The following is a 126,464-nucleotide window of genomic DNA, read 5'->3' on the forward strand; positions in this document are numbered from 1 at the left end:
CCTTTGAGAGAGGCTTCCCTGAAGCCGCCATGCAGGAGAACCTCCAAAGTGCTCTCCTCAGCTGCAGTGGCAGCTCCTCAGCCTTCACCAGTGAGGCGGCGCCGGGTCAGTAGAGCAAGGACTGCTCTGGGCCCGTCTTTGGCTGCCGGCTGTGGCAGGTGAGCGCTCCAGAGAGAGACAGCTGCGAAGGCCAGCCCAGCCCAGCCCAGCCCAGCCCTCCTGCTGCTGCTGCTGCTGCTGCTCCTCCTCCTCCCTCCCTCCTCCAGGCTGCGAGGAGTGGCGCTCCCTCCTCCGCCTCTGTGAGGCGGGCAGGCGGGCGGGCGGAAGGCTGGGCATGCATGTCACGTCCACCCTGTTTGTTTCTTGGGGAGGGGGAAGAGGGCTGGGAGCTCAGCAGTATGATAATGACTCTAGCGTCTGGCAGGAGAAAAGCCCCTGACTGCACCAGGGTGTCTGTAACACAGCTTCAAGGAGAATGAGGCAAGATGGCTGCTTGGTAGAGATGGAGGCTTGCTGGGGCTGAGGAGGGCTGGGGCAAAGCTTTTCTGGGGTTGGGGGGAGAGGGGAGCACGCCAGGAGGGAGAAGGGGAAGCCCGCCCGCCAGCAGAGTGGGAAGGTGCGGAAGAAAGGCTCAGCAAGGTAACTAATCTATTCCTTTCGCATATTTATGCCCAAAGAGCTTTTTAAAATGCATGCCCCCCCTTTCTCCTCCTCCTTTCTAAATGGAGGGTGGTCATTTAAATAGCGCACCACAGGCCTTGCAAATAAAAGCTCCCTCTTGCATCTCGTGTGATTGATTTTTGGCTTCCACTGCTTTTTAAAATTAGTTTTGATAGTGGTTCCCCTCCCCCTTTTCATTTCCCTTTTTGCAGGTGGAAATAAAGGACAATAAAGACACCAGTGTCCAGGCGCAAAGTGTTGGCAGTAGAGGTACCGTTTCTTGTCATTCTTTTAAAAAATGAACACTGAAGAGAATTTGGAGGGGGCAGTGTGACGCTTTTGTGTCGATGTTAAACGTTCTTAAAAAGCAGGGCTGTCTGATCCCTGAGGCTTTTGTGTCCTCTGCAGTTGCACGGATGTTTTGTTTTTCTGTATTTCTCTGGTTCTGAGGCACATCCCAAAAGGTGATCTTTCCCTTGGGCTTGTGATGGACAAGTGTGATCTGCATCCTCTTTCTCCCCTCCAGATTCCCTGTAGATCGGGTAAAATTAGCCAGATTCCCTGTATATTGGGTAAAAGAGACAAGGCTCTTTGAAGCAGGTGTGACATCATCCTGACGTAACCATGGTGACTGCCTTAACCTTTCTATGATGTGGCTTGATGGCCGCTTGCAAGCAGTAGCACAAAGCAGCAGCAGCTTTGGGTTCTGTAATTTTGGGGATACGTCAAAAGGCTCTGTGCAGTTTGGTCATTTGCCAGTTTGCTACATGGATCCGTTCAGAGAGAACGGCTTACTTTCTGTGCACTCCCAAAAGAGCCCTGTCTCATGGGCTGTTCGGGCTCTGAGAACAGGGATCCGTGGGGAAATCCCTGGGAGTCGGCAGTTACAGTGATGATGAAATATCAGGCTCAGCATAGCCACTCGTGGCTGGGTTTTCTTGGTAAATAGATGTGTGGGGAAGGGAAAACGTGCTGGAGAGGCTAATGTTTGTGGTCAGTCTCTAAGAATGCCATGTAGAAATTGCAACTGAAGATGGCAAGACTGCAGTCCTCCAAACAGTCCTCCAACAGATATGTAGGGTGTATCGCTGTCCAGCCAAGTCACGCCTGTTTTCCAGGGCTTGAGCCGGGCTGTCCTTACGCTTCCCTTACTGCACTAGCAAGACCAACTTTCCTAGCGGGAGGTTCGCCTGGATCTGTTCCGGGCACATAGGGTCAAATAATTTGGTGTTGATAGTTGGTGTTCATGGGAGCATTAGCAACCATGTTGGTCCACTGGGGGAACCCCCCCCCCAGAAAAAAAACCCTACATGGTAGGGCATTTTTAGCACCTAAAATAGTGAGCAAGCTTTTAAGTTCTTCAGAACTCTTCTTCGGGCAGGCTGCTAAACAAAATAGGGTTGAGGAGAAAAAGCTGGAAGTGATGGAAGTTTCTCTCCAAGCAACCATGAGCTGGAATGTAGGTGGAGTTCTGCAGACATAACCTGATCAGCCTGTTAAGATGCAAGACAGGTTGTTAGATGCACCCAGGGCTATTGGGACATAAAACCTGTATTGGTGCTTCTCACCCAACTATTTTTGAGAATATGAAATCTAGTATTTACTCAGTTCTGTCTTAAGTCCTACATGGAACATACAGATCTCTTGGGAGGCAGGGAATAAAACCTAAGTTGCAACATGGTAGTCTTTATTTTATCATAATGCTTCGGTGTTACAGTAGTTGAAAAGTCAATCGGAGCCAAATTAGGGAGAATTACTCCGGGAAGGGGGCAGCTAACCCCCAGACTAATGGCTCATCTTCAAGGGACAGAAAACAATGTTATTTCAATTTCAGGAGTTCTTTGCTCAGCCTTTCCCAATCTGGTGCCCTCCAGATGTTTTGGACTTCAACTCCCATTAGCCAAATCCAGCTTGACCAAAGATCAGGAATGCTGGACGTTCTCATCCAAAACATCTGGAAGGCCCCAGTTTGGGGAAGCCTGGTTCAATTATATTATTCCCAGATCTCCACCCCGCCCCTTTTTAAACATCTTGCCTGATGAAGAATTATGAACTCAAAAGGCTTCTCCCATTTTGTGACATTTCAGTTGGTTCAGATAAAGTATTGTCCTACTGCAGATCTTGAATATTAAAAATCTCCCATTGGGCAATCAAAGCGGCACCTGTTCAGAATGCAGGGATAATCCATCCATCCATCCATCCATCCATCCATCCATGTAAAATGCTTGAGGCTGGACCTCAGAATGTTCCATTTGGGTATTCTGGCACTTGTAAACTTAGTGAACTTGTGGGGGAGAGCTCAGGTTTTACTACTACTACTACTACTACTACTTCTTCTTCTTCTTCTTCTTCTTCTTCTTCTTCTTCTTCTTCTTCTTCTTCTTCTTCTTCTTCTTCTTCTTCTTCTTCTTCTTCTCTTTCTTTTTATTTAGCCTGTCTTTTTGTCCAAAAGGTCCGCCTGGCTTTTCAAGGTTCACTGAAACATATTAACAGTAACAACAGTTAACACTTCTATAGTGCAGTTCAGAAGTCAAAACTGCTTCAGATAGATGGATTGTTATGTCCATATTACAGTTTGGTCCCAGCTCCCAATTGGTGGCCCTTTTGCTGTACCAGCCTTTGTGTTGTTCTGTTCATGAAACTGTTTCCTGGGAACACAGTGTCCACTGTGATGTGAGCACTAACGTTGCATGATGTTGCGCTGTTCTAAGGGACCTCTAGCGCAATGCCGACAGCATGAGCTGGTGGAAGGGGTTTTCTGGGGAATCCTGCCATGCCAGTTAACGCTATGGGTGCTGCACTAGAGGTCCCTACTGCCCCTGGACTGGATTCTGGCACTTGCATCTTCCTACGTTTTTATGAAGCAGGTCACAATGGTCAGGAGTTGCAGGCGTGGGGATGGAGGGATCTCTGGCTGCACGCGTCTATTTAGTGATTTTGTGTCAAGGTTAATTTGTGTTAATTTTATACACAACTTGAGAGCTGATTAAAATGTTAACTTTCTGGAGTTATGGTAAATGTATTGTGTGAGTTGGTAACCCGTTGAATTGTCTGATGAAAGGAGATGGGGAAGATTTGGTTCTATTGGGTACTGATCTCTGTGCAAATGATGGAACTAAATCCCTCAAAATCTGGTTTTAATTCTGGAAATTATTCTGATCTACTGCACTAAGAATTTTTTTTTAGAAAAATAAAAATGGAAATGTTTTAAAAAATACTACAAAAGTTCAAGAATTGGATTAAAAACAAAACTAATTAACATACATATTATGCTATTGCTTGGCACACATTTTCAGTTGATCTGAAATACAATGAACAGTCTCCATTGGACAAATACTAGGAGTCCAGCTTGACTTATTCCTTCCCAGTGATGTTTATAAAAGGCCAACTCATTTACTAACACAGTCCAGGTAACATATATTGTTTCCCAATATGCATGCAAAATAGTACCTTCTCTTAGCAACCAATGGCCCACAAATGCTTCATTGAACTTTACTATGTCTTTTTACACTTTCTAAGCCTGCTCCTCCAAGATAAGCTCCTTTTGCGACAATTCTGCCATATGCACAGGGAATCCTTTACTCGGATCTTTCCAGACTAGAGTAGATCCTTCTCTTTTCTGGTGTATGATGCTTTGGCAAAGGGATGGGAGGTGGGCGGAGCCCAATAGCTTAATATTTTGTGTGGAAGGTGACTGGATGCCTTGTTACTGCCCTCTGCCTGATTTCCTGCACCTTTCTGTGAGGTCTTTAAAGTGGTTCCTTAGAAGATACCTCTTTCTTACATCTCAAATAGCAGTCCAGTACACCTTTTCAGGTGTCAGCTTCTGCATTGTTGCTGAATTAAGCTTCTTTCCCAGATCATCAACCTGAGAAATGGTATATCTGTGAAACAACAGCGGCACACAAATAAATCTGTATGTCTTTGTGTGTGTGTGTGTGTTGTGTTTGTGTGATGTTAAACTAGTTTTAATTGCTTGCAGCACCTGTGTAACTCCATTTGGTATGCAACAACTTGTGAACTAATATCAGGGTGGCTCCTGCAGGCCCTCCGTACTGCACTTTCTCAGGAAGCACAGACATTTAGAAGGCATGTTTGTGATACTTTTTATGCCAGCAGTGTTGAAAAAGTTGCAAGTTTGTAACTACAGTAGCTAGTCCGGATTTGAAAGGTTGCAGGGAGATCTTGGTTTCCCCATTCATGGAGGTCTAGACCCCCCCCCCCATGAGAGGTGTGGGAGTTAGTTTAACGAAGGGGAGAGAAAGAAATAGTGTGTTGACTGTGATTACTATGTGGATGTGAGAAGCAGTAACAATAGTGTCTTCCTACTCATTCATTTTGGCACTTAGAATTGAACAGGTAGCTTTTCCTTCCCACCCTTCTCTCTCTCCACCTCTCTTTCTCAAGCTCAAATTGATTTGGCTGAGTGGTCATATATGAAGTTGCCTTACACAATCTATCTCATATTGTCTATTCCAGGAGTAGGCCACTTGTGGCCCTTCAGGTGTTTTGGCCCACCAACTCCCATCAGGCCTCACCAGTATAGTCAGTGGTGAAAGAAATGGAAGTGGGTAGATCAAAACATCTGGAGAGCCACAAGTTGCCCACCCTGCTTTGCTCTGACTGGCAAAGGCTCTCTAAGGTCCCAGGTAGGGCTCTTTCCCAGTATTTGACCTGGATGAGATGCCAGGAATTGGACCTGGGACCTTACGCACACAAACCAGGTGCTCCTATATAAACCTCTGTTATGAACTGTTGTTCACAGACAGGGAACCAGTACAGGATGGAACTGTAATGCTGGTAGCAAAACTAAAAGTTGTATGCTCAGATGATGCTGTGAGGAGGGGAAGGAGGGTGTGGGTGCTTCAAGATCAAAGGCTTGCCTTCGTTGCAAAAAGCCATTAATTTTTCACTTCAGGGAGCTTTCCATCTTGCAATCCAGCTCAAAGCAAGCTATGTACATTACAGCAAGCAAGTAGTATTCTCTGGACAAGAAGAGCCAGCTATTAGATTTCTTCATCAAGGACAAGTAGAAGGGTGTGTGTGTGTGTGTGTGTGTAAGATACATCCCTACAGCCTATTAAATGGGTTCATGCATGCACTTTCATAGTTGGGTGCAATTCTGCTCAAGTGCAGAATATAAGGTTGGGCCCAGAAATCAGAAGCTAATCTGAGGACCAGTTTTCATTTGTTTTGTCAAAAACAAGTTGCAAGCATATCTTCTCAACCATCTGGGCAATGCCTGGTGGAGTTTTGGAAGCTTGAAAGCAAAAGAGAGAGGGAGAATATTCCCTTCCAGTGCTTTTTCCACAGAGGTCTGTGTTGGGTCTGTCAGGAACAGTTTATTTTATTTATTTATTTATTTATTACATTTTTATACTGCCCAATAGCCGAAGCTCTCTGGGTGGTTCACAAAAATTAAAACCATGAAGAGTACAGTAAAACAACCAACAATCTAAAAACACAAATACAAAATACAATATACAACTCCCGCATTTCTGCTGCCTCTCATTCTGGTTTGCCAAAGTCACAAATCTGTTCAAATCTGCAGCAGCACGTTGAACATAAATGTGTGTAGTCTTAGAGCACTGGGGCAACTGGGGAAGCACCCTTCCGCTCCGGCTAGTGTGGAGATGGGGCCTTCTGATGTAGTTGGCAGCTGAGACTCGCAACCGGTTCCTGCTGCCCACCTGCACGTGACTTTTAGGTTTACAAACATTGCAGGCCATGCGTACGCCTCCCTGTGAATGAGTCAACCCTGGCACAGTCCTAGAGCTTGCAGGCTGTGGGTGAGGAGCTAGAAGACAAGGGGGAGCAGCATTTCCCCCTTTCCTGGGTCCACTTCTTGGGATGATGATATTACCAACGCTTGTCTTGATCACGGCAGCCTTCTTTGCCTGGTTTGTTTAGCTGCTCTGGAGATAACGGAAGGCATCTGTGCAAGTGATTCTCCTGCAGGGTGATGAATGTGAGTCCCTTGCACAGTGGTGACCAGTGGAGGCTGCTCTGTCCCCCTGCCCCTTGTATGGGAACACTATTTACGCATAGCCTCTCTGTAAATTTATTTCCCCCTTTTTGCTGAAAAAGGAGTATGAGAGGTTGGGGGAACAGAGAGGCAGAGGAAAAGAAATGCTTTATACAAAAAGAAGCCAGGCCAGTTGTGGTGAGCAGAACTATCTAATAAATTGTGTCCCCTAGAGCAGAGGTTCCAACCCTTTCAGGCCCAAGGGCATGTTTGGAATTTGGCTGCTATTGGGTAGAGCATGGACCTTCGCAGGATGGCTGCTCCACCCTCTCTCTTTCCCTTCCTTAGTATCATCCATCCCAAACCATCTCTCTCTTTCTTTGTCAAGATCACCCCACAAACCTTTGCTCCCTCTTTCAGAATCACCCCCCCCCCACACACAAAAGAAACCCTCTTTATTTTTCTCTACACACAAGCACATAACTGATTCATCTACCATATTCATGCCCCTTCTTTGCCTTCCTCCCCACTTTGGCTAATTCACTGCCTTCCCCATCCCCCAAGCTTGACATTTAGGGTCCCTTTTACTTTTACAATTAAAAATAATAACTTTAGGCGGGCTGAGTGCACTGCAAAGCAAGGTCCTGGCCTTCAGCGACCCGCTGTCTTGATTCCATTTGAATGCCTCTGGGCTCATGTGGGGAAATTAAGAGGACAGGTGACTGGAGGCCGGCACAGCACCTGATAGTGTGTGCCTTGACACCCTATAGAATAAAGTCTTAACCCCACCCCCATATTCGTGGGTTCTTCAGGAGATGTCTGTGGGTGCAGTCGTGCCCATAACTGCCATGTTGGGGAAGATTAACCTCGAATCAACACGGAGGGGATGACTTGAATGGAAGGTGGGCCCAGCTGTATTTTACTTGCAGCCCCCCCCCCTCTCCAAAGCTTTAGCACGTTAGGAACAAGCTGCTGCTGCTGCTGCTGCTGCTGCTGCTGCTGCCACTCTCCCCCTCAGTGGGCCTTTTCCATAAGAGCTATTTTTAGCCTCCCATCTCCAGGCATTAATGGCGAAAAGAGTGACGGCATCCGTCTTGTGCGTGAGCAAGGTTCCCCGTGCAGCGTATGGTTGTTGCTGTGGCTTGTGGAGGAGTGGGGGTGGGTGGGGGGAATGGGAGGAGGCTTGGGAAAACAAGATTCAGGGTGTAGCTGGAAGCCTTTTTTCCCCATTTCAAGAATCCACCAGTATTCCCTGTGCCTCTAGCCTGTTAAATCCCTGATCAGCTGGGAGAATATATTTCTGCTTTAATAGACACAGCATGACTATTGAGAGAAGAATTCCAACTTATATTTCTTTGAGCTCCTTCAGCCACATGAAACCTTACAGCAGACGGAGTGCAGGTGGTTTGATTTTACAGCTGTTTTTATATTTTGGGGTGGTCTACGTGGTGCTCTCTTGTGGTGGTGGCAGCGGCTTTATCATGAGACAATATCAAGTGGTGCTCCTGTGTGGTGGGCCAATTTGCTCCTTGGGACACGATCCAGCAGAAAGTTCTGCACAAACTGCATTGAAATCGGAATTAACTGCACAAGATCATGATTGTGATACTTCAGTGTAACCTCAATTGCACAAGAGATCTTTTGAGTGGGTTATGTCTTATGTTAATTAGTGGGAGTGGGGAGATGCCATTTGAATTGTCTAGCTTGTGAACCAAAATGTTTTAGGTTGCTCTAGCAAGAGATGTAAAATTTCCAGAAATTTTGAAGCCATAGGAAAAAAACCATGTTTTTTCCATTCTTTGTTTTGGGAGGTGGGTGGGGGGAATGCAAGTTTTTGGAAAAATTGAAAAAAATGCAATATTAGCATTTTTACAGATTGAAAGTCACTTTGTTACTTTAGGAAGATAAAATGTAATTATGTACAAGTTGGTGTGGCATAAAATTATCACATTTGGTATATTTACAGTCAGGGCTGGTGCCAGACTATTTTGCACCTTAGGCAAGGTGAGCTACTTACACACACACACACACACACACACACACACACACCAAAAAATGCCAACTTTGATTTTTAAGAACGTATGTTTCCTGAAAAAAATAAGAAGCACAAAACTTGAAACTGCTAAATTTATTTTAAAGTGCAAGAAATAAGTCATGCCAATTATAGCAAACAAATTGGAAAGGAACATCTATGGGTCTAAAATGCATTATTTAATAGGAATATCACCTCCAAATCATCCCCCCAACTCACACACACACACACACTCAGCATCACTCACTCCAAACACACACACACATGAACACATGCATTCACTCAAAGACTCCATGCACCCCATTCACCCATACATTCTCTCTCTCTCTCTCTCTCTCTCTTCCGGGCGCGTTCCGGAAGTCCAAACGTGGAGCCGCCCCACCCCAGTGCCCCTGGCTTCGCTTCAACTGGGCGGATGTGGGGCGCCATCTCGCCCGCCCAGGCCCAGCTGAATCCTCGGGCCGGCTCACAGCCAACGCAAGTGAGTGCCCCTCTTAGCTTGGCGCTCTAGGCGGCCGCCTGAGTGGCCTCTATGGTAGCACCAGCCCTGTTTACAGTGTATTTAAAGAATTATTACAAATTGAATTTGCTTTTTAAAATGTTTACTTTTTTGTAACAAATGGAGCTACAAGGAACCTCTTTGGTTCTGCCAGTTTTTGAGGAGCCGGCAAAAAACAATTTAAAAAAATAAACAAAAGAAACTGTCAACATTAGTAACAAAGAAAATTATTTATGTCTTGCATGTGAGAGTTGTAGTTTCAGTTTGCGACCTAGGACCTGCTTGTCCTCAGTGCACAGAAATTGTAATAATCTGATACTGTACATAATTCTTAGAAATTATTTGGAGAAGTAAATATATGAGCACCTTGTCTTAAACATTTTATTCATCATGCTATAATAAAACATTCCATAATCCATTTTTCTTCATTTATTTCAATTTTTCAGAAAACAAAAAAGCCTTTGGAAAAAAAACAGAAAAAAACTATTCCCCCCCCCAATTTTTTTTCTGTTCCCCCCCCCCCCAGGCCTTCACATCTCTAGATCCAGCCCTTTATTAGAGATTCAACATATTTTGAATACATGTCAACTAAAATGTGGAATAGGTATCTACAAAGGTGCCTAGCACAAAAATTTCCACACCTATTTGTCTGAAATTTGCCAGGCTTCATCTCTTCATACAGGTCTACCGTGCCTACAAATTTCATTCAATTTTGTCAAACAGCAAGAATGTTATAGTTGTTTGTTGATTTCTAGCAATAGCCAATGCATAAAGATTCAGATTTCACGGTGCTGTTGATGGGTGTGAGCCAAAGACAGGACATGTATTGAAAGATCAGCATTAGCTTCCTGCAGGTTTCTGAGCACAATCCAAAGTACTGGTGATGACCTTTTAAAGCAGGCCTGGGGTTATACTCATCCCCTAATATGAGCTCCAGTGTGCATTGGCCTTGTTTGAGGCCCAAGTGGAAGGCAGAAGGGGCAGGGCATTCTCAAGAGTGGCCCCCCAATCCTATGGAATTCCATCCCCAGGGAACTTGTCAGGCCTGTTCTTTAAGGAGGATAATAGACACCTCTGCATTCCAGAAGGTGGGGGTGGGGAAATACCCCTTAAAATACTTGGACACAGCAGAAGTTTTCATAGTATAATATATATATTTTACCTGGGGTGGATGTTTCTAAGTTGCTTTACACTGTTTTTTTGGCTGCTCTTCTGCCTGATTTATATTATGGTTTTTTGTTGCTGTCTTTAGATTTTGGTATTGTTTACTTGATTTTATTTAAGCATTTTAAAAACTATTTTGCCCCTCCCAAAAATGGAGTTGCTCCTAGTGGTTTGCGTAATAGCCACACTGGGCCATGGGTAAAACATCCAAAATCCAGGGAAAAAATCCAAAATCCACAGTGAGGCAATACTTTTATTAGGGCCAACCAAAATGCCACTAAAGAGTTAAGCAAGATTTTGAGCTCTCCAGAAACTCTTCATCAGGCTGCATAGATACAAGAGGCAAGGGGCAGGGGGAAGGAACAGAAAGGTTCAAAGATTAGGCCAGACCTTGCTGCCACGAAGTCTGCAGCAGAAGCTCAGTTCCAAAATGGTGATAAAACAGTGACTCAAGTCCCTGATAGGTGTTGCAGGTACCAGAGAACACAAGGTGCTCTGGGACAAAGAAGCAATGGCTGAGCTCCTTTTCTGAACACATAAAGGCCATCTGTTACTTAGATCTGCTTCAGGCTCTGGCTGGGACACACCGTTTCCTGAGCAGGCAGAGAGCTGAAATAAAGAGAAACATGACATCTTTATATTAGTAAAGCCGGAGAATAAATTTAGGTGGTGGACTTGGTAAAACACAACTTTGGTATGAATTTGTTTAAGGGATGTGTCCTCTTGGCTGTGTTTGGACAATACAATAGTCAACCCTGGGTTACTAGTCATCCATTAAGTGGACTATTAACCCAGGGTTGACTATTACTCTCTCACACACTCACACACACCCTGCTCCCCACTCCCCACTGAATGGCGCATCGCTGGTTCCCACTTTCCATACTGGGATGCTGCGGAGAAAGACGCAGGAGAGCTGCTTTCGCTGTCGCCGTCCCCCCCTTTAACGCAAAGAACGTTCTTTGTCATTCTCTGCGTGTGGCCTCCTCTGCCATGCATGTTTTCCCCATCGGTGGGTATTTATTTATTTATTTATTACATTTTTATACCGCCCAATAGCCGAAGCTCTCTGGGCAGCTCTCTGGGTGCTTCAGCTCTTCTGACAGCGTCCTTCCTCTTGCGCCCCATGCCCACAAATGGCGAAAGGAGGGCGTGGTGGAGGCAGACGCTCCGTCAGGAGAGTGTCTGCCTCTGCCATGCCCTTCTTCGCCATTTGTACATCACAGAATGGCGTGAAGGGGAGAGTCTTCTCTCTCCTTTGTGCCATCCTGAGATGCACAAATGACGAACGTCGAGCAGGATGCAGGTGGACCTCTCCTCCTGCACCCCCACATTTGCTGCAAAATGCTGGAGAATGGGGATGGGGGAGGCTTGTGAACAGCAGGAGACCCTCGCGTGCCCCATCCCCATTCTCCAGCACTTTCCAGTGAACAATGGTGGGGCGCAGGAGGACACTCTCAGCAGAACGATATCTCCCACAGTTTGATGTTACGTGTCAACCCATGGGAGACATCCTTTACCCACTGGCAATCCATTTGGATATCAGCTCGAGGGGATGGAAGGAGTTCCTTCCATCCCCTCGAGCCGATATCCAGTGGGATAGCAGCACAAAGGGGTGGGGCGCCGTCATTGGCAGTGCCCCACCCACGCATGGCATGTGCCCATCCTGGAAATCTCCTGGGGAGCTGACAATCGTGTCTCCCTGCCAAGGGATGGCACAATCGGTGGCTTCCCACACGCTTCCTAGGATGGGATTATTTCACCTGCCTGTAGAGCCCCACTGGGCAAGAGCAGCAGAGGGTTCTGTCGCTCCTGCCCCTTGTCTCTGTAGGCATGGGAAATAATCAATGGAGCCTGGCACACAACACAACAAACTGCCCAGAGAGCTTTGGCTATGGGGTGGTATATATATGCAATAAACAAATAATAACTCAATAATCAATGGTTGCTCAGATAGTACACTCTGCACACTGCTAATTATTGGGGTTATTTCTCCAAAATAACCAACCATGGTGTGGAAAAGGCTCAACAGACGACACAATAGTCAACAGTTGATTATTTAAGCAAAGGTTAACTGTTTCATCAACTGTTGCCTATTGTGTTGTCTGAACCCAGTCCTTGTATCACTGAAAGGGTTGCTAAGTTTTTACGATCTGAACACAAATTAGGGGGGAAATGTTATCCCCCTGAGAGAAGGAGTTCTACAAAACTGTATTTTGCTTTATTATTACTTTTTAATTAACTTTTACATGCCTTACATTAACTTTGCTGATCTGTGACTGTAATAAATGAAATGATGAGGTTAAAAGATCAATTGAAACCAAATCGTGTAAGAATACATAGTGGTTGAAAGGTATGCAACTCTAGGAATGTAAAGTGCTTCTTCAGGTGGTAAAAAATCATATTCCTCTGGTGGTAGATTTTAAATGGCTAACTGCAGTATTTTTCAACACACGTAAAATCCAACGATAGCCACAGTGGTCCATGAGTAAAACTTCCGAAATCTAAGGGTGGTGGGAGGAATCCAAAACTCCACCGTTAGGCAATACCTTTATTAGGACCAGCAGCCAACCTGTCTCAAAGTGGTTCTTCTTTTAGTCATTCCAGGTATTAGAGCAACACAGGCTTGTATGGAGCCTTTTAACAGCTGCTGGACAGTTTTTGTCTATGAAATGGGGAAGTGCACGGGTGCCAGGAGAGCTGGAAGGACCAGTGAAATTTTGGGACACAATTGTCTGCTTTGCATGGACTTGAAATAGCAGGGAGACACTTTTGCCAGGTGTTGCTCCTGTGCTGCTCGGAGTGTGTGAAGTGCGCATGTGTAGATGTTTGTTAATAAAGAGTAAGGACATCAGATTAGGAAATAACCGTTTGATATAATGAGGAGACATTTCTGATCTTTGGGGGATGTCGGAAATCAAAATTGCGTCATTCAAGACCATATGCTTTTTTAAAAATTTAAGATACTTCTTAAAAACATCTGGTAATCTGGCATTGCCACTCTTCCAAAAGTTGACGTAACCATGGAGAGCCCTTTCCTTGATTATCTATTATTAGCCATTCCTCTCTCCCACCCCCTGAAAAGGACTCCAAAGTAGTGCTGAAAAGCTAGTTCAGAAGCCTGCAGTGTTTCTGCTGTGGGAGGCAGCTGGGCTCGATGTCACGAGGGCTCTTTCCAAGGCTTTTCAGCCCCTTGGAACCCGCTGCATCAAGTTCTGACTCCAACAGCTGCTGGAAGGAGTTGGGAAAGCTCAGAGGGTTGCCGCCAGTTGGCGTTCCCCTGGACACACTTGCTTCTGCTATGCACTACGCGAATATGATGATGGGGGGTTCAAGTTACAGTTTGGGCACCAGCATGAATGGCCGTGTTCTTGAGAAGATCCCTCCTTTCCCCAGCAGCTCTGAGGTTGTTTTTTTTTTTACATTGTGGTTTTACTTTGTATTGTGCACACAGTCCTCTGGATGGCAATTTGCAGTAAGATATATCAGCAAACCTCCTCAGCCTGTAGCGCTGAGCCCCATCTACTCTCCGAGTTCTTGGCAGAAAGCCTTCTTGGACATTCGGTGGCTTGCTTTGGAGGCCTCTCTTGGCTGTTCCTGGAGGTAATACATAGCCATCATGACAAGTTGCCATTGATAAACTCCCTTCTCCTCGATGAATAACCCCAATCCCGCTTTAAAGTTATGTAAACTAGTAGCCAGCATAACATCTTGTAACAACAAAATTCCGTAAGCCAATTATGCATTATATGAAGAACGGCTTTCTTTTGTCTGTTGTGACTCACTCACTTTTCAACCAACTTTATTCGATAACCTTGAGTTCCAGTATTCTGAGAGAGTGAGAAAAACTCCTCTGTCCACATTGTCTATACGATATGTAAGTCTATAAACTTCTTACGGTTTACTTCCTTAGCTACCTGGAGCATGTGGTGCTGGCAGGGAGAATCATAGAATCATAGAATCATAGAATAGCAGAGTTGGAAGGGGCCTACAAGGCCATCGAGTCCAACCCCCTGCTCAATGCAGGAATCCACCCTAAAGCATCCCTGACAGATGGTTGTCCAGCTGCCTCTTGAATGCCTCTAGTGTGGGAGAGCCCACCACCTCCCTAGGTAGCTGATTCCATTGTCGTACTACTCTAACAGTCAGGAAGTTTTTCCTGATGTCCAGCCGGAATCTGGCTTCCTGTAACTTGAGCCCGTTATTCCGTGTCCTGCACTCTGGGAGGATCGAGAAGAGATCCTGGCCCTCCTCTGTGTGACAACCTTTTAAGTATTGGAAGAGTGCTATCATGTCTCCCCTCCATCTTCTCTTCTCCAGGCTAAACATGCCCAGTTCTTTCATGCAATTGGCTTCATGCTTCATGCAATTGGCTGGATGCACATGGTAGGTAGCTTCCAAGCATTCTTTGGGGGAGCATCGGCATGTGAAGGTGTTTTTCAGGGGCCTCCAGCTGCTGTGCTGCTGCCACCTGGAGATGTTGGGAACACTAGATGTGACGTGCAGCCACCTGCCTGTTTCCCTCTGCTCTGCTTTTCAAGTACATAAATGAAAGGTGCCCCTGGGGTGTTACACTTGGGACAAGAAGCACTGCCAAGGAGCTTGCCTCTCTGCCCCCCCCCCGAGTGTTAAAACTGCTGGGGAGGGGGAAAGATTTTGGGTGGAGAAACAGCTGGAAGGGGCCGGCTAAGCAGCCCTCCTTTTCTGCTGCTCTTCCACTCCCAATTGAGGCTTCTTTTTCATTAAAATAAAATAACATGTTATTGTATTGTATTTTAAACTGTCATACACATCTGCCATGTACTGTCTAATTTGGCTCTGAATCTGTAACATTAAACATGCAGGGCTCTGGCACTGCTGTGCCTGTCATACTCTTTACAGATTGTTTCCTGGTTGCTATGGTATATAGGAGCCACCTTAAAAAAAACATTTCCTCTTTTATGCACACTAGCAAAAAATGCCAAACAGATTATACAAAGTAAAAAACAAATCACACAAGTTCCACAGGATTTCACTTTTCTTGGTACAGAGTTTGAACTGTTAGCGTGCACAGTCTCAGTGCACAATCCCCGTGGCCCTGCCCTGGGACAAGCAGGAAACTCAAAGGTGAGTTTGGCTGTGTTTCCTGCCGATGTAGACAGCTTTAAAACAGTTGGTCTCCTTGATTCTCACCCATTTCAGATTGACATCATGGAACCTCCACTATGGTCTGGCTTCCTCTGGGCACGCCTGCAGCCCTCTTCCAGAAAAGACACCAAGGGGCTTTAAGCACTTGCCAGTTGCTTGTGCTGTTCTGAATTTCCCAAGCTTTCTTTGAAAAGCATCCAGAGCAGATTAGCAACAGATGCCCTAAAAGATCATCCCCATGCTTTAGTGGTGGCAAATGGAACAGTCCATCAAGGCTCCGCGTTCCCATGATTGTGTTCTGTCTCCTTGGTTATCCGCAAAACTGCCTTTTGATACTTGTGGCGTTCTTAGATTGCATTTTTGCCCAAAGATTAAGAGGGATCTTTTAGTAGCTGAGAATACCGGGGGGGGGGGGGGCACAGCAGGGCCAGCAAAGCAAAATGCACAATTAGGGATGTTCATCAGCCTTAGAAATAGACTTGCCATATGAGGCATGTTGCTGCTTTCTTTTGAATAAAATGAAGAAGCTAGGAACAAAACAAAACAAAACAAAAATTGAAAGAAAGCAAAGGATGGCAATGAAGGGCGAGGGTCCAGGGACATTACGTGCCTCAGGATGATGGTCATGGCATGAACGACGGCGTGCATTTTGTCAGCATCATTGTCGTTTTGTGCTGAATACAAATTGTCTAGCTAGATAAATCCACAAAGGTACTAGCTGACAAAATATTATCCTGGCCCCCACGTACTGTTTTAGCCATGAGTGGTTTACAAGTACCAAGTCACATAAAGAGCAGGGCTTGAATGCCTACTAGCCATGAAGTTGGGCCAATCACTGTCAGTTCAACCTACTTCACAGGGCTGTTGTGAAGATAAAATGCAGAAAAGGGCAACAAAAAGGATTAAGGGGCTTGGGCATCTCTCCTATGAGGGAAGGTTACAAGAGCTGGGATTGTTTAGCTTGGAAAAAAGGAGGCTGAGGGGAGACATGATAGAGGTGGACAAAATTATGCATGATGTGGAGGATGTGGATACCATGTGGATCCACATAGAGAATGTGGATAACATTTTTCTCCCTCTCTCAAAATACTAGAACCTGGGGTCATCCCATGAAGCTGATTGGTGGGAGATCCAGGACAAATAAAAGGAAGTACTTCTTCACAGCACACAGTGAAATTATGGAACTCACTACCACAAGATGTAGTGATGGCCACCAATTTGGATGGCTTTAAAAGGTAAATTCCTAAAGGAGAAGGCTCTCAATGGCTCCTAGCCCTGTTGGCTATGTGGTACCTCTGGTACCAGAGGCAGTAAACCTATATGCACCAGTTGTTGGGGAACATGGGCAGGTGGATGCCATTGCATCCATGTCCTACTTGAGGGTCCCTGGTCGACAGCGGGTTGGCCACTTTGTGAACAGAGTGCTGGACTAGATGGACTCGTGATCTGAACTAGCATGGCTCTTCTTAAGTTCTTATGACTGTTCCTCCTTTGTCTCCTTAATGGATTTTTGTGCCCCCCCCCAAAAAAAAAACACCTTTGGAAAAAGTGGGTGAGAAGACATGGGAGAATTACAAGTCTGGGACCCTACCCCACCCCATGAAATTCTGTGAATAAGGCAGGCCATCGCATGAGAAAAGCCTCATCTGGAAGCATCCTAATACCCACATCACAACAGCGTTAGGGTCTCTATGTCACATATTTTAATAATGCATCACTCATAAATCCCAAGAAAGTATAAGCAGATCATATTAAACTTCTCAGCATGATTTTGTCTCCTATGTAAGGAGCTTTTCTTGTGCTGCCAAAGTTGTGTGACAATCTGTGGCTCCATGTGGGCTGCTGTACTTCCCACTTTTCTCACTAAACCTTACATCAGGCCTGTAAGGTAAGAAGGAAAGATTATCCCCCAGTTACAGAGAAGGAGTGGTAGTGGTGAGCCAGTGAAAGAGCGCTTGACCCAAATGACTGAGTTCAGATGGGACAGAGGGAGATTTGAACTAGTGGGCCATGTTCACAACTCAGAAGATTGAGCTCTATGCTGGATAGTATAGAGTCATTTGTGCTAATTTGCTGCTAGATCATTACCAATACTAGTTACTTGATCATACGATATATGTGATGAGGCATATAGGGGTGTTATATATGCGGCATTTTCGCTTGCACCTCTGGAGGAAAAATTCTGTGTATGAGTGTGTGTGTGTGTGGGGGGTCAGTTTGCAGGATTAACTACTAAGAATTGCAGTTCTATGTTAAAGGAAATTTATCTTAGGTCCTTTTTACACATTCAGAATTTAATGGGGGAGTTTTTCCTGGAATGTAACATTTCATGATGAGGGCGAAATGTTTGACTGTTCTGTGCCCATGATGTTAGAGAGAATGGCTGAGGCTAGTTGTCTCCATGACATGCTGGTTTTCTGTGTGCAGGGTGTTTTTTGGATGCATGGGGGGAGGGGAAGCATCCAAAGAACAACCTCTGACCTTCAACCCCATAGTAGTGCTTTTCCACTTGGTTTTATATATTTGGTAAAGTGGCCCTCATTTTTCTTGTAAGTAATGTTAACAGCTTTTTCTACGCTGCCAGAGTGGGAGTTGTGAACCAGCGCTTGGATTAAAATGATGCTCAGTGAACCAGCCCAGAAAACCACAAGCTTGGGGCCTGGATTGAAATCATGCCATCTTTCGTGCACAAGGATGGACTCAAAGGTCTCGTTCCTTTTGGAAGGCTGAGGTGCATGGTGGCTTGTTCCTTGGCCTTCACTGACCTCCAAAGTATCTTCTTGTGGTTACACAGTTTCCTCCCTGCCTGCCCCCCTGCCCATGTCAGGGTTGTAATGCATAACAGGACTTTGCTTGGTTCTCCATGGCTGGTCAGCCAGTGCCACCAGAAAGTGATGTGCCCACTCTTCCTCCTGGGCTTAGCTTGTCTCTCTTGTCAGGTGTAAAAATGTATTTGTATTTGGCCATAACAAAGGAGAAGTGAAAATATCACCTGTTTACATTCCAAAACGCATAACAGAATAAGTTAAATAAGATAGAGCAAATTAATGACATTCTTTTCCAACCCTCCCCCTCCCTAAAAGGCGATGGTGGCAGAATTACAGGCTTAGGTGGTGATGTGGGGCTGGGGCTGGCCAGTGCCTGGACGTTCATCATTTGATGACCACAGTGATGAGCTGAATGTGTACTGGCCCTTGCAGGTAGTAGAGGGTTGTCTCTCCCCCCCCCCCACTTTTTCAATATAGCCAGTTCCACCGTTCAGTTGTGTCTTATCCGGAGAATAATAATCCAGTGATATCCACACATGTGTGAACAAGATGAAGGGATTGTCTTCTGTTTAACAATCTTATTCGCTTTGCGCTCCAGGGAGATCCTTCTGGATGGACAAGTGGCTGAAAAGAGTGCTCTTTGGTTATAGCCCATTCAAACTGTGGGGAGTAGTAAGACTGGCTTGTGTGTCCACAGATGCATCAGCCTCACATTGCCTTGCTGCTGATCTGTTTGGTTTGTCTTTTGCATTTCAGTGGGGCATGGTGGATTGTGCCCCAAATGGTTAACTGACACAGTACTGAGTTTGCCTCCTGTCTGCAATCCTCTCATTGGCTTCTTTCCATTTGCCTCCCCAGGCTCCTGCTTGCTGCTTGTCGGAGTGTAATATCAGAACCGGCTGGTGCAGTCCTGGCCCATTATAATGTTTAATTTCCCTTTGTTTTCTTTTGGGGAGTTGGCAGGAATGCTCTTTGGCTCTTTAAAGACTCAGAACCTGCTGAGACAGCTCCAATCTCTCTCTCTCTCTCTCTCTCTCTCTCTCTCTCTCTCTCTCTCTCTCTCTCTCTCTCTCTGCTCCATGATCCAGTATTTGCATTTGCCATAAAATAAACAAATAAATAAGTGAGCTATTAACAGACTTGGTTCAGCCTCAGAGCTGCAGTTCCAAGGTTGCTCCTGATTATAACCATGTGGAGAAGGAGGAACTGTTTCAAGGCTAAAATCCAAACACTTTTGCATATTACACAAACCAAGTCCCTCCAAAGATTTGTGTGAAAGTGTATGGGCTATTTCTTAAAATATATTTTTGCAACACTGGCACTTAAACTGGAGACAGTAAATTTTTTGCAGAAGATTTCACAGAGGGATCTCGGATCAGTGTGTATAGAGTTGTCCCACTTTTGCCTCAATTAAACAGGTTTTGCATGTGTGTGATGTTTCATAAACCCATTTGACTACAGGCGGTAGTGCGACAAAATCAGTGTGGGTGGATATACCATGGGAAGTGAAGCCTTTGTCTCACACAACTATTGACTTTCCTAAAACCTGTGCTTGCTTCCAGTCTTATACCAATGACTGGTCAAAACCACTTTCCACTAACTTGTGAAGGGTTCCATTATTATTATGAATAATAATATTAATAACTGCTGCTGTTCAATGTTTAATGATAGAGCACATCTGAAGGGTCCAAACTATGTCATGTGTATCCTCTCAGTCATTTTTCCAGTTAGGTCAATTTTATGTGCCCCATATTGCAACTGAGGTTGAAAAATTAGTGGCATGTGAAAGGCTATCACTACCATGATGGGTTTCAGGATAGGAAAGAATGTGGATGGTTACTTGTGAATGACAAACTGAACATCTTCATCAACAACAACAACGTTATCATTAATGTTGTTAATGATTAACAGAGTGGATTTCAAGTGTTCAGTGAGTCACACGTGCGTGCACACACGCACACACACACCCTTTATAAGTAGCCTTGTAAGGTAGGCAGGGTGGATTTGATCACAATTTAAATCACTACTCAGAAAGACTTGATTTAATCATGTGACTCTCCCCCCCCCCCCCCACAAAAAGTCCACTCTTCCTCTCTATATTTTACACAACTCAGAGTTACCAAAGACTTATTCTTGCTGGTATAATCTTAATATTTACAACCAGATGAAGGTTTCATTTTTAGAATAGCAACTTTTCAGATTAGTTTTACAGTTATATCAAAAATACTGATTTGGTTATACTATTAGAAATACATCATAGATAGATAATTATGAAATTATTGCGAGGTGAACTATCTCCAGTTTAATAGGTTAATCATTCATGTTTGGACAACTTTTCTGCTGTATTTTTTTGGAAGGAGAAAAATAATGTTACAGAACCCTCTGGAAGAGCATGACATTGTGAATGGATTAATGGAATTCTTTTACCAAAAAATTTAAACAGCCTCATGCTACATAATTGAAAACTAATCCTTATTTCATGATGAATAACCTTTGGACTATAATGTATCTTAAATAGAAAACGATCTTTAGATAGATTTTTCCTCAAAAAGCATTTTATTAAAAAAATCCAATTTAAATAAAAAAAATCCAATTTAAATTTAAAAAATCCGATTTTTTTATTATTTTTTTAAAAAAATCATTGATTTTTATCCACCCTGAAGGTAGGTCAATATTATTATTGTCCTCATATCGCACAAGGGAGTGAGTGGGGTCTGAGGTTGAAAGGGAGAGTGGCTTGCCTAAGTCCGCCCAGGGAACATGGCTGGGAGGAGGCTTCCCAGCTCAATGTGTGAGTTTTCTGTAGCATCCAATCCCTGATCCTGGGAGTGGCTGGTTGGCTAAGCTCTGTCCAACAACTAGTTTGCTGTATAGGTTTGTCTGTATGTTTTAATGGAAGTTTAAGAATCCAGGCCGGCTGATACATTAAACAGTGGCATGCCTAAAATCTGGGCAGTACCTGGACAGGCTGTCTGGAACCCTACTGGGGATGGGGTTCCCCACTCCTGTAAAGCAAGGGCGGTAGGTTCAGGTGTGTACTGTTGAGAGCTGCAGATATCCCTGGCCATAGAAACAAGCCCAGAAAATGGTTAGGTCAAAAATTGCATGAAATGCTTCCCTCCCTCCCACAACAGAACATCTAAAGCACAACTGTGTGTCCCTCTCTGCTCATGTGTCAGGCACAGGCCGCAGAATCCATTCAGTTTCCAGAACCTCCTGGAATCCATGTGTATTTCACTGAGCTTGCTAATAAATGAGCCATTTCAGTTGGCTACATTCTCTTTTTCGATCCTGAATTCTTAGATCCTGAGAATCTAAGCTTATTTTGCAAAATGCAACTTTGCATATCTAAAATCTAGACTGCAAAGGGATGGGTAAGGTCTATATATTAAGTAACTGAAGTCATATGGGCAGCCTGCTGAGTTTTCTTTCAATTTTTCCATGTGCAGTCATATTTAACATGGTGGCTATGATACTAAGCTACAAATTGGGAAGTGTTCAGTTCAAATCTCACCTTTGCTATGTACATAGTAGGTCCCCTTAGTCAAACCACTCTCTCTCAGCCTCAATGCTCCTATCTACAATATGGGGGATAATAATATTGACTTATGTTAGGGGGGTGCTTGTTAGAATTTCAACTAAATAATTCATATGAACCATTTTTTTATCACTTGTGTACTTCTATCATTAACTGACAATTTGCTTCTACAAGATATGGTGAAGGCCAACAACTTAGTTTTGAAATGGAAACCACAAAGAAATGGTGGTTCAATTGCTTAATGAGGATGGCAGATTGATAACAGATGACAAAGAAAAGGCTGAAGTGCTCAATTTCTACTTTGCCTCAGTCTTCTCCCAAAAGCGGGTCTATGACCCCCCTAGAAGAAGTGAAGCAGAAGCTGAGGGGGAAGGATTACAGTTTGAGATTGATAAACAAATGGTCAAAGAACACCTAATTTCCTTGAATGAGTTCAAATCTCCAGGGCCCGATGAACTGCATCCTAGAGTAATGAAGGAGCTAGCGGAAGAACTCTCAGAACCTTTGTCTATTATCTTTGCAAAATCATGGAAGACGGGTGAGGTGCCGGACGACTGGAGGAGGGCTAATGTTGTCCCTATCTTCAAAAAGGAGGAACCTGGGAACTACAGACCAGTCAGTCTGACATCCATCCCTGGGAAAATTCTGGAGCAGATTATAAAGAAGTCAATCTATAAACACCTTGAAATCAATGCGGTGATCACTAGAAGCCAACATGGATTTGTCAAGAACAAGTCCTGTCAGACAAATTTGATCTCATTTTTTGATAAGGTAACCTCCCTTGTGGACCGTGGGAATGCTGTGGACGTCATGTATTTTGACTTCAGCAAAGCTTTTGACAAAGTACCACATGACATTCTGATTAACATAGCTAAAAGTGGGCTAGATGGAACAACTATTAGGTGGATTCACAGTTGGCTACAGAATTGGACTCAAAGAGTACTTATCAATGGAACCTTCTCAAATTGGGGAGAGGCAACGAGTTGGGTACCACAGGGCTCAGTCCTGGGCCCAGTGCTCTTCAACATTTTTATTAATGATTTGGACGAGGAGGTGCAGGGAACGCTTATAAAATTTGCAGATGACATAAAATTGGGTGGGATAGCTAATACCCTGGAAGACAGAAACAAACTTCAAAGTGATCTTGATAGGCTGGAGTGCTGGGCTGAAAACAACAGAATGAAATTTAATAGGGATAAATGCCAAGTTCTACATCTAGGAAATAGAAACCAAAGGCACAGTTACAAGATGGGGGATACTTGGCTCAGCAATACTACAAACGAGAAGGATCTTGGAATTGTTGTAGATTACAAGCTGAATATGAGCCAACAGTGCGATATGGCTGCAAGAAAGGCAAATGCTATTTTGGGCTGCATTAATAGAAGTATAGCTTCCAAATCACATGAGGTACTGGTTCCTCTCTATTCGGCCCTGGTTAGGCCTCATCTAGAGTATTGCGTCCAGTTCTGGGCTCCACAATTCAAGAAGGACGCAGACAAGCTGGAGCATGTTCAGAGGAGGGCAACCAGGATGATCAGGGGTCTGAAAACAAAGCCCTATGAAGAGAGACTGAAAGAACTGGGCATGTTTAGCCTAAAGAAGAGAAGATTGAGGGGAGACATGATAGCACTCTTCAAATACCTAAAAGGTTGTCACACAGAGGAGGGCCAGGATCTCTTCTCGATCCTCCCAGAGTGCAGGACACGGAATAACGGGCTTAAGTTATAGGAAACCAGATTCCAGCTGGACATCAGGAAAAACTTCCTGACTGTTAGAGCAGTACGACAATGGAATCAGTTACCTAGGGAGGTTGTGGGCTCTCCCACACTAGAGGCCTTCAAGAGGCAGCTGGACAACCATCTGTCAGGGATGCTTTAGGGTGGATTCCTACATTGAGCAGGGGGTTGGACTCGATGGCCTTGTAGGCCCCTTCCAACTCTGCTATTCTATGATTCTATGATTTAAGATTGTCTAATCTTTTTCATGATCATTGACAGCTAATAGCCATAATTGTTAAACAGAGCTTTGATGACTAGTGGCATTGTGCCTTTGCATACACTCTCAACTCTACAGTTTAGCAAGGACAGTGCCTCTTTTCTGGTTCCAGTTCCTGGAAATCACTGACCTTCTTTTTGAAGTTTGGGGATGCCCTATCAAAAATTGATTAATACAAGTTGTCATCCCTCCTAAATGTACAGGCATGGATATTAAGGTACTATATAGCATGCATCTTGCCGTTTCACATGCCAAGGAGGCTCATGATTAATTGTTGAGAGCTAGGGATGGGTGAGAAATTCATTTTGCTGAGGTGTTTGTTTGTTACAGATTTACCCATTCCACATCTCATGGAACCGACCACGGTTTGTGGTTGGTAATCATGCATATTTCTCAGCTTGGGATGCATTTCATGAAAGAAAGAAAAACATGCACACATTTGAAAAATGCACCAAAAATGTGTACAATTCTAAAAGCACACAAAAATATGTACAGACTTCTGTGTGGAGGGAAGGAAACTTTGTGCAGAATGACCTTCATAGTGGAAAATTAAAAACCTGAAGGAGATCAAGTCTGACAGATCTGCCCATCCTGATTGATAACAGATTGTAGGACAATTGTTTTTCTAGTGTATCTCTAGCCTAATGAGAAAACACCCCTCTTGGCTTTTTAAAAGTGAAGGACAATGAATTGCAGAATAAGTAAATGCTGTAACGTGTCAGTGGATCGTTGCAAAGAATTTGTTTCTTTGCAAATAAAGTTGCATGGAATCATCTTGACTTCTATTCCAATATTGGGGCAGGTCAGAGTGATGTAACCTCAGCAGGCTATAGTCCAATTGTTCTGGATCCTTTTCAGGCTGTGGATCTTGAGCATGTGCACAACAGGGTGTCTGGAGTGGTGAGGACCTCCGCTTGTGTACTTGACCCTTCCCCTCCTTGGCTGATTAAATCTGCAAAAGTGGGACTGATGCCTTGGGTAAGGCACGTCATTAATGCCTCTTCGTGGGAGGGGTTGTTCCCTCTTGCTTAAAAATGTTATTAATAGGTCTTTTATTAAAGACACTTTCCATTTATAAAAGAAACTATAGGCCAACCTCAAATGAATTATTCTTACATAGAATCATAGAATCATAGAATAGCAGAGTTGGAAGGGGCCTACAAGGCCATCGAGTCCAACCCCCTGCTCAATGCAGGAATCCACCCTAAAGCATCCCTGACAGATGGTTGTCCAGCTGCCTCTTGAAGGCCTTGATCACATAAAGTGATCAAGACAGTGGTAGCACTGCAACACCAGATGCATCTGGATGAAACGGATTATTTGGACCCAATGTCGGTCAGGCTTTGGTTGCCTTGGTGGATGACCCATGCTGAGAACTGTATATGGGGAGTGTGACCCTATTAGTTCTCTTAGGTCTCCTGGTGGCTTTTGATAACATTGACCACGATATCCTTCTGGATTGTCAGGTGGGGCTGGGGGTGCTGTTTTGCAGTGGATGCCTTCCTTTCTGTCAGGCCACATCCAGAAGGTGGGGCTGGGAGACTACTGTTCAACCCCACAGCCATTGGCCTGCAGGATCCTACAGGGTCCTACAGCCTCGTGTCACGTGTTGTTTAATATCTACATAAAACTGCTGAGAGAGGTTCTTTGGAGCTTTGGAGAAGGTGCCACCAATATGCTGATGACACCCAACTCTATTGCTCTTTGTCACCTAACACCAAGGAAGCAGTTGAAACCCTTGATGGTTGCCTATGTATGACATGAAGGTGAACACACCGAAATTAAACCCTGACAAGACAGAAGTGTTATTGGTCAGTAGAAATCCTGACTCCGGGATGGGGATTCAACCTGCTCTGGAAAGGGTTGTGCTCCAGCTAAAGGATCAACTCAACGGCGTGGGAGTTTTCCTTGATCCCTACACTCTCCCTGGATCTTCAGGTGGCAGCAGTAGCAAGGAGTGTGTTTGCACAATTATGCTCTGCACACCAGTTGCGACCTGAATCGGTCTGACTTGGCAACAGTTCTCCATGCCTTGGTTACATCACGTTTAGATTATTGTTATGTGCTCTATGTGGGGCTACTCCTGAGGAGTGTAAAGAAGTTTCCGTTGGAACAAAATGCAGCAGCTAGGCTGCTAACAAGTGTAGGGATCATGTGACACCTGTTCTATACAGGTTGCCAATTGTTTAACAGTCTCAATTTGAGTTGCTGGTCTTAACCTTTAAAGTCCTAAATGGCTTAGGACCTGGCAAGGCCGGTGCCAGACTATTTTGTGCCCTAGGCAAGGTGAGCTACTTTCACACACACACACCCCCAAAATGCCAACTTTGATTTGTAAGAACATGTTTCCTGGAAAAAAATAAGCACAAAACTTGAAACTGCTAAATTTATTTTAAAGTGCAAGAAATATGTCATGCCAATTATAGCAAACAAATTGGAAAGGAACGTCTATGGGTCTAAAATGGATTATTTAATAGGAATATCACCTCCAAATCATCCCCCCCAACTCACATGCACGTGCGCGCGCACACACACTCAGCATCACTCACTCCAAACAAACACATGCATGAACACATGCATTCACTCAAAGACCCCCTGCACCCCATTCACCCATACATTCTCTCTCTCTCTCTGTCTCTCTTCCGGGCGCGTTCCGGAAGTCTGAACGTGGAGCCGCCCCACCCCCACCCCAGCGTCCCTGGCTTCGCTTCAGCTGGGTGGGCGCAGGGCGCCATCTCGCCTGCCCAGGCCCAGCTGAATCCTCAGGCTGGCCCGGCTCACAGCCAATGCGCCTGAGTGCTGTGCCCGGCGCCCCTCTTAGCTTGGCGCTCTAGGCGGCCGCCTGAGTGGCCTCTATGGTAGCACCGGCCCTGGGACCTGGCTGTCTTAAGGGACCGCGTCTCTCACGATGAACCTACCTGGGGGGCATTAAGATCAGCAGGAGAGGCCCTTTTGGGGGCACGAGGAGCCAGGGGTCCATTTGTTGGGCAGACGTGAGAAGGCTTTCTCCTGTGCGGCCCCCAGCTTATGGAGTGTGCTCCCTCAAGAATAACTGTTGCCCCCCCCCCCACTTTCTTGGCTTTAGGAAAGGCTGTGAAGGCACATTTATAATTTAGCCTTTTAAAATGTTAGTTTTTTGTGTTTTTGCTGCTTTTATTGTTACAGGGTTTTATTGTTTTAAATTGATGACTTTTTAGAAGATAAGGTAGTGGTTGTTTTTTTAAAAAAAGATTAATACAGTGGGTAGAACAAAATCTTTAGTATTCAGTGCGTGTGTGAGTGTGATGTGTGTGTGTGTGTATGTACAGTGTAGGAGAACTGGGGTGTTACAAGTAGGTTTTATCTGTAAACTTTTGGAGGACAAGGCCTCTGATGATGGTACTCCATGATACGTGAAAACTCAGTACATTCTGTTGTCCAAAAACACCCTAACTACAAGAACTACCCAAAAATGGGTTGTGTGTTTTCTGCTCTTTCAAAATTGGGGCTGGAAGCATATCCTGAAATGACTAAGAAGATGCTTCTATGCTAGGTAGCGACCTGCAATTTGACCCATACATAGTTCAAGTCGGCTACATTTTTTCACCTAATAGTTGAAACATGGGTCATGACGTTAGAATCCTTATAGAGGCAGCATTCTAACATGGAGCAAGGGAAGCCATGCATGGGCTGAGGTATAGGGACCCCCAGGTGTGGATTCAAGGGAGGGGGGGCTTCCAGTAACAATTTGGACTGTGCATCTGTGCTTGCAAGCTTCATTTACTAGTATGTATGTATCTAAAACAAATAGCCTTTGACACTGAAGGATAATAGCACTCATGTCTTTGGATGGACAACAACCTGACTGTTCAATCCAATGAAAACTTGAATTGGCTTCTAATTGGATACAGTGGGGAAATAGGTCGCTCCCTCACCGTGACAACTAATACTTCCCCCTCACTGTAGTAAAACTTATTTTGACTCTTCCTGCCAACGGCATCAGCCACTGAGCCTGGAGTCACGTGAGACGGGCCTGCGTGCCCCACGAATTGTGATTGGAGGTGTGACCGTGTAGACATAGGAGTGGAGTGATTCCACAACGTGAAGGCTTCCAAGTTGCATCAGAGGGAGAATGACAGGGCAGCAGGGAAATGGGGGCAGGCTGTTCGTATTGCTGTGTTGCCTTTTGGTCTAGTGCGATGCTAATCTCGGAAGGGTTTTTTGTTCAGAGATGTTGTCCTGATGCCAGCAATGCTGAGAGTAAAAGGGAGGGAGAAAGAAAAAGAAGGCCACTGCCATGTTTAGTATACTTTTGTTGCACTGAGGGCAACTGGCTCCTTTAACAGAACAGTCAGGTAGGTTATTTGAGGTAGTTCTGCAGAGGCTGCAGCAGAAACACACACACCAGTATTTGCAAAACACAGCGCTTGTGGCTAGTGGGTTGTTTTGTGTGTGTGGAGGTGGATTGTATTTGCTGTTTCTGCAGACTTTTAGAATGGCCCCGGCCCTGGTCCTCTGAGCCTGCTGGGTGTGGTCTCCCCCACTAAAGGGGGAAACTGTCTTCCTGTCTCCTGCAGCAATCCAGTCCTCTCTGACTCTGTGCAGTACTGCAGCCATCCTGACTATGTACGTGCAGTGTGCAGGAGGGATAATGGCCCCCACAGCTGTTCGGAGAGGGGAGGGGGAGGTCTGTGTGGGTTGAATAACTAGATCAGAGTTGCCTCCGCTGTGACCGGTGCGTTGTTTGTGATGTATCACGTTTTCCTCTGGATCCCTCCATGCTTCCCTTTCTTTCTGCTTGGCTGTATTTGGTTTTTTCTTGGCGAATTCTGCAAATGTAAGTGTTTCCTTGCAGCATTTCCCCCCACCCCGCCCCCACTTGCCTGCAGTTTTCCAAGATGTCCGTCTGTCTCTGTCTTTGTGCTACCGGAGAAGCTATTCACTGGGTCGTTCTTTACGTAGAGCAGAGCAGTTGGCCAAACGCAGCTTTCTTGTGAACTCAGGACGGGTTGCTCTCCTGTAAGTGGAGTTCACAATCTGGTGTGTAAAGCAGCAGCCACACGCACTGTCTTTAACAAGCAAGATTTGAAGTGCTGTGTCTGAACTGGAGGAGAGAATTAGAGCACTGCTGGAGGAGGCTGTGTGCAATTTGGAAGTGCTGCGAAATGTGGACCTTTTAATGTCAACATTTTGCTTGCAGTTTCTGAAATACGGCATCATGTCACTGCAAGAGGGGTTGAGGCAAGAAAGTCTTAAGATAATATTTCTAAGCCCAGAGAATGGATTGCATTGAAACAAAGTAAAGGGGGAGAGAAAGAAGATGGAGGCATTTGTTGGTGTTACTCTGTCATTTTCTGTGTGTGTGTGTGTGTGTGTGTGTGTGTGTGTGTGTGTGTTTTAAATCTTGCAGCTACGCAGTGGAGTTTTCCCATAATTACATTAAACCACAAATGGCTGCTAACTTTTTGAAGTAGCTTAGTTGAATTTGGAATCTTTGCCAAAACCCTTTAGTGGTTTTTTCCAATTTATTGTTGGCAGCTTTTAATTTTTTAAAAAAAGAATGTGAAGTTTTAATGTCGGAGACAAAATGTATGGCTTTTTTCATTTTCATTTATATTATTTTCCTCTTTTTCACAAGGAAACAATGGTGGGGGAGGGAATTTTTTAATCTTAAAACAGGAGGATGATTTTGGCTTTGCTTCATTGAATTATTTGGGATCATTTAGGCAACAGAAAGCATGTAGCATAACTGATCCTTGCTCTGGGATCCACATGCCCCTGCCACAGGATCTTGTCTGCAGAGAAGGAGAGGGAACCTAAAGGTTTGTGCTGATCATGGAGTTTTGGTGGGGGTGGGAGGCAGGGAGATGAATGCACAAAAGACTCAGTTAGACCCTGCTGCTACTGCTGTGCTGGGGATGAACAAAGGAGCTGATCAAAAAAACATGAATGTCCTGGACTTGTTAAGTTAATTGGCAAATTTGATAAGCTTTCTGTGGAAATTCTTCTTAAAAAATCAGCAGTAACCTATAAACAATGCTGTATTTATAATCAACATTTTGGAAGTTGGCCACAACCCAAGTTAGTTTGCAATTCTAAGACATCTCTCTCTCTCTCTCTATGCCTTGTTTCCAGGACTGGGATTTTGTTGCAGGGTGAATGCATTAATGCTTGTTGTTGTTGTTGTTGCTGTTGTTGTTGTTGTTGTTTTCTCCTCCCCTCCCCCTCCCCTCCTCCTGCTTTTTGAAATAGAATTCTGTTTTCCTGCCCTGGGATTTTTCCAGGTGCAGTTGCACGCTTTTTAGGCAGAGAGCCTTAAGAGTAAAACTCCCAGACTCGTAGAGGAGCATGGTTCAAAACTCTGTCAGGCTTCCATGCACATGTGGAGCTTTCTGTGCCCAGAAGCTGCCTTATCTTCTATGGGCATTGGGAAAGAATGTTTTGTTTGATTAGCGGGGAAATCCCTGTTTTGTATACAGAGGATTCCTCATCATGGAATCCTCTGAGCACATGGAAATTCCGATTCACACTGGAACCCTTTTGTGCACACCCCAGTACCATGCCTCCACATGACAGATTTGGAAGGTGCCTCTTTTGTCAGATTTGAGAACAAGTTATGCTCTTCCTCAGATGACATTGCTCTCTGTGTAGCATTCCAGATATATCTGACATGGACACACATGAGAGAGAGAGAGAGAGAGAGAGAGAGAGAGAGAGAGAGAGAGAGAGAGTTTGGATTGAGGGGAGGCCAACAGAGGTCCACAAATTTTGCCTGGTCTTGATAGAAACTAACATTTGTTAGTTTCTCCCTCCAAAGGCCAGCTCATGCTCTCCCCTCCCCCAAATCCCAAGCTCCACAGGAGGCCATGTGGGAGCTTTGAGCTTCACACATGTTTACCAGAGGGGTGGTTCCCATGATGAGTGTGGCAAGTAAATGTTACCCCCCCAACATTCGTTGGTCTAGGTTAGTTTTGCTCCCATTTCCTATTTGGGACGTGGAAGCCTAAGACACCATGTTGACTTGACCAATGCTGCTTCATTGAGTCTGACTGAGCAGGGATTTGAACCTAGGCCTTCCAGGCTCAATCAAAGTCAAGGCCACTATCTGCCAGAGAGCACTCAGGCTAAAATCCTTTTCATGGCTTAGATCAAGAGAACGCATTCTCTCATACTTCCTGTCATTTGTTCCCATCATTCTGTAATACTGAGTGTTGCCAAGATACTCAGACTGGGCTGCAGTTGAGGGCAGAGGCAGCTGCTGCCCTTGACCCAGACACTGGGGGTCACTAGTGATGTAGAGCAAAATTAGCCACCCAGCCCAAGATGGTGCCATTGAGTTGCACCCCCCTTGTTTCTCCCACATACATGAAGGGCTTCCATCTACTCCTGTGGGGAAAAAGTTAACTCTGCCCTATGAATATAAGCAGCAGTGAGGGACTCCGGAAGCTGCCATATACCGAGCCAGATCATTGATCCACCCAGGTCCATTTTGTTTACACTAATTGACAGGAGATTTCCAGGGTTTCATGCAGGGCTCTTTCCCGGGCCCACTTGGATACGCCAGGGATTGAACTTGGGATCTTTTGCATGCAAAAGATTAAGTTGCACCCCTCTCTTAAAAGCTTTTAAGTGTGTGTTGGACAGACCTCCCCATTCCGATGCTGGCTGGCCAGGTTGGTTGACAGATTGGGGGTATGATGCCTCTGTCCACCAAAGGACCTTGCAAAAGTATAAGCCTTCCCTACACCAACACACCCCATAATGACAGGTATGGTATCTAGACTGGAAGGCAAGTCTGCTTTGGAAAATGATGAATAATCCAAATTTCTCTCCTCCCCATTTTGGATAAGAAGCAGGTGGGTTGAGGTGAGAAATTGTGCAAGTATGGAACAGACTAGCACAGTTGAGGGCAGATAGGGCTGCCGTTATTTAAAGAATGGCTCAAGTCTTTTAAGACTTAAATAATTTCAGCGCAGCATAAGCGTTTGTGAATGGCATCCCACTTCTCCATATACTTCCTCAGAGGATAGATAAGGTTGAGAAACTGCGGCTAGTTCCAGGGCAACCAAGTGAATTTAGCAAGGATTTTGAATTCAAGTCTTGCAAGTCTAAGTTGGAAGCATCTACCCCCAGCTAGGGAGCTATTTCAGAGATGTTGTTTCAGGGATGTTGCTGCATTTCCCCAGTATTTCAGCCATAATACCTTGACACTGGGAAAATGCATCTCTCTCCATCATACCCTCCTTCCTTCTCTTAGCTGCTGCACCACGTGTGATTGCTGTGTGTAATTGTGCCAGTGCTAGTGACTCCTGCCTCTGGGGTTCCTACTGAAAAGTGGAAAGTGAAAAGTGAAAAGCTACCATCATTTCGTAGCTTTTGGGAAAGGATGGAGTTTAAAAAACGTTTTAGTGGCTGCAAAAGAGCAATTAACAATGGTACAGAAAAGAAAAGAAACTTCAGGTTAAGCAGTGACATACAAGTTTGTATTGGTCTGGTAACAGGTTTGCCACATTTCTGGAACCAGTTCAGTTCCAATTGATATGAGAAATCCTAAATATGATTCACATTACGGAGAGTGCTAATTTGCAAAGTGGGATGGAGAAAATAAATGGGTCTAACACAATGCAACTAAGGCCTTGTTTGCCCTGATTGGTGAACCTACATCTGGGTAGGATAACTTCAAAGATGGAGGACCAAATCACCCCAAAGGCTGCCTGTCGATCCCAACAAGATGGGGGACACTTGGCTCAGCAATACTACAAACGAGAAGGATCTTGGAATTGTTGTAGATCACAAGCTGAATATGAGCCAACAGTGTGATATGGCTGCAAGAAAGGCAAATGCTATTTTGGGCTGCATTAATAGAAGTATAGCTTCCAAATCACGTGAGGTACTGGTTCCTCTCTATTCGGCCCTGGTTAGGCCTCATCTAGAGTATTGCGTCCAGTTCTGGGCTCCACAATTCAAGAAGGACGCAGACAAGCTGGAGCGTGTTCAGAAGAGGGCAACCAGGATGATCAGAGGTCTAGAAACAAAGCCCTATGAAGAGAGACTGAAAGAACTGGGCATGTTTAGCCTGGAGAAGAGAAGATTGAGGGGAGACATGATAGCAGTCTTCAAATACTTAAAAGGTTGTCATACAGAGGAGGGCCAGGATCTCTTCTCGATCCTCCCAGAGTGCAGGACACGGAATAACGGGCTCAAGTTAAAGGAAGCCAGATTCCGGCTGGACATCAGGAAAAACTTCCTGACTGTTAGAGCAGTGCGACAATGGAATCAGCTACCTAGGGAGGTTGTGGGCTCTCCCACACTAGAGGCATTCAAGAGGCAGCTGGACAACTATCTGTCAGGGATGCTTTAGGGTGGATTCCTGCATTGAGCAGGGGGTTGGACTCGATGGCCTTGTAGGCCCCTTCCAACTCTGCTATTCTATGATTCTATGAGGTGGCAGAAGAGGAGCTCACAGGATGGAAAGCTTCTCTATATTATTCCCCACACACACACACACATAGAAATCTAGCATGTCAATAAAAATGCAACAGACTCAGGCTTTGTGCCTGTCCTGCTAGTTTTCTGTGTTGAGGAAATTTATACCTTTCAAATTAATTTTCCAGAAAAGTTACGGAACATACATGAAATAAAACAAGTAGGCAATTCAGTACAAAATTTCTACTGTTTTATTACAGTGAATTATTCCTTTTAGCCTTTAAAGCAGCAGAACCTCTTTTCCTCGCCTTGTCTGGTATACCTCCCAAAAGCAAGACTATCCTAAATTTATTGAAAGCCATTCTGGGTGTTTCTGTTCCATGCTCACAATTCAATGTTGTTGTGGCCAATCTGTGTACAATTTGTTTTAAACTGTAACCTGAATCTTTGTTAAAGGTTCTGTTCTAGATCCAGATTTAACACAAACTTTCAAATAAGGGGTCAACCTCAGGTTTTGTTTTAGCTCAGGGGGAAAAAGAAGAGTTGGCTCTATTTTTAACACAGGTTCCCTTTGGCTTAGCGGCACCGGCTATGTGCTCGTAGCACTGGTGCTGCATGAACTGTTTCATGAACCTTTTACTGTTTTGCTTCCTTTTCCCCTGAAAGGCTTTCTAGAGGCTTTGTGCCCTGTTTTCCAGTGCTCTTGGTTTCACTCCCCTTCCACCAAATGATTTTTCCTGCTTCCTCTCTGTTATGCAGGAACAGGAAGATCCAGTGATATCACATTTGTGTGGCTGCAAATGTGAGCTGGGAACTCTGCCTCAGCTCAGGAAGTGACTGTAGAGCCAAGCTGCAGGTGATAAGAGAGATGGAGCTGCCACCCTCTCACTTTCTCTTCCTGGTATTATCTGATGGAGCCACGCCTTGCAGGGGAACCACAGCATTATCAGCTGCTGCCACTTTCTCCCCCTCCCCCTCTGGGATCAGGCCCAGGGGGAGTTGGTGGCTGAGTGATAGCGTGGTTTGTCCTCCTTGCAGTCACTACCTGGTCAAGGGAGAGAGCGAATCGGCAGGCAACCAGGCAGGCAGCAGCAGGGACTTCAGTTGGTGGGGGACCCCCTGCTTGGCGGATGGCCCACAGCAGTTGGAAGGTGTGGGAGGAGAAAGTGTTTTTGTTGGGAACCAAATCACCCCAAAGGCTGCCTGTCGATCCCAACTCTCCTTCTGCCGACCCCAGCGCTAAACAGCCACAGTGCAACCGCCCTTGCTTCCCAAAAGCAACCGCTCAGACCTTCTCAGCTGCTCTGTCTATCCAAAGGATGGGAGTAAAAAGAAGCCAAAGGCAAAGGTAGAACCAGGCAATCTTCAAAACGGAATATTTACAAAAGTTTATTTACAGTGCCAAGGTGCCGCCTACGCGTTTCGAGCGCAAACTGCGCTCTTCCTCAGGGCTGTTATAGAGTTCGTTAAGTTGTCTGCAGAACGCAGGAAGAGCGCAGTTTGCGTTCGAAACGCGTAGGCGGCACCTTGGCACTGTAAATAAACTTTTGTAAATATTCCGTTTTGAAGATTGCCTGGTTCTACCTTTGCCTTTGGCTTCTTTTTACTCCTCCACGGGGTTTTCCTTGCTTTTGCACTTATCCAAAGAATGGGCCCGTCCTGCATGGAAACATCTCTTGCTATTGCAAAGCACTCTAAGATCAATGGACTGTTTGTGCTCAGATAGACTTTCTCAGCATGAATAATATCCAGCATTTATATATCATGCTTGAGTGTTCAAAGCACTGAACATACATTATCATGTAATCCTTATAACTGCGCTGTGAGGTAGGTGTGTATTACTAACCCCACACATTTTGACTGGCCTTGGTAGCAAAGCTAAAAACTGTGGTTGCCACAATCCTGCATTTTCCACTGGTCCCTGGTGTGTGTGTGCTTGGTCTCAACCACTATGCTGTATTAGTTCCCTTACAGCTTTAATTTTTGAACTGGGAATAAAACTATTAAAGGGACTAATTAAAGAGAGTAATTATCTTTTTTTGCTGTCTCCCCAAATGTATGTTCCTTTGAACTGGAGAGCTGAATCCTTTCTCTTCCCTAGTTGCTTGCACACAAAAGAATACCCATCTTGCTGCCCTTAGTAGATTACTAAGATTCATTAATGGGTTTTGGTGAGAGATCTTGTCAAAAGTCCAAACCTGTGTAATCAACTGACATAGCCATAGTATGTTGAAAGGCGTGATAAACTTGGTTAGATTTGTGATACAATGAGAGAAACCCCCATGGAGAAGTCCAGGAATTTTTATTATAAACATTTGTGTTAATTTCTTAGAATTCTAAAGAGTTTTCCAGCTCTGGATGGTTTCCCTACAACTTGGGAAACCAGACTGGTTCTGGTTGTTGTTGTTGTTGCTGTTTGTTTCCTTGCTCTTTGGGGGGAAAGCTGCTGTATCCCATGCCCTTTGAAGCTATGGCAGCAGTGGAGAGAGGGGTGTCTCCTCTGTGTTCCACTGACAAACAAGCCCCTTTCTGATGTGATTGCTTTCAGATGTCTCAGCATAATAGACTACTTGTATGGCTGACACTGGTATATAGCATGACATTCAAAGGGAGAAACAGTGGCCTCCCCTACCCGGCAGCCACTCATGCAATACATCTTTTCTCTAGCTAGTTTTTCCAAGCAAAAGGAAAAGCAATGCCTTATCCGAGCTATGTGTTAGGGCTCTAAATAGGATTTACTCAGAAGTTGGTGACCTGTCCACAGAAGTTGTTCAAACAGTCATTGGAGGTCGTAGAATTGAACCAACCCCCTGCTCAGTGCAAGAATCCAGTTTCAAGCTTCCCTAACAGATGGCTGTCCAGTCTTTGCTTGAATGCCTCCAGTAACGGAGAGCCCACCACTTCCCTAGGCAGCTGGTAGTAGTCTTCCTGTGGGTCCCAGTTGAGGCAGCAGTGTGGGCCCCTTTGCAAAGGGTGTACATATCTCAGATCTCATGTAACCACGCACAGGCAGGAGTCAGGCATTTACAAGAGATCCCAAGGTGAGCCACTCAGATCTTCCAGTGCAACTGCCTCGAGGAGAGGGAAATGCCTTGGCCCAGCCTCATTTCCTTGGGAAGACAGCAAGTTTATGACAGTATTTCCATTTGATCCTTATGAAAAGGTGTTCTAAAGTTTTGCAAAGAGGAAGGACGTGAGATATAAAAGAAGCATTTTTCTGCACTGGGGGTGAGGAGCGTATGGAAAAGGAAGGAGGCTCAGTGCTCAGACAACTTAACATTTTGTTTGTGTAGAATCATAGAGTTGGAAGGATCTTGGGGATCATCGAGTCCAGCCCCTGGCTCCATTCAGGCACTGCATGGCAGCTACAGCAGCAGCTAGATTCAATTTCCAGGGCTGGGGGGAAATACAAAAATATCCCAGCACATTGTAGCTTAAAGCTCTTGCTGCCAGTAATGAAGCCTTAATAGAGGCATTTCAACCTTGTAAAATGGGGTGAAATTGCACAAATGCTGGGAAACTACCAGGCAGTTGGTGGCCAGGGGGAGGGGGGGCCACCTGGGCGACTCTGGGGAGCCTGGTCCGGCCTTCCAGCCTGAAGTTCTGCATCCCTGAGCTACAGCATTCCTGGTGACGGCCCTCCTCCAGCCTCTGTTTAAATATTTCCAGAGAAGGAGAATAGACCAACCATCTCCCAGAGCAGTTGATTCTACAGCTGAACAGCCCTCACTGTTAGGAGGTTTATCCAAATGTTTTCTTTAAATCTGCTTCTTTGCAATTTCCAACCATTGGAGCTATTCTTACTCTCTGGAGCAACAAAGAATAAATCTGCTCCAAATTTGCCATGACAGCTGTTCAAATGAGACCACTATCATGTTCCCCTTTTATAGTCTCTTCTCCAGGCTAAACATACCCAGTTCTTTCAACTGATCCTTAGAGGGCTTGGTTTCCAGATCCCTCGCCATCCTGGTCACTCTTTCATGGGCATGCTCTACTGTAGATTGTCGATGTCCTTCTTAGAATGTGGTGCCCAGAACTGGACACAGAACTCCAAAAGAATAGAGCAAAACTATTACTTCCTGAAATCTGGACACTAGGCTTCCCTCAATGCAGTCTTAAGATTGTATTAGCTTTTTTAGCAGCTGCATCACGCTGCTGGCTCATAGTCATGATTCAGTAAGGCACCAAGATCCTTTTCAGTTGTACTGCTGCCAAGTGAGGTTCCTCCCAACCTCTTCATGTTTCTTTGTTGTTTTAACTAAATGCGAGACTTTATATTTATCTCTGTTGGATTTCATCTTGTTAGTTTCAGCTCAGTGTTCCAGCCTATCAAGATCCCTTTGAATCTTGATCCTGTCTTCTATAGTGCCCTCCTAGCTTTGTGCCATCTGCAGATTTGATAAACAATCCCACTGCACCGGCATCCTACATGTTGAACAGCACAGGGCCCAGGACAGAGACTGCAGCAACTCCACTCAAGAGCTCCCTCCTTCTTGCCAATGGGCTGTTTTGCACAATTGCCGACACTCACCATGATGCATGCTGGCTGCCATTGTGAATATTGAAGTGGTGTTGGGTGATCACCACAGTTTATCATGATGTGCAAACCCGGGCAGGGTAGCTTGTTGCTGTGGTTAACCACACCCCCACAAGGGTTCTGCAAATTGGGTCACAGACTAGCTATAGGCTAGTTGTATTTCTGGAATTCTCCTGTCCCTGTAAGCAATAACGGTGCTCCTTTGCAAAACCAAAACCAACTAAAACCAGTGCCTTTTCATGGCACCAATATGCTGAAACTCCTCCTCCCCCCCCCCTCAAATGGAGATCCACAGGACCTTTTCTGCCAGGTCTTTTGTGATCTCTGAACTGATTGAATGCTTTTTTCTATCTATAGCTGCTGTTAGTTTCTGAAACTAGTTAGTTAATTTGTTTTGAAAGATTAAATTGTGACAATTAGTTTGAACATTTTATTATTTTTATTGTTTTGTTGCAAGCTGCTTTGAGGGACTCAAATAGTGTAAAAATGGTACATAAATTTATATATCAGTCCAATAAAAGAGGGCACAAGAACAGGCTGGCTTGGCAACCCTGAAGCAATGGTCATCGGAAGGGATCATATGGAACGTCTAGTGGCACATTGTGAGTTTTGCTTGGCAAATCCTCAGAAAGGGGTTGCTCAGCCCTTCGGAGCAGCCCAGATGGAAGCTGCCTTGTATTGCCTGTTGCTGCTGTGGTGTTCATCTGGACATGTGCCAGGCAGCCCTGAGAAGGGAAAGGCCCTGGGACTGACCACTCCGTGGCATCTGTCCCCCTGAGCAGGCCCTGCTTTGCTGTGGTCCTGCTGCCTCCTTGCAGGGTGGTTCCAGAAGAAGACTCTGGAAGACAAAGCTGTGCGTAGCAATCCCCGCCACCCATCGCCTGTCTGAGTTGTGGTACCTGAGCTGACCTTGCTTTCTCTCCCCGTTCCCTGCTTTGTTTGGAGGAGTAGGCATCGGCAGGGTCCCTGCACCATGTGCTGAATCAGTGTGCCTGAGCAATCCTCAGCCTGGGAGAGCCCTCAGAAGAATGCCAGGGGAGATTCCCGGCTGTTTTCTCTCTTCCTTGCAGTCGGTAGCCTGTTAAAGCAGCTCGCACTTTGCACTGACAGGCTAGCTAACCGAAGGGACAAGCCCCAACCCATATCCCTGGGGAGGAGCTGTCTTTTTCATTGCCTTTCCCCAGCTTGTGAAGTAGTTGTTCACTCCTCTGTCCACCTCCCCACCCACAGGTGTGTCTGCATATCCCTCTGTCCACGTGAGCGCCTGCCTCCCCTGGCGAGGTGGAGCTGCGCTGAGGGCTGGGGAGCTGCTAAAGCCGGTCAGGCGGCTGCCTGTGCCTAATTGAAGTCGGTCACGGATGCGGCCACCGCCTGGCCCTCTCCCAAGTGCTGCTCAGCATTCCTGGCACCAGCAGGGCTGCCTGTGCTGCTGGGGCAGCTTGCCCACAGGCAGTAGTAGCGGGGAGGGGTGGCCAGGTCCCAGGGGCGACGAGAACCGTGCCTGTCCTGGAGGCCCACAAATGTCTCCCGCCCAATCGAGGTCAGAGGCTGCTCTGTGCTTTCAGTCTCCTCACTGGCTATGGGTGCGCTGCTCTAGCTAGGGGGCTTCCGGAGAGGCTTTTTTCATGCAATTGCCCTGCCTCATTCACAGGAACTTGTGGGGGAGGGGCTTCCCACTTGCCATGGCTTTCCACTTGTAACTTTTCCGTTTTTCCCCATTGCTGCTTCTGTCTTCTTTATTTCCGCACAAAAAACAGGATCACTGCAAAATGTTTTTTTGACTGGTAGCACTAGGAGCCCTGAGGTTGGTGCCTGAGAAAGGAAATCCAAATTGTGGTGGCAATGGTGGTGGGATAGCGGTAACAATATAAAACATAGGCAAGCGATGGCCGTGGGCCGCCCTTTCGTAGCCCTCTGCCCTCTGAGGCTTCCGAGAAGAATCCTCCTAGAACAACCTGAGCTACGGTCTCCCGATCAAATCTTCTCTCTGCCTTGAACTTGCCAGATGGCTTTAGCGAAGCCACATTCTGCCTCAGCCCCTCATTTGGGAGAATACTGATCTACATTAAGGGGTGGCTGTACAAGTGACTGGGAACACAGTACACAAAGTGCTTTATAAACTCATATATATGATTATTTCACTACACCAAAAAATGTCCCATGTGGGGATGAGGCTGAAGTGAGTTCTGAAGGGAAGAATAAGAAGCCCGAGGAAGTTCCTATGCACCCCCAGCCCAAAGGAAGCATTAGACTACACCATATCATTACATCTCCATGACTGGAAGTCTCTCCCCTTAAGATGGGAGAACCCCTTGTCTGGCCAAAAGTGTTGGTCTTGCTCTAAGCACATTAAGGCCTCTACCCTGGGCCAGATTTACGTATAAGGAACCAGGAATACTTCACCCCAAGATAAGGCAACCCTTTTGACAGAATGCTCATGAGTCTCAAAGGGGAGATTTCTGGTCATGTCAATGTATGATACACAGACTATATATCTATGTTTAAGGGGGCGGGCACTTTGGGGTTTGACTTCCATCCTCCCTGAAACATTTTCTGGTCCAGAACATTTTAATAGTACTACTAACAGGGCCCTGCCCTTTTAGTTAATGTGGCATAATTTGCATAAAGCAGGAATATATAAGGAAATGAATGCATTATATAGAGGTGTCATGTTTACAGCAATGGACTCGTCAAGAATGGAACACCTAACCTGGATCCTCATTTCTGTACAGCATCCCCTTCAATTCATCCTAGTTGGCAAGCTGTAGTTGCAGGTGTTAATACTCCTGCACTGACCACTGTAAAATGGATTTGCTGTCCTGTCATCAGCTTTTGTGATCTGCCGATCAGATTTTCCGGAGCTGAGTTAAACAGGCAGGAAGAGCTAAATAGACAGAGCTGTGGAAAGGAAAAGGGGAAAGGCAGTAAGTACAGATAATGTTCTTTCAGGCTAAGATCAATGAAATGAGAGAAAAAAGTAAAGGAGGGGGAAGAGGAGGCTCTTTAAATGGTTTCGGATAAGCTTTGAGAGATTCGGATTTAGACCCCCACATTTATGGTTGCACCAGGCTCTGCTAGTGCATCTGGAACTCTTGTACCATGTTCTATATGATGGCTTATTTCTTCTCAAGATGTCCCCCTCCAAGCAACACCCCCTTCTTGAGGGTGCCTTGTAGCAATGCATGTTTATGCTCAGTCCCCTGAGGCTTATGCCACCAATTGTGCCTGTATTTAAGATGCAGCTGGGCTCTTTATTGTTTTATTTTTGCTAGAAGAGACTTGTGTGGCTGTCACTTTGGGACTCATGCTTTCTGTGTTTGTTCTCTCTTTTCAGACTGGTGTGGAGTGCAGTTCAGTTGATGGACCCAAAACAGGCCAAATGGAAGAAGGGCCATTTAGCCATGTTGAAGAAAGAAGGTTGAATGAGGGCCATGCACCTGGCCTGGCCAATGGGGGAGGGGGGCGCACTGCTGGAGGAAGGCCCATGCTAATGGAAGCAGGCACGTGGCTCGGCAGCCCGCATGCCGAGCGGAAGGCCAACTGGGGGAGTGTGCCAGCTACCCCAAGCCAGGGAGACTCCTCCAGCAATGCCAACTTGGAGGATGCTCAAAACTTGGTGGCTTTTTCGGCGGCAGCGGAGGCAGCCATGTCTTCACAGGGGATGGTGCCTCTGGCATCCCCTTCCTTGCTGAGCATGCAGTTGTATGAGAAATTCAATGCTGAGATGAATCACAGTGGGGTGGGTGAGGATATGCCAGTGCCTCCTTCAATTGAGGACCTGAACGCTCTCAAGGCTGCTCTGGCTTTGGCCAAGCACGGCATGAAGCCTCCAAATTGCAACTGTGATGGACCCGAGTGCCCAGACTACCTGGAATGGCTGGAGAAGAAGATCAAATCGGCCACTGGAGAGGATCAGAGTTGCACCTCCCAGCCTCTCAGCCAAGCTCACCAGCCCTCCTTAGACAATGGTGCTAATCCTCAGCAGGCGCCTGCTGGACATGAGAAGCCCCCTCTGTGCCCACTGGAGGCCCTCCCTTTTTCTCAAAGTGCACTGAATATTGCAAAGGAGAAGAACATCAGTCTCCAGACAGCCATCGCTATTGAAGCCCTCACTCAGTTGTCGTCGGTGCTTCCTGAGCCAGTCCCAGAGGCTCCACCCCCTTCCCGGAGCCCCTTGCAAGCCATGGTGTTCACCTCCAAAGAACAGCTGGCCCAGGCGTCCCTCTTCCCGGCACACAACCCCAACTCGGTGCTAACTGTGTCCAGTGCGGAGCTGTACCAGAGCCCGGCCTCAAAGCCGTATGCAAGCCACAGCCTGCTCCAGTCTCCTGCATCATCATCATCATCATCATCATCATCATCACCACCACCACCACCACCACCACCGTCCCCCTGGCAGCAGGGAGGGAAAGTCGCTCAGGATATGGCCCCCTATTGCCTTGACCGCAGCAACGGCCACCTGGAACCTTCGGGCCTGTTCCTCAGCTCCACCTCCACCCAACAAAAGGCTGATTTTCCTGAGCAGTGGAGTGAAGAAAGCAAGCTGAAAAACAGCTCCTGGGGGCTGAATCCCAACACTCCCCCATCACCCTTGGTCAGCGATCCCATGGCTGAGCTGGAGCAGCTGCTGGGCATCAAATCTGTGTTCAAACGGCCTGGAGTGATATCTGGCAAAGGAAGAGTCATGAAACCAAAGCAGCAGGAGCAGCTTGGCCACAAGGATGAGAACACCAGCTACCGCAAACCAGCCTCCTCCAGCCCACACTTATCCCAGCTCCTGCAAGAGACGAGCTTCCACAAGAAGACCCAGAAGGTACTGCAGCACCACCTCCATCACAAGCGCAGCCTCTTCCCTGAGCAGACCGTGCCCCCAGGAGCCCCCCAGGAGCAGCTGCCCAGCTGGTGGGCTCCCAGTGCACAGCCCCAGCAGCCTCCAAAGCCACCAGAGAAGCCGGTCAGGGAGCGGAAGAAGAAGGTCCAGCCTGATAAAAATGGCCCTGCCAAGCCCCTCCGCAAGCAGGTCCAGATTAAAAAGTCTAAGCAGAAGGACACTCAACCCCTCTTCCTGCCTGTGCGGCAGATCAGCTTGGAAGGGTTCCACTCAGCTGCCACTCCTGAGCACTCAAGCAGAGAGATGCAGCCTGAGCAGCCGCTCTCCAGCACCCCGGGCAAGCTTTTGCCTCCTCTTCCATCAACATCCAGCCCTGCAGAGCAATCTCCTTTGCAGAAGCTACTTGAAAACAGAAGCCTGGCTCTCAACACTCAGGAAACATGCCACCCCAGCCAGGAGGAGAGCCATTGCTACCACCCAGAGAACTCTGCATGTGACTCTGCTTCCCTTGGCACCCCTGTTTCTGGGTTTGCCCCATGCTCATCTTCTGCGGCTTGCAGCAATGGGCATGAGGAAGCCTTTCACAGGTCAACCAATGCGACAGAGCACCCCCTGTTTGCTCATAATCGCATTGCGGTGGATGACAAGTTGGAGGAGCTGATCAAACAGTTCGAGGCAGAGTTTGGAGAAAATTTCAGCTTTCAGAATTCTGAGCTTCCAGCTCCACTGCTCCTCACTGATGGGCCTCTGTCAGCCCAGCCACCTTCTCCCTTGCAGCCATCGTCTTCTCTGAGCCACTCTCTAGAGACTCCGGGGGGCTTGGATGCAGCTCTCCAGCCATCACCCAGCAAGGATTGCACATTGCCTCCGACAGGCGCTCCCGATGCGAGTCACAAAACGTTCTCCCTCTTGCCGGGGGCCGGGCAGCCTTTTGAAAACCCTTTTGCAGCTCGGTCCCCAAAACAGATAAAAATAGAATCTTCTGGTGCTATTACCGTGGTGTCCACCACATGCTTTTACTCTGACGAAAACCAAAACACAGGCACTGCTTCCATGGAAGGAACCCCAACCAAGGATAAAGTGCCGTTCATGCCTACTCTCAGTGGATTTTTGGAATCTCCCTTGAAATACCTGGACACCCCAACCAAAAGTTTACTGGACACACCGGCCAAACGAGCTCAAGCAGAGTTCCCAACTTGTGACTGCGTGGGTGAGTCGTGATTCCCCCCCCCTCTGATTTTCAAAAGATAAAGGCGTTTTAACTTTAGTGGAGGGGTGTGTGGGTGGGTGTAGGAGGTGTAGCTGCATGAAACTCACTCTTTCTGCATCAAGATGTTGAGGTCTTGCATATAGTGTGGAGCCTTTCTGTATGGCTCTGGTGCAAGTCTAGGAGGAAAACAAATCTTCAACTCAGGCTGAACCAGACCGTTGCTAGTCCCTCCTAAAGATAGTTTCACAAAAGAAGTGGCTGAGTCGTTTAGTTGAGTGCACTTCTGGGAGGGGAGTTGGGCCCATTCTGCTTCTTGTATGTAGCACCTTTAAATGTCTGCACTGTCCCTAAGGAAATAAGAATGGGCTTATTGTTGGATGGACCAGACTATCCATTCCAGGTCTCTGCTTCCAACGGCAGCCCGGCAGATGCTGCTGGGCAAGGCATGGAGGCCACCCCACACCCTGGCCTGTTTCCACGCCCAGCATTCCATACTTGGAGGTTTGCTGCCTCTGAATACGGAGATCCCCTCTAGCTATGGCGGCTATTAGCCTGTAAGACTCCTCTCCTCCATAAATCCACTTCTTTTAAAAGCCGTCTCAGTCAGTGGCCGTTGCCACATTTTGTAGCAGCAAGTTCCATAAGTCATTTATGTGTTGAGCGAAGAATGACTTCCTTTAGTCTTTCCCACAGGCATGCTCCTGCTTCTCTTGTCTATCATCAAGGCTGCAGCTTTGAGTAAACTGTAGCATTCTAGCAGTTTGCATGCTATGAGGAATGGCGTAAGACCATTTTCTCAACACGGCCTCTGATTGTAGGTGTGAGAGAAGAGAGTGCCTCTGAATAATAATAATAATAATAATAATAATAATAATAATAATATATTTATTTATTTATTTGTTATCTGCCTCTCCCTTCGGATTGAGGCAGGGTACAACATAAATGCAAATGCTATAAAATACATATAATTAAACCATTTTAAACTAATGCATTATTAAAAGCAGCACATTACATCTTAAAATTCAACTAGGTAGGCCTGCCGGAAGAGATCAGTCTTTATAGCTTTCTTAAAATCCGGAAGACTGTTAAGTTGATGAATCTCTCCCGGCAGGTACGGCTGAAGGAGGGGCTGTGTGGTTGGGGGTGGGGAGCAGGAGAAATTAGATCTACGGATCCTCCAACATGGTTTCCATAAACCTCCCTTTTGTCTGTTATGTACCGAGCCGTGCCATGGGGGATACCCATGACTAACAGCAGGATTCTAGCTGTATATAAAACAACACTTGGGAAATGTAACTCCTTGGTAAAGAAACACATTTGGAACACACAGTTGCAGGTGTCTCCTACCTGCTTGGAAGTAAGCTCCTGGGCGTCCGTCAGCTGTGGCGCTGTGGTCAGCAGCTCTGTCCTCTCCCACATAATCCATTGATGCATCTTACAGTTTTGGATGCAAGTTGTGGGGATGGACAGGTGAAGTGGGGAAGGCAACACCTTCCCCTTTGCACTGTGCACATGCCTTCTTCATATAGGAAAAAATGTATGACGAGAGAAGACAACCCGTGAGGAATATCCGGCACTTCTGCCTTCACTTGCCATAATAAAATCAGATGGCGCTACATGTCCATTATTGATCTTTGTCTGGGTGGCTGCTGTCCAGCTGAGATCTGTTTTCTCCTGTTCTTGGCTCTGGGCCACAAAGATGTGTCTGGAATAAAAATTAGGGTTGGGTGAGAAACTGGGGGAAAGCACAAGCACAATCCCTTTCGTCCCGGCAGCAAATCTTCCAGATTTTTTAGTGTCAGCCACTTCCACGTTTGAGGACAATGTGCCAGATGCTGAATGGGACCAAGTTCTCTGATTTCTCCAAACTCGCTGCAGCAGCAGCCACAAGTGTGAAAGAGTTGGATGGGCCTGACAGTCCCAGTTGGAGTTGGTGTGTTCACCGTGAACTCCTGAGTTCCATAAAAGCTAATCCTGAAAGTGACCTGTGGCCCCTTCCTGGTACGATGTAGACATAAGATCAAACCATAGTTTGTTTTCCTTAAACCTGGTTAAAACATGGTTAAAGACTGGCTGGAAACCAGGATGGTGAAACCTTGTAGTTGTCGAAGGCACAGCAAGGTCAGGAACAAGCGGCCAGGCAGTCTGTGTAGGTACTCAGTGAGAAGCATTGGTTAAACTGGCCAACAGTTATATGCAGCCAGCCAGACCCCTGCTGCTCCTCAGGTTCCCTGGGCTGAAGGGCAGCAGCACCATAAATTGCCATTGCAGGCGGGGTGGGCGTGGGGGGTTGCTACATCACCCCAGAGATTGGACTGAATCTCCCTCACGTGAGAGCTGCCCTGGTAGTACAGGGCTACTGCTGCCAGAGTCCCTGGTTCAACCCCCCACTTCCTCCTCCTGTCTTACAGGTGACAAGTTGTTTGGGTTAACTGTGGTTAAGCATGAAATCTGTGGCAAGCAGACCATGGTCACTCGCCAGGCTCTTGGCTTGCAAAGTGTCTACCTAGGTCCTAGAGGTTGGGCTTTCCTTGGCAAACTAAACTGCAGCTGAACTGTATGTTTGGGAACTTCATCTGGGCGAAGGCATCAACCATGGTTGTCTATACCTGACCATTATGGAGCAGCGTCACTGTAATCAGTAGGGCAATTCCAGGAGCCTGGAGTGAGTGATTTGAGGATTGTGGCCTGAGAGACATAAAAAAGCCAAAGTGTAGGGCTCTTTTTAAGAGCTCTCTTGATCATGTCATATGAAAATGTTATTCTGCAATGGAGAACACACCAAACTTTTCCAAAGTTGAAATTGCAACCAGGAATCAAGGAACCTGCTTACAATCCATACCAGAAAATGCATGTGAGGAATCTAGTGTAAAGTTTCCATTTTGTGCACAGTGGTGGAGCTACTTTAAAAAGCAATTCTATAAATGCCAAATGTACCATAAGAATAAGTTGTGAAATGCACATATGCATTTAAAGTCCCTTCTAGCAGCTTCAGCTGGTGCACTAGCTACAATCTCATGAACAGAGATAGCTTTTTTAAAATCTATTTTTTATTGTGCGTTTGAACAAAGCAACTGCAGTAATATTTTCAGGAGTGCTACTGAAATACCCCCATCCGTTTACAGTAAGCACAGACAAACATTTAAGTGAGCTCTCTCGCTCCGGAGCAGCTTGATCACCTGCATCGTCCTGCTAAACCTCTTGGGGGAAATTTACCACATATCAGGAACTGACATGTGGTAAAATGACCGTCTATATGTGATCCAACTTTTAGATTGGGTGGCGAAGCTGACTCAAAGAACAAAATGTTTGCGGTTAGACTTGAAGCCATAGGCCCTATCTGCCTCAGTAAGGCTGTTCTTACATTCTCAAGGGAGCGGGTTCCATTTTTCATCTGGAAAATAGGCATCATTCTCTTCTCTTCCCCCCTCCCCAGTGTTTTTGAGGGATGTAATGAGTAGGAATATGCATTGACAACAAGATTCAGTTTGGATCCCAATACAGAAAAAAGCCTGATCAGTCCTGGAGAAATTTGGGACTACCTAATTCAACTTGGGGACCGAATCTGAATGTGACTATTGTTGGAAATCAACAAACAACTATAACATCCTTGAATGAAACTGAATGAAATTTGTAGTCCTGTATGAGGAGATGAAGCCTGAAAAATTTCAGACAAATAGGTGTGGAGATTTTTGTACTAGGCACCTTTAAATTTTGTGCACTACTAATAACTGTTTAATATTTCAGAATTAGAATTTCCAGAGGAGCAGCCTTATTAAGTCTGTTGCAGCAAACAAACAAACAAACAAACAAACCCACTTGTGTTGTGGTACCTTAAGGACTAACTAATTCTGCCGTAAGCTTTTGTGGATTGTATTCTCATGAATACAGGGGTTTTCATGCAAGGGCAGCCTTTGCAATTTGGGGGGCTTCCAAAAACCTTATCCCCTTACTTTTTTTGTGGGCGACATAAGAAAGTGAAATACACTGTTTATTTTGCAGATTTCTTAGCTAGAGCCATCTCTGTGCAGCATAGTATATGATGCACAGTTGACCATAGCTAAGAACCTTGCAAAATTTCAGAATGGGTGGAGTGTTTTTTGTGAAGATGGGTTTTCAAATTTGAGTGAGAGTGGTTTATTTCTGTTTCCCCCCCCCCATGGTTTTTTGGGGGTGGGTGGGTGGGTGCAATTTGTGTGAGAACGGCATACATTATAGAAGGTATATGTTATAGAATGCTATACATTATGTCTCTAGGCAAGAAACCTGCAAAATGTTAGAAGGATAGGTGTAGAATGAAAAATATTTTTTGTTTTCTTAAGTGATGCCAAAATCACAGAAAGAGCGAAAGGACAGGGGTGGATGATGGATGTTGTCGTGATTCCTGACAGATGTGGAGCAAAGGCAGGACTTGAACATCCAGCACTTTCCATGCAAGCACTCGATCCTGCACCCTCCCAAATCCCACCGACTTCCCAAAAGCTCTTTTCATATTCCTGCTGCTGGGAGAGAGAACTACCAAAGAGCATTGAACACTGCATCCAGTCCTGTGATATATGACTTCAGCATCCATTACCTAAAGCGCTGTGATTGGAGCGCCCCTAGTAGAACTGGTCACTGTGACTGGAAGCTTTTGCCTGCATCCTTCCCCTTCTCCCCACCCAGGCATTTTCCTAGTAGGGACAGCTTGGAAAGCAGCTTCTCACACTGTTTGGTTCTTTGTTCCCTTTTGAATATCTAAATCACTAACAAAGCTTAGGGAGGGTCTAGAGTCAGAACTGGTCCACTTCGGAGGAGTCTCGTTCCAATTTGGACATTTCCCTGATTTTTCTGAATCTGCTCGGTTTGGTACAGGATTCTGGATTTGGCCTAGTAGTGAGTGGTCATGATGTGTTTTTCCAAGGCAAAAGTTGCTCAGTGAAGGGCTTAAACACTTCATAACTGGACATTTTGATATACCCAGATTGAATCAGGCTTGTAAGTCCCCACTTGCCTAGTTACCTATGGTGAGTAAAAATTTCTTGCAAATGACCAGGCAGAGCCATTTGACCAACATTGGTTTTTTCTTCTTTTTTAGGCCGTGGGTTACTAATGTAGGAATGCCTTGGCAGGCTAGCTAGTAGCTTTTGTGGACTTACTTGCAAAGGTAATAAGTTATAAGAATTGTCAGACCATTTTTCATGGTGCTGTGTCACTGATTAATTGATCCCTAATTGGTCACTGGGCGTTGAGATCGGGCCATCTGGTCAGTAGGCCATGCCAGGGCCTTTGCATTCCCACACTAGCAATGGAACTGGCCAAGTTTTAAACACGTTTTGGAGGTCTCTGTGTAGGGTTTTTTTTGTCATTTAAATAACCTGGCATCTTAGCTGAGCATAGCCTGGCCAGAGGAAATGCCCATCAGACTCCAAAGAAAGGACCAGCTGCATTTACACTCAAACAGAGAAACCAAAAGAGCAAATCGCATTAGCGGCAGCTTGGAAAGAAAGAAACAGGCAGCAATTCTGGCCCTGTTTGGGGGGGGGGGGGGTTGATTGCTTTTTTGTTGCAAATGTAAATCAGGGGAGGAAGAGATGCCTCATGACCACTGCTCCGACCTCCAATCTGGAAGGACACTACCACAGGCACAGCATTGGGCAGTGACCACAAAGGTCACCCCCTGAAAAGCCTGCTGCATCTAGGTTAATTGCTCTCACTGCCCTGGCAAAACTTTCTTAGAAGGACATGCTCTGCCAAATTGGTTTCAGCGAAACTCAAGCAGCTGCTTAATTAAGTCAGTTGGGGCTGCAGGAGCTTTTGGTGATAATTAGCCAAAAGTGGTGGTGAATCACCCAGGTTCTTCTGTATCAACTGTCCTTTCTTCCCTGCTCAAAGTGGCAGCTGTGGAAAGCCGCAAATGGTCGTCCCAAGGCTGCACCCATGCAGCTTTGCCAACAGAACTTTCTTCATGCATTTTGAGAGGGGGCCTTGGTGAGATTCCACCTGCAGTGGGGGTGGTCCTGATGCAGCTATATCCAGACATCATTGTGGGCACAGCCACAACAGGGAGGCTGCTGTGGGGAGGCTTCCCTTGTGGCAGTTAGAGCCTCTGTATTACTGTGCGGGGGCTAACTCATGCCAGGCCCTATCTGGGTTCCAGGAATCAGAAAGTCCCAGCTGCATAAATGCCTCCGAAAGTTGGGGACTGCCTTGAAGTTTCTTCACACTCATGTGGGATTCCTCTTGTCTTGGGGAGCCCCATGTCTGTTTCTTTTCCCTTCCTCTTCCTCTCTCTGGGAATCTCCAGGGTTGGCTTCTGGAATGGGGCTGCTCCACTCTGTCATTCTTTCTCACTGCCCTCATTTGGTTTGCAGGCTCCAAGGGAGGAGAGAACAGTTCCTGAGCAATCAACCCTCCCTTCCAGCATCCACTGGTGGTTCTCCCTCCCTGCCTACCAGGAGGAGGATCATGATGGCTCCTTCCTTTCTTTTCTTTCTTTCAAAAATGTATGGCTGCTCTTCAGTTAAACTCCCAGGGCAGCATGAAATAAAACATTATAAAACAGTGAACATCTAATACACAAGAATAAAACAGCAGGAGCAGCTATTAAAAACAAACCCATAAAATTCAGCAGAATGCATTAGAGCACAATCAAGGTTAACTTGCATTACCTCCTGAAACGCCCTTCAGTGCCTGGTGCTGAAGTGAAGGGCCAAGACAGCCTCTCTGGGAAGGTCATTGGGCAGCACAGCTGAAAAGGCCCTCTTCCAAGTTGCCACTCGCCTAACTTCACATGGCAGGAGGACATGGAAAAGACCCTCAGATAATGACTGCAGAATTTATGCAGACTCGTGTGGTAGAAGGTCTCTGCATCCCAAGATGTTTAGGGCTTTACAGGTAATCACCAGCACTTCAAATTGTGCCCAAAATGAATTGACAATCAGTGTAGTTTGACGGTTGGTAGGAAATCCATAACCTGTTCCAGTTGGTAGCCTAGCACTTGCATTTTGTATTAACTGATGTTTCTAGGCTGTCTACATGTACAGTTCATTTCAGTGGTGTAATCTGGAAATTACCAAGGCATGGATAACTGCGGCTAGGTTTTCTTTGTTCAGGTGGGGTTGTGGCAGCTGGCACCCCATGCTAAGCTGCTGGCACTGCCTGCCATGAAACCAAAGGGCCTCTAGTGACCAATGCTGGATCCAACTGCAGCCCCAAACCGAGAACCTGGTCCTTCTTGGAGAGTGCCATCCCATACAAATTAGGATAAACTCAACCCACCAATAGCACCTCTGGTCTTGTCTGGATTGAGCTTCAGACAGTTTGTCAAGCCCTGCCTTCTAGGTATAATAAGCCAAGAAGAGCAAGGATAAAGAAAACCAGCAGTTGACCGGACTCCACCAATGGCCATGTTCACATTCTCAAGCTGCAACAACCAGAGCTCATCCAATAAAATAAGACCAGGTGGTGCACCAGACACATCCATAGACTGAGCTGCAGAGCTAGTGTTTGGGAGTGGTTTTGTACTGGATGAGCGTAAGTACAATGAAACTCAGTCCTGACAAGGAAGACGTGTGTTGATGGGTGATTTTCCTGCCCCGGGTGGTGGCGTTCAACCAGTGCTGGAGGGACTCCGTTTGGGAGAGCTGCTAGATTCAGCTTATCACTCAAGTAGTGCCAGGAGCACTTGAAGGGCCTTCCATCACTTTAGCCCAATAAGCTGATTGTGAGCCTTCCGGGCCACAGTTGTCCATGCCCTGGTGACATCTAGGTTGGATTACTGCCATGCACTGTTCATGGGGGCTGCCGTCAGAAACTGCAGCTAGTCTAGGGCATTCCTCCGGCGGAGGCAGGACACTTCCCAAGATTCATTTGGGGAAGCTGTGAGAGTTACGTCGGCATTAAACCATGATAAATTTGCAGTGTAGATTTGCCCTTTGGATAAGTCAAACAAAGGAACCCCCTGTTGCCCCTTTTGTGCATCTAAATTGCAAAGATATTTCCAGCCCTCTGCCCCATTTTCCATGAGAGGCTGAACAACGTTGCTTGTATGACTTTAAAGGCCCCCGTTCCTGGTTACTTTTACTGCAGCAATGAATAATTAAATAATTATCTTCCCCTTATCATTTAATTTATTATTTAATAGACTTGTATGCCACTGACCATATTTTAAAACACCTCTAAGCAGTATTTATTTATTTATCGCAATTCTATGCTGCCCAATAGCTGAAGCTCTCTGGACAGTTCACAAAAAATTATGTATGCCTAGATGAGGGCATTCTTGAAATTTCCAGCCAAGTGGGAGATTCATGCTGTATTTACCAGTGCTTTCAGAAATCATTCCTGCGCAGTATGTTAATCGAGCCTTCAAAAGACTTCCCTCCTTATAAGCAGTGGATGAAAATGCAAAGGCAATGACCCCCAACATGAGCAGGACTTGCTGTGACATGGATAGCTGCAGACAGTTGATTGGCACAATGAGGTCACAAGGTAGGGCAGGTGACTTTTCAGTCAGACAGAGCACTTCCCCTGTCACTGCTTTTCAGCTCCAGGTAGATGCTACTTCTGGCTTGGGCCATACGTGATAATTCCTTGGATGAATATGAGACCTCCAGACAGGCTCCTCAGTTGTCTTATGAACAGGATGGACGTAATCTATCTGGCAGCTCAGGGACTGTTTTAGCAAATTATGAAGGCTGTGATCTTTAATGCCAAGATTAATCCGCTAAAAGTTTAGGGTGCAGTCCTATGCATTTTTAGACAGAAAAAAGCCCTGCAACGCTCATGCTGGGTTGGGCACGATGGGAGTTGTAGGATGTTTTGCATAGCCTTGCACACTTAGTTGATTAACTGGTGGTGAGAGCAAATTTCATTTGAGAGTAGCGAGGGTTAAAGCTGTTTGTTGCTATTTTGGCTTTGCCATGTTATTTTAATAGGAAATAGAAGATGTGATCTGACAGCCTCCTTTCCCAACAATGAATGGTAGTTTTTGTTTATTAAATTTTAAGAGACTTTCACTGCCTGAAAAGGCAGGCTGTATTGAGGTTTTGTTAATATGCAAATTTATTTAAGTGTCATTTTTAACTGATTTAACGGCAGATTCATATGGGAATGTGGGCCATTCCAGAGTTTTTCTGAAACAGAACTGAAGATGGTCAAAACTTTTGGTGTTTTCACAGTTGTGAGGGAGAGAACAAAGTCAAGTTTTGAACTCAACAAGATAGCCACTTGAACAGTAAAGTGTTTTATTACAAGCAGATCTGAAATCTTGACCAAGAGGACTCATAATAAAGTTGAAGCCCTGATTTCACTTAGAGCCTCTAGATGTGATTCCATTTTTGATTGAGGTACAAAACCTCAAACTCGGGCAGCCCAGGCCCTCCTTCCTGCACCGTGGCCTCCACCCACCCACCCACCCCCGCCTCAGGGTCCCGTGGCTCACTGCTGGTGGGGTTTGGATGAATCTTTGAAATATGCTGTGTCACAGAGAATGCAAAAAACATGGTCACATTAGGCAGATACTTGGGCTTGCAGGAGTAGCCTTCTGACAGGCATTAGAGGAGCGTGTGCAACTGCCATACACAGACTCTGCTGTCCTTCTGGGGGATTGGGGTAGGGCTGTTGTGGGCAACCCCCTCCCTGGCATTCAGACGCAGAACTGGGCTTGCAAGTAACAAACGATTCCCCCAACTCAAAAATAGCTCTTCCCCGCACCCCACCCAGTTCCAAGCCTGTTTTGGGCCCTATCAAACCCGTGGTTGAGTTACTGGAGCCCACGCAAGTCCAGTGCCTCCTGAAAGCCTTACGTGGAAGTCCAGAAACCCTTGCCCACCTGTCTTCTTCCCTCTAAGCCCCTTCATACTTACCTTTCTTGGTGCTCCGGTGGCAGCAAGGGAGCAGAGTAAGGTTTCTCTCCCTTCCCCCTTTTCTGATGTCTGGCACGCTGCTACATGTGCCTGACAGCCAGGTGCAAGGAGCTCTGGGAAGCCATCATTCCCAGCATGTCCGGCACACAGCCACAGCAGCAGCCCGAGCATCAGAGAAGGGATCTAGGAGAGAGACGTTTCCTCTATTACCTTACCACCACTGGAGCGTCAAAAAAGGGAGTGGGGAGGAGGCTTGGAGGCACAGGGCGTGTGGATGAATGGGTCTGTGGGTGGGAGGGAGGGAGGGAGGGAGGGAGGGAGGGAGGGCTTGAGTTTGTGGCTCCGGTGAGCATCCGAGACAGGGGCCATCACAAATTCCTCACATTGTAGTGTGTCTTGCCAAATCTCCCAAGCTGTGCCTGGAAAACTTCCAGCAGCTTGCCTGTCCAGCTGGTGTGTACACTCCTGGTTGCTGAGGGTTAAGACTGCCGTAGGTGTTTTGTTTATATGGAACCATCCACGTGCAAGGTGTATTGTGAAGAATAAGAGCAAAGTGCTTACTGTTCTGTGTACTTCACTTTGGCTTGGTAGATGTTTTTTGCTCCTAGCCAAGGTCGAACTGATGGACCAGGAAGGAATTTCCTCAGCTTAAACTGCCTCGACCTATGACTAAGTGCATGTATGTGTGCTCCTGCTCTTTTAGCTTGGCTCACTTGCTAGAGTCATGTGGATTTGGTTCATCTCATAAACCCTCATTGAGGGTGGCCCTCAGAGGCAGTCCTACCGTGAGCTCCCTGCCTCAGGTGGCACATTTGGGGCACTATTATAGGCAGCAGACTGGGAGATGGATGCAGTCCATGGGACACAACCCACCAGGAAGTTCTTCTGCATGAGCCCCACAGAAGTGAATGGGAGCAGAGGGCACTGATGCAGTTGTGCAGGGTAGCAATCACGTTTGCTTCTGCTTGATCTTTGTAGCAGTTTTTAATAAATTAAAAGTTATATACTACTTATCTTACCGAATATATATCCCTAAACTGTTTACAAAGAAATATTAAACTACTTACAGGACATGATAATAAATACAAAAACATTTAGATAAAACTTTATAAAGCATTTTACAGGTTAGAATCTGTATAATTTTTAGTCTTCCAGCTTCTGTCCTCTGATGTTGGTTTTACTTCGGTTTAATTCTGTGGCGTTGTGTGTGTGTGTATTTTTAGATTTGGCATTGTTTTATTATAGTTATGTACTTTTTTCATGATTATTTTGGGAACCACCCAGAGAGCTTCAGCTGTTGGGCTCTATAGAAATGCAGCAAATAATAATAATAATAATAATAATAATAATAATAATAATAATAAGTTATTTATATAGCACCATCTATGTACATGGTGCTGTCCAGAGTAAAACAGTAAATAGCGAGACCCTGCCGCATAGGGTTACATTCTAATAAAATCATAATAAAACAACAAGGAGGGGAAGAGAATGCAAACAGGCACAGGGTAGGGTAAACAGGCACTGGGTAGGGTAAAACTAACAGTATAAAATCAGAACAAAATCAAGTTTTAAAAGCTTTAGGAAAAAGAAAAGTTTTTAGCTGAGCTTTAAAAGCTGCGGTTGAACTTGTAGTTCTCAAATGTTCTGGAAGAGCGTTCCAGGCGTAAGGGGCAGCAGAAGAAAATGGACGAAGCTGAGCAAGGGAAGTAGAGACCCTTGGGCAGGCAAGAAACATGGCATCAGAGGAGCGAAGAGCACGAGCGGGGCAATAGTGTGAGATGAGAGAGGAAAGATAGGAAGGAGCTAGACAGTGAAAAGCTTTGTAGGTCAACAGGAGAAGTTTATATTGGATTCTGAAGTGAATTGGAAGCCAATGAAGAGATTTCAGAAGTGGAGTAACATGGTCAGAGCAGCGAGCCAAGAAGATGATCTTAGCAGCAGAGTGGTGAACAGAAACCAACGGACTGATGTGAGAAGAAGGAAGGCCAGTGAGAAGAAGGTTGCAGTAGTCCAACCGAGAAATAACCAATGCATGAATGAAAAAATATATAATGTGGCTTGATTGATAGTCCTAGTCAGTGGCGTGTGGTGTTAGAGCAGAGGTGGGCAACCTGAGAGGCAGGTAGGGCATTGAGTGGTGGACCAGGGGCCACGCTCCTACTCCCCACCTTAGTGCACAGGGATGGGGAGGCATAAACCTCCCTTCCCTGCGAATGGAGATTGCACTCCCTGCCACCACTAATCAGCTGCGTGGGGGGCATGCATGATTTCAGTTGTACTCTCAACAGCCTGGGGGCGTGATGGTGCCAGGGAAGAAGGTACATGAGGGGACCCATCCCCACATGCCCCCTTTCAGTAGCAGCATATGTTGGGGATTGGGGTGGGGTGGGGTGGGGTGCTGGCAGCGTGAGTACTGCAGCAGTTTGTTCATAAGTGTGTTAGAGGGACGTAGTTAGAAAAGGCAAAGACATTGAGTGAATTGAGTAACTGCCTGGCTTTGTTTTTTAAACAGAACAAATAGTCGAGAAAGATGAGGGGCCGTATTATACGCACCTGGGGTCCGGACCAACTGTGGCGTCCATCAGGGAACTCATGGAGGAACGGTAAGTCACAGGCCAGGTGCAGTTTGAAAAGGAAGGGGTAAACTCACCACCAGCGCAGCTCCCTACGGGAGGCCTTGTCACAATAGCCCTCTTCTGGCTGAGGCCTTTATATGGAATCCACATGTTTTTCAGCCAGAGTCACACGCAAGTCTACAGCAGCCAGTTTCCGCTCACTCTAGTTAAAAGGATCTTATTTTGGCTCCTCTTGTTTTCTTTCCATAGGAAAACTCTTCTGCAACAGCCATTGACAGCTGCTTATGCTTCCTTTAGAAATGTTAATACATCATTTGGCTGTTCCCTATAGTCCTGTTCAATGTGAATAGCACTGAAGCACATTGGAGTGCCATGCCTGGCTATTTCTTCAGTGGTTAGATATGGTTTACTCAAGTCTCCTTGACAGAATGCTCTGGTTAAAGGAATCTCGTGTGTATATGTGTGTGGGGTGTGTGCCCTTTTGCAGTTGCTCAGGTACTTGCTTTGATTGATCTGTTTTCTAAAGATTAAGCCGGCCAACCTGGTTAAAGTGATCTCAGCCTTCCCATGTGTTATGACATTGATGCCTTTGTCTTTCTGCATGAACTTTGCAAATCATCTTCATTATACTAGCAATCTTGGTTTCCTCTGTTAGAGCTATTATTATTATTATTATTATTATTATTATTATTATTATTATTAGCAATCGTAGTGGTGTTAATAGTAGTTTAAACTGGGAATTTTATTTATTTATTTATTTATTTTATTACATTTATATACAGCCCCATAGCTGAAGCTCTCTGGGCAGTTTACAAAAGTTAAAAACAATGAACACTAAAAACAGATATACAAAATTTAAAACCACCAAAAGTATAAAAACCAACAATATCCATTTAAAACAACTATTCTCGGGTCAGTTAAAAACTCAGCATATGCTGTTAAATGCTTTTAAATGGCTGGGAGAAGAGAAAAGACTTGACCTGGCGCTGAAAAGATAACAATGTTGGCATCAGGTCAGATTCGTCTGGGAGATCATTCCATAATTGGGAGGGCACCACCAAAAAGGCCCTCTCCCTTGTTGCCATCCTCTGAGCTTCCCTGGGAGTAGGCACTCGGAGGAGGACCTTAGATGTTGAGTGCAATGTACGGGTAGGTCCATGTCGGGAGAGGCGTTCCATCAGGTATGGGGGTCCCAAGCCAAGTAAGGCTTTATAGGTTAAAACCAGAACCTTGAATCGGGCTCAGAAACGTAACTAAATAAATATTGATAGGTGAAGTGTGGTGAAAATCCATGGAGAGACAATATAGCCTCAGTTCAGACAAAAACTGTTACTGAATCCTGAGTGAGAAGCAGGTCATGGGTGCCCCCTCCCCCTGCCCTGGTTTCACAAAGCTTCACTCTCACTTTTATTTTTAGAACTAAACATAGTTTACCATGATGTGAGAATTGGTGAATTATGATTAATTATTGCTCTCCAAACCAGAATCAGAAACACACACCCCCCCCATGAGTTTCCAGAAGCCGCACAAGAGGGGCGCACACTACTGGTCTCCCATCCTCCAAACTGTATCCTGAAGAATTGATTGAATTGTTCCACACTTTCAAACTAAGACTTTCCTCCTCGTAGAATTAGGAGGTTCAGATAATCTTTTTCATTGCTACTGGTAGATTGACATTCCAAGTGTTTGTCTTCCTAGCTTGTCCAGAAGTTCACCAGAATGTTAGACATGTTATAAAAGAAGGCATCTGCTTTTGTATTTGTTCTGTTTAGGAGCTTTACCTGGGTTGCATAGCAGGTTAACATCATAGACTGTATGCAGGTAGGCAAGCACATGTTCAGACTGATTGGGTTTCACCCCTGCAGCTGACTCACACCCCTGAGCACACTGAGTCATCTCTAAACCCATTGCTGCTGAGTCACCTTTGCATGCATCAAGATCATGGCTGGGAAGTTAGCACAGAAGGTCTTTGAGATGCTAGTAAGATGGAGGTTGAAAAAGATCCTCCAGGCATCAATTATGGATGCTGCGAACAGCTCCTGCACTAAGCAGATCCTTTTGAGAAGTTCATCCTTCATGATGCAAAGAAATGCTACCGGCTCTGTTTTTCACCTCTCCCAGTGAATGGTGTAGTCCTGGTGTGTGATGTCCAATATATTTTATATTGCTTTTTATATTGTATTTTGTATGTGTGTTTTAAATTTATTGGTTGTTTTTATGCTCTTCATGGTTTTAATTTTTGTGAACCGCCCAGAGAGCTTCGGCTATTGGGCGGTATAAAAATGTAATAAATAAATAAATAAATAAATAATGAATCCTGTTGCTGGTTAGGAAGGATGAGCTGCAATTAGCTTTACTTGGTCTCTTAATTTTAGTTGTTCAAAAGAGTTGAGGTTGCATTTATATGGTGTCTTTCAAGTGTTCAAAGCATTTCACATCCATTAGCTCAGTAAGCTTCACAAGAACCCTTTACGGTAGATCCGTATTATTGTAGCTGAGGGGTGTGTGTGTCTAAGCTGAGATAGAGTGATTTGCCTAATGTTACTTACTCCGTTCATGGCAAAGAGGAGATCTGAAACTGGGACTTCTTGGAGCAGACCTCTGTTTCTTAGCCACTGTGCAACATCCAGCATCTCCCTTAAGGTAGCTTCTGGATGTTCTGTGCCTCTTTGGACTACCTAGGCAGGTCCGAAGTCCACGTGCATTACAGTTCTGAAGGACTTTCGTATGGATTTATTTGATTGGTGGTGTGAACATGGGCTCTGTTCAGCCATGAACACACTTGGTGGCCTTCTCTTGGCTGCATACACACACAGAATTTGCATGTGAGATCATAATACTGCTGTTGTCAGGATGACTAAGATAACACTCAGAGAGGGCTGTATAAATTATAGGAGTTGTAGTTGGTCTTGAGGCCAATGGTGTTTTACTGACATAGTTATATTTGTTATTTATCTGTCCCTATGAATACTGCCCTTCCTACAAGGAGCTCTGGGTGGCACACATGGATTGGCTGACATCACTATATCTTCTTATTATTATTATTATTATTATTTATTTATATAGCACCATCAATGTACATGGTGCTGTACAGATAAGGCTGGGTCTGCCCAGCAGCTTCAAGGCTGAGCAGGAAATTGCAGCAGAGTCCTTCACAAATTTTCTGCTGTGAGTCTAGACAATAGATGAACAAGAGCTGGCTTCCAAGGGTTAAGGTCTTGCAGAAGACCACAGTTGTCATTATTTACAGAAAGGATTCATCAGGTTGTGCCCAGCCTGAGATGGATGTGTTAAAGATAACTCAGAGAAGTCAGCACTGCTGTGTAAAGAGATGGGAGCAAGTCTAGGAGGATGGAGATGGATGCACCAAGTGGAAGCCCAATGCTTCTAATATTGCTCCAGACTTTCTGGTAGAGATTTTAATCCTGTTCACTTGAGCAGGCCCTCCAGAGTGGAGCTCTGCATTATGTACCCTGTTGTCTTCCTTCATAAGTGAATACTGTGACTTTTCTGACCAGGTATGGTGAGAAGGGGAAAGCCATCAGAATCGAAAAGGTGATCTACACAGGGAAGGAGGGAAAGAGCTCTCGCGGCTGCCCTATCGCCAAGTGGGTAAGTGGCGGTCCTGTCTGTTGGCATGTAGAGTGGCTTGACAGCCCTTCTCTAACAGTCACGTCTTGCACTTCTCATTTTGCTATCACACCAGGAACTTCCTAAATCCTGCCCAAAAACTGTCTGCAGGAACAGCTTGAGGGAGTTTATGGAAGCTACAAAATCATGGAGCAGGAGGAGAGGTCTGTCAATGGCGATAAGTCATGATGGCTCTATGGAACCCCCATGTTCAGAGGCTGTCTACCTCTGATGAGCAACCGTGGGAGACGGCTGTGGCCCTCATGCCCTGGCTTGGGGGCTTCTTTGAGGCATCTGGTTGGAAGCAGGATGCTGAACTAGATGGGCCTTTCGGTCTAATCCAGCAGGGCTCTGCCAATGCTCTGGCACTGATGTGGAGACTGTCCACACAGCGCAACCTCATGAGACGCAGAGCCATGCCATGCCAAAGCAGTTTCCAGCACCCAGTAGGGCTCTTCTGGTTATGTCCTTATGGAGAGTGGGCCTTCATTGCATTGCTTTGCTGCGTCAATGTGGCGCTTTCTTGAACCAGGCCTGAGTAGGTGCTGGTCCATGTAGGAGAATGGCCACTCTGGCCTCTTTCGGGGGAGGGGGCAGCTGTCATTTCCTTAACCAACCAACATCCTCGGCTACCTTCCAGGTCATCAGGAGGCACAACATAGAGGAGAAGCTCTTGTGCCTGGTGCGACATCGCGCTGGCCACCATTGCCAGAATGCTGTCATCATCATCTTGATTCTGGCCTGGGAGGGGATCCCTCGCACCTTGGGGGACACCCTGTACCAGGAGCTCTCTGACACGCTCACGAAATACGGAAACCCCACCACCCGGCGATGTGGGCTGAACGACGAGTAAGTTCCTTTGGCCCTTCCCTGGCAGCTGGAGATGAGTTGCTGGTGAAAAGGGGCTGTGCTGGAGGGGGCAGGCGTTTTCTGGTGGATTTTGCCCTCCGTAGTCTGACTCTGATTAGCCAGCAGCACCTACTTTGCTGTTGTGCGGGGTTTTATTTATTCATGCTTCTCTCTGTAGTGCGGGGCTTGCCTCTTTTGCCTGAGCCAGCTGGGTTGTTTACTAAAATGTCCCTTGGTTTGGGGAGGCACCATTGGCAGGAGTTGGTGGAGGCGTCTTTTTGACTCCTGACTTCTGCTCCAGAGGGGTTCTTGTGTTACGTTGTTGCAGCAAATATAACAAAGAGTTGTGGCACCTTAGACGGTTGTATTGAGATGAAAACTTTTACTTGTGTCACAGTACATCTGTTAGTCTTTAAGGTTAGTCTTTGTTGTCTTTGCTGCTTTTTGCTTTTTCAGTCTAAAATCTGCTTTATATACATTCATCTGCAAGGGTCCTGGAGGGTGATGTGGATTTGGGTTGGTGCATGTGGGATCCTGCATTGGGTAAGGCAGCTGGCTGCCCCCTCCCCTTTGACCTCAACTTGGCTGCCCCCCTCCCCTTTAATCCAGCCTAGCTGCCCCCTCCTCTTTAACATGGGGACAGTCTTCTAATCTTTAACCATATAATTGCTTCCTTCTCCTTTTTCCTACTCTCTCTCCCCTTGACTGTCACTCCCCACTTAAAATAAACTAAAGAATGCTATGTGTGCAATCTAGTGGATTAGAGTATGGGTATCAAAAGAGAAGCCTGAGGGTCTTAGGTGGTCAAAGCATTTGATTTGCTAAGTTGTTAATTTATTTTGATTAATCGGAATTTTAAGGGTTCCAAAATAACAAAAGGTTGGATCATAGAATCATAGAATGGTAGAGTTGGAAGGGGCCTATAAGGCCATCAAGTCCAACCCCCTGCTCAATGCAGGAATCCACCCTATAGGCCTCTAGACTTGGGCCTCATCTATACCAAGCACAATATTGCACTTGAAAGCAGTATGAAAGTGGTATATAAAAGGCAGGAGCCACACCAAGCAGGATATAGTGGTATGGAAGCAGTATGTGGTATGTGTCTATGGGCCCTAACAGTTGTCAGTGCACTTCAATACCGCTGTAAAGCAGTAGTGTGGCTCCTGCCTTTTATATACTGCTTTCATGCCACTTTCATAGTGCAGTATCCTGCTTGGTGTAGATGAGGCCTTAGTCATGCTTAGTCATTGAAATCAGTGGGACTTAAGTTAGTCAGGAGTAAACCATCAAATTGACTTCCATGGGTCTACCTTAAGCATGACTAAGTTTCAATCTGACCGTTAGACAATACGAATGCACAATAAATCTTACTAATATATGTTTGAAAGCGCTATTATAAATACTTACTTAGAAAGAAGGCCATTCTCTAGGACCATAAAACATGAATCAAGAATATTAAAATACTAAAACCTAGTAACCACCGAAAAGACATGAATATGTAATAACTGGCATTAGCACCTTAAAGCACAATAATCACATTACAAACATATTAAGACCAAAACCATTCTATAATTCATCTTTAAAAGCTTCCACAGATACAACAGCTTCTGGGATAAACTTTATATCACATTCATGTGAGCGCTGTCCATATATCACAAATTATAAGAAAAGGAAAGTGTACTTTGCTGACCACAGCCTGTGCTCCTTGGGCATCTGCTGATGGGGCATTCCCCCCCCCACAACTCATTTGCTATTGACACCCTTACATCAGAGGATATTGGGGTTCCTTCTCACACAGGCCTGTGATTCTGTTCGAGTACTGCGGGCAGTGACTGAAACGTCCTCCTTTGTATTTCTTGCAGCCGGACCTGTGCATGTCAAGGGAAGGACCACAACACCTGCGGTGCCTCTTTCTCTTTCGGCTGCTCTTGGAGCATGTATTTCAATGGGTGCAAATATGCTCGAAGCAAAACGCCCAGGAAATTCAGACTTCAGGGAGATAATCCCAAGGAGGTTAGTGAGACGGACACGTCACTTTGTGCTGCCTGTCCATTTTCCGAGAGGACTCAGGGCTGTTGCATGGATCAGGCTTCCTGATTTAAGAGGCAAAGCAGAACCAGTGACATTCCTGCAGGTTTTACAGAGCTTCCCCCTCAAATAGGCTGGCCAGAGATCAGGGTCTGCGTAAGTAGGGAGAGATGAAACATTTGCAGTGCAGTCCAATGTATGTTTAATTGGGAATAAGTCCCAATGGCGCCTACCGTATTGTGCTTGTAGGTCCCTGGTTGACAGCTGGTTGGCCACTGTGTGAACAGAGTTCTGGACTAAATGGGCCCTTGGTCTGATCCAGCAGGGCTCTTCTGATGTACTTACGTTCTTACTTCCAATTAGTGTGCATGGGACTGCAGCCTTGGTCATGGAGGAAAGATCTTTTATTCGTGCAAGCAAAATGCAACAACATATTAAGTCTAGCTTGGGTATCCAGCAAGTACTTTGTTCAGAGCTCAACCTTCCTCTGGTGGTGTTTGAGCTGAGCAGGAGGTCCGGATCAGCTAGAACTGAACAGCCAGCTTTATTTAAAAAGCAAACCCAATTCCCTTCACATAAAAAAAATTAGGCTATCAGAGAGACAGGGGCAAGCCACATGTTACACATGTGTAACAAAGCCCTAACAAACTTTCCTCATTTCCAAAGGTTCCTGGGAATGGGCTGATTACATTGGGAGGAGGAGGGGACTGTGTAATCCTTCCCACTTTGCCTCTGAACCTTCCTTCCACCCAGTTGCTTTTACCCCATTGCATTCTAGACTCATTTTTCCAAGTAAATGTGGATCTGCAATGCTAGTAGAGGTAAAAGCAGTAGTGTTTGGGGTGTGTGGGGTAGTTGCTGGGTAAAAGTGACTGGCAGTCCTTGAGTTGCAGCTGTATAATATTCAGATCTTGGACCAGAGAGTTCTGGGTTCTGGTCCCAGCTCCTATTTGGTCAAGCTAGCCTTGGCCAGCTTTGTATGAATGCAAAAGGCTGTTGCTCCATGGCAAAGTGCCAGCAGAAGGTCACAGCTGAATTCTCAGGCAGCATCTCCAGTTGATCTTCGGTAGCAGGAAAAGACATTCCTCTGAGGCCTGAGAGCGCTGCTGGTGGTCACAGCAAATAGTCTTGGGCAGGCTAGCGGGACAGAGGGTCTGCCTCAGTAACAAGCAAACTTTGACTCTCTCTTGTTACAGGAAGAAGTTCTCAGAAGAAGCTTCCAGGACCTGGCCACAGAGGTCGGCCCACTTTATAAGAGGCTGGCACCCCAGGCCTACCAAAATCAGGTGCCAGGAATGCTCTTCCTATTATTTTGCTGTTGCTGTGATAATGATTGGAGCTCTCTCCCTTGTCAGATGCCAAGAGTCTGTCACCCTCTTCCACAAGCAGGAACCGGAACCCAGGAGGAGGCTCTGCAGTCCAAGGGCTGGGTGAAAAACTGCCTGTAGAGAGGTTCTGGATGCTGCTAGAGCAGGGAGCAGCTCTGTCATAGGGCCGTTGCTTTAGCTTTCTTCCATAGCGTCTGTTTGTCTGTGACAAGCTGGGAGAGGTGTTTGTAAAAATACAAAACCACCTGTTTGAGCCTACAGGAGAACATCCTGCAGGAACAAGAACGGCAGACATTTCTGCCCAAATGGCTGAGCTCTTGGTTGTTAGATAATAAGGGGGCCCCCTACATGTTCTGCCTGAGCTCTTTGTCTTCATGTCCTGCCCTTAGGTCAGATTATGGGATGGCTAGAAGAAGAGTCTTCCTGTGCTCTTCTTCTAGCAGCCACATCTTGGGCTGTTTTGAGTGGGTGATTCCAGCACAGCAGGCAGGATCCAGCAGGGAGCTACTGCTGACAGCGAGCACCCTTCCAGAAACTTGTGACCTGCCCCTTCCAGAAATGTGCGTTTCTGGTCATCTGGGTCCTGCCCCAGAAGTGCTACATCGCCGGCGGTGGTAGGGGTGTGCACATATGCCGCCGCCACTGGGGATAACCACATGCGCACTGGGAACAGGCAGTTCTTGCCGCCACCAGTAGGTCCCGTTGGATCCCACCCAAAGACTTTGATGAATTGCCAGTAGGTGGGTTGTATCCTGAGAGCGACAAATGAGGGACAAAGGCAATAGTTTGCTCACTCGCTCTCTTCTTCATGTGACAGGCCATTTCTTGATTTATGTTGTACATTTTAAACCCACTTTTCAGTGCAAAGAGCCCCAGGAATTTAATGTCCGTGTTGTTACGCACCCCTGTTCCTGTTCCAGCTGAGATAGGCAATATGTCCAAAAAGAGCCCCAAAGAGCTGTGAGCTCCCAGATCACCTTTAAATGAACTTACGACTGAACCAGGGCAACAATTCAAAAGCTGCTGCTACACTGCCACCACTTGCCCGGCTGCTCGTTGGCTACCACCTCTTCTTTGTTTCAGGGGTGTGGCCATGGGAAGCTTACGTTTCCAGGAGGAGGAGGAGGAGGAGGAGGAGCAGGGATTGCCCAGGGAGGCCCCTGCCCCGTGACTTCTGCTGCTATGAATGCCAACACTTGCTCCTCTCTTCCTCCTGGGGGAAAAGAGTTCCCCACCACCCCACCCTCCTCCTATCTCTGGGGAAAGCAGCTCTGGGTGCTTTATTCCCACTGCTGTGAGATGAATGGGGAGAGGCGGAAACAGGCACAGCCCACAGCAGCGTTCCGTGTGCTGCTTGGCCACAGGCATATTGCGTACATTTGAAAGTGACCTCAACAGCATTGAGCCTCTCTCTTTTTTAATCTATGGGTGCTCCCAAATAGAGGGCTTCTAGGCTGCCAATCCAAATGCATTGTGCAGCGATTCCATCTTTTCCTCCTCAGCTGATTTTTTTTGTGGAAAGAAAAAGGCTGGAAGAAGCAGTGAGAAAACACGGCAGGGCTGCAAGAGGAAGACAACATCATTTGAACCTCCTTTAAAATTTCATGAATGAAGCAGGAGGATTGCATAATAAAATACTCACCTGGAAGCACTCTACATTTGTGTCATCCCTAAGAATACACTTACAAAATACATACTACAAATTTAAAGCAGTTCTAAGCTTATTGAACTGGGCAAGGTCCTCAGTCGGGTGGTGGCGGGCCAGCTCCAGACACTCTTGGATGAGACTGATTATCTGGATCCATTTCAGTCGGGTTTCAGGCCAGGTTTTGGCACGGAAACAGCCTTGGTCGCCCTGTATGATGACCTATGTCGGGAGAAAGACAGGGGGAGTGTGACTCTGTTGATTCTCTTTGATCTCTCAGCGGCTTTCGATACCATCAACCATGGTATCCATCTGGAACGTCTGGCTGAGCTGGGAGTGGGGGGCACTGCACTGCAGTGGTTCCGCTCCTACTTAGCAGGACGGCTCCAGAAGGTGGTGCTTGGGGGACATTGCTCGGCCCCGTGGACTCTTCGGTATGGGGTTCCACAGGGGTCGGTCTTGTCCCCCATGCTGTTTAACATGTACATGAAACCGTTGGGTGCGGTCATCTGGAGTTTCGGAGTGCGCTGTCATCAGTACGCTGACGACACGCAGCTCTACTGCTCCTTTTCATCCTCATCAGGTGTGGCTGTGGATGTGCTGAACCGGTGCTTGGCTGCGACAATGGACTGGATGAGGGCTAATAAACTGAAACTCAATCCAGACAAGACTGAGATGCTGCTGGTGGGTGGTTCCTCTGATCGGATGGGGGGCGTTCAACCGGTTCTGGATGGGGTTGCACTCCCCCTGAAGGAGCAGGTTCGTAGCTTGGGGTTTCTCCTAGAACCATCTTTGTCACTTGAGGCTCAGACGGCCTCGGTGGCACGGAGTGCTTTCTACCAACTCCGGTTGGTGGCCCAGCTACGCCCCTATCTGGACAGCGATAACCTAGCTTCAGTTGTCCATACTTTGGTAACTTCCAAATTAGATTACTGCAATGCCCTCTACATGGGGCAGCCTTTGAAGACGGTCCGGAAGCTACAGCTTGTGCAAAATGCGGCGGCCAGATTGATAGCTGGAACAGGGAGGTTTGAGCATATAACACCGATTCTGGCCCACTTGCATTGGCTGCCTATACATTTCTGAGCCCAATTCAATGTGCTGGTTTTAACCTATAAAGCCCTACATGGCTTGGGAACACAATACCTGATGGAACGCCTCTCCCGACATGAACCTACCCGTACACTGCGCTCAACATCTAAGGTCCTCCTCTGAGTGCCTACTCCGAGGGAAGCTCGGAGGATGGCAACAAGGGAGAGGGCCTTTTCAGTGGTGGCCCCCCGACTGTGGAATGATCTTCCCAATGAGGCTCGCCTGGCGCCAACATTGTTATCTTTTCGGCGCCAGGTCAAGACTTTTCTCCCAGGCATTTTAACAGCATTTAACAACGTTAAGTTTGTTTTTAATGGACCTCAGAATCGTTGTTTTTAAATGGATACTGTTGTTTTTATACTGTTTTTTATGTTTTTTAAAATTTTGTATACTTTTAATGTTTACTATTTTTAATTGTTGTAAACCGCCCAGAGAGTTTCGGCTGTGGGGCGGTATATAAATGTAATAAAATAAAATAAATAAATAAATAAATAAATAAATTATTCAGTTGTGGTGCCAGGGAGTCAAAACCAACCTGAAACTGAACCAAACCTTTATTTTCCCCATCAGCTGGTTAGAACCAGACCCTTAATCCATCATTGCTATTGGAGGTTCAGGTGGCCTCTGTGGTGAAGAGTGCTTTCTACCTGCTTCGGTTGGTAGCCCAGTTGTGACCCTATGTAGATGGGGATAGCATAGCATTGGGCTGTCTTTGAAGACAGATTGGCAACTCTAGTCAGTGCAGAATTCAGCAGCCAGGTTGTTGACTGGGCCTAGGTGATGTGAACACATGAGCCTAGTTCTGGCTCGCCTGCACTGGTTGCTAGTTTGTTTCTGAGCCAAGTTCTAAGTGCTGGTTTTAACCTATAAAGCCCTACATGGCTTGGGACCCCAATACCTCAAAGGCTGCTTCTCCCCATATGAACCTGCCTGGTCCCTGAGGTCAGCTTCAGAGGCACTTCTCCGTGAAAGTTGTCCCGTGTTTATAGAAGGCTCTCTCCAAGGAAGCTCGTCTGGCACCAACCCTGTCCGCTTTTGGGCGCCACACAAGGAGATCCCAATTTTCCCAGGCGTTTGGACGCTAGCTACGGCCCCGTGGTTGTGGGCTGCTTTTGTGGTGTTCATTCTAGGCTGTGAGCAGGGGAGGATTTTGTGTATTTGTGGATGAACACTTTCATATAGTATCATTTTTAGATTATGTTTTTGTGGTATTTATTTGCATTTGTATTATTGTGCTGATTATGGCTTATATTGATTCCATGCCAGCACTACTATATTAATCATGGATTTATGTATTGTGTAAGTTACTTTCAGCCTGCTTTTTGCAGAAGGAAGTGATGTGTCAAATAAATAAATAAATAAATAATAACTTGAAAGTTTCAGCCGAAACTGAAACAGAACAGACTAAAATAGATTCAAATTACCAGTTTGAACTTGATTTAAAAAACAACAACACGCCCATGATATATCATGTTATGCTCACTGGCCCCTACCAGAAAGAATCATAAGTGTGTTAAACCAAAGATCCACCTGGTACAAAACTCACACATTGAATGAAAAAACAAACAAACAAAAACTGAGCCCGGGAATTGGTTTTCAGTACTCAACGGAGCCCACAGTCCGTCCACAAAAAAACATCATTGTGTGGTTGGGGGAGGGTTAATTTTGTTGGGAGCCAAAGATCTGGGATGGCAGCAGTCTAGGAGAGTTGGGAGGGAGCTGGTCAGTTCTTGTCTTGGACATCCCAGGCTCTTTGTGTTGTTACAACTCTAAACAGTTCGCTGTTCCCTCCCAAGGCACAGCTATAACGTGAGCTGCTTCTGTTCTTTTTAATTAGGTTACGAATGAGGATATAGCAATAGACTGTCGGCTTGGGCTGAAAGAGGGGAGGCCCTTCTCTGGGGTGACAGCATGCATGGACTTCTGTGCGCATGCTCACAAGGATCAACACAACCTTTATAACGGGTGCACAGTGGTAAGGCGTGGTTTTGCTCTGCTTCTTTTTAAAATCTTGCTGTGAAATGTTCCAGCCTGCGGGCGGGAGGGAGCTGTTTTAGTCTGTTGCAGCAAAAGCATCCAAGGGTCTTGTGGTACCTTAAAGACTAAAAGAAATATTTTGACAGAAGTTTTCAGTCCATTTCATCAGATGCCAACTATTGATAACACTTCAAGCATCTAATGAAGCGGACTGTAGTCCATGAAAGCTTCTGCCATAATAAATTCTCTTTAAAAGTTCTACAAGACTCTTTGTTATTGTTTTTCTGTGAAAGGTGTTCTTGTACTGAGTGAAAGAACACCCAGCTGGATGTTACCCAAGCAAACCACCTAGGCGGAGTTTCACTGTGTCTTTTTTTGGTTCCATTTCTATCTCACCTTTTCTCCAAAGAGCTCATGGTGGCTTACATGATCTTCCTTCTCTCCATTTTTTATCCTCACATCAACCCTGTGAGGTAGGTTAGGCTGAAAGTCAGTGACTGGCCCTAAGTCACAAAGTGAGCTTCACGGTTGTGTGGGGAATAGAACCTAGATCTCCAGAGTCCCAGTCCAACACTTTAATTAATACACCACACTGGCTCTCCAGTGTACATAAAACTAAGGGTATATTTACACCACAGATCGAAATGGATTTACTAGAAATTTACTCTCCCAAGGAACATTAGCAGTTGTAGTCCCCTGTGTATTTTTAAACATATTTCCCTCTCAGAAGATGCATTACTAAACACATTTTCTCTCAAAATGCAAATTTTGATATATTTGTTGAGCAAAGAATTGTGTTGAAACATTTGGAGAAGTGTGAAATCCAATGAAAAGTTATGTTCCAATCCACACTGGGCGATGCAGACAAGGACAGTTCATATCGGGATTTAAAGATCAAATTCTTCAAGCATCCTAGACTTGAATAAGATCTCCAGACGGTGGGTTTTTTGTTTTTTAGTGTTAATAGCAGCCTGTGTGGTGTGTGTGAGAAAGAATTCAAACAGGGCGATGGTCCCGGGTGGGAAGAACAGCATATTCCCCCTTGTTCATTTTGCCAGGACTCCCTGCCCCAGTACTTCAAGGATGGTGGTGGTTTTACCGGGAAAATAAAATCAGGGATGGTTTAAACCCCTCATAGAATCATAGAATAGCAGAGTTGGAAGGGGCCTACAAGGCCATCGAGTCCAACCCCCTGCTCAATGCAGGAATCCACCCTAAAGCATCCCTGACAGATGGCTGTCCGGCTGCCTCTTGAAGGCCTCGAGTGTGGGAGAGGCCACCACCTCCCGCCTTGCCCAGCAACACTCCACCTTGAATGGGAGTATTCATGGACTCTTGCGCTGGGACATAAACCAGCACACAAGCCTGTTCCTGCGCTCGAGGGGTCATTTGGAGCCCCCGCCCATCTGGAATTGCAAATCACCTTTGAAACGGAGAGGAGGCAGCACACAGGGCCTTGTTTTCAAAGGGTCTCCTGAATGTACACAAAGCCTTTGGCTGTGCCCAGAGCAGCTGTTAAGATCCTGGCCTTGCCTTCCTGTGAATGTGTTACGTTAGCTAACTGGCACCTGCCGTGACTTGTCTTTCCACTTCTTCAGGTGTGTACCTTGACAAAAGAAGACAATCGTACCACTGGGAAGATCCCTGAGGATGAACAACTGCATGTCCTTCCACTCTATAAAATGTCCACCACGGATGAGTTTGGCAGTGAGGAGAATCAAGCTGCGAAGGTGGGCAGTGGGGCAATCCAGGTGCTCACCTCCTTCCCCAGGGAGGTGAGGAAGCTTCCTGAGCCGGCTAAGTCTTGCAGGCAGAGGCAGCTGGAAGCCAGGAAGGCAGCTGCCGAGAAGAAGAAGATGCAGAAGGAGAAGCTGATTACACCTGAGAAAGTCAAGCAGGAGGTTCTTGAGATCCCAACACTCCCAACACAGAATGCAGGTGAGGGCATTATGGGGTGCAGAAGCTGAGGGCTGGCTGTCCCAGGCCATTCATTCGTTTGTTTGTTTGTTTTCAGGTTTTTTTTATCTCACTTTATATCGAATACATTGAACTAGATCAGTTAGGATGTGGAGGGACCCTTTCTTGGGTGGAGCAGCTCATCAGTGGTTTTTAAACTTCCCATTTCAGTGCTTTCTACATCTTGTTGCTTGCTGAGAGCACCTCCCAGGGAACCATGTACATTGCAAAGGATTCTGGGTCATCTTCTCAGGTGTCAGTCAGATTACTAGCCAGGCCTTTTGGGCCTCATCATTGCCTTGTTTGACCATCCTTGTTCAGAAGACACCTTAAACCACAGCTTTAACTATGGTGAACAAGGCCTTTTGCCTTATTCACTGTGATTAAAGCTGTGGTTGAAGGTGTCTTCTGAACAGAGCCAGCGTGTCCTCAAGAGCAAAACTTTTCAAGTGGTAGTACTCAAACCACCTGACATACTCTGAAGTACAACAGGTTGAAAAGCATTGCTCAAGAGCATACCGCTCGCACGCTCCATATTGTAGATTGGGGATGGTGAGCAAAGTAGTGAAAGGAAGCTTCTCCTTCACTCATCCCATTTGTATCCTACTCTTCCACCAAGGCTTTCAAGGCAGCATACATGTTTTTTCCCTCACTTGTTTACCTTCATGAGAACTTTGTGAGGTAGGCCAGGCTAAGAGATCATAGACAGAACCGCCCCTGCTGATTCTCTTGCGCCCTGCAGATTCTGTTACGCAAGCGATGGGGCCCGCCGATCCAACAGAGATTTAATGCTTCCCAGAGGAAGCCCTGAAACAAGCAGAAACACTCTTTTGTGGATCAGGACAGGTCAGCGGAGCTCCCTTATATGAGCTCTGCCAACTTGCTCCATTCCAGAAATGAGAGTTCCAGTTGCCCCTGGAAGCACTAAATCTCCATTCCGCTTGTGAGGCACAAGAGAATCAGTGGGGTCGGAAGCCCCCTGTTGGATTCTGCCCAGTGAGCTTGATGACTGAGCATGTCTTTCAACCTGGATTTCCCAAGTCCAAATGTCTGCACCAGACTGGCTTTCTCACTGAGGAACCTTTGTCCACTTGACTTCCTGGCTCTTATAGCAGAAATCAAATGGAGAAAGCTCATTCTCAGCACTGTGAGAGATCCCAGGACAAGGAGTGAATGGTTCCCCAGCCCCAGAATACCCATTTAGCCCTTTTAAAAATACAGTTACAGAGCATCACAACTTACTCCTCCCCACTTCAGTATCCTCCCCCACAGTATACTTTGAGGCAATTGGACGTAGCACTGTTGCTATTGTTACAGACTAGTGAGGAATATCCTGCAAAGGAAAATAACACGATTGGAATGTGCTTTGCAGAATCATGGAGTATTCCTTCCACGGCCCTCGGAGTCTGTGGGGCCAGAGATGTAACCAGAATGTAATGCTGGTGCAGCAACCTAAGTTAGTGAAACCTCGCTGTGCAAGTTCTTGCACAAGTCAGATGCATGGAAAGATGATCAGGATTCCCCAGCGTTCTCCTCAGAAACGGAAGGGTGGCAACATTTTATTTGCCTCTTAGGAGGAGGATGCAGATGACAGGTGGACCACAGTGGAAAGTTGACCCCTCCTCTTTTTTTTTTTTTTTTGGTTTTTAATTTTTTTATTTCAAATAATACCACTTAACATAACATACAAACTAATCAACGAATACAATCAAATACATAACAAATTACTTGAATATATAGATGTTAACTACTTATTATCCATAATCAATCAACATAATCCAACTAGTGCACCCCCTTCCCTTCGGGATCACTCCTGTTTCCAGAATCTTAGCACCTCTTCTGGTGGCGGATTTCCACTTCCCTTAGAAAACACGAAAGTTAGGAACTGTTTCCATATCACATCAAATTCATTTGTCTTTGCTATACCTCTTCTTACTTTAATATTACATGTCAATTTATCATTAATAGCAATATCCCAAACTTCTTGATACCATTCTTCAATATGATAATCCCCTTGAATCTTCCAGTTCCTAGATATAATTAACCTTGCAGCAGTCAGCAAATTTGTTATCAACTCCTTAGTTTCCTTTTTACACTTTAAATTTTCAAATAGTGAGAGTAATGCCACTCTTGGTGTTGCTTCAATCTTCATTCCAACTATTTCTTCAATCTCATTAAACACCATTTTCCACAATTTCTGCACAAATTTACATTCCCACCACATATGTAAATACATTCCCTTTCCCCCACAACCTCTCCAACAATTTGCTGAGTGCTGGTTGCTCATCTTATTTAATCTAACCGGAGTTAAATACCACCTCCAGATAATTTTATAATAATTCTCTTTTATTCTCACTGACATATTTTTCGACACTCTTTGTCTCCATAATCCTTCCCAACTCTGTTGCCCTATTTGTTCCTTCAAGTCTATCTCCCACACCATCTTTAAACTTCCCAACTCCCCTTCCCCGAGCATTATTCTATATATTTCACTCATTAATCCTTTTATTGGTTTATTTTCTCCCTTATCAATTTTCTTTTTTAATAATTAATTCCTCAAACTTCGTTAACTCTCTACAATCCCCATTATCTCTTAACCAATTTTTTGTCCAATATTCCCATTGTCTATAATTTAACCATGTTAATTTCTTTTCTTTTAACACCTCTTGTAATTCCTCTTTTGTTTTCATCCCGATTAACCAGCCCCTTAATTTCATTTTATTTTTCTCTGTTAAAATTTTATCCAAACTAATCTTTAAATTCTCGGGGAAATTCTTTAACATTATTACCCCCTCCTCAATGGAAGCCTTTCGCCCTGGCGCTGGTGCCAGGGACAGAGGGTCTGCTAGGGTCGGCCTCACCCCAGATTGAAGGAATGGCCTGGATCTCCAGCCGTTGTGTCAAAGAAGCGACAAGACTGTTTCTGTCACTAACATTGGTTCTTGTTCTGCGCCCACAGATCCGGCTCTGAGAAGCGGACTGTCACAGCAGTCAGTCAAACCTTCCGTCAAAGTGGAACCTCAGAACCATTACAACACGTTCAAATACAATGGCAACGCTGTGGTGGAAAGCTATTCGGTGCTTGGAAACTGCAGACCCTCAGACCCCTACAGCATGAACAGTGTTTACTCTTACCATTCCTACTATGCACAACCTAATCTGCCTTCCATGAATGGGTTGCATTCAAAGTTCTCTCTTCCATCCTTCGGGTATTACGGATTTTCCAGCAATCATGTGTTCCACTCCCAGTTTTTGAATTACGGCGACACAAGTAGTGCACCTTGGACAAACAGCAGCTATGAGAAAAAGCCCGATGTTCAAATGTTGCAAGATAACTTGAGCCATGCTTACAGGAATTCTGAACTCGGGGATGAGATCCCAGCCACTGTACGAAACAAAAACCACCATGGGCGCACCTATGAGAGAGCCAACAGACATGCAGGTAAGGCCACACCTGTGCCCCAGAGGTGTAACTCAGTCCCAGCAGACGCACTGTCATTTTCACAAAACACAAACTGTTTCAACAGCCGAACAATCAAGCAAGAGCCAGTGGACTCCTTGTCGCACATGGAGTCTATTCAGAAGGCAGCTGCTGTCAATGGCCAAAATCCAAACCTGAACTCAACTGATTTGTCCAGGTTGTCTCAGCATGGAGGCCTAGAGCAGCAATGGAGCCCTCAAAAAATCAACAGAAATGAGTCGCCTTCTGACAGGACTAGTCATGCTGCGAGCCTGTGGAACATGTTTACCCCCAGTGACAATGTCAGTGTGCTCAATGCAAACGTGCAGAAGAAACCGAGTTTGTTTGGTTCCCATTCCAATGCTACCAGGTTGCCACAGTCCCACCTACTGGAGAAACAGTGGAATTTATTTCCTGGAGAAGGGCGGCCACTGCCACCTAGCCCTGACATGCTGGGAAAAACGTGGAGCCCTTGCAAAGTCAACGAAAGCTCTTCAGCCTTTCCAGCAAATTCAAACCTTCAGGAGAACCCCTGGAGCTTTGGGCAGCTGAACTTCGGTTCCAACAAGGGAAGCTCCAGGCTTCAAGATGAGCTTTGGAGTTCTGCCAAAGTAGATGACAGAAGGACTCCAACACCGGGCACAGGATTACACAGTAGACCGTGGACTTCCTTTGGCTCATTGCCCACTATGGCCTCAGGTGTGTGCGGGGAGAAGCCATTCACTTCCTTGAAAGGAGAAGGTAGTGCAATGCTGCTGGCTGCTGGCCACCAAGAGAGACCATGGGACTCCTTCAGTTTGGATGACAGCATGGAAGACACACCCGACAAGAACATCAAGGAGGAGGAGGAAGATGAGGAAGAGGAAGAGGTATGGTCAGACAGCGAACACAACTTTCTAGATGAAAACATTGGTGGGGTGGCAGTGGCTCCAGCCCATGGCTCCATCCTCATAGAGTGTGCAAGGCGGGAATTGCATGCAACCACCCCACTGAAGAAGCCCAACCGGTGCCACCCCACACGCATCTCTCTGGTGTTCTACCAGCATAAGAATTTGAATCAGCCCAACCATGGACTTGCCCTTTGGGAAGCCAAAATGAAACAGCTGGCGGAGAGAGCCCGGGCAAGGCAGGAGGAAGCAGCCAGACTTGGCCTTCAGCAGGACATCAAAACCTTTGGCAAGAAGCGGAAATGGGGAGGCAGTTTGGCCACGGAGCCCCAACACAAGGAGAAGAAGGACTGCGTGCCGACGCGGCAGGCCTTGGCCATCCCAACAAACTCTGCTATCACTGTGTCCTCTTATGCCTATACCAAGGTAACTGGACCATACAGTCGCTGGATGTGAGAAGACTATAGCTCACCTGTGGCCATCTTACCTCAAAGTCTGCAGCACTGGAATGCAGTGCTGGTTTGTGGTGCTTTTTTCTAGCAGGTGTCAAAGAGGAATACGAAACCAAGCCGAGTGTGACATTTCAATATCTGCACTGGGGAACTGAGCGAAAGAAACGTACTGCTATTAACATTTTGCAGTAACCTAATATTTATATCTCTGCATTTTTAATCTGTATATCATAATAATGACAAGAGAAATTTGTAGTGTCCTTTCACAAATGAGAGCTTTTTAATTCCATTTCATATTATATATATATATATATATATATATATATATATATATATGAGATTTTTAACAAAAAATATTTAAACTCTGAAGCAGGTGAAATGACAAAAGGCAAAACAAAAAAAACCCAACCCCATCCCACACTAAACCAATTAAAAAACTGCACCATTACACCATGATAGGGTTGGTAGGAATCTCATCTTGGAGCCCTCGCAGAAACATGTGCTTTCAGTCAAAGATACTGTTTGAATGAAATGGGGTGCATCATGTGCTGCCTGCTGGTTTCTTGCAGATCCCGTAGATCTCTGTGGAAAGAGGAAGGGCTGGTAGAAATTTATGTGCAGGAGTCAAGAGACCGCAGATGAGCATCAGCTTCCTGCTCAGTGGATTTAAATAGAGTTGAAAATGGAATCTGATGCTGTTCTTAACTCTTGTGCCTCTTAAAACAGGGGGAGCCCCCCCCACCTAACAGAATAGATTGAGCCCTCAGGGTAAAAGCAGTAAAAAAATAAAATAACAGGTGATGTTTGCATGTCTGTTTCAATCCACAACACAAGTAGAACCTCACTAAGGCATCTCAGAGCAGTCCCAGCCCTGCACCAACTTTTGAACATTAGCATTTGATCCATTTGCTCTGAGCCTGTGCGCTCCCTTTAAGCAATTTCAAAGTAGATGGAAAGTAAAGGAAAGAACAGAATTGGTATTGTTTATGAGACCACCAGTGGTTACATTTTTATTTAAAGGCAAGCTATTGAACCAAACTCCAGGCAAGAGAAAAAGGAAAGATGCATGGTGTATTTAAAATTAAGCTTTCTCTATCAACAGTTTCAGCATTTATCTTAAATAATGTATTCAGTGAATCTGATTAATTTCATGCAGAGAACGAAGTTAGGGAAAGAACTGAGAAAAAACGGCCTCAGAGAGAAAGAGAAAAAAGAAGAGAGATGGAATTGGAGGTGAGGAGAAATCCAGGTAGAAGAAAGCCTGTAAAAAACAAAGTTTCAAAGGTGTTGAGTTGGGTTGCAATTAATAATGTTTATGCTCCCTGTAAGCTTGCAATACAATGTAACCAATCACACTAATTGCCTTAAATAAGAGACAAGCCTGGCTTGAAAATTTGGGACAACTATTCACATCTGTTTTGTACCCTTCTATTCTGTAACAATGAAAGATAAACAATGCTGAAAAATAAGAATCCCAGATTGAGAAACCACCACACTAATTCTCCGGTGCAGAGTCGAATAAAAAGGCAGGACTTGGCACTGCACTTTCCACTGGTGCACGCTTACCAAATTGAAATGTCCACTCCTACCCCTTACAAATGGACATTGCAATGAAATCAGTTTATTGTAATTTTATTTTACTTTTCTGATGCCAATGTTTACTACAGCACAGCTGGTGCTTTTAAAACTGTGCATCTTAGCATTTAAAAACAACCTACCCTTCTCAATCATGCAAATTGTCTTGAAAACAATGGATTCATGTAAGTGGCTACATGTCTCTGAAGACAGATCTCCCTTTGACTGAAGTGTTAGATAGCGAAATGACCACGGGGACATCCTCCCCAGATCAGGGTGGAATTCACTCCAACTGAGAATCCTCATACCACTTAAACCACATCAAAACCAGTTTGGGCTATCATTGCTTTGTATCAATGGAACATGACTGAATGACAGAAGTTTAAGGTATTCTATTGCATGGCATGTGCAAGAGGAAGTTTGGGTGTATGGTTCTCCTCCATATTGTATTTTACTTGGAAAATGCTGAGCTAAATAATTAAGTTCCTGCTGGACTTTACATGCTCCCATTGAATCTGTTGGGAAAATCTCCCTTGACTTCATTAAGGATGGAATCTTCCAACCTGGAGGCAGCACCTGCAAAACATCTCCACACTTTGAAATGGGTGCCATCTTCAGATTGGTTTGTGGCAACTCTTGTGACAATAGTAAGAATATTTTGCCATCTTTTACTACGGGTCTTTCTGTAGAAAAATGGAGGTTTGACTCCTTCAGCAGAGTAGATCCCACTGGCTTTAATAAGCCTGTGTGAGTGATTTCTCAGCGGTGCAGAAGGCTGGAAGATCAAACCCGTTAGAGGTCTGAACTGATGACAATTCCTCAGTCACCTTCTGCACTTAACAGGTGCCTTTTGAGAAAAGACAGCTTGCAAATTAAAACCTGTACATAGCATTTGTTTACTAGGGAACCTTCTCCGTCCTTGCGCACTGGCACAGGAAAACGGGATCTCTATACAGCATCCTGAGTGTTTTATGTGGTTCTGATTTTAAACTGTAAATAGAGAAAGATTTTTTTTTAAAAAAAAAAGCACTTTCACCAAGATTTAAAAGAAAAAAATTACCCAATAACTTGAAGAGCAGTATGTTTTGAAACAGATTATTGTGGGAGAGATGTAAATAGAGACAAAATATTTAACATGCTTTTCCGTCCTTATTTTTGTTTGTTTGTTTACTGTATAAAGTTGCTTATATTTTGCAAGGAAAATCAATGACTCATAATTGGTTTTGTATTTTATACATACCAATGATCGTATCAGAATTGTTAAGAATGAGTGCAAGTGAGATTTATAGGAAAGTTCTGAGTATTGGAGGCTGGCATCAGCCACCGATGTAAATCAGCCACTGATTTCAGTGGGGTTGCACTGAAGGCCAAGTTACATGTTCAGCAAAATCATGTGTACAGTCCTGCTTAAACTGTATCACTTCAGATAGCAAAGGTGTGGGGGTGACATTTGTAAGAAATTCTGAAGCTTTTCCTTTTTCCTTTTTTTTAAATTAAAAGGTTTCTGAATGTAGAAATTTACAGTCTGAGGGAAGAAGGTTATAGCTGAGCTATCTCCCTCTTGGGCTAATTTTCTGCATCCAGGGAAGGGTTTTTTTTTATGCTGGGGACTTCTTTATAAAGATGGAGAAATGATTCCCCAATTGCAGTCTGAAGTGATACAATCCTAGGAGGTCTCTGCCTGAACACATAGGTCATCCCTCAGTTAAATCACTGCAAAATTCAGCCTCTTGGCCTTTTTAGGTCACATTAATGGCTACTTACTATTGACAGATGTGGAATGGATCCTTTAGCCAGCTGTAGTTATGGGGAAACATTAGACCTAAATCTGTTCCCAAAAATATTTTAGTTTGTTATTTGTTCCGTATTTTATTTTGTTAGCATCTCATTTGATAGATGTTGCAGGGGTGCCTTGGAAGCTTCATTTAGATGACTTTAGAGAGCAAGAAATTGTTATATATGTGGGAAGAGAGGGGCTGCATTTTGGGAATGTGACAGTACATCTGACCTGTTGAAATCCTATTTGGGTGTTAAGCTTCTGTTTAGGGATTTTGTAGAACTATCTGATTGTGGCATATTTTGGTCTTGGGGTTATAACTTTCTGGCCTGGAGATGGGGTCCTCAAGACCTCTGGGGAAAGAGCGACATTTTAGTGTAGAGACATGTTTAAATTTCTTGTTTTGGGACCAGGAGCTATTTTTGGAGCGAAGAGGTGGCAGCTCCATAGGACCCGTGAATATTTCCATGTTTAGCCTGTGTGTGTTTACACTGCTCTCCACAACAGGAATAGAGAAAAGGAGAGAAAGTAATTAAAGGGCCAAATGCTTTATTTGTTTCACTTAGGACCAAATTGTAGCTTCCTTTCATACTGTGCAAGTCCAAAGTAACCTAAACTGGAATCACTAGTCAATATTGAAACTGATTGTCTAAGGCAAAGTTCTAATTTATTTCACCTCAGACTTGTTTCTCCAAGAGCTTTGGCCTAAAAATATTTTTGTTTAAAATCTGGTTCTCCATTTGATTGTGCCAGGTATTTGCCAATATAATTGGTTGACCTTGGTACAGGTATGGGGCAATCTATATACTGTCTGGTCCTGGCAATGTCAGTATTAAATCTATAGCAAAAATATGTGACTGACATCAGAATTTGACACATAGTTTCTGTAACACATGGATTATAAACATACACACACACACACATACAAAAAATACATGCCTAATTTAAATGTTAAAAATAAAGGCAAGAGTCCTGATTGATACCTGGTAATTAGATTTTTTTTAACATGTATAACAACAAATAGGATGCGGTCTGAGGTTGTTTCGCACTACATATATAACCTACCTCAAATCTCAGTTGTGAAAAATAGTATGCTTCAGACTTCTTTAAGAAATATAGAACTATGCGCAGGTTACTGACTCTACCTTTGCTACTGGAAGTCTGTTTTAAGGTCTTCATTGGCACTGTCATTTTGCTGCTTCTGCTTGGACAGTTATGGTTACTGTGTTGAGGTTAAGGTATTCAGAAACAGAAACCTGTAGGAAGCAGAAGTGTATGAATTTACAAATGTATTTGTAAATAGTATTCTATGGGCTCAAAGCTGTCCCAGCCATGCTAAAGCCGATGGGGTGGTGCTTGTGTGCATCAGCATAATTACACTTCTCAGTTATGGGAAATTGAATATGCTGCTCAACCTGGAGCAATGTTAGTAGGCTTGATGCTGCTGTTGGTTTCTTACAATAAGGCTGGTGAGATGCTGCCACTTTTCACTTGTGACTGGTGTTTAAATACCCACTGAACATCCTATGATGAGGTGCAGTAGGCAAAGGCAATTGGGGCTGGGAGCATGATGTTGTGCTCTGCAGAAAACAAGAATTCTTGCTCTAGTCCCTTGTCCTTTGAGCTGATATTTCAGAGACAAATAAACTTTTGTAAATCAAAAGTGATAAGTTTCTTTAAATGTATTTTGGGAGAATAGTGATTTGAAGTAAGTTAACAACAGCAACCAAACACAAGACATGGTGCTAAAATGAGAAACAGATAGTAATCCTTGGAAAAGGCTTGACAAAAGGGTCCAATTGTGCTGCAGTTGCAAACTCCCATTAACTTCTGTGGAAGAAGATTTGAGTCAATTGAGGTCACCTCTTTAAATAGTTCATCTCCTCACCTGTATTTGCTTGGCTATGGAACACAGTAATATATGCTTAGAAGTCTTTGCTTTGGGACACTTCAATGTCTTATGTCAATGAAGAAGAGCTCAAGTAGATCACATTAACCATTATTTATGAAGGAAATGTGCAAGGGAAACTAGAGGCCTTGGAACAATCAATCAAACACACACTCACACGGCTCATTGCCATACATTTTTTGTTACTGTGTCCAAGTGTCGTGTTGCCTTCTTCACTGCTCGGCTGTGATTAGTAGACGGTTGGGGAGCTTAAAAAACAGGACAATGTCAACACAGTATATTAGTAGGTTCAGAGAGCCTTTTCCTTCTTTTTATCATATGTCATGACTGTGTCCCATACGAAAGCAAAGAGAGAAAAGGAACAAAGAATCTCCGTGGTGCTTCAGCTGATGATGTATAATACCAGAGTGTGCATTGTGGGCCAGAAGGTTTTTTTTTTTTTTATCAACCGAAAATTTCTAATAAAATGGTGCTATCTTGGTGGATTTTTTTAAAAAAAATGGTGGGTTTTTTGGCCAGATTCCATCTTGCTAAGGTGCTACTGTATATTTAAAACCAGAGAACTGTACAATTAACTGAGAATAGAAAGTTTCAATATTTTATTATTTTAAATGTTTGTAGTTTCTAAAGACTCTGCTTTAGGTCCAAAATGTACAACTACATAATTTTGAGCTCATTTACATGTGTGTAGATCCACCTAAGGTTACTCTAGTGTAAATGACATCTGTCTACATCCTAGGGCTATATCCTCAGTTTATATAAGTAGAGCTCTACAGCTCCGGATTTGACATTTGAAATTTATCTTTTTACTCATTCAAGTAATCCTGTGCTGGTAAAACTATACTCTGTGGAAGGGATTTTTGAATCAAGCCACAAAAATGTTGATATGAATGAGTAAAATGAAAATACATTCTTCAAGCAGGTGGAAAATAAGGTACTACAAACTGTACTCAGAGTTAACACTTGTGACAATTTAGCAAGTGAGCACGGTGCAACAATCCATAACCCTGTATATTGGTAATTATTATGCAAAAATGATAGGTGCTGAATTGAAGCTTTGAGGTCACTCCATGACAGAACAGCTATTTGTAAAAATGATGTATTTGTCATTTCCTCCAGCTTGCTTGCTTGCTTTTATTATCAACAGCAAAAAAGTTATAACTTGTTCCTGTAGTCCTGAGTCCTGCTTTCCTTACGCAGAGAAAAGCCCTTATTGGACCATATTTATATCTCAGTGTGAACAGATTTATTCTATAGATGTCAATAGCAAATATGGGCCTTGTCTGCTGGAAGGTTGGGGTTTAGGGGGTACCAGGATCTGACCACACAAGGGTTTGCTAACCTTTAGTCTAATATGCCAGCTTCATCCTGCTACTTTATGATGGCTTTTTTGAGGGGTATATTGCTATTTGTGAGTAGATGTGTCTGAAAGTTTGACAAAATACTCTTTTGGTGCTATTTATTTTCCTCTCTCTCGCTCTCTCCCTTCCTTTCTCTGATTCACAAAACTTGTTATAAATATATATAGAAGCCAGGGTTTCATCATATAATAAGCTTGCTGTTATCACAATACATACAAAAATACCTCAAAAAAAAAAGACTATTGTGGCAACCTGTGATTCAGTTATAGCTAATGGAATGGATACAAATATTAGAAATCACACTGTACTTGACATCTTAGAAAACTGTATGGCCTTTTTAATTTTATTCTTGGGCAACAACTCACTTTTGAAATACTGAAACATTTTGAGGAATAAATATGCAGAACCTATAAAGAGGTAACCTGGGAGTGCTGTGTATGTTACAATAACCAGTGGCTTCCAGAAATACCTCAGAGTAGAATATGGCCCGCATGAGAAAACAGTTTTAGAAATAAGCCTTTAACCAGCTTTAAAATCAATAATCAAATAGTTGTTTTGGCATGTTTATTTAAAACTGCCACAATGGATGCACTTGAGCGGGACATTTCTCATATTCTTTTTGCTACAAATCTTGTAAAGGTTTCCAAGGGAGTTTTGATCTGGGAATGTCAGGAGCCTGGCTTCACTAATCCAACCCCCAGCAAAAAGTGTATTTTTTTTCAAAGATGTCATCTAGCTAGATTGTTCTGCTAGTTCTCAAAATGCATGCAAGAACAGTGTTGGGTGAACATGAACGGCTTCTTGGGGCACAAACCTCTTGCCAGGGGCAAAGATGACATTTTGGTGCTGGGCTGGGTCAGATCCTCAAGTATGTATGGACTGTAAGCTATACCACTCAGATTTTCATGTCTGGGACCTTGTTTTCCAGATGGCCAATTATAAATGTGATGATTAGCAAAGGACACACACATTCCTGTGTTCCCTTATGAAGGCAATTACCCTGTGGAATGCAATGAGAGTTTTGCCTGCATAAAGAATATTCCATGGTCAAGACCTGTATTTTTGTTTCTCCCTCTCTCTCCCTCCCTCTCTCTCTCTCTCCCTCTCTGCCTCTCTCTCTCTCTGCCTAAGAATAGCAAAGGAAATTGGCCAAATTCTTTTTCTGCTCCAATATCAGGGATCTTCTTCTTTTTAACAACTATTTTTTGTTTGCCACCCTTTTTTTCATTTGTTTAAACATCCATTATTTGGGGTTTACACACGGATCTTTGGAAAATGTGTATCGTCCAGCTGGCTTTTAATACATTTTTGTGTGTAAAGCTCATTATAGGTATAAAGCTGTCTTTTAAATGCTTTTTTTTTAATTTAAGAGAAATGTGGGAAAAACAGGTTGGATTTGGCAGACTAATTCAGTTTAGTCAACCGAAGGCTGTAACTTCTCAATGTATTTGATTTCTTGTCTCCTTGAATTCACATTTGGAAAACGAGACCTCCAGTGGAGGATACCTTGTGGACCACACTTGAAGATTCCTTTGTTGATTTGTGACTGTGGCTACTTGAAATGAAGTTTTATCTGGGGTTGGTTGACAAATGGTAGATTTACAATGTCTCAAGGCAATAGGACTTGTGTATTAAACTGTAGATATCCTTAGTACAGTAAATTTATGCTGATAATTTTATTTTGTATAATTTCCCCCTGTTCCTTTTTCTTTCACACTTTTCTCCCTTCAGTGTCTCAGCAAATTTATTTTTAGGATGCCTAAATGTATGGATCCTTCTTCTTTTTTAATTTGTATTTTATTATGTTACACAACCAACTGGTTTGTGAAATGTATTATTCCTGATATCTTTAAACTATTGTGGGTGTTTTAATAAATTTTATATTTATTTTTTGCACTCAAATTCAGTGTTTTTTTTCCTCGTCATCCAGGCTCCTTCCAGATGAAGATTTTCTCATTCACTCACATTTTATGGGAGTTCCACAGAAATATATCATCCATTTGTAATCCTCCCACATTTTCCCAGTGCTGCTTCTGTCTCTCCCCCACCCCCACCCCCAGAATTTTTTTTCTTACCAGAAAAAGTCCAACTGTTTTTGAGACTGGCCCCATTCAGAAGACAACTTAAACCACAGCTTTAACCACGGTGAATAAAGCAAAAAAGCCTTATTCACCATGGTTAAAGCCATAGTTTAAGGTGTCATCTGAGCGGGCCCAATGACTGAAAAACCCTTCCCAGTCATTCCCATTTTAATAACCAGAAAGGCCTTTTAATTTTTTTTTTAAAAAAGGGCATTATGGATGTGTATGGGGGGGAATCATTAAAAATCTGACCCAGATGAGGGAGTGTGAGACGGATCTGATAGACTAGGAGCCCTGTAGGCAGAGATGATGGATACTGGCCCCAGGCTCTAGCGACTGGGCCTGAGCCAGAGCCCATTGTATTGGGGGCCTTTGAGCCAGGGATCTCCAGAGTCTACCCTCAGAGTCTGCACACACGCACACACACACACACACACACCACTGAGGAGCCAACCCCCTCTGTGCCAAGTATTCATATCCCCATGTTGGTCCATTAACACAAGCAATGAGCCTGGAGCTGTAGGGTATTGTTTGAGAGGAGAAGTAGTGCTAGGCTTCAAGCCAATGAAGCAGGTAACTGCACTGAGTGAAATAAGCGTGTGCATGCATACATGTACTATAATACTGACCAAATGCGGAATCACTTCAATTTTGGCCCAGAAATAAAAAAATGCCTGCCAATTCCAATACAGCTGCCACTGCAGCTATCGTTTCGGGCTTTTTCTGCTATAGTCTTCTGCTGTAAAGATGTGTTGGGTGAACTGGATACAATTTTTTTGTAGTAATACTTCCTTTCTAACAATGCCCATAACTTAGTACCAAAGTTATGGTTACCTGAACCCCAGTCATTGGCACATTTTCAAGTGTGTTGAATGTACATTTTGTGGCAATTAAAAGTTAAATGTATGCAAAATAAACACTAACTATTCACAACAGCAATTGATGTTAATTAAGTTAGCAATGCTAGGATGTTTAGCTCATTCATTACAGCTGTTGTGAATGGTCACAGTGCTTATTTTACATACATTTTAAACTTTTACGTAATTGTCACACACACACACTGCATTTCATTTCCATCTGACCTGTTGAAATTTCCCCCTGTGAATGTTTGCCTTACTGAATAAAAGCTTCTGCCTCTGCCATAATAAAACTGTTACTCTTTGAGCTCCATCACACCTATAAGCTTTGCAAGCCTTTTACGATCATGGCTATACAGGTGAACTCACTTTTCAGTTGTTTACTCTCCCGCTGCTATTGCGCCCACCCCACCCCACCCCACCCCTTTTCCTTCCCCCTTCAGTTCATTGGTTCTTGTAGCTGATGGACATTTTGATCAAGCTTTCCCCCCTTGCTCATTGGAGCTCCTATGGAAATTAACCAAAATGCTTACAGCTCCCTCATTTTTAAAGACAAAGAGATGACACTTGGGACTGTGAAAGCTCTTAAGTAGGGCTTTAGGCATGCCAAGTTTGAATCCAATCGGTTCATCCCTTGATTTTTTTTTAAGGGATTTTTATTTCCCCCATCATTCCTTCCCATTAACACACACACACAACTCTCCGATTCTGCACAGGAGTAAATTAATGCAAAATCAGAGGGGTGTGTGTGTGTGTTCAATAGAGCTCGTTTATTGCCCAGATTTTATTCCCTTGCTCAAGAGTTAATCCCATTGATTTCAACTGCATTTACATCCAAGTCATAGTAAAATCTCATGCATGCTTACCTTTGAGTAAACCCCATTGAACAGAGAGACTTACTTCTGAGTAAACAGAAGTAAGATCTCAGAAATAAGCATAGAGTTACAGAGCACTTCTTTCCAGTTTGCTGTTTTAGACTTTAAAAAAAAGCTAAATTCCACCTGTTTGCATTTGTGGAGGATCTGTTCTCCTTTACTTTGATAATGCACAGCTGTGCTTCTCCAGTTCATAAAAATAAAGATCTGCTGGGGTCCTCAGGGACGTGGGCTCCTTTCCCCACGTCCTCTTGCTCTGGCTTTGTTGTCTAGCGATTTACTGATTTAACCTTTCATTGGCTAGGTTCCGTTTCTGCAGGCAATGAGAGGGGGTGGAGCAGTAAACAGTCCATTCAACTGACTAAGCAAAAGTCCATTTGTTTGACATGGCTGCCCTTTCATTAGTAAGACTCCATTCAAAGCACACACCCCCAACAAAGGAAAAAGTGAGAGGACAGCAATACACAGAAGCTTAAGGGTGCATTAAATCTGCTTGGGGAAAATAATCCAGACTTTCCCAACACCAAATTAATATGCAAAACGGAGGAAAAGAGGCAAGATGGGTGCAGGACAGGGACAATGTCATGTGAGTCCCACGCTACAATACCAGATACCAGACATGGCGAGAGTGGTGTGGTGGAGCTCTTTAAGGTGCTGCAAGTTTCTTTGTTGAGTTTGTACAAATTTGATTCACACAGCCTTCCCAGCTTTCAGGTTCTTGCAGACAATCTGCTTTTAAATCTCCCTCTAGGACAAAAGAGAGAGTTTATTATAGGGAACAATGGTCATATTGAAAGCTTCATCCCACCTACACTTTTGTTCTGGTTCTCCCTTGAATGATCTCATAGTGCAGTGGTTCCCAATTAGCTAAGTACTGCGGACCCCTTGTCTTTCAAATGCCAAGGCATGGACCCCCTACTTTTGAAAAAAAAAAAGTTATCTCTATGGTAGTTACCTGTGCGAAGCAATTTTTTGGAGAAAATAAGGGGTAGCCCCTAATAAGCCAAAGGTTTTAGGTATACTAAAAAACAGACCATAAAATTTGTGATATTTGTGATATTACCACGCAAAAATGACAATGTTTTAGTTAGGAATCTAAAGACGAATTTAATTTTACTAACGTCTAGTTTACAATTGAACAAATTATGACATGTCTAGCAGCTACTAAACCTGAATGTGATGGGAGAAATCATGCCTCTTTTTGTCTCGAACATTCCCTTCCACACCCAGTTCAAGATTTCCTACTTATAATCTCAAATCTGGATCAACATCAAGCCGATTTCTATGCTTGTTCTTCATATAACAAAATGTCAAAAATGTTTGTTCACAAAGATATGTGGAACAAAAGGGAACTAGATGTTTCAAAGCTTTTTCACCTAACTTCTTATAATCAGGAAAAACCTTCACCCAGAATTGGTCGAGTCTATATTCTTTGAAAAATGATTTCAATGAACCTTCACAAGTAACGTCAACAAGTGCATCTTGCTCTTCTGCAGATATAGTAGTTAGTTGTACATCACCACATTCAAAAGGGTTCCTTATCCATGAGTTTTCAGGATTCGGTTCAGGGAAATAATCTCTGAAGCTAGTCGCTAAATCACGCAGGTGCACAGTGATGTTATATTTTATTTCTGGTAGGAATTTGTCATCACTGGACTCCCGAAATGAATGGTGAATATGCAGGGCCGGCGCTACCATTAGGCCAACTAGGCAGCCGCCTAGGGCGCAGACCTCAGAGGGACGCAGTACTGCCCTTCAAGGGTCACAGTTTTATACAAATTAGCTGTTTTAAGAGAAAACATAATAAAAGGAAAATATAATAGTTCAGAAACTCTTCTTGAACAGCTGGATCAAAGTTGGCAATTTTTTTTGGGGGGGGGGGTTGTGGTGCAAGTAACTCGCCTTGCTTGCCTAGGGAGCAAAATAGTCTGGCACCAGCCCTGTGAATAATGCCACGGACCCCCCGGGTGGGTGGGGTCCGCGGACCACCAATTGGGAACCACTGTCATAGCATATGAAAGCTGTTGTTGTGCTCCATCACACCAGCCTCTGCGCCTCCACCCTTCTCCGGCGTGTGCCCCGGGAGGGCTGGGCCTGCTCCAGGCTCCGTGGCGCTTGCTTGGGGGCTGCTGAGGGAGGCAGCTCTGCTCCTTGTCCTCCAGTGGCCGCTCAGAGTTCAAGAGGAATTGCACTTCCCGAGGGGCAAAAAATACGTTGCCAAGAGGGGTGGGTGGGGAGAACCGCAAATCACAGCAGGACATAGTTGACGTCATTCACGTATTTTGTAGATTAAAAGGTGGGTGTCATGGGAGACTTGTGCATTTTCTCCACTGGGCCTTTGTCCTCCTCGACCGGCTGTCATGTTTTACTGTATGTTCCTGGCCTGTTTCTACCCCATCCTCATTTGGTTGGTCGAAAATGGTTTTGCCTTCCTCATCCTCTAAGGAGGATTCATCCCAAACTGGAAGTTCCCCAACCCCTGGCCGGATCTACACTATAAAGCGCTTTAAAGCAGTAGTGTAGATCCAGCACCTGTCGCCGTTCCCCAAGGGGTCAGTTTAAAAGCCGCTCTGCCAGCTTGCTGATGTTAAGCAGAGTCACGTACTGGAACAATAACGTTCAGATGATTATAGTTTTGATCAGGATACGAATGTGGAGTATTAAAAACAGAGACACGTGGACACGCGTGCTTTGTGTGACTCTGCCCTTCATATGTTTTAGACTGTAATTTCATTGTCCCCAGCCACCATGGCCAATGGTAAAGGATTATGGGAGTTGTAGTCCAAAATATCTGGCAGGCACCAGGTGGAGGAAGGCTGCTCGCTATACATACTTGCTGTCTTGGGTGTAACTTCAGAGTAGACCTATTACACCAGCCTTCCTTAACCTGGGGCGCTCCAGATGCGTTGGACTACAACTCCCAGAATGCCCCAGGCTGGGGCATTCTGGGAGGTGCAGTCCAACACATCTGGAGCGCCCCAGGTTGAGGAAGGCTGTATTACACTGTTAAGAAATTTGATATGGTTCATGTAACAACAGTGCGTTACAATCGTAATTTATGCATAAGGTAAAAATATAAATAAAAATAACAACCCACATTCGACTCTGCCCTTCCCTCATCTCTACGCGTCGGGGGAGAGGGGCGGGGCACGTGGCCGGGCCGCCGCGCGTCATTTTCAGGCGACGCGCTCCCCTCTGTCGGAACGGCGCGATGGCCGCCGCCGTTGCGAGGGTGCCCGGCGGCGGAGGGAAGGTCGGTGCTGGCCGGGCGGCCACAGGGCCCCGGGCGGCCCCGGCGTGGCTGCCCCGGGCGGCGGGGTTGCCCATGCGCCGAGGGAGAGGCCCTTGGGGTAGGCACAGGAGCCCCGCCGGCGGAGACACGCGCCCCCCCCCCGCCCGGCCCCGGGAAGGCCAGCAGCGCGTATGCCCGGCGGGCAAGAGGGGCCGGGCCCCGGGGGAGCCCCGCTCGCCCTCCGCCAGAGTTCACGCTCTCCTGCGTAGCTCGGGGTTGCTTGAGCAGGGGGTTGGACGTGCCCCATTCCTGCCTTGAGCAGGGGGTTGGACTAGATGGCCTTGTAGGCCCCTTCCAACGCTGCTATTCTATGATTCTATGGCTGCCACGAGGCCTGAGGGGGAGAGCGGCGCATGTCTGCCCTTGGGACGAGCCGCAGTCTTGTGGCTCCGTGGTGGGTGGGGCGCGTGTTCCGCATGCAGCATCTCTGCCTAGGGATGGGGAGGACAACAGGCTGAAGCCCCGGAGAGCGGCTTCCAGTCACTGAGTGGACAATCCCGGCACAGATGGGGGAAGCAACGGGCTGACACGGTATGAGGCTTCTTAGACTTAGAGGGACGTATGCCCGGTCCCTCATGATGAACCTTGGTTTTATTCTAAAGAGACCCCACACTAACAGGAGCGGTTTCCGTTTCCCATTAGATCCTTTTTCTCCTGCGCAATGCAGTGCGAACCTATATTTCACAGACAGATGGGGAAGTCAGGGTGATGCGAGTCCTTAAGGAGAAGTTTCCACGAGCTGCTGCTATCAAAGTAGTGGATATATCAGGTAATTAGCAATGCTTCAGCCTTGGTCCATGGTTCTAGTGGAACACTTCCTACTCTAAAGGCTTTCCTGTGTCATTTAAATCTGGCTGTTAATCCATAGATGAACTGCATGAATCCATATTTGAGCATACATTTGCAGTTCAGTTCATTTTTCTCTGCAAGCTGCATTCTACAACCCTTCCATTCCCCTTGGAGTAGTTATTTATTAATTTATTATTACATTTATATCCCACCAAGGAACCCAAGGCAGCATACATAATCCTTCTCTCCATTTCTATCCTCACAACAACAACCCTGTGAGGTAGGTTGGGCTGAGAGTCTGTGACTGGCCCAAACTCACCCAGTGAACTTCCATGACTGAATGTGGACTGGATCTCCCGACTCCCAGTCCAACACTCTACCCACTACACCACAGTGGCTCTCATGGCTTTATCATAGTTTTAGTAGATGATTTGGAGAAAGGCATTGGTTTGTGGTTAATTGCAATCATAATCCTAACTTATTTATTTATAATTTCCATGCTGCTCCTCAGCTCTAAAAAAGGCTTCCAAAGCGGCTCATAGTCCGTTGGAAAAAGACAGTCCGTGCCCACAGGCTTACAGTTTAAAAATACATGGCACACAGAGAAAAGGCGATGGGGAGAGAAAAGGAAGGCATTACATTTTCAACAGAGCTGATGGTGGCCCTGTATCACCTCTTATCTCCTGGCAGGGGCAGTCCAACTAAGCAAGCCCTGATGTTCTCGTAGCCTGCTCCTCTCTCCCTTGCTCCTTCGTTTTCTCCTCCACAGGGCAGTTGTATCCCTGGAGGCATTTTGTGTGCCATTTAAGCATTTATTAGACTCCTGAAAATCATCACATTCCTTTTCTCTTTTTAAAAAAATGGATTTAGCAGTGGGATGCTGGGGGGAAAATGCAGCAAGAATGCTAGGAAAGAATCAAAACAAAAAGCCAAATGAGAAGCCTAGATCTGTTGTTTTCCAAATCTTGTGATTTCTAATTTCAAATATTAAATATGAATACCCCACCCTCATCTTCTGATTAAGGCTGTGGTCCTATACACGGTTCCATGAGAGTAAGTTCCAATGAACTCTATGGGACTTACTGTTTAGTAGATGTGCAGAGGATTGCACTGTAAGACACTTGGGCCACAGCTAGACCTAAGGTTTATCCCAGGATTGTCCTGGGGTCAAACCTGTTCATCTAAGTGCCACACAGGGCATCCAGCGCTCAGGCAGGGACGAACCCGGGATGATCCTGGGATAAACCTTAGGTCTAGCTACGGCCTTAGTAAGATCAGGTTAAAGAGCATGAAGCAATTGTTAAGAAGAAAATGTGTCACACTTGTAGCAAATTAATATATAAATGGTAAATTAATATATAAGTGATAAAATCAAATCTATTTTGTCAAGGTGGCTGTGGAGCAATGTATGAAATCCATATCGAATCTGAAGAGTTTAAGGAAAAGAGAACAGTACAGCAGCACCAAATGGTCAATCAGGTAAGCAGACTAACACATTACAGGGCGCAGAAGCATAGGAAAACATAGAAGGGCAACAAATAGGAGAGGATGTCATATGGCAACACACACCCCAGTAAATTTCCACTAATGAGAGACAGAGTGATTGCACAATGAAAGCCATATCTGGAACGATCCTGAATTTCAAGCATTTTTCTTTCATTTTCTTTGAATAGATGTATTCAAAATTTCTTAACTTTAGCTGAAAAGGTCTAGTGTAAAAAGTAGAATCAATTCTTCTGTGCCCAGTTCCCTGGATGCTCTGAGTATAAAGGAGATGGTGTACTTTGTAATGTCCACTAACAGTTTGCTTCCTGCTCAGTGTATTCTGTTGTGTAACCCACCATGTAAGAACTAAAAGTCTGCCTATTAACATTGTGACAAATAAATGCAAGAGAAATCTATTTTAGTATGTTCTGATGTTTTTCATTTAATAGTGTGGTAGAAGAGTGACTCGGAGCATCAGCTTCTGTGTTGCCTTCTGTTCTTTCAGGCTGCTTTGTGTGTGTGTTTGCGTGCATGTGTGTGTGTAATTTACAGTGCTTTCTTCTTCCAGGCCCTAAGTGAAGAAATTAAAGCCATGCATGGACTACGGATATTCACTTCTGTTCCCAAGCACAGAAGCTAGGACTGGCTAATGGCCCACAGGGTTTGTGACTGTCAGGAGGTGGAAGGGTGCTGAGAAGATGTTTGTATTTCCACCCTCCCATGCTTTCCCCACTCATACTACAAATAAAATCACTATGCTGGTGTACAGTAAAACATGGATACCAAAGACTGGTTTCAACAGCAGTATTTATTTCAGATGTAAAAGTTTGCTCTCAATTGCATTGGCTAACTTCTTTCCCCCCAATAAGACTGGCATCAACCATACTAGTAACACTGGAGCCAAGGAAAAAAGGGAGAATGTTGTAAAAAGGTAGAACTACTCATGGGACTATCCTGTTTCTCTTTTTATGCAATGCTATGTCACAAGGCAGGTGAAAATCATGGATGAAATGTAATGCATGTTTCTGCTGGATTTGTTGCTACAGGTTGATGATACTGGGGATACTTGCAGGCCCACAAGTACAGAGATTACTGAAAGAGAATATAGGTGCATTGTACCCAAGAGTGCCTTCCTTGTAATAAGATGGTTTTAAACTACCTAATTTGCAGATGACACCAAATTGGGTGGGATAGCTAATACCCTGGAAGACAGAAACAAACTTCAAAGTGATCTTGATAGGCTGGAGTGCTGGGCTGAAAACAACAGAATGAAATTTAATAGGGATAAATGCCAAGTTCTACATTTAGGGAATAGAAACCAAATGCACAGTTACAAGATGGGGGACACTTGGCTCAGCAATACTACAAACGAGAAAGATCTTGGAATTGTTGTAGATCACAAGCCGAATATGAGCCAACAGTGCGCTATGGCTGCAAGAAAGGCAAATGCTATTTTGGGCTGCATTAATAGAAGTATAGCTTCGAAATCACGTGAAGTACTGGTTCCTCTCTATTCGGCCCTGGTTAGGCCTCATCTAGAGTATTGCATCCAGTTCTGGGCTCCACAATTCAAGAAGGATGCAGACAAGCTGGAGCGTGTTCAGAAGAGGGCAACCAGGATGATCAGAGGTCTAGAAACAAAGCCCTATGAAGAGAGACTGAAAGAACTGGGCATGTTTAGCCTGGAGAAGAGAAGATTGAGGGGAGACATGATAGCACTCTTCAAATACTTAAAAGGTTGTCACACAGAGGAGGGCCAGGATCTCTTCTTGATCCTCCCAGAGTGCAGGACACGGAATAACGGGCTCAAGTTAAAGGAAGCCAGATTCCGGCTGGACATCAGGAAAAACTTCCTGACGGTTAGAGCAGTGCGATGGTGGAATCAGCTACCTAGGGAGGTTGTGGGCTCTCCCACACTAGAGGCATTCAAGAGACAGCTGGACAACCATCTGTCAGGGATGCTTTAGGGTGGATTCCTGCATTGAGCAGGGGGTTGGACTCGATGGCCTTGTAGGCCCCTTCCAACTCTGCTATTCTATGATTCTATGATTCTATTAGGTACACTCTACCTTGCTGAGGTTAATCAATTCCATCAGTGCAATTTTATTAGCTATGATGAGCAGGGCTGTCTTTCCCCTGTGGTGTTCTGAAGATGATATGTCATCTATTGTTTTTTAATAGCAATTTCTTTCCTGAACTGTCAAATAAGTTATACTTTTTGGTAAGGAGTTCTTTTTCATTGTCGCATGAGCAAAGTGTTGAACTTTATGAGAAATAAAAATGCCACTTAAACTTTTTCTTCCAGTCTAATTGCTAAGCACTGTGTACTGGAACGCTGTCTAGTTCTTCTGGGAGAGGGAGCGGTATTGAACATTTCTGTTAAATAGAAGGTATAAATACTAAGTCCGTTGAATATTTTCTTAAGAGTAATGTTCATTATATTGAGCATATAAAATGCAATAATATGAACTTATTTTTCTCTTTAAGTATAGTTCCCCATAAATAAGCACAACCAAACAACTATGAAAATGTAGAAGCCTCTAGGAACAGCCTTGAGTTGTGGTCAATACTCTTAACAGTTCTGAACACTGAATTGGGCAGGACAGCTTATGGGATATTAATGCCGGATAGCACCTGCTAAGTGATACATGTTACAGAACGGCTGTAGAGGGTAATAGGGGTGTGTGTGTGTATGTGTGTGCAATAATGGGGCTTAGAAAGTTGTGCACCCTTGTATAAACAAAACTTATTTCCTGGAGTTTCAGTCATGTTAACAGAACGAATGCTGCCACCTTGTGTATTAATGCTATAAAAACCTTGACTATGGTTCTAAAATATAGCTTGTGTTACATTCTTAATCAGAGAAAAATAAGACCCCACCTCCAAATAAAACATAACATTGCTTTCTTGCTGAAATGTTGAGACTTGTAAAAAAATAGAAAAAGCCAAGATAGCCATAAGAAAAAATCTATATTAGGGCAGTACCTTTGTTAGATCATCCGTCACAAAATAGCATGCAAGCGTTCAAGTTCACCTGCACTCATCATCCCGCTAGATAAGGGGTGGGCAACTTGTGGCCCTCCAGATGTTTTGGCCTACGACTCCCATTAGCGCTCAGCATTGGCTATGCTGGGTTGGACTGATTGGAGTTGTAAACCAAAACATCTGGAGGGTCACAAGTTGCCCACCCCTGGACTAGATGGTAAACAAAGCAGTGGGGGTGAGAAGGCAGCAGGTGTGGAAGCCACGAAGTCTGCTTTTAGTGACAGTCCTAAGGTGGAATGTGGGAGAAGGCAGCAGTCATTCCAATCAGGCTCTACTAGGGATGTTGGAAAAATCCCGAACAGAACCAAATGAGTTCGGATTTCTATGAATCCAATCATTAATTCTTCAGTGGACAGGCTTTTCCTGAGTTGCATGGTTTCTGCAGACTTGCAGACTGTTTCTTTAAAATCTTTCTGGAATTTTATGCAAATTTAGTCATAGAAAAATATATTGAATAAAAAAAAAACACTGGCTGAAAATGTGCATTTCCCACATAGGCTAAAACATGAAATGCGCCTTGTAGGTGATTTGTGCAAGTGCAAATTTTGCCAAATTCCAGAAATGGAAAAAAAATATCAGTTCTGCAATGAGTGGACAATGGAACGAAAGGCACCTGACAATTCACTAAACACAGATGGAACAGATTTTACAAAACAGATTCTACATCCATAGGCTCTACTAGATACTGTGAGGGTTTCAGGATTCACCTAAGACTGTCTGATTCTTGGAAGAAACAAACTATAGTTGCTCCCCTATTTTTAAAAGTATAAAATCCAGCTGTTATCAGGATCTGTCTTCATCCTTGGATGAAACATACATGTTCCCTGGTAGGTGAAAGCAAAAGTAGAGAGAAACTAAACAGTTCTTATATTAACAGAACTGGAGATGGTTGTAGGTCTTGTACTAAGTAAAAAAAAATGTCGATGCAAGCCAAATTGGATAACTTAACCTAGTAGCTGGAAGGCACATACCTTAGAGCGTTTTAGGCCCAACCAGTTGCCCCCAGATGTGTTAGATTACAACTTTGATAATCCCCATGCTGTCTGGGAATTATGGGAGCTGTAGGAGGGCACCAAGTTGGGGAAGGGTGCCGTGCCATAGAGCATAAAGTTCCTTCTTCAGGTGGTATAAAATCCTCTTCCTTACAGTGTAGGATCCCACTGTTGAATGGCTAAATTTAGTATTCTCCAGGTCACACAAAAAGCAAAGATAGCAGTGTAGACCATAAGAAATATTCCACCATCTTATCAGAGCAATACCTTTATTAGACCAGTTGGGTTCCAGTCTTGAAAGTGCTCTATTCTGATGAGACCTGATCACAGCAATGGAACTATGAGCGTGCAAAGGACTTGGCTGCAAACAGAGCAGCTGCTTTATTCAGCACTCACATCTTTACTGCACTTTGCAATGAGAACACATGGTACCCTCTCAAATTTGGGGAAAGGTAACGAGTGGGGAACCGCAGGGCTCAGTCCTGGGCCCAGTGCTCTTCAACATTTTTATTAATGATTTGGACGAGGAGGTTCAGGGAACACTTATCAAATTTGCAGATGACACAAAATTGGGTGGGATAGCTAATACCCTGGAAGACAGAAACAAACTTCAAAGTGATCTTGACAGGCTGGAGTGCTGGGCTGAAAACAACAGAATGAAATTTAATAGGGATAAATGCCAAGTTCTACATCTAGGAAATAGAAACTACATGCACAGTTACAAGATGGGGGATACTTGGCTCAGCAATACTACAAATGAGAAGGATCTTGGAATTATTGTAGATTACAAGCTGAATATGAGCCAATAGTGTGATATGGCTGCAAAAAAAGCAAATGCTGTTTTGGGCTGCATTAATAGAAGTATATCTTCCAAATCGTGTGAGGTACTGGTTCCTCTCTATTCGGCATGGGTTAGGCCTCATCTTGAGTATTGCATCCAGTTCTGGGCACCACCCTTCAAGAAGGATGCAAACAAGCTGGAGGGGGTTCAGAGGAGAGCAATGAGGTGATCAGGGGTCTGGAAGCAAAGACCTATGAGGAGAGACTGAAACAACTGGGCATGTTTAGCCTTCAGAAGAGAAGACAGGGGAGACAGGATAGCACTCTTCAAGTACTTGAAAGGATGTCGCAGAGGAGGGCCAGGATCTCTTCTTAGTCATCCTAGAGTGGAAGACACAGAATCATGGGCTCAAGTTACAGGAAGCCAGATTCCAGCTGGACATCAGGAAAAACTTCCTGACTGTTAGAGCAGTACGGAGGTTGTGGGCTCTCCCACACTAGAGGCTTTCAAGAGGCAGCTAGACAAACATCTGTCAGGGAAGGGATGCTTTAAGGTGGATTCCTGCATTGAGCAGGGGGTTGGACTCAATGGCCTTACAGGCCCCTTCCAACTCTACTATTCTATGATTATAAGTAATGATGTATGAACTGTGCCCAGAAAGGAGAGGGAAAGATGAGTCCACTTGCTTATATTGTCTCTTCTGCCTTTTGTATTTCCTTTCTGGTGCTTTTGCTGTTAGACCTGCAGTTCAGGTTTAGCAGGCGGCATTTAACGCACAGCTAGAGACGTACATTTTCTGAATGTATGTCTCTACATTCAGAGACATGTGAAAGAAAACATTTCAGTTTTTTTGAAGGAGAGGAATCGATAAGTGAGTTTAGAAATATCAGAGTTTAACTAATGTTACTGCTTTAAGGACATGCTCTTCCTTTGTATTTTTGTTAATAGTTGTTTTGTTAATCCAATGAAGTAGCTTTGCTCTCCAATTAAGCATGGAGTACCATACTGAAGAAAGAACCCAGCACAAATATGTTCCTCACAAGCTCTGACCTTATTTAACACCAGCTCTCTTGTGCTGGCTACGAGGAATCATATTACATATGATCTATGTAAGCATCTATAAGCATGCTTGTGTTTTAACTGGGTTCTTCACCAAGTCCTCCAGAACTCTGCCTTGCTAGCTTGAGTGACTAGAAGCAACTTCAGGACAGTTCTCATTAGACAAGTCATCTGAGGCCAGACATTTGTATTCCCTCAAAGTGCAACTGCCTAGCAGGCCTTTATAGATTCTCCTTTGTTTAAAACACCTGAATATGGCCAATGAAGACTCTGAATCCAAAAGTAAGGCTTGGTTGGACATGCGAGTTGTCAGGTCAGCATACCAAAAATAAGCAGTTATTTGGGTTTTAAATATCCACATAAAGCTTAATCCACTCAGTGTATTTGATGGTGGTCTGTTGCCTATATGCCATATCAATCGAACAGACGTGTGCAGTGGCTTCTCGTGTGCCCCAGCATGCATGTATGTGCTTTGAATCCATAATGTGAAACAATCCTAAGGGACTCTGCAAACCCAGTTCTCAGAAACAGCAGAGGAGGTAAGCTAGTTTCTGGACTTGAATCACTTCAGGCTACATTTAGGTGGGGGCACACACACAGTCTGGAGAAGTACAGTCCAGGCAAGAAGTTTACTTCCTGATCTGCTGCTTGTGAGAATGCAGCCGTAGAGTTGGTCTAACACGCACATATTTTCAATCTGGGTTTCTTGCTACCTCTTCATTGCTGAGACTCACTGCCTTTCAAAACTGTGCGTGTGTTCAGAAGCATGCCCAGGCTACTGCTCAGAAGTAAGTTCCAGGGTTGCCTCTTTCTTCACATGGGGTTGACAACGACTGGGTTCGCACAACATGGCAACCCATTGTGGGTAACAAGCCCCGGTGAGTTGTCATGTCAGCCAAACCCAGGTTGCTTTCTCCAGCTGCTGAAGAAAGGGAAGGTGTCTTCCCCTCGCCTGGCTTTGCGGCTCCGATTCAGAGCAGTGATTGCTGCCCGCAGTTACCAGGAGCAGGAGCTCAAACCCCCAGGGAGGGCTGTGGCCTTGGCCCCTGCTGCTGGGCTGCGCCTTCCCCAACCGGGTGCCCTCCAACTGCAGCTCCCATCACCCCCAGCCAGCATAGGAGCTTCATTCCAGTACAGGTGGAGAGCTGGATGCGAGGGACCTACTGCGGCCTGATCCAGTGAAGGCTGTTCTTGTGTCCTACCTTGACACAGGCACAGCCAGCCCCAAGGCGGAGCGCCGCCGGCACACTGACCCCGCTCCCTCGGACCTGCCCTCAAGCCGGGTCAGCTCCAGGGCTTCCCTTCATGGCATGGCCCAGCACCCTCAGATCCCTGGGGCTCGTCTGCACGAAGGGTGGGCCCCGGGGCGGCTTCACAGCAGCGGCACAGCAGCCGCCATGGCGAAGCCATCCAGGGGCGAACCTGGGAACGCCGCCAAGTGGGGCGCGGCTGAGCCTGACCTTTGGGGCCGCGGAACCCAGGGCGCCCCCTGACCGGCACCCCTGGAAGAGTGGAGATAAAAACAGGGGGGGGGAATGTTAGACAAATAGCCTTGTTCTTTCTTCTTAGGGGTGGATCCCATAGAAAGGCACAGACCTCTGAAGAGATTATAAGAGATTTATTGAAAGTTTTTTTTAAAATAATTTTTATTTGTTTTCTACACTATATAAACATACAACATTACAATAGTAATAATAATAATAAAAAGAAAACATCAAACAACTGCTACATACATATTGAATAAATGTTGAGTACATATATGTTGAATAAGTATTACCTATACATTATCATACTACAACATAATCATTCTTAACATAAAAGTGCACCCCCCACCTCGGGATCTATTCCTGAGTCCAAAATCTTATCGTTTCTTCTGCTGGCGGTTTCCCACTTGCCGTAGTAAACACAAATATTAGGAACTGTTTCCAGATTCCTTCAAACTCATTTATTTTAGTTACGCCTTTTCTCCACTTAATATTACATGTCAATTTATCATTAATGGCTATATCCCATACTTCTTTGTACCATTCTTCAATAGAATATTCCCCTTGAATCTTCCAGTTCCTGGCTACCATCAATCGTGCTGCAACCAGCAAACTCGATATCAGCTCTATAGTTTCTTTTCCACACTTTATATCTTCAAATAGTGACAGCAATGCAATCTTTGGTGTTTGTTCTATTTTCATTCCCACTATTTCTTCAATTTCTGAAAACACCATCTTCCATAATCTTTGTACATATTTGCATTGCCACCACATATGTAAATACGTTCCTTTTCCCCCACAACCTCTCCAACAATTTGCTGAATGCTGATCATTTATCTTATTCAATCTAATCGGGGTTAGGTACCACCTCCACAAAATTTTAAAATAGTTCTCCTTTATTCTCACTGACAAACTTCTCAACACTCTTTGTTTCCATAGTCCCTCCCATCTCTGTTGCCCTATTTGTACCTTCAAATCTGACTCCCATACCATTTTCTCTGAGTTCTCTCTAAACTCCTTTTCTAACAATATTTTATATATTTCACTCATTAACCCTAGAGATTTATTGAAAGTTGCAACTTTGGTGCGAAGGGCAATAAAAGCAGTTCGGACCCTGTTTACAGATAGTAAAACATTTTTATACTTCTAGCTAGTATCCACCTTCCTCCCCCCTCCCAACTCCTCCTCTTTGTTTCATGAAGAGGCGGGCTGGAGTTGGTTTGAGCTAGGTGCTTTTTACTAATTGGATTGATTAATTGCTATGACATAGTCTCTAATATAATACAACTTTGGAATGCTTCCTTGTTAGCAGCTCTAGATAAGGTACTAGGCTACATCCTGTTCCTTTGAAGTGCATTCTGCTTAACTTGGCTCCAACTACTTTGAAGATGCAGCTAAGAGAAAAACAGCAGAAGGTTACAAATAGGGCATACCCATCATGCACAGCAATCATTTCCAAAATGTCACTTTTGCTAACATCTCCCTCCTCTAAAACGTTTCACAGATCTATAAATCATAATTCATTGTCTATTTCTTCAACGCATACCTGTTCATACTTTACAAGCATTTGCTTGGTGAGAGAGAAGTTTCAATAAGCCATTGGGCAAGCCCAAAAGCACAAGGAATAATACAGCATCTAAAAGTACTAGCACACTTACTACTACAATTAAGGAGATTACAATTGAGGCAGCCAGGTTTGTCCACCTTCTAAACTATTTTTCTAACTAAACAATTACAGGGTTATTACTCCTTTTGACTCCAATGTAGCTTGCAGAGCTTCTACAATTACTTCAATACTGGCAGGATTAAGTGTGGACACTCGTCCGTTTAGGATGGGATTCTAGGTGTGTGAGAAGTGTTTGTGGGCTCCCTCCCATGGACTTTATGAGTGCGGGAGGGTGTCCACATTGTTGGGGGGCGTGAGGACCCGCGTGAGGGTGGGCAGCTTGAGCTTGACCGGCCGGGCATGCTTGGGGCTCTTGGGAGGGGCGGGGGCCGGAGTCTTCTTGGGCGTGGGCTGGGGTGAGCGAGACCTGCGGGAAGGGGAGGGCGAGGGCAACGGGGAGGAGAGCTCCAGCGAAGAGCGGGGGGAGCCCCCTCGCGGCCGGTCCGTGGGGCCGGGATCACCCAGGCTTGCGCACTCGGCGCCTTCTTCTGGATTATTTTAACTTTGTTTTCCCCAAGGGGAATACAAGTATACTTAACAGTCTTCTCTTGATCCTTGCTGGATTCTTCTCCTGCGCTCTGAACTGCTTCCGGTGAGTCCAGAGATGAAGGGCTGTTGTCCTCTCTGTTGCCCGTGTCCTCCTGCACGCGGGGCCAGGGGGAGGCAGGGGTGCTCTGTAGGACTTAATTCTAAAACAGTGAGTCCATTTATTTAGTCCAATTAACTTAACAGCTGAATGTCTTACAAGTCCTACTGAATAACTCTTTGGCAGGAGGCATTTCTGCAAAGTCTACTTATAGGCGCTGGAATGGGTAATGTGCCGAGTCTTCCTCCCATCACTGGAGTGGGGGGGGGGGGAGGATCTGGGCGTGTTGGTCTTCTGGCAGATAGCGCAGGTTGTGGCTATTCTTTGAGCTTCTTGGTGCATTCCTTTCCTGATGGTTGTCCTCTGCAGGTGTTCCACCATGCTGCTGGCTCCAGGGTGTCCCAGGGTTTGATGAAGATCTTGTAGGATCTTTCTCATGTTCAATCGAGGCAGCGCTGCAAGTCCTTCGTGGGTTATCCACCAACCACTCTCATTCTTCTGGGCTTTGGCTTCTCGAGCTAGGGCTTCATCTGTGGGCTCATACACGGGTGGTGGTGGCTTGGTGGGCTGGATTAGGAAAATTCCTGCTTTTCCTAATCTAGCCCACTTCAGGACAGTGGGCTGGATTTTGCTAACGGGGAGGAGGAGAGGAACAGGACCAGCCCCCTCTTTAAATGTCCCTTCTCTGATCTGTATCTCCGCAGCTGCGCAGGTGCACAATACATATAATACATTTTATTCACTCAGTATTTTAACACTTAATTTTAACTTAAATTTAAATTTTACTGTTTTAACTCTGTATTTTAATCTTATATCAATTTTGCTGCGTGGTTTTTATCCTGGTTGTGCTTTTTATACTGTATTTTGTATTTGTGCTTTTAACCTGTGGGTTGTTTTATTGTGGTTTTAATTTTTGTGAACCGCCCAGAGAGCTTCGGCTATTGGGCGGCATAAAATATAATAAATAAATAAACGCGGTGGGGGGGGAGGAATGCGCAGCCCGAGGGGGGGGAGGAGGGTTCGCCCTGAGACCCTGCCACCCCTCCCCCCCCGCGTTCTTTATTTACTCCCCTCTTGAGGTGGAGGGGAGTTCCGCCGTCGCGCTACCTCCTCGCCGCGCAGAGGCCGGGAAGGGCCGCAAGCGCGCGGGCAAAAGGGGGCTCCCGGCTGACGCCGCCTCCCGCTCCCTTCTGAGCGCTCATTGGCTGGCTGGCTGGCTGGCTCGCTCGCTCGCTCGCGCCCGCCTGTCATACAGCGCGGAACTCCGTGCCGGCGTCCTCCTCGGCCCTCGTCCAATCAGGGCCTCCTTACTGAGCGCGTCGGCCGCCTGGCGCGCTCCTCCCCCGTTCAGCCAATAGCGCTGCGCCCGGCGGGAGGGGGGGCGTGGCGGAGCCTTCATAAAGCGCCGCTCAGCCGCTTCTCGCGCCACTGCTTCCGCCCGCCGGAAGTCGCTCGGGCTGGTCGCACGTGCCGCCATGGCAACCGCCGGCTCGCCGCTCCCGCTGCTCCGCACTTTGGGCCAGGCCGCCTCGCGGGCCCGGGGCTGCTGCGGCTGCTGTCGCCGCCACCCTCCGCTGGCAATGCCGCCGCCGCCGCTCCTGAGGGGCGCCCGGCGGCTCCACCTCACCGCTCCCAGGTATGGCCAGGCCGGGTCGGGGTCCTTTGGAGCTGGGCTGGTGGAGCCTCCGTGGCCGGGCGCAGTTTACCCTCCCGTGACGCGGCGGCGGCGGCGGCTCTTTCTGCCCCGCCGGTCTGGGCCGCGAGCGAGGGAGAGCAGCGGCTGATCCCCTCCTTCGTGCCGGGGATGGCAAAGCTCCCTCGCCGCCCTGACGGCCCCGGGGGAAGCAGGGAGGGAGCGCAGCAGGGAAGCGCGCGGCCGCGGCGGGTGGCGGAGGGTCCCCGGTGGGCCTCTCGGCTTCCCTCCAGCGGCGGCCCGGAGGGCTGCAGGCTGATGAAATCTTCCCCGCGGCTTGCACGGCCCGGCGCCCCGCCCCGCCCCGCCTCTCCGCAGGAGACCGTGTTTTTTTAAAAACATTTTTTTATTATTATAAAAAACGTCTTTATTCCAAGAAGCCTTCCTTTAACATGCAGCCTTGGATTTCTGATTTATGCTTCTTTTTAAATTTTGTTGTAACTGTTTTATTCTGTTTTTATTTTCATTTTACCTTGTACACCACTCCGAAATTTTTCAATGGGGAGCGGTATATAAATTTTCTAAAAAAATAAATAATAAATATATAAAAAATAAATAAATTATTAGTTACATTGCATTAAATAAAACAACAGTGCTACCATCACCAGGACCAACTACACCTTCATCCCTGTTCCCAAAATTGTAATATTTCTTGTACAGGTGTACACCCTTTCCCTCTTAACAAAACAAATTCCAAAAACGGTTTCCACATAATCTCAAATTCATTATAATTACATCTTCCTTTTTCTATTTTAATATTACATGTTAATTTATCATTGATGGCTATGTCCCATAGTTCTTTATACCATTCCTCAATCTCATACTCACTTTGTATCTTCCATTTCCTAGCTATTATTAATCTTGCTGCTAATAATTTCGTAATCAAATCCTTAATAGGTTGTGTGCAGTTCACCCCGTCGTATATTGACAACAGTGCTACGCTCGGGGAGAACTCTAAACTTATTCCAGTTATCTCTTTTATCTCTTTATACACCAATTGCCAGAATTTTTGTACACATTTACATGTCCACCACATATGAACATAAGTGCCCACTTCCTGGCATCCTCTCCAACATAATATTGAATATTTCTTCTCAATTTGATTTAGTTTAACTGGTGTTAGGTACCACCGCCATACCAATTTATAAAAATTTTCTTTTATCCTTACTGATAAGGTTTTCAAATTCCATGCTTTCTATATCTTATCCCAACTCTGGTTACTTATTTCAAATTTAATATAATTTTCCCATACCAATTTATAACCATCTTCCTGATCCTCTCTTGCCATCAATATTCTATATATTTCACTCGTTATTCCCTTTGTAATCAAATTCCCTTCTTTCTCTTGTCTTTGTACTATCATTTTTTCAAAACTCATATACTCTCTAGGTTGTTTATTTTCTTTTATCCATTTCTTTACCCATTGTTCTAACTGCATATAGTTAAACCATGACAACTTTCCCCCCATCAATATTTCTTTTATTTGATCTAACTCCTCTATTTTAACCACCCTTTACAACCTGTTTATATTCTGTTCCTTTAATACCTTCCCTACCACCTTTTAAAAATTTACTGGAAAATTCTCCATCATTACCACTGGAGTTAATGGGGAAATGGCAGGTTACGCGCCCTCAGATGTGCTGCGGGCGGCAGGGTGTCCAGCATACTGGCTGGGGATGATGGGTGTTGCGCTCCTAACACAGGTCGGGCGAAGGCCAGCTTGAAAAGCCATGCGCGAGTAGGATTTGAACAGCCAAGAGTCCTGTGGTGTCCTAAAGGCTGAGAGACCTTTCATGGAGCACAGCCTACTTCACATGTATGCCAGAATAAATTTTGTCGTTTTTGAGGCACCACAAGACGCTTTGTTGTTTGTGTCATCCTGTGGAGAAAGAACGTGGCGTGGGAGGCAAAGCTATGCAGCCAGCAGAGTGGAGCGTCCTCGACTGCCTTCGCGCGCCCTGGTGCTCTTATCCCTTGCGGAGGGAGGCCTGCGTGTGCTAGATAACGTTCTGCAGCTTTGAAACCTAGTTGCAATTCTCCCCTTCCAGAGAATGTTTTGAAAACCTTGCTCATACTGCACTGGAAATGGCAAAAACAGTTCCCCGAGCCTTTTGGAGATGTTGGAACGGATCTGCCAGGTGTTAGCAGCACCCACTTTTTGTTGAGACCTATGCAATGGGATGTCATTTCCCTTGCGTGTGCTTCTCTGAGTGATGCATTCTATAAACCTCTCAGTCTAGTGAGCTCACAAAAGAAGCATGCGAAACATGATCTGTTAGTCCTCCAGGGTTGCCCTCAGAGCTGTTTCATGAGTGAGATGTTTCTGCCACAGGCAGGCAGCACCTTCTCTGCAATGCTTAAAGGATCTATCAATACGCTTCACACATTAGTCAAAACCCCAGCACAGTAGCAAGCTATGCCTTAGTTCTGGAGCTGTTTGGGTTTTGTACAAAAAAATAATTCCTCCAGATAAGATAATACTAGCGTATATAAGAAAAATGTTTGAGGTGTGTAAAATATCTCGTTGCTACAGTGATGGCACGCATCGCTTGCTTTTGAGCGCAAGAGAAAGTCTGGTGTGACTCCTTATTTTCTTGTCGTTTGTTCAGAGCGTGCCTAGCATGTTGTTTTGTCCAGCAGTTACATAATGCTACATGGCATCCAATTAACTTGGTGACTGAACGGTTTTAGCAACCTCGGGATTCTTGCTCCATTGTGTCAACTCGTGGCTACTGGGGAGAGAATGGGCTCGGGCCGCCTATGAGAACTATGAAATCTCTCTGCTTGGCTTAATGACTGGGAATCCAGCTGAAGAGCCACTGCTGCTTGGGAAGACAGACTAAGATGTGAAGGGCTTAGATATGTCGTCATTTGGGAGTGGGGCAAGATGTTTTCAACAAACTTTATTTGCAGGAATGAAGCTGTTGTCATTTCTGGGAGAAAGCTGGCACGGCAGATTAGACAAGAAGCCCGTCATGAAGTGGAGCAGTGGGTCGCAGCTGGTAACAAAAGGCCCCACCTCAGCGTGGTTCTAGTTGGTGAAAATCCTGCAAGCCACTCCTACGTACTGAACAAAACCAGAGCGGCAGCCGATGTAGGTAAGTTCTTAACTCCTCTCTCTGGTGGAGTTTTGGTGATATTGCTGCATGGAAAAAGGACTTGGGTGAGCATCCGGTACCTGGGTGTCTAAAGGAGCCGCAGTTCTGCCTGCCTTTTATCTCCTGACCAACTCCAGGGAAGCGGCCTGTTCTAGCTGCTGCTTCCTCATCTGCTCTTTGCTTTTGCACATTTTGACCATGCCTTAATCCTAGGAAAAGGGAAGGACCTGAGTGCCCCTCTGCTGTATGACAGGCTACACCGGGGTTTAACTCAGGTGGCCTAGCAATGGCTGCAGCATATTCCTTCAGTCTGCCTACTTAGGTTTCTCACATACTATCTGGTGTCTGTGATTTAAGTGTTGCTTTTGCAATAATACTTGTGGTATTATAGTGCTTTTTTGGACCACACTATGTCTTTCACCAGTGTGGTGTAGTGGCTAAGGTATTGGACTGGAAGTTGGGAGATCTGGGTTCTAGTCCCCACTCGGACATGGAAACCCATTGGGTGACTTTGGGCCAGTCACAGACTCTCAGCCCAACCTACCTCACAGGGTTGTTGTTGTGAGGATAAAATGGAGAGGAGGAGGAGGAGTATGTACACCGCCTTGGGTTCCTTGGAGGAAAAATGGGTGGGATATAAATGTAATAAATAAATAAAATTTCAATAAGTATTTCACAGGAAGGTGGGAGGCTGAAGCAAGTTAAAATTTCTAAGCTGTAAAAATGCAACAAATAGTGCCTCTCTAGTACTTCCTGCTAGTGTCCAGTAGTGTTCAGCGTGTAAAATCTTAAAGTGAGATCTTGGATTGCTGGATGGCTACCAAAATCTAGTTTGCCAAGAGGTGCCACTTCTGACCTAGGCAACCGTTTTTCAGTGTTTTCCTATGCCAGTAATCTGCAGTCTCTGTGTTGAAAATCTAACACCAGAGAGACCCCTGGGGATGAAACTTTTGTTTCAGTTACTGGATCTTCACTACATCAGCTCTTTCCTGCAGCTTGACTTGTGGACAGTAAGGGCCTCCTGTATTCTAAAGAAGATTCATACACGTTTTGCACTGTTCAGCAATTCCAGCATTTATGGATTTATTTAGCCAATGCTAGTGAGTCCCTTACACAGTTTTCAGACTTTATTTAATTATTTATTTATTGCATTTCTATACTGCTCAATAGCTGAAGCTCTCTGGGCAGTTTACTTTAGGATGGAAAGTGCTAATTAGAAATAGAATATATAGCCCTGTGTCAAGAGATTCAGGTGCAGTATCCTATAGAGAGAGATTCTGACCTCACTAACTGGGGAGTATCAGACTAAAGAGTATCAGACCCAAAAGACAGACGTGGAAAGTTCAGTTGGTATGCATAAAGTATGCTAAGAAATACTTTTGTAAGCCGCCATGAGAGCCTTTTTTGGCTGAATGGCGGCATAAAAATCCTTAAATAAATAAATAAATAAATCTACACTGATGGTATCCATGATTCTACACTAATCACTTGAAAAGCCAAATGGGATATTGGCTGTTGAATCTATTTCTCTAGCTTCTACCTAAGCCTCACGTCTAACCCCCTTTTTTTCAAGAATACCTTATCCTTTTATGCAAGGGATTTGGGGCAGGGGCTTGTGTTTTCTCTCACACTTTCTCGGGAGTCTACAAGAGTCACTGTACCTCGTGGTTTGTAATTCCAAGTTCTATCTTTTTTGAGCCTCTTACTTCATTTTCCTTGTAGGAATCAGCAGTGAAACAATTCTGAAGCCAGCCTCTGTCACCGAAGAGGAGTTGCTTGATTTAATCATTAAACTAAATCATGATGCCAATGTTGATGGCCTGCTGGTGCAGCTGCCTTTACCTGGTAAGTGTGCAACTTTAGGAGGGGCTTTTCACAAGGCATCCCGAGGTATGAGCCTTTGAGATGTGTGAACTGAGTTGCAGGGTTGGAAAGGAGGGCCTAGGCTTGTGCTTCTCTGGTTTTGCAGGCCAATTGCAGCCTAAATCTGGGTGTTTATGCCGTGCGACTGATTAATCCATATTATCCACATGTCAATCTGTAGTTTGGTCACCTTGTTTATATAGCAGGTGTCAAACAGCCAGGTTCGTTTGGATCAACTCCTTGATATTAACCCTTTTTGATATCCACATATGCATCATCTTGTTCCCCCCGCACTGTGATTATACGCATGGAATCCATAGTACTAAACCTTCCTCCTTTCCCCCAGAGCATATTGATGAGCGAAAGGTCTGCAATGCTGTGAACCCTGAGAAAGATGTGGATGGTTTCCATGTTGTGAATGTGGGTCGGATGTGCCTGGACCAGTACTCCATGCTGCCAGCAACTCCTTGGGGTGTGTGGGAGATCATCAAGAGAACTGGTAGGAGTGGCATGAAAATGCAACTGATTTTCAAGGTCATTCAAAAGAGTTCAGAGCCTCACTTGGTGTGTTTATGTTGTGTTGCAGGAATCCCAACCCTGGGTAAGAATGTTGTTGTGGCTGGTCGATCGAAGAATGTTGGGATGCCCATTGCGATGCTCCTGCATACTGATGGCAGGCATGAACGCCCTGGAGGTAAGATCAGACTTTATCTCTTGATCATCTAGCTAGCAATGTCTGACATGCCTTATTGTCACAAATTGCACTAATTTATTTTTATTTATTTTATTTATTTAAGGATTTTTATGCCGCCATTCAGCCAAAAAAGGCTCTCACGGCGGCTTACAAAAGTATTTCTTGACTAAGGTGCAGGAACCTGAGAAAACTGTGATACTTGCTCCCTGATTCGATAATATGACATGTACTGCAGAAAACACTGAAGATGCATAGTGCATGTATGACTTTTCCCCTGATACTGGTCCTGGGGATTAGATGCTTACATTCTTCAGTAACTACAAACCTAGGTCCACCTCAGCACTCTAGCTTGCTCTCAGAGTGCATACCTGGCCCTGAAAAAAATGGTGTGTGCTTTTTGGAAATGGTATGTGACCCACACCTGTCCTTCCATCAGTAAAATCAGCTAAGTGTAATATTAAACTATTAGTTGTCTCTTTGTGACAAGGATTTCCCTGGGATGTTGACAGATCCTGCTGTACCACTTGATGGTAATAAGAACCATGAAAACCAAACTGTTCCACTATGGAAGTGAAAACTTATGGTGACAATGGGAGGTGGGGAATTTTGAGAGTGAATGCTGCCCCCTCTCAAAATGCTAGAACCTAATGGAGTCATCCCATGAAGCTGGTTAGTGGGAGATTCAGGACAGCTAAAAGGCAGGACTTCACACAGCACATAATTAAACTCTGGAATTCACTACCCCAAGACATAGCGATGGCCACCAGTTTAGATGGCTTTAAAAGGGGTTATGTAAATTCCTAGAAGAGCAATGGCCCTGATGGCTATGTGCTGCCTCTGGTATCAGAGGCAGTAAGCCTATATATACCAGTTGCTGGGGAACATGGGTAGGAGGGTGCTGTTGCACTGTGTCCTGCTTGTGGGTCCCCGGTCAACAACTGATTGGCCAGTGTGTGAACAGAATGCTGGACTGAATGGACCCTTGGTCTGATTCAGCATGGCTCTTCTTTTGTTCTTAAGCCTCATTTAACATCAGTTCATGTGCCTCCCTCTGTCACTGAGGCATAAACCACAAATCCACCTCCTTACTCAGTGTTGTGTTGATGGCTTTTCCCATGGATTCTACTATAAGTTAGGGATGTGCAGATTTGTGGGATCTACTTCATTTTTTCTAGAACCCTAAGGGGGAACCCCACCCCAGCGAACAATATAAGCTTAGAACTGAAGAATTCTGAGCCCAGGAATTTTTTGAACAGAACAGAGCTCACAGTCCTTTTGTGCACACATCAATTCCACATTAACCTCAGTATTGCATCATTTCAGCAGTATAATTTAGATTGGGGAGTCATTTTGTTGCTGCTTATTGTTAAGCAATTGTGAATCAGGAATCCTTATCAATCTACTTCAAATCACCCAGAGATCTGTCGGTAGATTCAGTTCTTCTTTCTGCTCAGCCTCTAATATGGCTGCCAGGAGGCCCAGAGCATAATTCTCGCTGTTAACTACTCTTTTCAGGAGATGCAACAGTAACAATCTCTCACCGCTTCACTCCAAAAGAAAAGCTCAAACAGCACACAATTCTTGCTGATATTGTGGTTGCAGCTGCAGGTAAGATCCCGAGTGCCTTGTTCAAGCAAAGGGGGCTGAAAGCAGAAGCTCTTGACGGACGTAACTGCCGTTCCTCTGCTGGTGGTGGTGGTGGTGGTGGTGGTGGTACTAAGAATAATTCTGCCAGGGGTGGTGGCGGTGGTCTTGTAGGATTCTGATGGCAGAGCCTCTGCCTGTGGAATTGCACGAGCTGATTTCCTTGCATGGGGAGGTGGGGGCACTGTTTGTTGAAGTCACAAACCTAGGAACTGGAAATGGGTCTTGGGTTTTGTAGCTGCAGCCGGTGAATTATCACATATTGACTCTGGTCTTGCTTAATTGCAGGTATTCCTAATTTGATTACAGCTGATATGATCAAAGAGGGAGCTGCAGTTATTGATGTTGGCATAAACAGAGTTCAGGACCCTGTTACTGCAAAACCAAAACTTGTCGGAGATGTGGATTTTGAAGGTATGGAAGGAGATTGGTATTTTCAAGGGCTGGAGAATAAGATTCCTTGTGCCGCATGTCAACTGCAATTTCCTTGAGTTAGGCAGATATGGTACCTCAGCTATCCTTGAGAAGGCTGTAGCTTTGAACAAGCTGCATAACCTTTCCAGAAGGCAGTGAATGAGCTTGATGCAGAATATATCTAGTCACTTAATATGTTGCCAAAAAAAGAAATGTAATTCTTCCTTGTAACTTCATCCTGCGTCTTCTGGGTTGGATGAAGCAGCTGGTGGGCTGTGGAGTTTGAATTCAGTGTACTGGTGACAGTATAGACTGGAGTCCTGCTTGTGACCTTGTTTCAGTAATTTATGGCAAGAGTTCAACTTATTAAAAGTTGTAGCACAAAGGCCTGCTACATACAGCTTGCTATTGAGTTACTGGGCTGTAAAAACAAACTCAGCTAGCTTTAACTAGGTTGCATATTGCATGAGTGAGCAAAACTTAGATTTGGCCAGTGTGTTGGATAGCATAGGCCTGGCGATCTGCCCAGAATTCCTATTGTAGGCCACTATGTCAATTATAGCTAGCAGAGAAAGCTTAAACTGCACTTAGTAATTTGTCTTCCGGCTCTGCCCTTTTGCCCCACAAGAGGCCTACTTTACCCAAACTATAGCACAGGGAGGGTGCACAACCCTTGTGGTGCCAAGGGGGCGTTGGATGTCTGCTGGCGTGGCAGGAGGCCACTTGTGTGTGCCTGCACATTCACATCCACTTATGTGCAAAGCGCCATTCATCCCCAGGTCCCCACACTACTCAATTCCAGCTCCTGCCCAAGGAAATGTCAGAGGACCAGCACCTGCTTTGATCAGATAAAACCGATGCTCCTCCCAGAAACTTGTTCCCAAACCCTCCAGGAATCCTGGGTCTCAGCCCATCTCCCTTTAATCCACTCTGTTGCGGAAGCATCCTGACATCACACACTCTACGAGCTGGACCTTTTTAGAAAAAAGGTGGCAAGAACGGGCTCTATGGTTCTTGCAGTAGAAGACCTCTTCCTAGGATCCTCTAGGGATGAAGGTTATGTGGTAGGAAATATAGAGCCTGTAGGATGGTTTCCCTTTCTTTGTGGGGGGTCTTGGGGATTGTCAGGTAGGCTTGCAGTACTGCCTGTAGCTCATGTCTTGCATGTCTTGCACGCCTGCCAAAGCTGGTTGCACTGCAGTGCTCCGTTGCAGGAGCTTAAAGTGAAGAATAAGAAGGAGCTGCAGAGTCCTGAATCAAGCCAGGTTTGGAATTAGTGGAGGTTCATTAGGATTGTGAATATCTATAGGATGATGGAATCTGTGAGATATATATATAGAGAGAGAGCTTTTGTGGTTTGGCAAACAGCTCAAGAACATGTGTATTATTAGTCCGGAAAAATTGTGGGGTGGATTTCCAGTGGTCAGGAGAGTGACACTAGTGCCTTGGGCAGCTTTATAATCTCTCCAATCAGTTATTTTGCCCTACTAGCTCCACATGACTTTGTCATTTTCTTAATTTTTCACTTCCTTATTACTGTAGCCATTCCCACAAAAAATCAGTCTTTGGAAACCAGAAATGTGGAGGCTGAGCAAATTCTGCCAAACACTAAATGTGGGCAACTATGCATAACTTGTGACTTAAAGACTCAGAACTGTGACTGCCCGGGGGCAGCTGGTGCTCACAGATTGGGTGTAGAGCCCCCCCCCCCCCAGCCTTGATGAGGATGGGCTTCCCTTGTCTCTGTACTACACGTTCTCTGTTCCTTTCTTCAGGAGTAAAGCAGAAAGCCAGCTACATCACTCCAGTCCCTGGTGGGGTCGGCCCCATGACAGTTGCTATGCTTATGAAAAACACCATCATTGCTGCAAAGAAGATGTTGAGGCCCCAGGAGCTTGAAGCACTGAGTGTTTAATGTTGGACTTCTAGTGGCACCAGAAACATTCCGAATCGCCTCCCCTCGCCCCCCAACCACAGGCCAAAAGCAATGCAATGTTTATTTATTGGATGGAAAATTCATTGAAGAGTCATGCTGGAATATTTATTTAAAGCAGTTGTGTTCCAAGGCAAAGTGTCTGATGCAGTGCGTTCTGTATGGCTCCTACAATTTAAATTGCTCCATTGAAGTGTGGGAGCCAAGTGTGTGATTAGAACGCAGAGGATGAATATTATCTTTAAAATCCAGCATGGAGGTGTAACAAAGGGCCAAGAATATGTGTGCATAGAACAAAATGTTTTAGTGGGTACGTGATGCAATGTCAACTAATCGACCTCAACTGAACCCAAGAGATACTATGTTGACTGCTAAGATTATAATGCAGCTATTCTGGAGTCAGATGTTACTAGTATTTTCTACAAAGCCTTATTTATATGTAATTTTAGTAGCTCTTCTAACAAAGCAGATTATAGCTTGTTTCAGTACTCCAATCCCACACATTTTTTAAAAAATATGGAATGGTCTTAAAGCTAGCCAACACTTAGTCATAACATTATAAACTTGGGTGAGGTTCTCCATGCCTATTGAAGCTTGCTTAGTCGTTACGTTGGCAGTTAATAAATACTGCAGGATGTGTTGGAATAAAAACGATCCATATATCACTTGTAAGCCTTTGAGTTTTTCATGTCCTCTGAAAGCAGGCATTATAAGGGTTCCATGTCTTCTTTTACAGAGATGCAGGCTGCATTTAGATATCCCTTTATGCCATGATGGGTTAATAAGCTACTCACAGTAGCTTGTTTTGGAAATAAGCTATTGTTATCCCCCACACAATCAGACAAATGCAAGACTAAGAGTAGCTTATTAAGCTACTGCGTGAAATTTGACTCGCCCCACCCACCCCGTCACCTGTCTTGCTGCAGTCCTTCGGCCCAAGCAGCGGTGCTGTTTCACCTCTGAAGCACTGGAGGTATGCAGGAATGGGACAAAACTTCCTACACGGCCTCTCCCGCTCAGGAGGTACCTGATCCCCCACCAACCACTGTGTAAATGAACTCACCAAGGAGAGGAACCTCCCTTCAAGTAGGAAGTGGCTAGAACACCTTGGAGGTTTGCAGAATTGGGACAAAACCTCATAGCCAGCCTGCTCTACTAAGGCGGCACGTGATGTGCTATAAAAACCCAGTGCACCAAAAGGGGGCAGATGCCTATAACACCTGGAGGGGGGCAGTTTGCAGGATTAGTACCAAACCTCATCTCATGCCTCCTCTGTTAAGGAGGCACCTGATGTACTATGAAAATCCAGCACTAATTGTAAAAGCCAAAATCCCAGGTGCACCAAAAAGCGGGAGATGCCTATAACTCGGGGTGTGTGAGGTTGGCTTTTTTTGCAGGATTTGGATCAAGTTTCAGAGCTTGCCGACTCTACACTGCTGGCTTGGTCACTTTAACATTTTCCAAATCAGTAAGCCAGCGAACAGCAGAGCCATAGCTGTTTTGACTGTTCTTGCCGCACAGCTCTGTAGCTAGCCAAAATAATTAGCTGTGAGTAACCCATGATGGGTTTAAATAACCCCCTTTGCAGACTGGGTTATCAGAGTGGTTTATTTTGGCCAAATAAACCATTGTGGATTAAAAAAAAACTCCCTCCAGGTGACAGGATACCCTCCAGGTGACAGGATAAGCCATGATCTTTAATTAAGCCATCATGGGTTATGTTGTCAAACCCAGTCAAAAATGCTACCCTATTAACTGTATTACGGTAATTTAAAGTTGGGTCAATTGGAGGCTTTGGTACCTTTAGCAAAATGTTGGATTGGCTTCCAAGGCTGCAAGGTGAATAAGATTTTTCATAAGCACATCACAAGCAGAAGAGTTTCATCCATTTATTAGAATACAAATTGTTACTATAGTAGCAAACTGGTAATACTCTAGGGCTGCAAATTTATTGTTGTGGAAATCACTGGTATGAATATATGTAATTATATATAAAAATGGCATTGAGAACTGTAGTGCCAAGTCACACTGGGCTTCATAGATTGCACAAGCACAGGTGCATGGAATGCTTGGCACCTACAAATACCCTTTTGATTTGCGCCTCCTAATCATACAGTTTTGTAAAAATAGCCTAAAATTGACTAAACGCTGCCACCATAGCAGGCTTGGGCTACTGCTGCAGATGGTGCCGGTACAAAACGCGAGAGGGAAATCTACAAAGGCCATGTTCAAGTTCAAATGGGTATTGCAACAAGAAGTGATTGGTTGCTGCCCAAGCATAACACCGTTGCATTTATTTTCTTTGCATTCAGCAGGTAATTGGTACTTGATCCAAATAACAAAAATTCAAGTTTTTCTTTTGTTTAACTTCATTTCAAGATTTACAAAGACAAGGCTGTGTGCTCGCACCTTTATTATTTAATTTGTATTTGTCAGACCTCCCCCACGCATTGGAGCCCTCACCGTCCCACCCACCTAAGATACAGAACACTAAAGTTTCTCTGCTTCTGTATGCAGACGATGCAGTTCTGATCTCTCAGACCAGGATGGGCCTCAAGAGATTGCTGTGCGGCTTTGCAAACTACTGCTCAAAAAACTTGCTTTCCATTAATTATACTAAATCTAAGGTATTGGTGTTTTCCAAATGCAAGGTTAGATTTTCTTGGGCCATGGAGAACTCCACGATTGAGCAAGTGGGCTCCTATAAATACTTGGGTATATGGTTCCATGAAACCATCTCTTGGAGAGAACAGGGAAAACACTCTAAGACTAGGTGCAATTACTCGCTTCTTTTTTACAAGGGGCGGGAAATTCATTCCGGCAGCTGTCCAGGTTTTCAAAGCCAAAATCATCCCTCAGATTTTATATGGGGCACCAATTTGGTTCCCGTGCTCTAAATCCTCCCTTGAGGGTATTCAGTCTTCTTTTCTTAGGATGGTATTTGGTGTTCCCAAGTGTGTTTCTGGAGCTGCTCTTAAACTAGAAGTTGGTCTGAATTCTGTTAATTGCCTGGCCTGGATCCATGTTATCCATTTTTGGCTTCGCTGTAAGTTGGCACCTCCATCTAATTGTCTAGTACCTAAGATTCTGTTAGACCACTTTGAATCCCCTTGGTCAAAGGCCATGACTAGTAAAATCAAGTTTGTAGGCCTATCCCCCCAAATGCTACTATCAAGGGATTTAGCTAGTGCCAAATCTGCAGTGAAATAGAGGCTGCTTGATATAGATATGCAAGTCCTTCAGAGTGCTGCACGGGGCCCATGTTCCCCCCCTGTCCCTAGGACTACCAGCCTCTTTTTGTAAAGATGGGATGCCTTATCTACGCTGGTTGACTATTCCTAAATACAGGAGAGCATTTTCATTAGCCAGACTTAATGTCCTTCCCTCCAAATTTCTGGAGGGCAGATTTAATAAAATTCCAGTGCTCAACAGATGCTGCCCCTGCAACAATAGTGAAGTGGAAACTGTATCTCATGTTTTCCTGTTTTGTAGATTTTATCTAGGGGCTAGAAACTATCTTCTAAACCCTATTTTACAATCTTATCCTGGTCACCCAACTGAATTCTTAACGTCTCTTTTACTTTGTAATATAGACAAATCAATTACTGAGCAAGTGGCCAAGTTTTTGAACTTGGCCATTTCTTTTAGATCTTCTATGATCGCCTGATTTTTAATTGTAAATGGTATGTTCAGTTTGCTTGCATGTAAAATTTTTATTTGCTGGAATGGTCTATTGACGCAATAAACTGTTGTTGTTGATTTACAAAGTTAAGGGAAACCAGTAACTGTTCATACTAAAATTTTGACCAGGTGAAATATTTAGCAGGCCAGAAGCCTCTAATAGGTAAGAGCCTTACTTAGAAGTAAAATATGTTTTGTTAGAGCATTTTAACAAGACTCAAGTATTCTTAACACCTTAGGACAAGAAAGTAACTGTAAATTAAGTTGTGTTGCAAAACTATATTTTCTTTAGAAGGAAAAAAAATCCTTTAAGGGTGCAATCCTATGGGTTGCTTCACCGATGTTCATAAGCCCCCAAACAAAGGTTTATGAGCATCCTATGCAGGGCGGGAGAAGCAGTGAAGGTGATCTTTGCCGCCCTCCTCGTCCTTCTGCCCTGCATTTTCGCTGGATGTGTTGTTTTGCCTTTCTAGTGAAAGTCTTGGAGAAGGGACAGATGCTGGAGGAGCCCCATGTAGCTTGGATCCTGGCCTGTCTCCTGCCCACTCACTGAATCACCCCTTTTTCACCCTCTCTTAGGTGGTGTCCCTGACCTTGGAGAGGCAGCCACTGTGTGGAGTGTGTGTGTGAGGCTGGCGCTCTGATTCCCATCTCCAAGCTCAGGGTTGGGAATCCAAAATCTCCTATGGCCTCTCAGACGCTATCTAGGGGCAATAGGATTTCTCCCTAAACCAAAAAGGCCAATGGCATTTTGTTCAAATAGGAAGAGTAGGCCCCTTCCAACTCTACTGTTCTATGATTCTATGATAAGCCAACCAACGTCCAATCTTGTCCTGCATTCTCTTTCCAACATCAGCCAATTGGGTTCCACAGGGAAGTGGATTGTATTTATCCCTTTGCCCTTTACAAGTCTCCAGTGTTGATGTTCTCAGAGCTAAAAGGATTCTTGGGGGGGGGGGGGAGAGGAGAGGGGTGAGGCTCCACTGTTAGTTGGAATAGCTCCTGATTCACTTTTATAGATAGTGATCCAAGCAAATGGCGACCATTATGTCTTTAAAATGTGCCCTAGAAGCGGCACATTTCATAGAATGTGTCATACTCTAAAGCAACAATTATATTATCCATGGTGATACTTTACAGTTTAGGGAGGTGGCATAGCAATTTTGAAATGGTAGGGATATAATTCTAATAAACACAGTAGTGAGAAATTTGAGGCTTTAAGGGCCAAAGTAAACTAGGACCAGATACCCCAAATGCAGCAATGGTAGAGGTTTAACATGACTTAAGAAAACTGGGCTTGTATTTGTTCAAATACGATCTTTCATATTAGTTTTCAGGGCATTGCACAAAGACCGTTTAAAATTCGTCAGTTATGTGCAACAGCTAGAACCACATGAGTGTTGGGTCACGGTCAGGCAGGTCTACCTCATCTTAGAAATCCTCTGCTTTAGTCACTACTGCCTGTTAAACAGGTTCCTCCTATGCTCCAGAGAACGGATGCCGGAGGCCCTTGCTAGTTTTTCTTCCTCTTCATTGTTGGCCATCCTTGATCAGATTGGCTCATTCTCCATGCCTACTAGCAAGGCCCGTTCAGGAACTAAGCAAATTTTCTATCTCTTCTATACTATAGTAGCAAGATGGCTTTTATAGATAGGAAGTGGTTAATGCCCTTTGACAGCCTGGACTGATCCTACTTCCATTTGTGCCTGCACTACCTTCAGCTACTTCTCCAATTATTTTGTGAACCTGAATGGAGAATGAAGAACTGAAGAGGGTGCGAAAAGACTTCATCAGATGGCAGAGGGGGGCTATCAGTGTGATGGTGGAGGTGGAGCATACCCTGAAAGCACAGACAGAGAAGATCTAAAATGTAATCTCCTGCGAGTCCCAGAGGAAGAAAAAGTATCATTGGGTTCTTTACTAGTTATTTTGTTTTGATAATCTATTTATTTCTACTTTCCATGCATCTTCCCTTATTTTAAGGTAAGTGGAGTTTCATTCAGGATTTCCCAAAAATATGGATAAGGCCATTTGCATCTAAAAACAAGAAGCTTGATCTCAGTCACTCTTCCAGCAGAACTTTTCAGAGATCATAATACTCCTAAGGGAGAGATTAGTATCAATAGTTGGCAAGTACAAATTAGGGTCCTTATAAAAAACAAAACCAACCCATTCTAAATGAATCACTGAACACTTGGACAGAAATGATTCAGTTGGTGCAAACTCCGCAAAGAAGCAGGAGGCTGAAATGTATGCTGTGGTTATCAACAAGCTCCAAATAATTACAATTGAAGGCCAAACTCCATTCTTCTGTAGTCTTTTTTTTAAAAAAAGTAAGAAGCACTTTTCTCATAAATGAGCTGCACGATGACCAAGCAAAAAACAAATCGGACATGTGAAGTGCCTGGATGAAACTGCCCGTGCGTGATGAAATCCCCTCCTTGCCAGCTCCATGGGTTTCATGGGTTCTTCAGATTGGTGATGAATTGCCCCTTCATTACTAAACTCCTATTCGGGCAGGGCTTTAATTACTGGTTGCTTTGCATTTTCTTTTCTTTTGCGCTATTGCACTATAAATATAAGAAAAGAAAATAATGATACAAAAGAACCAGTAATTAAAGTCCCCTCTCCATCCTGGTACAGAAGCTGATTCATCACACTTCAGTTTCTCTGAACAGGAAGCAATAAAACTGGCAGACTGTGCAAGGGGAGAACTTCTTAGAAAGCCTCACAACCTCCACAAATTAGGGCGGAAAAATCATGGGATGAGACAAATACTGGGATGCAACAATTTGGCAATTCTGGCAGATAGTGGGGCGTCCGCGTGTGGCGACAACCAAGGTTTCTGAAATATTTGTATAGTACTTGTCAAATATAATTTTAATTTGAACCATGCCAAAGCATTCAGGACTACAAGCCTGTGATTATTAACCATTTGCCTGTCTTCTTGTGGCCATCATGTGCTGTAATGAGACAGTAGGGTAAAGGTAAAACTTTTCTGCCAAATGATGATGTTTAAACTACCTGTTTCCAAATGGAATATAGCAGGGATGTGTGAGAAAATGTATCAAGGTTCCTTGGTGGTTTTTTTTTTTTTTTACTGATTTGTACAATTTGCATCTCCTACACCCAAACATGGAACTGAATGCAAGTTGTGGTTGGAAATCCATAGTTTTCCAACCTTGCAATGCAGTCTGCAAAACAAAATAATGTTTTACATGGATATATTTGAAAAATGTGCAAACAAAAATGTGTACGTTTCCAAAATGCACACAGCCATGTTTACTGAATGGGTGTATGCATTCCAAAATGCATATATTTAAAACTGCACAATAATGCATACGTTCCAAAATATGCATATGCCTTTTTTAAAAATAATAATAATTGCAACCTCATGTGGAAAGAGGATAAAACTAGCTTGACCTCAAAAAGCTGACAATTTTGGTGAAACCAAGACTGACAGATCCCTCCATCCCTACTTTATACAGGCCAATCTTTAAAGTCCCACCAGAGGGAGATGAAGCGCGTCCCCTTCCCTGATCCCTGTTGATGTCCATGTATAATACAGCAAGAGATGATAGAACAAAAACATTAAGACATTTTGTATTGTTATCTTTTTAGGGGAAAATAGACGACTGAAATAATGATCATGCTCTTTGGCCATTACTATTTAACTAACAGTGGAGCATGGCAAATCCACTAGATTTGAATGTAGAAGTCCGGAGTACCTGGGTGCCAAGGCAAACAGAGCCCTAAAGCACCTTTACTAATGGCTTGCAAGGAATTTTAAAAATGGGTTGGAGGGAGAAGCACCAAAAGTATGTGCAAAAGGAGGGAGACACTGGCTCTGGTGCTGCTGAGAAGATTCTTTATTTTTTATTTTTCTTGTTAAAAAGTTTCCTTCAGATTAAATTAAAAATGTCTTCAATGCATTAGATGGTTTCCTTCAGGTCTTTATGTCAATATCCTATAGAGATAAATATCGCAATGCTTTAACAACTCTTACGTAATGGTATTGTCCTTGTTGTATTTGGTTATGCATATTTATTAGTTTGTAATTAAATACTACCGTAATACACATATATATTCTGGGTTAAATACAGCCCCTGAAGAAGGATTGTCACCATCCAAAACGTTGGGCTATTTGTGAAGTTTTTTTTTTTTAAAAAAAACCCTTTTTAACAAGAAAAATAAAAAATAAAGAATCTTCTCAGCAGCACCAGAGCCAGCGCCTCCCTCCTTTTGCACATGCAAAGGATTTTGGCAGCTCTGCATTAGCATGCAGGTATGATACATTGACCCCTCTTGCCCAACACAGTACCTTGCTATTCTTAAGGATCACTTCTCAGTGTCCACGTGATGCAACTAGCAGAAGACGGAAGAACTGAGCAGGTATAGTTTAGAGAAAAGGTTGAGGAATGTAATCAGTCTTCAAATATCAACAAGGAGAATAGAGCCCTCCTCTGGGATCCAAGTTGGGGAACTTTCCAGCAGATACAGAAATACCCCTCCCATAGTGTAGCCGGTATCCCTCACTGAGAAATCCAGAGAAGCCCTGGGGATTCAGCTTTACTTCCCTCATCCTGCAGCCCTACAGTCAGAAGCCTAAATCTGCTGGATTCCTCAATGGATTCCTGCATTGAGCAGGGGGTTGGACTCGATGGCCTTATAGGCCCCTTCCAACTCTACTATTCTATGATTCTATGCTTTGTTGTAATTGGATCCTGTTGCTGCTTGGCCTGAGACAATAAGTGCTTGCAGGATTTCAGCGTAGAGATACCTGCTGCCACTGAACGATGGAAACTTGAGTTTTCTTCCTCCTCCTGGCTTTTGTAATACTATGCTTGACAGGCAATTTCCCCACAGAACTGGAACAATTTAAATGCCTAGCTACTGAAGGAAGGAAAAAGTCACGATGCATTGAGAGATGTCTCATTGAAATCCACAGGAATTCTGCAAAAAAGTGCAGCAAGGTTCAACTTGGAAAGAACTGGTGTAGAGTTCTGGAACATCTCAACGGTCACACAACTGAAGATGTCCAAGTCCACAGAGGAGGCAATTCCTGCACCCAAAGAGCTAAAGCTGCCTGCAGTTCTAATGTTCCTTTGTTCCCACAGATTCTGTAGTCCTGAAGTACCATTTCCATGTTGTTTGGGTAGATCTTAAGATGGAGATTAAGGATTTCATCACTGGGCCTGATGAAACAGGATGGAATTCCACACATAATCTAGTTTTCACATGCTAAATTCTCTAGTAGAGGAATAGGGCACGGAGCTCAGTGATCCCCTTTGTCTGTCACATAGAAAAAAAAGCCCAGTTCTGTGTTTGTTTATAGCGAAGGAAGCACAACTGGGACTATAGCGTGGTCTCACTGCCCATGTCCCGAGGATGCTTTTCTGTGTCAGTATCTTCATAATCCGACTCCATCTCTATCTTCACCTGGGGCACAGCACAGATCGGGCTTCGAGAGTAATTAAATGCAGGAGAAGATGGGCAGGAAATCTTCAGGTGAAGTGTAATACTGGAAGAAAAACAGGTAGGATGGAGTTAGAAGTTCATCGTAGACCTAGGCCCTGGCAGCTAAGGAATTCAGATCAGTATGTGAAGTGTCAGCAGTTCTCCCTCTTCCTGGGCCTCGTTGGAACCTCCAGCTTGCCAGACCATCATGCCAAAGTGACTCAGAAAGTGCACCCTTTCCCCACAACTCTTCAGAAGTCAGCAGCCTTAACCTAGAGGCAGGCTGCCAAGGCCCAGCTGGCTCCCAAGCCTCCCTCCCCTTGCCCTGGGTTTTCTCATCCCAGCCCTGTGTTCTCCTTGCTCCTGCAGGCCCCCAAAAGCGGAACTTCATCAGCGATGAGATTCTAATCACCAAAATCTCAACCCCCTAAATCTTAAAGCTTGCCAACTTGTAATATCTATCTTGTCCAGACTCATCTGAAATTCATCTTCCACCATGGCCAGACTGTGAGCATCATCACATGGGGGGGGGGGGATGTGTTTCCTTGCTGTCGCTTCTCTGCCCCCCCTCCCCGGGTTTGTCTCTCATTACTTCCTCTTCCGCCAGGAGAGGAAAGGGAGTAAACAAAGACCACATGGCCATTTTAATTGCATTGCTTTTCCTCCACACAGCAGGAGATTGCAGCCCGTTCCTTTTTTTCTTTTAAAAAAGTTGGATTTTTTGGTGTGTGCGTGTGTGTGTGTATGTATTTTGCGAGCGGGAGGTGGGCAACGTCATTACGCACATCGCAAGCGTGTGATGAAACACTCGTCTGATGAACCTCTTTGAGTAAGCATTGTGATTGCAAGACATAAATGTTTGGGGCCCCTTTGTGAGGGACTCTGGGAGATAATGAACATCCAATCACTAAGACCCTCTGGGATTCCCTGTAACTCAGGCATTTCATGATGACCAGCGATGTCAGTTCACATTTTGGTGAAGAGAATGGAAGAATACAAGTGCCTTCCCAGTGCCATTCTGAGGGCATCGAGGGTTGGCCGGCCTGGGCACCTGCCTAGAGCCCACACCCCAGCAGGGCCCCAGTGACAAGAGCTCCCTGGAGTTGCTTCTGCTCTTCACCATGGCAACCTGCTTGTTCACCTGCCTCTCCGTTCTCGCCCATAAGGGGGGGGGGTGAGGAGCAGACGCCACGGCCGATTGGCTCTCCACCTGGCAAGCAAGCAAGTGGAACCAAGGATGAAAAAGAAGATAAGGAGCAATAGCTGCTAGTATCAAAGAACGTGTTTGTACCATCAGTGGGGGAAGAATCAACACAGTATGGGTTGTTGTCCTCGCCACTGCATGGCTAGCATTAACCTAATTGCTCACGCCACATTGTGGGTGGCTGTATCATCTGAACCCGGTATGCAATGCAACAGGGGTGACCTCTAACACACCTCATAGCCCATGGCTTGTGGTAGGGGTTTGGGTGAGTGTGTTAGAAGTGATCACTGTGTTGGGTTCAGACAACATGGCAACTTGCAGCTCAGCTCGGATAATTAGCTAAATGCTGGCCCTGTGAGCGGCACACCCAGGGGCAGGGGGAACAACCCATCCTGCAGTTGTTCCCCCCACAATCACGTGAACCTGGCCGATAGTGGTGAGAAGGTAGAGTCATGGAGGGCGGACTCTTGGAGGGTCCCTTGCCCAAGGGCCCCCCAAAACTTGAAGTTGGCACTGCTCCAGGAAGGTTGGGTTTGCAAAGTGTGGCTGATATTATCAAACGACTCCTTTAATAGCACCTTTCCCAGAAACGTGGGTTGCTCAAAACACAGCCAAAGCTGCCTGGGGTTTCCGTATCCTGATTGATGCTGTTCATCCGTACCCTTGGCTATTTCACCATTTGGATCTACCCTAATTCAAGTGAAGCTGATCTCTTCAACGCCCAGAAATGTTTCCAGTACTTAACAATTCAGACTTTCCCTCCTGATACCGCCAATGCAACTTCTTGTTTGTTTGTTCCTTTTGTATTCTGCCTTTCCTCCAAGGAGCCCAAGGCAGTGGCCGTGATCCTCTCCATTTCAGCCTCCCGAGCACTCTGTGAAGTACCATAGCAGAGGCTGAGAGTGAGTGCCTGGCCCAAAGTCCTCCAGTGAACTTCAGTCTCAGACATTTGACAGCATATGATGGGGTTTTTAATGCCAATTGTCTTTTATCAGGTCCTGCTATTTTATTGCAACTGTTTTTACCTGGTTTTAATTTTTGTATATTCATGTTTTTAATATTTTTATTTTGGAGGTTGTAATCTTTGTAAACCATCCAGGCAGCTTGGGTTATTGGCAATATAGAAATGAAATGAAAATGAATGAATAAGAGGAGAAGTCCAAGTCTGGTCCTCTTATGGATTAGAAACTGGTTAAAGAACAGAAAGCAGAGAGGAATCTGTACTGGGACCAGTGCTGTTCAACTTGTTCATTAATGAACTTGAGTTAGGACTGAGCAGTGTGGGGGGTAAATTCCGGCTGGACATCAGAAAAAACTTCCTGACTGTTAGAGCAGTATGACAATGGAACCAATTTCCTAGGGAGGTTGTGGCAGGGCTGGTGCTACCATTAGGCCAACTAGGCAGTTGCCCAGGGCGCAGACTTCAAAGGGGCGCAGTTTTGACCTTTAAGGGTCACAGTTTTATACAAACTAGCTGTTTTAAGAAAAAACATAAGTTCAAGTTTTGTGCTTTTTCTTCTTCTTCAAAACTTCTGTTCTTAAAAATCGAAGTTGGCAATTTGGGTGGGTGGGTGGGTGGGTGCAAGTAGCTTGCCTTGCTAGGGCGCAAAATAGTCTGGCACCAGCCCTGGGTTGTGGGCTCTCCCACACTAGAAGCATTCATGAGGCAGCTGGACAGCCACGCTTGAGACTGCTTAGCTTTGAAAAAGGAGGAATCAGGGGAGACCTGAGAGGGGTGTGCAAAATCATGCCTGGTGTGGACAAAGTGGATAGGAGGACTCCCCCCACCCCAGCCTCTCATAATACTAGTGATCCCATGAAGCTCAATGGTAGGAGATTCAGAACAGATAAAAAGGGAATTCTTCACAAAGTGCATAGCTAAACTATGGAATTCACCACTACAAGCTGCTGGATGACTGCCAATTTGGATGGCTTTAAAGTGGGATTAGACAAATTCATGGAGGAGAAGGCTATCCATGTCTACTAGTGTGGATGGCTCTGTGCTGTCTCCAGTATCAGAGGCAGTATTTCTATGTACAACAGAAACATGAGAGGGAGGATGCTATTGCACCACTGCATTCATGTTCTACTTGATGGGTTTCCCACAGGAGCTGGTTGGCCCATGTGTGAACAGAATGTTGGACTAGATGGATGTTTGGTCTCATCTAGCATGGCTGCCAGGCCCCCGCTGGAGGAATCCTCCTCCTCCTCCTCCTCCTCGGAGCTAGAGCTCTCTGCGACAGACGGCACCAAGGACCCTCCCGTTTCAAGAGAACCGGGGGAACCTGGGCCCTCAGGGGAGCTGACCGTGCGTCCAGCCCTGCAGGAGGAGGGGGCTCCAGGCAGAGGCTGGGTGATCACCTAGCCACCTAGAACATTGCTGCCTCAAGAGGCAAACCAATAGGGCTCCTTCAAGAGGAAGAAGTGCTTGATTACAAAGGAGGACTCCCCAAGAGGAAAGGACTCCCAGGGCAAGTCCTCATCATAGGCAGGACTTTTGCCAGAGGGCTTATAATGAGTTGCAGCTGAGCCTTGGGCGATACTGAGGAAGCTCTGGCTATGTGAGCCTTCCATTGCAGTTTAGCCATTGCTGGAATAATGTCTTACCTTCAGCTTGAGACTTCTGTTTCCCTGACCCTGTCTTGTGTTTGAACCTCTGTGCTACTGACCTCTGGGCTCCTGCTTAACTTCGCTTTTTGGACTCCTTTTCTGCTTGACTGCTCTCCTAGGTTTTGACCTTGACTGCATCTCAGACTTCTCTTCTGGAGACCACCTACTTGCCTGGTAATACTGTGCTTTGACCATGACCATTACATGTGAACATCTCTACATTAAGGAAACCCCCTGCATCCTTTCCAGGCTTTCTTTTTCTCCAATCTCTCTGCTTCTTTAGACCGTGAATGAGATTTTGAATTGAAAACTTCCACTCTGGGCAATGCTAAATGAAACCGTGCCATCTAGTGTGGAATTATAGTACTTCGCCAACTTTGCACAATAATTTTAATAGTGCATTATCTCTCTCTCTCTCTCTCTCTCTCTCTCTCTTTTTAAATGAGATTACCGGGAGAAGTGCAGGAGACGTCCTGGAGGCTGTCAGTGTCATGTAAAGGACCAGCAAACTTCCATGAGTGCCCAAGCGTGAGTGTGCAATAAGTCACTCATGCAGAGAAATGCTGTATCTTGACCATTCCTCTTGTTCCCTGATCCCAAACTGGGACTAAAACCCTTACGCTTGCCCATTAGCTTTCTTTCTTGGCGCACCTATTGGATTCGTCCCTGTATTTTCCTAGCATAGAGCCTGATCCAGCTACAGCAGGACCCCCTGGCTGTTCTTATTGTACAAACCTTATATAACAACATAAGAAGAGCCATGTTGGATCAGCCCAAAGGTCCATCTAGTCCAGCACTCTGGTCACACACAGGCCAAGCAGCTGTCGACCAGGGACCCACAAGCAGGTTACGAGTGCAACAGCACCCTCCCACCCAGGTTCCCCAGCAACTGGTACATACTGTAGGCTTACTACCTCTGATATTGGACACCTTCAGTGTTCATGGAAGTTTCTGATGGGGAGGGAAGCTCCTATTCTGGTCATGAAGGTTCCCCCCACTGCTGCAATATTAGATAATTCCAGTGCAGGCAGATGTGACAGGGCTGCCCACGATATTGTGAGGTCAAGCAAAGTGCTTTGTAAATGATTAACAAGTATTATTTTGAT

General features: G+C 45.0%; 3 protein-coding genes across 4 annotated transcripts; all 3 read left to right on the top strand.

Annotated features, from left to right (window-relative positions):
- The first annotated feature begins 564 nt into the window (after nt 1-564).
- Nucleotides 565-75,723, top strand: TET3 (tet methylcytosine dioxygenase 3). 2 transcript variants are annotated; one of them, XM_063138824.1, is made up of 11 exons: nt 565-639; nt 873-930; nt 41,022-43,728; nt 56,086-56,176; nt 59,668-59,761; nt 60,420-60,628; nt 62,491-62,641; nt 63,853-63,942; nt 68,559-68,696; nt 70,297-70,636; nt 73,614-75,723. In XM_063138824.1, the coding sequence occupies exons 3-11, from the start codon at nt 41,067-41,069 to the stop codon at nt 75,455-75,457; spliced, it is 5,619 nt and encodes a 1,872-aa protein (XP_062994894.1). In that variant the 5' UTR covers nt 565-639; nt 873-930; nt 41,022-41,066; the 3' UTR covers nt 75,458-75,723. The 2 variants fall into 2 exon arrangements, with proteins under 2 accessions (XP_062994894.1, XP_062994895.1); XM_063138825.1 differs by lacking the exons at nt 565-639; nt 873-930 and adding an exon at nt 28,002-28,079.
- Nucleotides 75,724-89,062: 13,339 nt separating this feature from the next.
- Nucleotides 89,063-92,241, top strand: BOLA3 (bolA family member 3). Its single transcript, XM_063139001.1, has 4 exons — nt 89,063-89,141; nt 89,823-89,949; nt 91,360-91,448; nt 92,023-92,241. Exons 1-4 carry the CDS (start codon nt 89,100-89,102, stop codon nt 92,092-92,094), a joined length of 330 nt encoding a protein of 109 aa, XP_062995071.1. The 5' UTR covers nt 89,063-89,099; the 3' UTR covers nt 92,095-92,241.
- A 10,269-nt stretch (nt 92,242-102,510) lies between these two features.
- MTHFD2 (methylenetetrahydrofolate dehydrogenase (NADP+ dependent) 2, methenyltetrahydrofolate cyclohydrolase) lies at nt 102,511-113,071 on the top strand. The gene is made up of 8 exons (XM_063139112.1): nt 102,511-102,703; nt 105,674-105,858; nt 107,581-107,703; nt 108,068-108,220; nt 108,308-108,415; nt 109,931-110,023; nt 110,348-110,473; nt 112,249-113,071. Exons 1-8 carry the CDS (start codon nt 102,543-102,545, stop codon nt 112,386-112,388), a joined length of 1,089 nt encoding a protein of 362 aa, XP_062995182.1. The 5' UTR covers nt 102,511-102,542; the 3' UTR covers nt 112,389-113,071.
- Nucleotides 113,072-126,464: the final 13,393 nt, after the last annotated feature.

The sequence above is a fragment of the Elgaria multicarinata genome, chromosome 12 (assembly GCF_023053635.1).
Source record: "Elgaria multicarinata webbii isolate HBS135686 ecotype San Diego chromosome 12, rElgMul1.1.pri, whole genome shotgun sequence".
NCBI classification, from domain to species: domain Eukaryota; kingdom Metazoa; phylum Chordata; class Lepidosauria; order Squamata; family Anguidae; genus Elgaria; species Elgaria multicarinata.

Excerpts from the sequence above, each read along its gene's own strand:
- TET3 (XM_063138824.1), top strand. The coding sequence starts at position 41,067 with ATGGAAGAAGGGCCATTTAGCCATGTTGAAGAAAGAAGGTTGAATGAG. Across the intron at positions 63,943-68,558 it reads CCCAGGCCTACCAAAATCAG|GTTACGAATGAGGATATAGC; the intron begins GTGCCAGGAATG and ends CTTTTTAATTAG. Across the intron at positions 70,637-73,613 it reads ACTCCCAACACAGAATGCAG|ATCCGGCTCTGAGAAGCGGA; the intron begins GTGAGGGCATTA and ends CTGCGCCCACAG.
- BOLA3 (XM_063139001.1), top strand. The coding sequence starts at position 89,100 with ATGGCCGCCGCCGTTGCGAGGGTGCCCGGCGGCGGAGGGAAG. Across the intron at positions 89,142-89,822 it reads TGCCCGGCGGCGGAGGGAAG|ATCCTTTTTCTCCTGCGCAA; the intron begins GTCGGTGCTGGC and ends GTTTCCCATTAG. Across the intron at positions 89,950-91,359 it reads CAAAGTAGTGGATATATCAG|GTGGCTGTGGAGCAATGTAT; the intron begins GTAATTAGCAAT and ends TATTTTGTCAAG.
- MTHFD2 (XM_063139112.1), top strand. The coding sequence starts at position 102,543 with ATGGCAACCGCCGGCTCGCCGCTCCCGCTGCTCCGCACTTTGGGCCAG. Across the intron at positions 102,704-105,673 it reads CTCCACCTCACCGCTCCCAG|GAATGAAGCTGTTGTCATTT; the intron begins GTATGGCCAGGC and ends CTTTATTTGCAG. Across the intron at positions 108,221-108,307 it reads GGAGATCATCAAGAGAACTG|GAATCCCAACCCTGGGTAAG; the intron begins GTAGGAGTGGCA and ends GTTGTGTTGCAG.